Here is a 144,179-nt window from a genome sequence, read left to right as displayed (position 1 = left end):
ACAAAACTTATTCATATTGAGAATAATCCACATTCAGTTGTATCTCTGTATCAAAATGCCTTTTAACTGCTGTTGAATGCTTTGATATGTCAGATACATTTAGATCTGGCTCACTAAATATCCTCTAATGAACATTAAGACTGAAAGAAAATAGAAGTGTAGAAGTATATGGGAGAAAGTGAGAGAGACTTCAGCAGAATGTAAACAGAGCTTTAAGAGAGCCCATCGACCTGATCTCGGTCATACCAACACATCAGTAAATCTATGAAGCCTATATAAACATGCCTTATTGTCTGCTGTGATTCAACACTACTGTTTCATAAATGAAGCTGTAAAAGGAAAGCCGATGTCAGAATGTGTTTTAAAGCATAGACTCTTGTGTGCTGTCTCTGTCATATTTGGTCTCACCAAGAAAATTCTGGATGTTAGCATAAAGAACACGCTTCTGTCATTGCCTATGACCATATCAACGGAGAAAGCTAAACAAACATTTACATTCTCTAATGCAGCAGAGAAAAATAAATGCAAAGTATAAATGTACAAAAGCAACTTACCATATAAGTTATTAACATTAAAGAGGGATGAGAAAATGCTTCCAATATTCTTGGTCATAGAAATCAAAGGTCATGCATTCCATCAAACTCTATATTTTGCAGCATATTAATCTGTCACGTAGTAATATGCCTAATACTAAAATTAAATTATATCATGATTTTTAGGACATTTTTGCACTTAATATTGAATATAAATCTGAGCCCTGAAGCAAAACCAGTTCAGAACCACTGCTCTAATGGACATTCGAGTTCATGTTAAAGGAATATTCAGGGGTCAGTACAAGTTAAGTTCAATCAACAGCATTTGTGGCATAATTTTGATTACCAAAAAAAAAAAAATGTTGTCTTGCCCCTCCTTTTCTTTAAAAAGCAGAAATCGAGGTGACAGTGAGGAACTTTCAATGGAAGTTAATGTGGCCAGTTTTTGAACGTTAAAACACGTACTTTTTCAAAAGTATAACCACAAGACATAAACAATATGCGTGTAAACATGATTTTAGTGTGATAAAATCACTTACTAACCTTTTCCGTGTAAAGCCAATTTTACAACTTTGTTGCCATGACAATGCAATGTCAACAAACCCAAAAACCCTAAATTGACAGTAAAAAATGACAGGTGAAATAACTTTAGAGCTAAAATAATACATGAGTTTTAAATGAATTAATGTAAGTGCTTTAAAAAAATTTATAAGCTTAACATTTCTGCCTTTAAACCCTCTGTGATACGTCTCTTGCTCTCTTTGTGAAGGAGGAAGAGGGAGCCGGATAAACAATCCATGTGAGTCTTTATTTCAAGGCACTTTTCAGTGTCACACAAAACAGGGTTTGTTTTTCAGCAACCAATGCACACACACAAACTCGGCTGTGTGAATTTCTGTCTCCCCTCCAGCAGTCTGGATTGCCCTTTTTTCCCTCTCCAGCTCTCACTGCAACACAAAACAGCTGTTAGAGATAATTTCCCACAGGTGTCAATCCTTACTGTGTAAATCTGATGTGGTCCACATCTATCCGTTCGTTTCACCTCATAATCGATTTGGGGAGCAATACAAGGACTTAATCTCCCGGTGTAAATTACTGTAGTCGAGTACCCCATTATACAGTCGGCTTTGATGTTCTTGATCCTGGAGCAAATTCTCCTGTGTTAATTGCCCCAGTGCGTGGAGTTTTGCTCTCAGGTCAAGAACGTATTGAATTTCGTTTTTGCTGTTTGAAGGTCCCTCCTCCCAATTTTCCTGTAGGATGTCGAGCACGCTGCGTACCATACAATAATTCAAATGGGGAGAACCCCGTGGAGGCTTGTGGGACCTGCAAATAATAGGGGCTCGAGCCACTTGTCCTAATTTCGAGCATCCTCGTGCACGAACTTATGAATCATATTCTTTAGGGTCTGATTAAATAGATTCGGACAAGCGTTTACCACCCCCAAACAGACGGGTTGGTCGAACGATTTAATCCCCAATAATTCGTACAGTTCTTGTAGTGTACGTGGCATAAACGTAGTGCCCTGATCAGTGAGGATTTCTTTCGGAACCCCCACTCGGGAGATAATTCTGAAAAGTGCCTCCGCAACACTTCACGATGAAATGTTGAGCAGAGGCACTGCTTCCGGATATCACGTTGCATAGTCCACCAGAACCAACACAAAGCGATGCCCTTGTGCCATCCGCTCTAATGGAATGATGAGGTCCATACCAATTCTTTCAAAGGGGACCTCGATCAACAGAAGGGGGTGCAATAGCACTCTTGGGTTGGCTAGTGGATTCACCAGCTGACATTTACAGCATGCTGCACACCATCTGCGAACATACCCACAAATGATGCCCGGCCAATAGAAACAGGCCATTAGGTTCAGTGTTTTTTACTGCCTTAAGTGACCTGCCATCAGATTATAATGAGCCGTCTGAAATAACATTTCCAGACTGCTCCGTGGTATTAACAATTGAGTTGTATCCTCCTTTGTCTGAGTGTCCTGTGTCACTTGATACAACCGATCCTTGATAATTGAAAAGTACGGATATGCAAGTGCAATGTCTGGCTGGAGGCGTTGACCTTCAATCACTTTCACTTGGTCAAAGGCGTGCCTAAGGGTCTCTTCTCATGTCTGCTACAGAGGGAAATCCCCTGCAGGGAATCCTCTAAGGGCTGGGGAAGCCGAGACTTCCCCATTCCTTACGTCCTCCTGATGTGGAGCTGATGTAAATGGCCCTGGTACTGCCTCCTCAGCCAGCGAATCACACACCACACATATGATACACTTTGTTGCAGGACCCATCCACACATATTCCCCTTAATAAAGTAGTAAATGCCGGCCAATTCGTTCCCAAGATTAGTTTATGGGAGAGGTGGGGACTAACCGCAGCCTCAACAGTATGCTTTTGTCCCCAAAATTGAATAATGACTGTCACGAAAGGGTAATTTTGAATATCCCATGCACACACCTTACCTTCACCTGCCGGCCTGTGTCCAAAGCCTTGGATTGAACCAAGCTTTGGTGAATGGAGGTTTGATTACAATCTGAATCCACCAAGGCTTGGTATGTACCGCCCTTAATACTCACAGGTATCCGGTATGCTCCTGCTCAATCGGGGGCGGCCTGTGGTGCGTCAGGGATCCGGACCAATGTCTCCACCCCCATTGCGGAGCATCGGTCCTGGAAGTGCCCATGTTCCCCGCAGCTCCGGCAGACCAGTCCAGACTTCATGCCCACACCCGCGGCAGCGGATTCACCAGCTTGTGGGGGAGAGCGGAGAGGGTTATGCAAACTGGCAAGATGAACGGTCCACGGGACTGGGGAACCGGTTTTGGGGACACGATTCCCCGTTTCCAGGGAACCGGAACAAGATGGGTGGAAGGAGAGGGGGAGGGATCTTCAGCCAGTAGCCACCTTTGGCAAGTGTCACGGAGCTGTCGAGCGAATGCGAACGGGTGGCCGAGCTTGCCGAGCGTCAGTGAATGGAACTGTTGCGCTTGGCTTCGGCCTACCCGTTGCAGGTTGGCTTTCTTCAGATCTTCGTACACCAGGAGGTTGGACGCAGGTAGTTGTTGGGCCACAAGTTGGGCTTCCCCGGACAACAGTGGCCACCCACTGAGTGCTGGGCCAGTTCAATGCTCCTGCCGTCTGCTCAAAGAGCTCAAGGAATGTCTCTGGGTCATCTTGAGGTCCTATCTTCATCAGCGTGATGTGCGGTACGGCCGTAGGTGGGTCCAGAGTCGAGGCTGAAGACCCCTCCTGGCGTACCAAGCTCAGTTGAGCCTGGAAGAGCACCTGGTACTGCTGCTCCTGTTCCATACGCAGCTGAACAGAGACTGATTTTGGGCTTGGTGGATGCTGGCGAGGGTCTTGAATATTTCTGCCAGCGGCGAGGACTCCATGATGGCATTTTCTTCCTCCTAATCCTGGGTTTCGGCACCACTGTGATACGTCTCTTGCTGTCTTTGTGACGGAGGTAGTGGGAGCCAAATAAACAATCCACGTGAGTCTTTATTTCAAGCACTTTTCAGTGTCACACAAAACAGAGTTTGCTTTTCAGCAACTAGTGCACACACATACAAACTCAGCTGCGTACTTCTCTCTCTCCCTCTCCTCCGGTGGTCTGGATTGCCCTTTTACCCCTCTCCAGTTCTCACTGCAACACAAAACATCTGTTAGCGATAATTTCCCACAGGTGCCAATCCTTACCGCTCTTCCTCTCCCGGCCTCGCTCTCCACAGACGACGCTCGGCACGCCCATATCACCACACCCTCCAAAATTGGCCCCAAAATTGGTTTTGTTTTGTCACTGATCACAACAGAAAGCAAGCCATGGAGACATAAAGAGTGAAAATTAAAAAGAAACTTAAAAAACAGACAGAAACAAAAGGGAGAGATACAAAACCACCTCAGTATAAAAAGAATAGAGAAAGAGATAGACAGTGTGGATGTGTGTGTGTGTGTTGTATTTAATTTTAGGAACAGGAATATATCATTCAGAAGACCCTCTGAAAAAGAAAATCTAACAACCCTGAGAAAGATCCGCATGAGACCTAAGAAAGAATTAGAAAAGGAGCTCTACAGATTTCTTTTATTAACATTGAATACTTTAAGGAATGTTCTGGGTTCAATACAAGTTAAGCTCAGTCAACAGCATTTGTGGCTTAATGTTGGTTACCACAAATATTAATTTCGACTCGTTCCTCCTTTTCTTTAAAATAAATAAATAAATAAAGGTTTCAGTGAGGCACTTAGAATGGAAGTGAATGGGGGCCAATCTGTAAACATTAAAATACTCACTATTTCAAAAGTATATCCACAAGACATAAAGGATATGCATGTAAACATGTTTTTCTGTGTAAAGTTATAGCCAATTTTACAACTTCGTTGCAATGATGTGTAATGTCAACAAACCCTAAAACCCTAAAATGACTGTAAAAATAACAATTTAAACCATTTTAAACAACCCAAATAATACACAAATTTTAACTAAAGAGTTATTATGTGCTTTTATAAAACTTTAAGCTTCACATTTCTGTTTATACCCTCCAAAAATTGGCCACATTCAATTCTATTGTAAGTGCCTCACTGTATCCTCGATTTTTGCTTTTTTAAATTTTTTTTTTTTTTTTTTAAAGAAAATGAGGATCGATTCGAAATTAATTTTTGGGGTAATCAACATTAGGCCACAAATGCTGTTGATTGAGCTTAACATGTATTAAACCCGGAACATTCCTTTAAGCAAGAACCAATGAATCGGTTGTTTCTTTTAAATGTTGCAACACCGGTTTTCCTGAAATCTCTGTTGGTTTGAAACACAAGTTAAGATATTGGGGTGTTTCACTAATTAAGCTATAAAGTGCAGTGTTCAACAAATGTGGAACTGTTCAAAAATCCTACCGTCTAGACCCTATTGAAATGAGGGCATACCTTAGTCTTCTGTTGTTCTTAAATTAAGCTAGTTATAAATACAACAGACTAACATTAATCCAAACCATAACCTTGCCACTAAAAGAAAACATTTTGCATTATTATAATGTACAAAATCTGTAATTTATGAATAGTTTTTCTAAATGAATATGTCCCCAAAGTGTGGTTTTATCAACAAATTTGTAACCAAAGTATACACTTTGTCTGCTAGCTGCCTTGAAATGACACACAGGTCACATAAACTACAACACATAGAGACTGTATCACCTAGATATCGCATAGAGACTGTGTCTGTTCCCTGAACTACCAAACACAAAATCCTCACTAAATAATTTAGAAAAAATTTGATTAAGATCAAACTTGAATTTTTTAAAAAAAAAAATTTAAGATAAACATCATATGAAAGTAGGGCTACTAAACATTAGATCTCTTTCAACTAAAGCACTAATTGTGAATTAAATTATTACAGATCATAGTTTGGATGTGCTCTGTTTGACTGAAACCTGGCTTAAACCGGATGAATATAAACATTTAAATGAGTCCACTCCCCCAGGTTATTGTTATAAACATGAGGCTCATCTGAAGGGTCGAGGAGGAGGTGTTGCTACAATTTACAGTGAAGTTTTTGGTGTTACTCAGAGGACAGGATATAAATTTAAGTCTTTTGAACTAATAATGGTTAATGTGACACCGTCAGATATAGATATAAATAAAAAAACTCTGTCGTCTTTTACCCTTGCTACAGTATATAGATCACCCGGGCCTTATTCTGATTTCCTTGGTGAATTTGCTAATTTTTTATCAGATCTTGTAGTCACTGTAGATAGAGCTTTAATTGTTGGTGACTTCAACATTCACATAGATAATGAAAATGACACATTGGGATTAGCATTTATCGATATTCTCAACTCTCTTGGAGTCAGACAAAATATAACAGGACCAACTCATCGCCATAATCATACGCTAGATTTAATTCTGTCATATGGAATTGATGTTGATAATATAGAAATTCTGCCGCAGAGCGATGACATCTTGGATCATCACCTCGTCTCTTGTATGCTGCGATCAGCTAATGTCACTCAATCTACACCACGCTATCGTTCAGGTAGAACTATTCTTTCGACCACTAAAGATAGCTTCACTAATAATCTTCCAGATCTAACTCATACACTCCGTAAACCCCAAAGCCTAGAAGAACTTGATGAAATAACAGAAAATATAAATACAGTCATCTCTAGCACTCTTGATAGTGTCACCTCCTTCGATTAAAGAAAATTAAAGAAAAAAGCCCTGCACCATGGAACAATGATCACACTCATGCTCTCAAGAGAGCAGCTTGGAAAATGGAGCGCAAGTGGAAGAATACAAAATTAGAGGCATTTCACGGTGCATGGAAGGATAGTGTCTGTAGCTACAGACAGGCACTAAAAGCTGCCAGGTCTGCATATTTGAGCAAACTCATAGAAAATAACCACAACAATCCTAGGTGTTTATTCAGTACTGTGGCTAAATTGGTTAGGAATAAAGCCTCAACAGCACCAGATATTCCGTCACAGCAGAAGAGTAATGACTTCATGAATTTCTTTACTGATAAAATTGAAATAATCAGAAATAAAATTGGAATTATGCAATCATCTGTCACAGTACCTCAGAAAACAGTGTCTCATAATTTTCCTCACATGCAACTTCAATCCTTCACTGTTATAGGTCATGAAGAGCTAACAAATCTTATCGAAACATCAAAAGCCACATGTTTGTTAGATCCAATACCAACCAAGCTCTTAAAAGAAGTATTCCCAGTAATCTCAGAACCTCTTCTTAATATTATTAACTCCTCGCTATCCTTAGGACATGTCCCAAGAAACTTTAAAATGGCAGTTATCAAACCGCTTATTAAGAGGCCACAACTTGATCCTGGAGAACTGGCTAATTATAGACCCATTTCAAATCTCACGTTTATGTTGAAAATACTAGAAAAGGTAGTATCCTCCCAAATGTGTTCATTTCTACAGAGAAATAGTATATATGAACAATTTTAGTCAGGATTTAGGCCTCATCACAGTACAGAGACTGCACTTATCAGAGTTACAAATGACTTGCTTTTATCATCTGATCGCGGCTGCATTTCACTTCTGGTACTTTTAGATCTTAGTGCTGCATTCGACACGATAGATCACAACATTCTCTTGAATAGGCTGGAGAATTATGTTGGCATTTGTGGAGTTGCATTAGCATGGTTTAGGTCCTATTTAGCAGACTGCTACCACTTTGTCTGTGTAAATGAGGAATTGTCAAACCAAACAAAAGTAAAGTATGGAGTGCCACAGGGATCAGTTTTAGGGCCTCTGCTTTTCTCCTAGTATATGCTTCCCCTGGGAGATATTATCAGGAATCGTGGAATAAGTTTCCACTGTTATGCCAACGATAATCAACTTTATATTTATTCAAAACCTGATGAGATTTCACAATTCTCCAAATTAGCAGAGTGTATCAATGAAATAAAAGATTGGATGGCCAGAAATTTCCTTCTACTCAATTCCGACAAAACAGAGGTATTAATTATTGGACCAAAAACCTCTAAAAATAAGCCGCTAAAATATAATTTGACTCTCGATGGATGTACTGTTACATCATCTTCCACAGCGAAGAACTTAGGTGTTATATTTGATACCAATCTGTCCTTTGAAAAGCAAATTACCAATGTTTGTAGAACAGCATTCTTCCACCTGAGAAATATTGCTAAATTACGACACATGCTCTCTGTTGCTGATGCCAAAAAACTAATTAATGCGTTCATGACCTCAAGATTAGATTATTGTAATGCATTACTGGGAGGATGTTCAGCAAGATCAATAAATAAACTTCAATTGGTTCAAAATGCAGCAGCCAGAGTGCTGACAAGAACCAAGAAATATGATCATATTAGCCCCATTTTATCATCGTTGCATTGGCTATCTGTTAAATTTCATATTCATTTTAAAATTCTGTTAACTACGTACAAAGCCTTGAATGGTCTAGCTCCACAGTACTTAAGTGACCTTCTACCACGCTATATTCCATCACGTTCATTACGATCACAAAATTCTGGCCTGTTAATAGTTCCTAAAATATCAAAATCCACAAAAGGAGGTAGATCCTTTTCATATTTGGCTCCTAAACTATGGAATAGTCTCCCTAACGCTGTTCAAGATGCAGACACACTCACTCAGTTTAAGTCTAGACTAAAGACTCATCTATTTAGCCAGGCATACACCTAATTTATCCTTCAACTCACAATTAGGCTGCTTTAGTTAGGTCTGCCGGAACCAGAAACAGTGATCATGATCTTTAACTCTGCAATAAATTGAATGGCATCTATGCTAATTTTATTTTTTGTTTCCCTGTCTCAACCTCGGGACTCCTATCCTGAGGTCACCAGAACCGGCCAGATCCAGCTCCGTTCCTGCTTGGTGTTGAACTCCACTGCTACGTGTCGATGATGACTAATAGCAGCCGGTGCCAGCCAAACATCACTTCAGTCTATTACGATGGACTTCAGAGGATGAACTGATGCCAACTCCAACCATAAGACATGGGATACTTCAAATGCCTTAGCCTGAACCTTGGACTTAGGACAGACCTCACCGAAATTACCAGCCAGGTTGAACTGCGATGCACCTAAATGATCTACATCACCTCGGTCTAATGATGGACTACACTCTTGAAATGGAATACATAGACTATCAATTAATTGCCAACAAAACCCTTCATCAGCCAACTAACAAGGACAATTGCATCTGTGTGAACTTCTGCAGTTAATCCAGGATGGACATTAGTCATTAATCTTACAGTTCATACAAAATCTTTGTTTTAAACACTGACCCTTAACACTTACTTAGTTTAATAATTTTAAACCATGACTTGCACTATACATAAGTAATATTGGCATTATATTCATGATGTTAGCCAGAGGGGAACTGGCCCCCACAGTGAGTCTGGTTTCTCCCAAGGTTATTTTTCTCCATTAACCAACATCTTATGGAGTTTTGTGTTCCTTGCCACAGTCGCCTTCGACTTGCTCACTGGGGTTATAAATACAATTATTATTTAATTACTTATTTTAAACAATTCACAATTGTATTTTATCAAACTACACAATGATGACTCTAAGACATTATAGATATTACAGTTTTATCTTCTGTTAATGCCTGATCTTCTGTAAAGCTGCTTTGAAACAATGTGTGTTGTGAAAGGCACTATACAAATAAAAATGACTTGACACTGGTGTCCAAAAGTTTGGAATAATGTACAGATTTTACTCTTATGGAAAGAAATTGGTACTTTTATTCACCAAAGTGGCATTCAGCTGATCACAATGTATAGTCAGGACATTAATAATGTGAAAAATTACTATTACAATTTGGAAAAAGTGTTCAGAACATCTTAAACTACTTCAAAGACTTCTCATCAACAAATCCTCCACGTGCAGCAATGACAGCTTTGCAGATCCTTGGCATTCTAGCTGTCAGTTTGTCCAGATACTCAGGTGACATTTCACCCCACACTTCCTGTAGCACTTGCCATAGATGTGGCTGTCTTGTCGGGCACTTCTCACGCACCTTACAGTTTAGCTGATCCCACAAAAACTCAATAGGGTTAAGATCCATAACACTCTTTTCCATTCATCTATTGTCCAATGTCTGTGTTTCTTTGCCCTTACCTTTTCTTTTTGTTTTTCTGTTTCAAAAGTGGCTTTTTCTTTGCAATTCTTCCCATAAGGCCTGCACCCCTGAGTCTTCTCTTTACTGTTGTACATGAAACTGGTGTTGAGTGGGTAGAATTCAATGAAGCTGTCAGCTGAGCACATGTGAGGCATCAATTTCTCAAACTAGAGACTCTGATGTACTTATCCTCTTGTTTAGTTGTACATCTGGCCTTCCACATTTCTTTCTGTCCTTGTTAGAGCCAGTTGTCCTTTGTCTTTGAAGACTGTAGTGCACACCTTTGTATGAAATCTTCATTTCAAGCATTGTATAGCCTTCATTCCTCAAAGCAATGATTGACTGACGAGTTTCTAGAGAAAGCTGTTTCTTTTTTTGTTGTTGCCATTTTTAACCTAATATCGACCTTAAGACATGCCAGTCTATTGCATACTGTGGAAACTCAAAAACAAAGACAATGTTAAGCTTCATTTAATGAACCAAATATCTTTCAACTGTGTTTGACATAATGGCAAGTGATTTTCTAGTACCAAATTAGCAATTTAGCATGATTACTAAAGGATAAGGTGTTGGAGTGATGGCTGCTGGAAATGGGGCCTGTCTAGATTTGATCAAAAATGACTTTTTTCAAATAGTGATGGTGCTGTTTTTTACATCAGTAATGTCCTGACTATACTTTGTGATCAGCTGAATGCCACTTTGGTGAATTAAAGTACCAATTTCCTTCTGAAACAGCTAAATCTGTACTTTATTCCAAACTTTTGGCTGCCAGTGTATATTTCTTGTTCTGTTTTTCTTAGGTTAAAAAAGTGTGATATTGCTTGTTGAGCATTGTCTGTTTGTTTCTTTGTTTTTTCACTTAATACAAATTTGAAACATAAAAGATACGCTTTTGATGCTTTTTCTGTTTTAAGCTTGTCAGTATAAATCTCCATCCACTGACCTTGTATGGAAAAGTGTAGGTCAGAAATTCTGTCTGACATCATCTTTTGTGTTTCACAGAAAAAAGAAAATAATAAATTGGAGCGACATGAGGGTGCGGAAATGATGACAAAATTGGGTGAACGTTTCCTTTAAGAAACCCTACATGAACTCAAAGAGAGGATATACAGTACTTCAGCTTTTCGCGACAGTCAAGGTTAAAGGTGAACTCTGCATTGTGTTTATTTCCTCTTTCATGTAGAATCATTATGGCCAGCTGCTATTATTGTCATCATCCTTATTACATTCTGTCTCTCTAAGGAACTATATCTCTTATCTTCACACTTGGACTGTAATGAGAGTAATAACAGTAAAAGTGACCCAACTTGAACTGCTGATCTAGTTATGTGCCTCTGAGGCTGGCTCACTGTAATTATACAGCATTTGAAACAGAGTGTTTTAACTAATTTAATGAAAGCCAGACTGAATGTGAGTCGGATCATATCAACATTCCTTTCCCAACTCATGAACTCCTTTTCTCTCCTCTCTCTCTCACACTCTCTTTCTGTCCCTCTTTTGTTGCATTTAAAAAACATGTACAACTTGCCCTGAATTGACATTTATGACCTTTTGGTTAAAATTTACCTTCATGAAATGATTGACCCTTACCTGAATGCTAATGGGGTTTTATTTTGTTCACTTGTTTATGGCATTGCTGCCATGCAACAGCATTTGAAAATTATCTAAGGTCCGTTTTTTATTTAATGTTTATTTACATTTTTCAGTATTGTTAATCAGGTGTAAATTATTATCCAGAGGTCTGGACTGTTACCAAAACAGAGTGTAGATGGCGCTGTCACGTGGTACATGTTCCTTTTTGTCAGCACTGGAAAGGATGGGCCAATCACAGTCATTTATTAATGGATGAGGATTTTATAAATACTTTTATAGATACTGCTGAGGCGGATTTACATTCACAGGTATTAATCCTTGCAATTATCAATTTTTATAAAAAAACAATTATAAACGACATTAATTCATGCCCAGGGGCACTCAGGGGTCTTAATTTGGCCGTCATTGAGTCTGTCCTGTGTACATATATAACTGTCTGGTTTGGTTCAGCCACCAACTAAAACTAAAATGGACAGTCAGGACTGTTGGGAGGATTATTGGTGCCCCCTGCCCACCCTCCAATACCTGTAAGTTTCCAGAGTGAGGAAGCGTGTAGGATCACTTTGGACCTCACACACCCTGCCCACTCACTTTTTGAACTGTTGCCCTCTGGCCGGCACTACAGAGCACTCAGCGCCAGGACAACCAGGCATAAGAACAGTTTTTACTCTCAGGCCATTTACAACATGAACAGTTAAACTGCCTTCAGGATTCCCATAGTAAAATAATGTATAAATATGTCATGTACATATGTAAATTCACTCATATTTAATTCAGTAACTGTACATACCCCTACCTTGCACATATATTACCACTTGCACATTTACATATGTCATTCTATGTTACATGTCCTATTTTTTTATTTTAATTTTGTATGTCTGTTTATACTCTTACCTTGTTTTATATTCTGTGTCTCACTGTAATGTTCTGTGTGCACTTGCTTGTTTCTCCTATCACTAAAAAAAAAATCCTTGTGTACGTGATCACACTTGACAATAAAGCTCATTCTGATTCTGATTCTTGTCGTTGATTATAAATCATATTATTTCCATTTCTTGTTGTGTGATGTCTCTTGTGTTTGCAGGAGATCTTGTGCATAAGGAGCTTCCTGTAGTGAGAATGTGGACAGTAATCGTGGGCAGAGCTGTAAGTAGACTGAGTGTGGAGACAAAAGACATCAGGACGGTTTGCCCTTGACATGCAGGCAGCAGCACGGTGAGTATTTATCTGACTGCCAATAAACACAGATTCCTGGACTCAGCTGTGACTTCAGGGAACAAATTTTACAACTTAGTAGGAGGATGGAGTCTAAACTTATTGGTTCCAGTAAGCCAATTGCTTTGAGCAACAGCACTTATGCCTCATGATGCCAGTACTGGGACAGACCGCTGTTGATGTATGATACGCTTAAACATAGAGACAACCTGATACTTGAACTAAAGCTTTGTTCAGACAGGCAGTAAAAATCAGATTTATTTTGCCATGTCCGACTGAAATCTTTGCATTTTTTTTTTTAGTAGTCTGAAAGGCAAATAAAACACAAGAAACATTTTTTTTACAAACTCAGTCCAAAATACACCCATGTGTGGTGAGAATTCTGACTAAAATATTATTTGTTTTGGAAAGTGTCTCAGTCTAATCAGATTTCAAGTAGTTATTTTTATATGTGGCACGCAACGTGTATAAAACATAGTACAAAGTGTGCTATGTTTATGGAAATGTGTCCAAAAACACAAGGAGGGTAAGCCACAAACATTCATTGCCAAAGAAGCTGGCTGTTCACAGAGTGCTGTATCCAAGCATGTTAACAGAAAAAGATGCACAACCAACCGAGAGAACCGCAGCCTTTTGAGGATTGTCAAGCAAAATCAATTCAAGAATTTGGGTGAACTTCACAAGGAATGGACTGAGGCTGGGGTCAAGGCATCAAGAGCCATCACACACAGACGTGTCAAGGAATTTGGCTACAGTTGTCGTATTCTTCTTGTTAAGCCGCTCCTGAACCACAGACAACGTCAGAGGCGTCTTACCTGGGCTAAGGAGAAGAAGAACTGGACTGTTGCCCAGTGGTCCAAAGTCCTCTTATCAGATGAGAGCAAGTTTTGTATTTCATTTGGAAACCAAGGTCCTAGAGTCTGGAGGAAGGGTGGAGAAGCTCATAGCCCAAGTTGCTTGAAGTCCAGTGTTAAGTTTCCACAGTCTGTGATGATTTGGGGTGCAATGTCATCTACTGGTGTTGGTCCATTGTGTTTTTTGAAAACCAAAGTCACTGCACCCGTTTACCAAGAAATTTTGGAGCACTTCATGCTTCCTTCTGCTGACCAGCTTTTTAAAGATGCTGATTTCATTTTCCAGCAGGATTTGGCACCTGCCCACACTGCCAAAAGCACCAAAAGTTGGTTAAATGACCATGGTGTTGGTGTGCTTGACTGGCCAGCAAACTCACCAGACCTGAACCCCATAGAGAATCTGTGGGGTATTGTCAAGAGGAAAATGAGAAACAAGAGACCAAAAAATGCAGATGAGCTGAAGGCCACTGTCAAAGAAACCTGGGCTTCCATACCACCTCAGCAGTGCCACAAACTGATCACCTCCATGCCACGCCGAATTGAGGCAGTAATTAAAGCAAAAGGAGCCCCTACCAAGTATTGGGTACATATACAGTAAATGAACATACTTTCCAGAAGGCCAACAATTCACTAAAAATGTTTTTTTTATTGGTCTTATGATGTATTCTAATTTTTTGAGATAGTGAATTGGTGGGTTTTTGTTAAATGTGAGCCGAAATCATCACAATTAAAAGAACCAAAGACTTAAACTACTTCAGTCTGTGTGCATTGAATTTATTTAATACACGAGTTTCACAATTTGAGTTGAATTACTGAAATAAATGAACTTTTCCACGACATTCTAATTTATTGAGATGCACCTGTATGTGCAATGTGAAAATGTCTTGATGTGCATTACAGTGCCAGACTGAATAAGGACTCCATCCCATCTTTTAACTTATATCAGGATGAATGTTGTGTCGTGCTGAGTGAACGGCTGTGAAACAATCATTTGATTGTTGACTGTTATCTCTCATTTCTCTTTCTCATTTCCTGCTGTGAAGAGGGCTGTATATGTCGGTCATTTTTAGATGTCAGTGTCCTGCTGCAAATCACTCTGGCCGTATTCTGTGAACTGTGCTGACCATATGTTTGATTGTTAGAGAACCATGTAACAAGCTTCTCACCTTCTCATTGCTCTGATGGAGGAATAACAAGAGTAAAGGGACAATTACTGTGTCCTCAATATTAACACCAAAAGTTACACAATACACTGTATGCATGTCCTCATTTCCAACTGTTATAATCTTTTAACTATGTCAGATCCACATTCACTATCAGTGAATTTGGCTGTGTTATTTGCATTAGTTTGTTTCTAATCAGTACAGTAGGTTTTCGAGATAACATGAAATCAGAATTGACCCAAATTACTTAAAACATGTTCCTGGTCTTATTGTGCATGATCCATCAGTACACAATATTCCATAGGAAAAATATTTCATCGAAAAGTCTTGTTCTGCCTCTGAAATGATTTTCTTTTTGTCTGACATCACAAGGCCATGCAGGATATTGGGTAATGTTAACCAATTTCCAAATAGCTATTTTGTCATTTTTTAAGGCTGCCTTAAACCATGCCAGTAGTGAACACAGTGATTTAATGCCAGTTAACATCAATGTTATAAAGGTAAATGTAAAAAAAAAAGTTAATGAGTGTTAATTTTAGGAAATGTTGATATACTATCTAGGGTGAACTTGGCCTTCACCCTCCATGTCCCCATCAAAAAGCCTCTTCAAAAGTGTGTGCCAGCCCTGTTTCAGGAGGGGAGTAGTCCTCATGAAAATTACGAGACTGTGGTGACTTTTTTTGCAAAATGACATTACATGGTTCATTGCACATATCGCAGCAGTTCTGAGGTGAATTGTCCACTGTTTAGCGTTAAAAGTTAGTTAAACGAGTAACACTTTACAATAAGGTTCCATTTGTTTACATTAGTGTGAAATGAACTAACAATGTACAGTACTTTTACGGCATTTATTAATCTTAAAGTTAATAAAAAACATACTAATACATTTTTTAAATGAAAATTTTATTAGTTAACATTAGTTAATGCACTACGAATGCACTCATTTACTCACCCTAATGATATCCCAGGTGTGTATGACTTTCTTTCTTCACCAGAACACATTTGTAAGAAAATTAGAAAAATATTTTAGCTGGGTGAACTATCCCTTTAACTAACATTAAAGCTACACTATGTAAGATTTTTTTGTCAGAAATGAACAAAATGTAATTAATAAGCAAGTACACCAACAACCTGTCTTCCAAAGCATGTTTTTGCCTTACCCCGATTCAATATGGTAACTATTAAAACGATTTATATTTTAAAGCTGTTGGAACTGATTGTTGGAAATTGCATACTTCCTTCATTTGTCCGTGCGTGTTTACGTCATGATCTGTAAATAAAGGAAAGAAGGTCCGGAGCTACTGCAGCACGTGTATATGTGCGGTGAGAGGTGTGGTAGTAGTTTGAAGCTGAAAGCTTGTAGCCACAACACATAAGCAGCATTAACCAAGGATCATTCAAAAATGCAACCCTGTGGAGAATCACCTATTATCAGAATAAAGAAACCTTGAACCAAGAAGAGTCTGCAAGCAAAAAGGGAAACCGACAGAGCCCGTAATAAAACATGAGACAACATCAGATTGGCTTTTCAGAGGTGGCGACAACTGAAAGGATTTAAAACCTACCCAGAGATGGAGTTTTTCTTGCTCAACAGGTAAGAGATTTTATTGGACCAATAGGTAGCCAGGTAGCTCTCTAAGCACGGTAGTTCGATAGTGTTAGCCACTCTAATGGGGCATTTATTATGGATTGTGGTATTGCAGTGCTTTCAGTTTCATTTTCAAGGAAGGAAGGAAATAAAATAACTATGTTGGTTAAAAATTCCAATATATAAACCAGTTACTACCTTGGTCTATTTGCCTGCTAGAAATAGTTACCACCGTTTGACTTTATTGAGGGGTGGGGGCGAGTTTTGATGTTGTTAGTGACATTCGCTCTAATAAGTTGATCACCTGTAACCATGGTTACACCGGTACTCCTCAAGCCATCAGATTAATCTGTGCAGAAGTGCAGAGCCGAAGCCCAACTCACGTGATTACCAAAACAATGTTCCTCCGCAAGTAATTTGCAGTTTTATGCTTCAACCACTAAAGGGCTAAAGGGCCAAAGGTTACATAGTGTAGCTTTAACTAAGATAAATAGATGCTGTAAAAAATATATTGTTAATTGGTTGTTCATGATAGCTAATGCATTAACTAATGTTAACGAATGGAACCTTATTATAAATGGATACCATTAAATGTTCTCCCAAATAGATGAGATTTTTAAGGTTAAATCAACAAAACTTACCTCCCTACCCTAAACCTTAAACCTAACCGACAGTGTCACAAAAAGTGAATGTGAGATGAAAAATGCAATACTGAAGCAACCATGTCATTCTGTGGTACTTCTCGGACACTTTCGGCTCATGTGTCAACTCGTGTGCTCTTCAGGACTTATACCCTGATCCTTCGCACTGCAAGTGTAACGGGAGCAAGCTGGTACGTGACAGTTGTGCAGTATGTGTAAACCTCACTCCCCTGGCCTCAAGAGGCGTACTAGCGAATGACGGTAGAGGCTGTAGCCTTTAGCCTCCTTGTTAGCGCGCCCGTCTCCTATGCCTGCTGATGCCGGTTCGAATCCCGCTCGGAGCCGGTCGTGCAGGACCGGGTTACACAAGTGCAGCACTCTATCATTTGAGCTACTATGTAACTTGATCACTGTGAAAGAAATTATAATAGTTAGGCATATTAGAACATTATTATTTATGTATAACATACTGTAAGCTAGAAATTGCAATATGAGAGCAGTCCTATGAGTTGAAATGGATGACCAGTCTGTTTTTCAGGCAGAAGACAATATCTCCTTGTTCATATTGCTAAGGGTCCGATCGTGTGACAACTTGTTTGCTGAAAGATATACAATACATCCCTAACAAACATTTGCTGAGTTCATATCCCATTAGAAATCTGCGGAGGTCAAATCACATATAACTTTTTAACAACCTATACAAGCCTGCCATGTATGTGTGTTCGGGAGAAGCCACAGGAGCTCCTCCCCCTGGCCGGGTGGTACGAATAAAGTGCAGAGGAAAAGACTGCACTGTGTCCGGTAATGTGTTTGGAACACTCTCACTCATGTGAATTCCAGGTGGAGAATTTCCATGGCATCACTCTCAAATAAGCTTGCAAATGTAGTTGGTTATGTAATGGAAATTTTTCAACATATCGCCATACTGTTCAAGTCATGCGCTGTAGTATAGCATTGTGTAAGGAATAAAGGTAATAGGTTTATGCCCTGCCGTTTTTAGGGATGTGATTCTTCCAGATTAATCCGGAATTCCGTTTTTCCAACCTAAAATGTAAAAAACAAAAAAACAAAAAAAATGTACAAAATATATAAATAAATAAATAAAAATATGAGGGAGGGGGTGCTAATTGTTCATCTGGGGTTAATATCATTTCGACAGTATCCTTCCCGGTGCTCTATATGCATATTTAACCCAAACAAGTGTATTCTCCCTTTGGAAAAACTTCACTCACTCAAACTTTACTGCTGCTTCTGCATCACGCACACTTGTTGAGAACGCGCGAAACAGAGGCTCCTGATTTTCGCCGTTAGGACTTCATTCAAATAAGACAGGTTTATTTTAATTCATCAAGAGAAATAAAATAGTTTGATATAAAATGGCTTTTAACCGTTACCACTGTTGCTGACAGATTAAAAATCGTGATTGTTAAGATGCAATTCCGGGGCCTGGGTAGCTCAGCAATTATTGACGCTGACTACCACCCCTGGAGTCACGAGTTTGAATCCAGGGCGTGCTGAGTGACTCCAGTCAGGTCTCCTAAGCAACCAAATTGGCCCGGTTGATAGGGAGGGTAGAGTCACATGGGGTAACCTCCTTGTGGTCGCGATTAGGGGTTCTCGCTTTCGATGGTGCATGTGGTAAGTTGTGCGTGGATCGCGGAGAGTAGCATGAGCCTCCCGTGCTGTGAGTCTCCGCGGGTGTCATGCACAGCGAGCCACGTGATAAGATGCACGGATTGACTGTCTCAGAAATGGAGGCAACTGAGACTTGTCCTCTGCCACCCGGCTCGAGGTGAGTAACCACGCCACCACGAGGACCTACTAAGTAGTGGGAATTGGGCATTCCAAATTGGGAGAAAAGGGGATAAAAAAAATAAAAAATAGAGATGCAATTCCAGCCTTAGTGTAGTGATATTCGCAGTGAAATCCTGGCATTTATCTTCAATTATAAAAGTACTCATTGCCAGTATTTCAAACCATTTGTATGTATAATCATTGACCCCTACAGATAGAGTCCAGACATTAGAAAATATTTGGTCTTGACGAGTTTTTTCCCATTTAGATCGGGAAATGAACTTGGGTTATGGATGTAATAAAACTGTCTCTGTAAAGACTGTTCATTTAAATGCATAATCCAGAAATAATACTAGCCACACAATGAAGAGGGATCGGCACTCCTAAGAACATTTAATATTACATTTTATTCATTGTAATTTTCACATTAATTTTCCTGTTTTTCTGTGCTTAGCCAATCACGTGCCTGTGTTTTACTTGTGATCTGTGTAAACAAAATTGTTGTTGAGGTACCTCTAGTGTTTATTTCACCTGCTGCGAAATATAAAATGAGCAACATAAAAACCAGTCTGCAAAAATATAGGTGTATTAACTTGATTCTTCCTCGTCCACTGCAAACTCGCATTCTGAAATGAAATATCCAATTTTATTGATCCAAAGAATTCCCGCCCTACAGTTATATATATCCTACTACATTCAGAAATATGTCACATTCCGGAAGTAAAATGGGTTGCTATGCCGTTTCATGTTGACTTAAAATTGGTCAGGTTCACTTAATGAAAAGGCCATTACTGTAATCCTGTCCTCTAAGTGAATTCTGGCAGAGCAACAGAGGCCACTAATGGAGTAAGAAAATCTATGTCTGTGAAGTTATCATTCCTTCTCTGACCCTGTCATGGTTGCTCAGGGAAACTTCTCCACTTTCAAATTCAGAGGCTATAGACTTATTGACTGGACATTTTTTGTGACATTCAAACAGATTCTAATTAGGAAAACATTTTGATAAGTTGCTATACAGTATATGGGCATCACAGAAAAAGAGAGAGGGATGGAGAGAGAGATAAGGTCAATGACTAATTAACAGTCTCAACCGATGCAGAGACGTGTGTGAGCAAAATTGAAATGGTCTTTGAGAGATTAAGGTAAGGTGTTTCAGTGAATACAGGTGTGTGTATATGACTGTGTAAATAAATGAGTGTGTATGACTGCGATCACAGCATGTACAGTATCTGTCTCTGGAGGTAGTGTGAGGTCACGACCCCTGCTGTGTTCTGTGTCAGTGACATTTACAATGAAACTTGAATTATTAAACATCTGAGAATATATTGATCACTTCAAGGCTGTGCTGTCAAGCCTAATCCACAAATGTTGTCTTTATGCAAAATAACATTAACATTTTCCCCTTTTGATTTTGGGGTGAAATATATCCAGAATATGTTTGTGTGTGTGTGTGTGTGTGTGTGTGTGTGTGTGTGTGTGTGTGAGGTTTACCCTACTAACATGCTGAGATACTACTTACTGTACATAACCATATCAGTGCACACACACATACACACTTATTCACCTGTCAACAGAAGGGTATTTTAGGGTAGATTCTGAATGTGGCCATGACACCCTGTAGTTTGGTAATTTACCTGGACAGTTAAAAACAGTAATTAGCCCGGTGACTCCTGTTTTACCCCTGTTGAGCCAAACTGTGGATTATGCAACACCTAACTCTAAAACTGCACTGTGCCCTCCTCTGACCAGTCTTCTGTCAGAGTTCTTAATATTAGTAGGTCGTCTTGTTCCCTTCTCCTCAGACCATAATATAAATAAATATTAAAAATTTTGACTTACAAAACATTGGTTACCCGTTAATTCCATATCAATTAGAAAATACTTCTTATGAAATTCTTAATCGTATAGCTCCCCTTAGTACCTGACAGATCTTATTACCTTATTTCTGCACATGTTTGTTAAAGGGATAGTACACCAAAAACTGAAAATACTGTCATCATTTACTCACCCTCATGTCATAATTTTCTCACCATCATGTGTTCCAAATCCATATGACTTTTTTTTTTTTTTTTTTCCATGTAACGCAAAAGGGAATGTTAGTAAGAATGTTTTATCCTCAGTCACCCTCCACTTTCATTGTATGGAAAAAAAGATGCAATGAAAGCATGTCATTACTGAGAGTAACATACAGACTAACTTCTTTTGTGTTCCACAGAAGAAAAGAAGTTGTGCGGATTTGGAACATGAGAGTGAGTACTGTAAATGATGAATTAATTTTCAATTTTGGGTGAACTATCCCTTTAAACATAGGGGCCCTTTATATTGAATGTGTTTTTTGCATCTACCCACCTGTTTTTCAAATATTTTCAGATGTAAACAGGTGCAAGTCAGACAGACGTCTTTGACAGAGTTTTTTGACACTGTGTTAGCTAATAAAGAACTTCAACTACTAAAAACAATTCTTGAGCACAAGAATGTGTTTGGCCTGAATGGCCCCTTAGGAGTTTTTCCTTTACACTGCCGCATTTGGCTTACTCACTGTTTTTTTTAATTTTTTTTTAATAAAGGCATTTTGTGTAAAGCTGCTATGGAACAATATTTTTTTTTGGTAAAAAGTGCTATACAAATAAACTGAAATGCATTGCACTGTTCTGAGACCAGTTTCAGATTAACATTTATATATTCTATCAAACTGTTTAAAATAAGAAAGAGGAACTGCAGTAAATAATTTAATTTGGGGATACAATTCATAACACTGACCTTCCCAGCCATAGACAAATAGTGAAACCCACCTATCAACATCACACAAGAACTTTTTCATTAATGGATCAAAATTAGCTCTAACTAAATCTCTCAAATTTGCTGGAAATAAAATGCCTAAATACCTAATGCCAATGCTTGGGCCATTGAAAGGCACCAAGTTGGAAAGCTGTGGTAAGGCAATATGCTGTCAGAGCAAGAGCTTCCGATTTAGACCAATTCACCCTGTATCCTGACAATTTGGAGAATTAATTAATAATTCTATGGAGGCTAGGCACAGATCTTTGATCGGGACCGGGCGGATGTAGGCATGGGCAGGGGTGGGCTGAGCCCACCCAAATGTGAGTCTTGCTCACCCAATCAAACATTTTGGAAACATGGTTTTAAATAATAAAAATAATAAAATATTTTTCCAACTTATGCACTGGTTAAAAGCAATATGGGGGTGGACTGTTTGTTGCAAACATTAAGGGTGGGCTGTAGACTGCCCAACCAGTCACAAAACAGCACAGGAAATGTGTAGTGTTTTTCTATTTTGAAGTTACTGCATTTTCACACAATGGTTACTCTGAAGTTCAGCAAACGATACAATCGGTGAACGATCTGTCACCGGACAGGTCATAAGAGACCTGTTTCATTCATAACTTCTATTTTGCGTTTTGCCTTTGTGGGGCAGGATCATTGCTTATTACATTTCTGTCAAACTGAAAGAATCGTCATCATTTAATATTATATAATTACTTCTTTAAGCAGTTCTAATCTGTGTCAAATGTTAGGTTCTTAATCTTGACCTCTCCATTTAATATAGGCTATTTCCTTTCACTCCATCCTTATTTTCCTCCTTGATATTATTTCTCTCCACTCTATCCTTGCACAATTTGTCTTTGTACAAATTAAGCCATTAACTTAGGCAGCAAGTAAACTGCCTTAAATTCCATCAGCGATTGAAGTTTATAAAAAATTAAAGGACAAGAATGAGCTGACAGCAATGTTTATTTATTTATTATTATTTTCAAAATTTAAAAATTATTCTCTAAATCTAACTAGCTGGTTAGTGGAAAGGCTATTAATGAAAGTCTTTGTGATGCTTGAATTTTGTTATGTGTTTTTTAAGCACGATGCCCTTGCAAATCAGTGGCTTATTGCAATAATAACAAGTATTACTAAGTATTAAGAATTTTAAAGCATAAAGCCTATTGTTTTCTGCATGGCGTAGTTGGTGTGCACTCTTGCACATTGGAAATCCCCAGCGCAAACTGGGCACGTCTGTGCCGTTGCGCATGCGCGGGGAGCTCCCAGTGTCCACCTACTGTCGCTTTGAGCTCGGAGCGCGCGGGTGGCACCCAGAAGCTCCCGGGCAGCCAGCGCACGACGTTATCATGAGCCTCCCGGTTCCACCGGCAGAGACTCCACACGCAGAGAGTGCCCACCTGACGAGAGCAGCGCGACATCCACAGCCGCACGATGCATGGGGGAAAGAGAGGGCTGGTGGCACCCCAAAACACTTTTCTGGAGAATATCGTGAGACGCTCGAGTGGTGAGAAAGGCGCTTAGGGTTTCTAAAGTATTAATGTGTATATTACAGGGCTCACGTTACTGTGCTTTTACATAAGTAGCTACTGTAAAACAAATGAGCAGTAGTCTATGTAATTAATTTGTACTACTGCCTTCAATTACACAGTTATTTTTGTTGTAATTATGTGCATTAGCACACATGTACTGTAGCTGCCTAATATGTTTAACATGGACACTAATGGAAAGTGTAATGCATTTAAAACTCAGTTATTGCTTTCCTTTTCATTTATATATATAAAATATATATATTTTATTTTTTTGTCATTTATTGCCTTTAAGAAAAAGATACATCGTTTGTTCCATATTAGTTCATTAGTAAGTTATCGGGGTGCTTTTGAGACAGATTAATGCCCTCCTTAATGATTGAGTTAAAAGGGGGGAAAATATATTCATTCAAGTTAGTATATTACGTTCTCTACATTTGGGAAAACGCACAGTCTTCAAAGCAGATGCACTGTATGAACTAATAAATCAAAATATTAAATTCTCATTGCTCTGCAGAATTGAGATGTCTGCCAATTTTTTCCTTTTTTTTTTTTTTTTTTTTTTTTCTGGATCACGCGATTTTACGTTCGATTTGACCTCACTGATAAAATGAAAAGTTAATTTGAAAATAATGAGAACAATAATAATAATAATAATTTTAAATGGAAAATAAAACGGTAAGGATCAGCTTTGTTAAATGTATTGCATTTAAATGGTACTCTATTTAGTACTTTATTAACTTTTATTATTTTAACTAAGGTAACATTCGGTCAGTTCATTAAAAAACAAAATTTCTCGCAACATCTCAGCATCACCTATACTGCCGTCAAGTCGATCTGATTGGTTGGAGAGAAATGTCAAATTTCAATTTCATTTATCACAGCTAGAGGGCGCAGCCTTTCTGGTTTCTTGTCATAGTATGTGTTTGGGTCGAGTTGGATGTATACTGCATCAATAACAACCTTTATCTGTGGATTACAGTAGGCCTATTTAAGACATAAAAACCAATGTGAATCTTACTAATAAGAGGATCTTTAAAAAACTGCTGTGCATTTTAAAAATCTAATTTAAAGCAAGAAAAGCATTTCTTGTAGTTTTTGAAAGTTTTGAAAATGAAGAATTCACCAGAGTTCTAAATGGATCAATGAGATACACAGTGAAACAAAAACTGGGGCTGAATTAGTCATTTTGTGTGTCCGATCACAGCCTTGACTCATGCTGTCTCTATCATTCTTTATTATCTTCTCTGAACTTTCAGAGACAAGTTTCCTGCTGGGGAACGCTCAGATTGTGGACTGGCCTGTAGTTTACAGTAATGACGGCTTCTGCAAGCTGTCTGGATACCACAGAGCAGAGGTTATGCAGAAAAGCAGCACATGCAGGTGAGAGTATGCATACACACATGACATTATGCATCTCACTATTTAAGATGTTACACAGTTCATGCTGTTTTAAAGATCTCTGGTCTTGCAGTACCATAGATGTAACAAATCTTATCTTGAAATCTTCAGTACTGTGACATCACGGAATAATCATGCATGAACTTAAGTGAAAATTTGGGGGGTTAAATGCAGTACAATTTTATTTATTATTATTATTTACTATTAGTTAGCCCATAAAAATATTTAATAAAAGTGTCTTATGGGCCAGGCCATGATATGGTTTTATAATTGGCATACTGCAAAAAAAAAAAAAAAAAAAAAACTAATTTCAATAAGTGCCTTCATAAAGTGCTGAGCCACAGATATAATGTCTCCAGGTCTTGGAGATTCCATACAACACTTAAGAACATCTGTTCTTGCTATACTCACACAACGCTGAATTTTAAATGTCAATAAGTCAGAGCGTGTGGTTTTTGTCATTATTAATAAGCTATTATTGGTGACTGTAGCACAAACAGTCAGGCTTGGATGCCTTAATTGGCTTTACTTTCCTATAAAATCCAACAAGGTGCATTTGAATTTCAGAAAATCTCTGTAATCTTTTAATCTTTGTTTTAAAGTATGACAAGTCACCTCTGTTGGCAGGCAGAATGTGAAAATCTTACTTGAATACTAAACTTTTGAGCATTTTTACTTGCTCATTTGAGTTCAGGGAGTGATTATTACTTTTAAAACATGCACAAATCGAATCCCTTCTTAAACTGTGAATGTTTTGAAAATAAAAGATTAATGCCTGTCTAAAAAATCTCTCTAGTTTTATGTATGGGGAACTGACAGAAATGAAGACCATAGAAAAGGTGAGACAGGCCTTTGACAACTATGAGTCAAACTGCTTTGAAGTGCTGCTGTACAGAAAGAACAGTAAGTGAGACTTGAAACACACACACACACACACACACACACACACACACACACACACACACACACACACACACAGATTTGTACATATCCATACTTAATCATACTTATTACATACTGGTAATCTAAGAATGTCTAGTAGAGTTATTCTAAGCAAAACAGCAACTAGTAGAATAGCCTTACTTTACACACATTACAGAGAACACAATAGTTGAACAACTCCCTAACCATTAATATATATGATCTAGTTTTCATTGTCATCCAATCAAACCACATACTTCAAAGACCACACATATCTATATCTCTTTTATTTTAAACAGCCCACAGGCTGACTAGGAATTAAACAGACAAAAGTTTGATCCAACAGTGTCTGCACAAATCATGTGTGCTGATGCTGACCGTGACCTTTGACATTTGCAGGAACTCCGGTGTGGTTCTATATGCAGATCGCACCAATCCGAAATGAAAATGACAAAGTAGTTCTGTTCCTGTGTACATTTAAGGACATTACCATCTTTAAACAGCCTATTGAAGACGAAAGCACCAGGGGTGAGTTGAACACTCACAGCTGTCCACTTGTATTGTCAGAAGTCGAAATAGATTCTTTCCTGAAAGTCACAGTTGACAGATAAACACTTAATCAAATGTGCATATGTCATATAAATGCATATTTGTGTATGATTAACAACCATTGCCAGGTTTTCCTCTGGCACTCAGATGCAAGTGTAATGTTCAAGCATGTGTGGTGTGCATGTGTTCTTTGTTTATATTTGCAGGTGGAGCTTCTTGAGCAGTAAAATGTTATATAGCCTCATCTGATAGGAGAAAGTATTTTTAACATTGAAAAGTTGTCGGTAGCACTTTATTTTACAGTACTGTTCTACATTTACGTACTATATAATTACATCAACTACAGTACTAGGTACTAACCCTAAACCTAACACCAACCCTAACCGTAACCCATATTAAGTACATGTAGTTACCTAATATTACTTAGTACTTTCTTGGGTAAGTACACTGTAAATTGACTGAAAGCACACGTACTGAAAAATAAAGTGCAACCAAGATATCTTTAATGATCCTAAAAATAGGCTTCATTCCTTATGAAATATATATGCATTTTCATGTGCGAAATGAATGCTACTAACAGGAATAACAGAAATGGTGAGAAAGAGCTGATCTGAAACAGCTTGGGAGCATTTCAGTTGTTATATTTCATTGCAATGTTTTTATGGCACTGTGACAGCAAGCATTTGTTCCACTTCTACTCAACATGAAACACTTTGCTGAGTCAGATCTGAGTCACTGAGAAATTATACATTGGCCCCAAAAAGTCTTTGGACTCTTGGGACCTTATTTTAAGACTGCTAATGCAAAGCAGGGCGCTATGCCATAAGTCATACACACAAAGTCAGTGGGCATGGCCATGAAGTTTCAGTATTTTCGTGCAAACATGCGGCAAGTCCTTCTCCGGTTATTGCACCATCTGCATGCTATTTTGTAGTTCATTCCCTGTCAAGCACCAGCAATACATATAAACAAAGACAGCACATTCATATGAAGTTAGTATTGTAAATGGACTGTATGCAATGAATTAGAAGAATAGAAATATTCTTACATTCTTTTGTGCATTAACTGCGTCCTTGTTGAATGTCAGGTATATTTTTATGACAGGGACATGCTCCTTTTATACGCATGGAAAATGTGGTTCTCGTCAGGATTTGGATTTACACTTCGTTAGTATTATTATTATTAATACTATTGACACACAAATCATGGCTAGTATTAACAGTGATTGTATCGGAATGCACTTCACTTCTACCGGCAGATTTTGAAAAATTTAATTCATTTAATGAAACCAAAAAAATTATACCAAAAATATTTCTAATTTCAAATTACACTTACAACTAAATGAAAAACAAATCAAAACATTTTACTCTCTCCAACTTCTTCCACCAGCCCCTTTTGCAGTGACTTAAAAATCACTACGACAACAGGTGGATTTGTTTTTTTTAAATATAAACATAATAATAATAATAATAATAATAATAATAATTAATTGAAAAATAAACCATGACCTATAGATAGTATAACACAAATCTCATAAAATTTTGTTTCATAAAACAGCTACATCAGTGACTCTCAGGGACATAATTTGATGTTCCACTAGATTTTCAGAGTTTGGACATTAACTTTATTACCACCTGCTGATGAAATCTCCAAATTGCAAATGTAGGAACTGAATTTAGACTTCTCGATGAAAACAGACGTGGTTCTGAAATGTCTTAGTACAATGATCTATTTCTCAGGAAAATAGCAAATTGTTAGCGCAAACACTCCCGCCCATGTCCACTTGCTCTGGCACGAAAAAATTAGCTTAGAATAAGCGCTCTCATGAAAATTAAATAAGACGTCGCTCATGGTTGTTGCGTGTAGCACTGCACTTTACGCCCTCACAAAAATAGAGCCCTTAAACTAATTGAATGCCACTTCATTTGATAGAAAATATTGAAACAATATTTTATTTATATATTGTGTAAATTGTATTTCTGTCTCTTGTAGGTTGGACCAAATTTGCACGTTTGACTCGAGCTTTGACCAACAGCAAAAGCACCATTCAGCAGCTTACGCCCGTTAGCAGAACCGACATCACCTCGCACAAACACTCCAGACTTGCAGAGGTGAGAACACACACACTCGCAGCATTTGCTTACATCCTTCACTGCACAGTACAAGGTTATACAAAACGTAATCTCACAGAGGACAAACTTGTAATAGAATCACACAAACACACACTCAAACACAAAGGACAGCGCTGAAATAAAATGTCACACTCATCTGTCGGACAGAAGAAGTCTACTGTGAGCTTCTTTCAGGCTATGCTGCCAAAAGCTGCTATTAATTATTAACTCTAGGAGGGGCGTGTGTGTGCGTGTGTGTGTGCGTGTGCATGCGTGAGTCCCAAATCCCTTGTTCATTTTTCTCTTATCTGTCGTTTATTCCTCTATCATTGTAGTGTGCTGGTGTTAAAAGGGAGGTGGAAAGTGTGTATGTGTCTGTGTATGTGGGACAAGAGGAACTTGTGTCTGAATCTGCAGCTCTCTAATGAGTTTTTGATGTGAGAACATTCAAGGGTAGGATTTTCCTGAGAGGCTTGCTGCTTTTATCATGGTTTAATGTCTTTGATCAGTGCTGTAAGTGTTGTAAAATGCATGCAAGGCAATAGTGTAATGATATTCCTCGCTCTATTCACAAAGGAATGGAACAGAATGCAGTGGTCTTGATGTGTTTTTACAAGCTGAATTGATTTCAAATGTACTCAGAGACAGCGAAAAAAACAGATGTGTACTGTTTGAACGGCCCCTAATGTATTGATTCTCGTGCACAACCTACAAAAAAATTGCATGCTGAGTGTCATGACTATGATGCGAAATGTCAGTTACACAGAAAAGCCTAAAACCTAAACTTACCTGAAACTTTATCACTATTCTTTTGCTGCCTTGCAAGCGCTGATATTTCCTTAAAGGGTTAATTCATCCAAAAATGGAAATTCTCTCATCATTTACTCACCCTCATATCATCTAAGATGTATATGACTTTCTTTCTTCTGCAGAACACAAACGAAGATTTTCAGAAGTATATCTCAGTTCTGTAGGTCCATATAATGCAAGTGAATGGTGGCCAGACCGTTGAAGCTCCAAAAAGTAGATAAAGACAGCATTAAAGTAATCTATAAGACTCCATAAGACCACCAAATGTTTTTCACTTGCGTTGTAAGGACCTACAGAGCTGAGATATTCTTCTAAAAATCTTAATTTGTGTTCTACAGATGAAAGAAAGTCATACACATCTGGGATAACATGAGGGTGAGTAAATTATCATGAGAATTGTTTGGGTGAACCATCCCTTTAAGGAAATGCGTAGTTGATAGTAAAATTGCTCTAAAGTCTCTTCTCTACCTCTTATAATCTCTCACTCATCATCTCTTTCTACTTTTTCACTTTCATTCTTAAGTACTTCATCCTCACTAGCAGAGACAATCCAGCTAAATCTCAGAGTAAACGTTGTGTGCAAACATGCATGGCGTAAAACCCAAAATTATATTGTCCAGAGGAGAGAGGAAATTAGCCAGAGCAAGAATTAATATTTAAAACAAACACACTTTCCTGAGGGCCCTCCATATTTCATTTCCATTTCACCATCCTTGTCTCTCAATATAGAGTGTGGTCCAACAGTCTGAGATCATATCGAAATTCTTCTTTTTTTTTTCTTTTTTATTTAAACTTTGAAATCTCAGTTTTAGAATTAAAAATAAATAAATAAAAGTTATGATGTATAATACATGTAGGATTCTGCACTATTTCTAGGTTATTAACTTATGTAATTTTTTTTAGTTTTGTGACTGTCTACTTCTGTTGTACACAGTATCGCACATATTTCACTCTCTTTATCTCTCTGTCTGATTCGTCTCTCAGGTGCTTCAGCTCGGCTCTGATATACTTCCTCAGTATAAGCAGGAAGCCCCAAAGACACCCCCTCACATCATCTTACACTATTGCACCTTTAAGACCACTTGGGATTGGGTAATCCTCATTCTGACCTTCTACACGGCCATCATGGTTCCTTACAACGTCTCCTTTAAGACCAAGCAGAATAATGTCACCTGGCTAGTTCTGGACAGCGTGGTGGATGTCATCTTCCTGGTGGACATCGTCCTCAACTTCCACACCACTTTTGTTGGTCCGGGAGGGGAGGTGATCTCTGACCCCAAGCTGATCAGAATGAACTACCTGAAGACCTGGTTCATTATAGACCTGCTGTCCTGTCTGCCCTATGACATCATCAATGCTTTTGAAAATGTGGATGAGGTGAGAGACCATTAGAAAGACATAGAGTTAAAGAACACAGAGGAGCTGTAACACCATGTCCTAACCATGCACTATGCAACAAAACTAATTTAAATCATTTGAAGTGCTGTTGTACAGAAAGAACAGTTAGTGAGACTTGAAACCTATAGATCATAGATCAAAAGGTTTTGTTAGATCATGAAAAACAAATTCAGTCATACATAAGTGTGGCCAAACTTTTGACTGGTAGTGTATCTTATGTTTAAGCTAAGTGGAGCAAAATTTGGACCAGTGAGATTTCGCCGTGGCCAGGGATACCCAGCGTAACATGACTGTAATAGAAACCATGTGACAGACAAAATGTCCTGTCTCTTGTCGCTTGTTGTGTTTGCAGCTGATTAGGACAGAAACTCCAGACTAATGAAGAAGATGTTGCTTTTTTTGCTTGCCGCTTTATTTGTTGCACCTGGTAAGGACACGGTGTAAAGGAAATAATTAAAGAATATTTGTGGCCCCAATGCAATTACAAATGACAACAAAGGTGGAAATACCACAAAATTTATGTTAATTGCTTTTGTTGCTTTTTGGTTTTAGTAATAAAAAGCTTGGTCCTGTTCTAAATGACTCCATTTATAGTGATACTCGATTCAAATTGTCCCCTACTAGGCTTAATGAGTTTCTAGAAAATGTACCTTTGGTCACTAAAGTGTGAAATTTAGTTGCCTGATAAATGGGCTGCATGTTTTTTTTCTTTTCTTCAAAAAACTAAATGGCAATAAGCATTACTAGTTTAAACAGTTCTCCACCAAATAAAATTTCATATTCTGAATATAGTTTAATGTTAGTCACTTTAATGTTAAGAGAGGCTGTAGTTGGCTCTTTCATATAAAGCTGCTCAGGTAAAAAAAAAAAACTTGAAGGATTGAACAATTCTGCCCTTTTTAGGTGTGTCAGTGTTTCTCACAGGTAATCTTCTGAGCATAATGCATTAAGTTCTTGTTCAGATGTTCATTTAAACATTTGAAGAGCTTGAAAGCTTTTGGAAAAATGACTGCTAGCATTTCTGAACCAGCAGCAGAAATAAACCACTTTTTTAATAAAAGGAAGTTTCAACCATCCAGACTTTAGACTATCAGTCAAAACCTGGTATAGTTTGCTGCCTATTCTGGCCAAGAACTGTCCACTTAGTCAGGAATGTGGACAGAAAGTGGATGACATGTCAACCACTGGTTTTTACATGCCATTTAGGGGTGGGTTTATCTGAAATAATTGATTCAACACAATTGACTGGTGTGTTAAATAACTAAATCAAACTAGTGCACAGCAGGCTACCAAAAAAGTTACCCATTGTTTAAAAAAATTAGTCCCATTCGAATAGTGCTATAAACACTGATTCAGTATGAAAGGTAGTATGTGCTTTTACAAGTCCACAATCTACTGCATAAATGATGTAAGTTTAATGTACAGGTTTTACCTCAGAGCGCTGCGCACTGTACCAGAAATCCCCTGAGAAAGCTTTTATGTGATAATGTAAGAGGGATCCCAGATGCCTTAGCATAGACCTTGTATTCTGCTGTCCCAGAGTAGGTGCATTGAGGAGCCCTTCCAGCTGTTCTCCTGCCTCATGTAAGGGCTTGATTCAGCATGACCTCTCATTACTACAGTAGAAGCAGAAGAGAGAGCTTAGCAGGGGAGAGCAACCCTCCTTTGCTCTGACAGGGTACAGCAGTAGCATTATATTAAACACTCCTGACAACACAATAAGAACATGCTGTATTAGAGCTGGAGAAGAAATGTGAGCCAAGCACACACTTTAATATCCTACACTTTTACAGCATTTTATTTTTCACCCTCAAAATCTTGTTTACACCAGGTATTAAGATGTGTTTTGGCCAATCCCGTCACAAGTGGACAGGTGAGACACATCCCTGTTTACTCCTGGTCATAATATGTGTCTCTTTTGACTACTTGCTCTCTTTTGACTTCATGATCTGATTTCGTGGAAAGGGTCTCTGATTTCACGATGACATATAATATAAACATTTAATCTAAGAACAAACATGTATCATTTACAAGTCAATTTGTCATTTGCATGACATTTAGAGCAGAATGTTATTTTAGTGGAATACCTGCATTATCTGAGATTCAGGTTTGTGTCCTTCTCATCTGTTTCCCTGCATGTTGACACACTGAAGAAGTTTCATGAAGTCTTGTGCATAGATGTGCTTAGAGTTTAAAACTCTTGTTTTAACACAGTGGTTTGGTCTTGAATCGTGAGCTGAGAAGGTGGTGCTTTGCTGCTGTTCAAACGCATTGGAAGAGATGTGGTCACATGCGTTTTCGAGTACCTCTGAATGTGTTTGAAGTTGACAAATCTCAAAATGTTTAGAGCTTGTCTTTAGCATCATCTTGTTTCAAAGGGATTGCCCAAATAGACATTTGCCGATATTCATTAATAAGGTATACCGTGATAATTAACATGCACAATATTGCTATCGTGAGCACTTAAAAATACAGTGAAAATTTCTAGATAACCTATTAACCAAATTGTTTAGATTTTTCTGAATGCACTGTAGCATTTTCATCAATAAATCAACATTCCCAACACTCTAATAGGAAGACATACCAAATTACTAGGAAACTCTAAAGTTCATGTTTCTTTAATTAAACTTTTCCCTCAGAATGTTACCATTGTTGTTACTTGTTCATTTGCAGTTAAAATAAACCGTAATAAATTAGATAAATTCAAAATAGAAGCATTGGACTCCACCACGCCACCATGTCTCTTTGATTCTTATATGGTATGATCTTAGCAGTTACTTTCTTTGTGATCTTTTCATTTTAAAAGTACAAAGAAAGTAACTAAATCTTGTAATTATAACATCAATAAAGTTTATTCATGTTTCATCCTGTTTTGTAATTTAATATAATACTGTAATAAAACCGTATACCGTGATAAAGGCTTCAGCAATTATCCTGATATGAAAATTTGATACTGTCACATCCCTGTGCCCAAAACGCATCTTAATATCCGGTGTAAACGGGGCAAAAGTCCAACTGGTCAAGCTTGAGTTAGAATTTAGGGTAAAACTAATTTCCACCATCACGCTGAGCCTAAGATTTAAAGCTGAATTGTGTCATTTCTGCACCACTAGTGTCACTAAACAGTGTTGCAAAAACAATGAATGTATTTCTGTTTTTAAATAGGTTTCTCGGACACAGTCAGATAGTCCCACCCCAAACTCATGCAATTGGTTTAGCCAATGTTACTATGTTGCTCAAACAAAGAGAGCAATGTTTTGAAATTCAGTTTACAGCCTGCTGTCTGTAGGTGGTATTAGTGCAATGTTAATTGTGTCAGGCAAATAGCAAGTGCAATCTAGAATAAGCCTTATTTATATAGAAAATGAAGCGTGTTTGCACAGAAAAGAATGACAATGACTTAATTTAAATATTCACACCGCAGTGCTATTTCAGTGCATTTAGGGTCTGGTTAAACTGGATTGGTTTGCGGGTCCTTATTGAAAAAGACAGGTTTTTCTGTTAATATGCTACACACAAAAGTGTCACAATTTGTTAATGAATTTTCCACTTGGTATTTTTTATGTTGTAAATACCAACAATTGTGTCACTAAATATCAACAATTAAGCATTAGTACACTAATATGATATAAACATTTAGTCACAGCTGCATGGCCTATGTTGGCTGCTTTTTGTCTGATTTCAGAATTAAGTTCTGTATTTGAACTAAATGCAGTATTGCGTGATATCTCCGACAAATACCTCCAACAAAATACACACAATCTGCAGTTCATTCAATGGACCGTAAAGTTTAGTTGCAAAATTCACTAATTTAATTTTCTTCTGGATTTCTTACTACATGAAAGAGAATTTTAAAGCCTTTGCTGTAAACATTATGTAATCTTCCGTTTTTATCCTCATAAAGTTCCTCTGCATCTAGGCAGGCCAGCAAGATCAGAGAAATAAACCTGAAAAACATCCATGACTTCATGCTTCAGTATGTCTGTCTATATTCATATAGGCATATTCATGCAAATTTGTGTAAATATGTCAACCCATTTTATGTCAAAGTAGACAAAGACTTACAGTATATTTGTACAAATACATATGCAGTTGCACAGAACAATACATGTATACATAAAAGAAACAAATGACACACATGAAATGCTGTGTTCTTGTCGTTGTTCTACATTTGTTTGGTTAGTGTCACTTTGCTGCTCATATGTTCAGCATTAATTTGTGTAAATCGTTGGTAAAATGATTCTTACGTAAATTTTCCCTTTTGGTTCAATTGGACACTTTACGTAAGAATGCATTTACACAGGACTGGCCCAGACTCAGTTACCGCAGAGATTTTAGATTGAATTAAAAGAATTGAACAAAATACAAACAAGCAAAAAAAAAAAAAAAAGTGCAATAAACAATAGGTACATTCCGGCACACTAAAGCACAACATTGTGAGTTTAGTGCCATCCACGTTTGGGTAGATCATTTACAATCACTTTTTGTGCAAAAAACCTGTGGATCTGTGGTTTCAAAACTGACACGCTTGTTGTTCTTTGTGGCAAAGTCACCAGTGTCATGTATTTAAGACATTTAATTAATAGTAACTTAAATATGTTTAATAATGGCCGTAAACTAAAAACAGAAAAGATCAACTGCCATTAAAAATCACTTTTATCCTACAATTCAAATTTTTCAGTCCTCCTGAGGTACTTACCTGAAGATCAACAAATTCACCTTTGACTGAAATTTTGTGCTCGTCACATTTAGTACGAGTAGTTTTTTCTTTTTTGCTGCCATTGACACGCAAGTGCCAGCTTTACAAGTCACATACAGACATTGCACAAAAATTATTTTACAGACCCAGTTGTAAATTTTCCATAATGGTCTATTTTTATCGGTCATAATAGTTTACATTTCCCTGATACACAGTACAGTATATTTGATGTTGTCTCGATAAAGTCAAAATTTTCAGTTAAAAAATGACAAAGTATGGCAAGCATGAGTCTGATGAAACAGGTGTAATAATTTGCAGAGTTGGGAATGTACTTTTAAAAGTGTACTTACGTTATTGATTTTTCTTGGTGCAGTGCAATCTGTTGATCTTTTTCGTGCGCGCACACATACAGTGCACACGCACAGAGCAAGGGCAGGCGAGAGAGAGAGAGTGTAAAAACGTACTTTGAAAGAGTGCGTGCTCTGCTGCTCCCAGCCAGAATAATCACATAAGCACTGGCATATCCACGGGTGGGTCTGGGTGGGCCGGTGCCACCCATTGGCATTCAGGCTCTCCCAATCTTTGTCTTATGCCCTTTTTCTTCCAACAGCCAAAAGCTTGCTGGCCTCAAACCACGAACCGCTAACGTCAGAGGCTGTTGGCCTGGATAATGTCAGCATCAAAATTTTCAAACAGCAGCAGCACAAAAAAAAAAAACAAAAAAAAAAACTAGATCGCTCTTATTATATCAAAGCTATTTACACCTGATGGCGATCAGACGCGCATTCAATTGACAGGCATCCCATATCTTGCAGCGGCTCCAACCACTTTATTTTCCCCGTCTAATAAAATATTTGTAACAACTGTCATAAATGTGAATTGATTGCTAGGAATTGTATTAATTAGGATATACTGGAGGTATTAAATAACTTCTAACCTGTTCATTAAAACCAGATCGAGTTGACATTAGATGCTGAATTAAATAATTTTGGATGTTAAAATGCTCTCAAAATTCTTAAAACTCTAAACTCCATCCACATTATTTTAAAAATAATTTAATGTTAATTACAAATATCATATGTATGAATTGATTAGTCATTTTATATGTTATAACTTCTATTCGTTGCATCAAAAGCAGTTCGTGATGGTATAAATAAGATACTCTGAAATAAATAATTTTGGATTATAAAATATTCTCTCAAAACTCCTAAAACTTTAAACTCCATCCACTTTAAGATAAAATAATATTACAAATATCATATGTATGAACTGATTATTTTATTCGTTATAACTTATGAATGTTAACCTTACTGTAGTCACCATTCACTTTGATTGTATGGAAAAAGCTGCTATGGTGAGACAGAATTAGCTTGAACAACTTGAGCAAAAAAAAAAAAAAAAAATATATATATATATATATATATATATATATATATATATATATATACAGGTGCATCTCAATAAATTAGAATATCGTGGAAAAGTTCATTTATTTCAGTAATTCAACTCAAATTGTGAAACTCGTGTATTAAATAAATTCAATGCACACAGACTGAAGTATTTTAAGTCTTTGGTTCTTTTAATTGTGATGATTTTGGCTCACATTTAACAAAAACCCACCAATTCACTATCTCAAAAAAATAGAATACATCATAAGACCAATAAAAAAAAACATTTTTAGTGAATTGTTGGCCTTCTGGAAAGTATGTTCATTTACTGTATATGTACTCAATACTTGGTAGGGGCTCCTTTTGCTTTAATTACTGCCTCAATTCGGCGTGGCATGGAGGTGATCAGTTTGTGGCACTGCTAAGGTGGTATGGAAGCCCAGGTTTCTTTGACAGTGGCCTTCAGCTCATCCGCATTTTTTGGTCTCTTGTTTCTCATTTTCCTCTTGACAATACCCCATAGATTCTCTATGGGGTTCAGGTCTGGTGAGTTTACTGGCCAGTCAAGCACACCAACACCATGGTCATTTAACCAACTTTTGGTGCTTTTGGCAGTGTGGGCAGGTGCCAAATCCTGCTGGAAAATGAAATCAGCATCTTTAAAAAGCTGGTCAGCAGAAGGAAGCATGAAATGCTCCAAAATTTCTTGGTAAACGGGTGCAGTGACTTTGGTTTTCAAAAAACACAATGGACCAACACCAGCAGATGACATTGCACACCAAATCATCACAGACTGTGGAAACTTAACAATGGACTTCAAGCAACTTGGGCTATGAGCTTCTCCACCCTTCCTCCAGACTCTAGGACCTTGGTTTCCAAATGAAATACAAAACTTGCTCTCATCTGAAGAGAGGACTTTGGACCACTGAGCAACAGTCCAGTTCTTTTCCTTAGCCCAGGTAAGATGCCTCTGACGTTGTCTGTGGTTCAGAAGTGGCTTAACAAGAATTCCAAATTCCTTGACACGTCTGTGTGTGGTGGCTCTTGATGCCTTGACCCCAGCCTCAGTCCATTCCTTGAGAAGTTCACCCAAATTCTTGAATCGATTTTGCTTGACAATCCTCATAAGGCTGCGGTTCTCTCGGTTGTTGTGCATCTTTTTCTTCCACACCTTTTCCTTCCACTCAACATTCTGTTAACATGCTTGGATACAGCACTCTGTGAACAGCCAGCTTCTTTGGCAATGAATGTTTGTGGCTTACCCTCCTTGTGAAGGGTGTCAATGATTGTCTTCTGGACAACTGTCAGATCAGCAGTCTTCCCCATGATTGTGTAGCCTAGTGAACCAAACTGAGAGACCATTTTGAAGGCTCAGGAAACCTTTGCAGGTGTTTTGAGTTGATTAGCTGATTGGCATGTCACCATATTCTAATTTTTTGAGATAGTGAATTGGTGGGTTTTTGTTAAATGTGAGCCAAAATCATCACAATTAAAAGAACCAAAGACTTAAACTACTTCAGTCTGTGTGCACTGAATTTATTTAATACACGAGTTTTACAATTTGAGTTGAATTACTGAAATAAATGAACTTTTCCACAACATTCTAATTTATTGAGATGCACCTGTATATATATATATATATATATATATATATATATACATACACACACACACACACACACACACACACACACATTTACATTTACATTTATTTAGCGACTTACAAAAGAGAATCATCTTAAGGAGACAGTGGTATGAAAAGTGTCATACTACAAAGTTTCACTAGCATCAGAATAGTATTCAAAACAGGTTAAAGTGCAACAAGAATTAAAAAAAAAAAAAAATTTTTTTTTTTTATTAATGACTGGTTAAGTGCTCATGGAAAAGATGTGTTTTTTTGTCATTTTTTGAAGACAGAGAGTGAGTCAGCTTCACAGATGGAGTTGGGAAGGTCATTCCACCATCGTGGTATGATGAAGCTGAAAGTCCGGGAAAGTGTTTTGGTGCCTCTTTGTGTTGGTACAACAAGGCGACGTTCCTTAGCCAACCGCAGGCTTCTAGTGGGCGCATAGCTCTGCATAAATGATTTTAGGTATGCTGGAGCAGACCCAGACTGTTCTGTATGCCAGCATCAGAGCCTTGAATTTGATACGTGCATCAACTGGCAGACAGTGGAGAGAGACAAGGAGTGGTGTATCATGTGCTCTCTTTGGTTCATTAAAGACCAGACGTGCTGCTGCATTCTGGATCATTTGCAGGGGTCTAATTGCACATGAAGGGAGGCCTGCAATGAGAGCGTTACAGTAGTCCAGTCTAGTTATGACAAGTGACTGGATAAGCAGTTGTGTAGCATGTTCAGAGAGGAGCCTGATATCAGCCAATTAATCCAAGTTGTACCATTTTTGTCAGATATAATTGGTGATTTGAAATATGTAATTTTAGCCAACAGTTTTGGAAATTTCTGTGGTTAGGAGCTGTATTTGCATGCTTATTACCTAGAAAGAAATGGAAGCATTAGTGGTAGTTCTGTCAGGAAGACTCTTAGCACTATGCCTTTCATTCAATTCATGTATCTCTTCCAGTCATAATTAAGCCTCTGCCAACATTTAACAATGACAAACCATGGTTTACAGCGGAACTCAGGCAGCTTTGTCAGGCCAAAAAGGATGCTTACAGAGTTGGGGATAAAGTCTTGTACAATCAGGCCAGGAACACACTGAATAAGGGAATCAGAGTGGCTAAATGAAGATACTCTGAGAAGCTGAAAAACAAGTTTCAGCTAATGACCCTACATCAGTGTGGAGTGGCATGAAACAACTTATGAATTACAGGACTCCTACCCCCAACCCTGTAGGGAACCAACAACTGGCTGACGACCTTAATGTGTTCTACTGCAGATTTGAAAGGCCCAATCTCACACCCCACCCCCACTCTGACCTTCACTTCACACAAACACCAATACCTCCTGCAACCTCCCTCCTCCCCCCTCCTGCTACTCAACCTGCACTTAAGATCTGTGAAGATAATGTGAGCTGCGTCTTTCGAAAACAAAGGATAAGGAAAGCACAGGGCCCAGATGGCGTTTCACCTGCATGTCTTAGATCCTGTGCTAACCAGCTGGTCCCCATCTTCACACAGATCTTCAATAGATCACTGGAGCAGTGTGAAGTCCCATGCTGCTTCAAACGTTCCACTATCATCCCCAGCCCAAAGAAACCAAAAATCACAAGACTTAATGACTACAGACCTGTCGCCCTGAAGTCTGTGGTCATGAAGTCATTTGAGAGACTGGTGTTGGCCCACCTGAAGGACATCACTGGACCCTTTCTAGATCCTCTTCAATTTTCTTATCGAGCAAACAGGTCTGTGGATGATGCAGTCAACATGGGATTGCATCTTATCCTGCAACATCTGGACAGACCAGGGACATATGCAAGGATGCTTTTTGTGGACTTCAGTTTGGCTTTGAACACCATCATCCCAGCTATTCTCCGGACTAAATTACACCAACTCTCTGTTCTCACGTCTATCTGTCAGTGGATTACCAGCTTTCTGACAGACAGGCAGCAGCTTGTGAGACAGGGGAAATTCACTTCCAGCACCTGTACAATCAGCACTGGTGCCCCCCAGCGATGTGTGCTCTCCCCACTACTCTTCTCCCTCTACACCAACGACTGCATCGCCAAGAACCCCTCTGTCAAGCTCTGAAGTTTGCAGACAACACCACTGTCATTGGCCTCATTCGAGATGATGATGAGTCTGCATACAGAAGGGAGGTTAAACAGCTGGCTGTCTGGTGCAGTCAAAACAACCTGGAGCTGAACACGCTCAAAACAGTGGAGATGATAGTGGACTTTAGGAGGAACACCCCAACACTAACCCCCCTCACCATTCTAAACAGCACAGTGGCAGCAGTGGAGTCATTCATGTTCCTGGGCACTACCATCTGACAGTACCTGAAGTGGGAGACCCACATTGACTCCATTGTGGAAAAAGGCCCAGCAGAGGTTGTACTTCCTTTGCCAGTTGAGGAAGTTCAACCTGCCACAGGCGCTGCTGATACAGTTCTACTCAGCGGTCATTGAGTCTGTCCGCTGCACTTCAATAACTGTCTGGTTTGGTTCAGCTACGAAATCAGACATCAGAAGACTACAAATGACAGTTCGGACTGTTGAGAGGATTATTGGTTGCCCCCTGCCCCTGCCTTCAAGAACTATACACTTCCAGAGTGAGGAAAAAGGCTGGAAAAATCACTCTGGACCCCACTCACCCTGCCCACTACCTTTTTGAACTGTTGCCTTCTGGCCGACGCTTCAGAGCTCTGAGCACCAGAACCGTCAGGCACAGGAACAGTTTTTTCCCCCAGGCTATCCATCTCATGAACAGTTAAAACTGCCCCTTTGAGCAATAATTAATGTGCAATACACAGCTTAGTTTTTTTTTTTATTATCCAACACATCCTACATATCCTATTCTGCCATTACATTCCCTTGCACTGTACATAACGATTTGTATTTAGATTTGCACTACATATGTATATGTGTGTATGTATGTATATATGTATGTATATGTATGTATATATATTCATATATGTGTATGTATGTGTGTATGTATGTGTGTGTATGTGTATGTAAATGTATGTATGTGTGTATATATATATATATATATATATATATATATGTGTATGTGTATATGTATGTGTATATATATGTATATATATATATATATATGTGTGTGTGTATGTATGTATATATTTATTTATATATATATATATATATATATATATATATATATATATATTGTCTATTGTGTATTCTATATATACTTTTTTCTTTTCAATATTTATCTATTTTTTATTCAATTTTAATTCTTTTTTAAAAATCTTGTTGCTGTTTTTGTATTGTTGTGTACTGGAAGCTCCTGTCACCAAGACAAATTCCTTGTTTGTGTAAGCATACTTGGCAATAAAGCTCATTCTGATTCTGATAAGCTCTGCAGCTGTTGTTCATTGCTCATTACGAAGCTGTTTGTTTTCTCCCCCCTCCACCCGTCGTTCGCCACCAGTTTAGGTCCCGTCCTGTTGTAGGGGTAAATTCCTTTCCCCTGCCGTCATCCTCTTCTGGCAGGATCTGACAGTTTTAGAGAGAAAAAACTGTGAACATTTTGGAAAAATATGTTCTCTCCTCCAAAGTGATTCTTATGTCCAACCGTTTTCACACCTCTCTTGTCATCTGGGTTTGGCTCACCTGCTCCAAATATTATACAAACTATTTGCAGAATTTTAATATTATTATTAATAATTTATTAAATTAATAATTTAATAATATTATTATTGTGATGACTGTAAAAATGAGTTCAGTGAACTAAAAATGTTTAATATCACTCATTGCTTTATAAAGAGAATAGAATGCGCAGTGCAAATAACATTGCTGTGTGCCAAACAGTTTAACTCTGTGGCAGTGCTCCGTTTTAATGGTTTGTGATTATGACAATGGATTTTTTTTTTTAACCAGACAGATTGAGTGTCAAATTGATTTTCCCTCTATGTGCTGCATGTCGGCATGGAGATAGTTGTTTAATAGCAAATCTGTGTATGTAGCAACATCAGCAGATTATCTGATGCATACTATGTCTTGGTGGGAAAATGTGAACAGGATAAAGCAGGGAGTTTTAAACTTTGTGATGCCAAGAACCCCCAATATGATGATACCCTTGCAAAGGACCTCCTTTATAAAATAAAAGGCAACTTACAGTATATAGTATATCAAGTTTAATGACTCATTTTGTGAGACAAAAAAATTATATTTATCCAAAAAAAGTTTATTTGTCATTGTGTTAAATTAAATTAAATTACAAAAAAATGGATAGAAAAAAATATGCTGTTAAAATAAAATACATTTGTTATTAAATAATTACTTTATATGAAGTTTACAGCATATTTTTAACCCAATATTAGAGCAATGTTAAATATAATTCGGATATAAACTTTTTCAGTTCAAATTTCAATGTATCTATATTTATCCAATTTATTGTCTTTCTCTTTCTTTACTTTGCTTATTTCAAGGGCATCAGCAGCTTTAAAAAAAGAAGAAAAAAAAAAAGGTTTTTATATGTCATGTACCAAAGCCAAAATAATATATATATATATATATATATATATATATATATATATATATATATATATATATATATATATATATATATATATTCCCCTAAATATTATATTATTATTTTTTATTTTGGAATTGGTACTATGGCATTTAAAAACACTTTATTTTTTTAACTGAACAAGCTGCTGATGCCTTGGAAATAAGCAAAATAAGGAAAGAAAAAAACAATAAAGTGGATGAATGTATATAAATTGGAATTTGAATTGATAATGTTTTATTCAACTGTTGTATTTAACATTGATCTAATATTGGGTTGAAAATAATATGCTGTTAATTTCATACAACGTCAATATTTTCAAAATAATATTTTATATTAACAGCATATTTGTTCGACACAATTTTTGAGCAATGTTATAAATGTATAATTCAGAATAGACATTATAACATTTTGAATTCAAATTCAAATATACCTGTATGACGCTTCACCATAAATATGGCTCCAAATCAACTTTAAATTGTATAGTGCAATGGCATAATTAACTAACTAACATAATAAATAAATTGGCTGATTTATTTTTAGAAATTGTAACTGTCTTTCTCTTTCTTTATTTTGCTTATTTCCAGGGCATCAGCAGCTTGTTCAGTTCTCTGAAGGTAGTTCGACTGCTACGATTGGGTCGTGTTGCACGTAAACTGGACCACTATCTAGAGTACGGTGCAGCTGTGCTCGTATTATTGGTCTGTGTGTTTGGACTCGTGGCCCACTGGCTTGCTTGTATATGGTACAGCATTGGTGATTATGAGGTCATCGACGAACAAACCAATACTATCAAGACCGACAGCTGGCTCTACCAGTTAGCCACCAGCATCGGATCCCCTTACCGGTACAATGCCAGTGGGACTGGCCAATGGGAGGGCGGGCCTGGAAAAGACTCTCTGTACATAACGTCACTGTATTTCACCATGACGAGCTTGACCACCATTGGCTTTGGAAACATTGCACCAACTACAGATGGAGAGAAGATCTTCTCTGTGGCCATGATGATGGTTGGATGTGAGTGTTTATACAAATGACTTGATTCTCCTGTTGATTTTTTTTTTCACTTAACGGGATAGATCACCCAATATTGAAAATGTTGTCAGCATTTACTTACCCTCATATAGTTCCAAACCTGTGTGGCTATCTTCCATGGAACACGAAAGGAGATGTTAGGAAGTATGTTAGTCTCAGTCACCATTAATTTTCATTGCATCTTTTTTTCCCTGCAATAAAAGTGAAATGAGTGTGTATATTGCCTAACATCTCCTTTTATGTTCCACAGAAGAAAATAAGTCATGCGTGTTTGGAACTACATGAAGTTAAGTAAATGATAACATTTTCAATATTGGGTGAACTATCCCTTTAAGAAAAAAATTCTTATTTGCAATGATGGCCTGAAAAGACAATATTGTTGTCTTGAAGTGGCGAAGGGTAACAAGCTTAAACCAGCTTAATATGTTTTTTTTTTTTTCTGGTTTTGTTTAAGCTTGTTTAAGTTGGTTTAAGATGGTCTCCCAGCCTGGGTAAGCTGGTCTTTAGCTGGTCTAGCTCAGAGGTTGTTTCCAAACTGGGTGCTGCTACTACTGGTTAGGGGTGCCACGAAATCTCTGCTCAGTTTAATATTTTAAAAGCCACTGATGTTAAAAAACCGGCAGTACCGAGTACTGACTGAATTCGGTACCCGTGCGGATGTTTAAAGAGTTAGTTCACCCAAAAATGAGAATTCTCTCATCATTTACTCACTCTCATGCCATCCCAGATGTGTAGGACTTTCTTTCTTCTGCAGAACACAAATGAAGATTTTTAGAAGAATATCTCAGCTCTGGAGGTACATACAATGCAAGTGAATGGTGACCAAAACTTTGAAGTTCCAAAAAGCAGATCAGGTTAGCATAAACATAATCCATCAAACTCCAGTGGTCAAATCAATATCTTCTGAAGTGATCCAGTTGGTTTAGGGTGAGAACAGACCAAAATATAACTCCTTTTTCACTGTACATCTGGACAGCAGTCTCCTTGGTGATCATAATTTCAATTTCGATTACACTTCCTATAGCGCCATCTAGCGCTCTGTGCATGTGTCAGGTACTAGAAAGAGTTGTCGAGCTTGAAATCAGGATTATGCCTAGAGAATGCAGTGGCAAGATGTGCAGAGAAAAAGGAGTTACATTTTAGTCTGCTTCAGAAGACATTGATTAAACCACTGGATTACTTTAATGTTGCCTTTATCTACTTGAAGCTTCAAAGTACTGGCCACCATTCACTTGCATCTCTTGGTCAAAATGCCACTCTTGACATGATATTAATGTAAATACAACCATTAATGTATTACGTGATGCAGACAGGAAAAAAATCTTATATCTCTAAATTTTTAGATCTGTGCAATGTGTAAATGCAGCCTAAAGGCCTATTTATATTTCTGCGTTGAACCTACGCCATAGCCTGATGTGCACCTCTTCAAAAATTTAACTGCCACAACAGTTGTGATTGGTCCACTTTGTAACCAAAGACCGTCCCCCAGGACGATAACAAGGATATCTAAGTTAGCATCGCATTCTTTCCAAGATTATTTTAAGATCTATTCATCATATCACATTGTACAGTATTTGGACTCTGTGCTGTTAAAGCAATTGTCTTAATCGGGAGCATCTGCTGGTTTTATGTTCTGTTTGTGTTTCATGAAGTTACAAGTGAAACGGGACAAAATATATCTGTTTAAAGCTTATAAACTCTAAAAACTGTAATTTACTTGATATTAATTTAAAATGTGAACTTTCCGATATGCATGATGTTTTGACCATATGTTTGACATATGGTGTACAGTTAATAATCATATTTCATAAGTTATGGAAATGGAACATTTCTAATTTATCAGCAAATTAAAAAGCACCTGGTAAGAGTTCATTATATTGCCTATATGAATGGTGAAGTCTTTAAAATGACACCTATTTAGTGTTGGTTAGGTGAGTAGTTATTCATTTAATTTGATGATTTCTTTTTAACATCAAAAGTATGCCAAAATATTTATTTATTATTATTTAAGCGACTCATGAGCAAGCATTCAGTATTTTCCTCACGTTAGGCTAAGCCTTAACCACCGTAGCTACGTATAGCCTATGCCGTAGGTTTGACGCAGAAGCCTCAAGCCATTGGTTTGACATAGAAGCAATCACCCTTAATAGACCTACTGCTGTCTTTATAATAAGCATATTGTTAATATTAATCATACAATAATATTGACAATAATAAGAGAAAAGAACTCTGACCGTCCTTTTGCTGGATAACTCTAGTACCTTTAAGCCCAATACATTTAAATGACTGAATGCTTTTCAGTCAAACTCAACTATATCGAATCTGTTTGAATGTATATATAATATAGGCTATATATAGACTCCCCTTGGTAGAAGGGCTCTCCCCAGGTGTCCCACGCTACTGACAGCGTGCTTCCTGTGGCATCACAGGGTAAGGTAAACACACTGGAACCAATGCAAAAATGTCTGATTAGAGATACTGGAACTCTGTGAAACAACATGCCGACCTTTTAAAAATTTTTTGGGAACCACTGATCTAACTGGTCAGCCAGCTACTCACCCAGCCTGACCAGCTGAAAAGTGCTCACAAAATCCTCTAAAACCAGCCAACAGATCAGCCAGACAAGACTGGGAGACAAAGCAATGTTTTTTCAGAAGGGTCTGTTGTTTCACTTGTTTTACTCTTTTATTCCTCTGGGGTTTTTTTTATTTTATTTTATTTCTTTTATTTTTTTTTTACCTCTATTCTTATATTTTTCTTGCTTCTTTGCACTTGTTCTGTATATTCTTCTCTTTATTTCTCTCATCTGTCTGAATAACTCCAGACTAATGTCCTCCAGACAGCAGTGCTTTGCTTCTAATGCATTTCAGAAATAACTGTGAGACGCAAATAGAGAGAGATGGGTAGAGAGGGGGACATATACTGTAACTAGCGAGTGAAAGCAGTAGAGCGAGAGAGATGGCCAGCCATTGTTAATGTCCTTCTCAAGAACTCCAAATAAATGTGTATGTCCAGCAAGAGGTCACTATACAGACAAAACAGAGATGAGGTTGTGTTATCATTACCAGCATATCTGTGTCTGTGTGCCATTGTTGTTTATTAAAGCTGCATAAAGTTGATTCTGAACACTGAATCACACGCAGTCCCATACACACACACATATTATTGGATGTCATTGCCAGTTTGATGATGACTGCAGAAAGATGATCAGCTGCAGCTTATAAATCTTTTTTTCCCTGCCATTTGAGTAATGAGTCTGATTTAGGAATATGGCAGACTGACCCACCTCCCAGTTCTGTTCCACTCTGCACATTCATTTCATTTGACTTTTGGGGACAATCTCTTTAGATCTCTGAGTCATAAGGCGTTCTCTTGCTCCTGACCCAGACTAGGGATTCTCTGACCTGTAATAATATTACAGATGTGGAGGAGTAGGTGCTTATTGCACGATTGGATCATTGTGGACAATTAGAGAATTCTTAAGCCAGAATGGGGTTCTGATGGGTACTGATTTATGAAATGTGGAACTCTACAATTGAACAATGTTGCACAATATTATTTGTGGAGTTTTTTTTAAGAGAGATGTTTGTTTGCATTTTCTACTGTTCATGGGCATACATACATCCAGAGGTGTGTTGTAGTCGATCACACTTACTGCATTTTAAAGAAACGACTCGGGTGCCTAGATTGCAATGGTAGGGTAATACTGTACAGTCCTAGTAAAGTATACCAGATCGAGGAAGTCCTCCACAACCTAGCGCTCAGAACCGACCCACAAGATAGGAATTTGCATTGTGGAAATTGCTTTTACCACTAATTGTCTGGGAACATTTTGCGCCCTTACATTATTAGCAGAATTCCGTTTGTGAATTGGGCACTAAAACAACATAGATAAATGGCGCTATTAGTGGGCACACTTCATTCTTAGTGAATTCCCCCTTTGGCTTTTACATGCCACTGTTTAAAGTGGAGAGTTGATCACACATGCCCAATTACAGCAGTATACAAATAATGGATAATAATTGTAGTTGTATCTCTGTATTAGCTGGTCTGAAAATTCTTTGATGAGGCTCGTACACAGTGTCCCATTCTCTCTCTTTTTCTGTGTCTGTAATTATCTGAACGCATCATTCCTTATCCTATGATCCTTCAGTCAAGATCTTTTCTCTTTTGTTTCCATTTTTCCAAACCTCCTTGCTTACTCTGTCTGTAGTCCTGGCTTACCCCCGGCTCTCTCTCTGGCTGTCTGTTTCTGTATTAATGAGGTCCTTTAAGGCCTCATTATGTGCGGTAGTTTATACATGCTCCCCTGAGAATGTCCTTCACTGAAACTCTTTCTCTCCTGCACCAACGTGCTGTTTGAGCCACAACTTTCTCCATTTCTGCCTTCATGTTCTACATACTGTATACAAATACATTTTTAAAATGTAAAATTGTAATAGATAATATTGGTTAATGCACTGTTAACTAACTAACATTAACTAAGATTAATGAATGCAGTTAAATATATATTGTTTGTTCATTATACCTAATGCATATATCAATTGTTAACGAATGGAACCTTATTGTAAAGTGTTACTCTTATTCCAAACATTGCCAATGACTCGATAAATTAGATGAGAAAGCAGATGGCAGATTTCCAAAACAGAATGAGAAACTAAGATCATTACACCCCCATCGTACTATCACTCACTATTTTTCATCCTTCTGACTGACTCTATTTTCCCCTTTTCTCTCAATCTTTCTCTCTTTTCCTCTTCATACTCTTTCTCTTTGCCTTCTTTCTCTGATTAGAATAATTTTTCTTACTGTACAAATTCTCTGTTATTTATCTGGATTTTCATAATCCATTTTTATCTAAAATTTTCCCAGCCTCTTTGCTTTCTTCTCTGTTCCCGCTTACCTCTTATTTTTTGTGAGTGGAAGTATTTAGAAAGCTATTTCAGGGAAGGTTGCCATAGAGACGAGGAGCGGAGATACCGTGGTTGCATATGAGAAAGGCAATAAACATGGCAGCAGAAGTTTACATTGCACATGTACTCAGATCATACACACAAAGATATGTCCACCTGAGGTCTATGACATTTACAGATGACCACTGTCATAACTATTCTGTACATAGCCAAGACCTGGCACTGGTATTATTCCAGATTACAACTAATTTTGCATCAGCATCTGGTTAGTTACCCAACCTGTTGTTTTCCGAAGTATATTTCTTGCAATTTTGTGAGAAGAGACAACCCACCGTAAAGATGAGTATTGATGTGGAGGACTCCGTGGACTCAAAATTAAATAAATAGTCATAAATATTTAAATGTGCCAATTGAGTTTGTAATATTCTGTGAAAGCACATCAGTTATTGTTTTTACTTGTACTAGTACTGCACTTACATCATTTTGTAATAATTATGAGTCTTCTATTATTATTTGGTTTGAAAATGCATGATTCATTCATTTGTTGTAATTTGGAAACTATTATTTAATTCACCTATTATTTTCAAAAATCGACATTTGGAAATACTGTTTTTTTTTTTTTTAATTTTTAAATTTAGTTTTACTTTTGTGAAAGTGTATATTATGTAGCATTTAAAAGAATAATTATTGTGTATTACAGTTATTACAAAATATATTTTAGTATTTATTTATTTACTGATTGTTTGACGTGAACCACATTGTCTTATATTGTTTCAGCTTGATCTTATTTCAAATCTGTTTGAAATTGTCTCTATTTTTGTGTGTCCTGCAGCTCTCCTTTATGCCACCATCTTCGGTAACGTGACAACCATTTTCCAGCAGATGTATGCAAACACCAACCGTTACCACGAAATGCTGAATAACGTACGAGATTTCCTCAAGCTCTACCAGGTGCCCAAAGGGCTCAGCGAGAGAGTGATGGACTACATTGTCTCCACCTGGTCCATGTCTAAAGGCATTGACACAGAGAAGGTGCGATGGAGAGTTTGCATGAGTTTGCATAGACAGGGTAAAAAAGGAAAAAGCCTTTAGTCTATAATTATTTCAAAGCACAAAAGGTTCATAATACCTGTCAGTTTGAGTAATGCAATATGAAATTTTGTGGAGTTTTGATATTAACGTAAAAGTGAAACACAGTTTGCAACCCATTTTTTCATTACCTGATGCGTTTTCAAGTTAAACAGGATATTCAACAAGAACAATTTGTGGGGTGGGACTTGATTTTATCTGTCTGGAATTGATTGGACTGTGTAAAATTCAGAATGTCAGATTTCTTTTGTGACTCAAGTCATACACATTTATCACACAATAAAACCAGGAACTTGCATTAAGAATGTAAACAGATTTCATGTTGACTTTAGAAGTGGATAATATTACATTTGTAACTCACTCAGCTTGTTCACTTGGCATAGGTGCTCTCCATCTGTCCTAAGGACATGCGGGCAGATATCTGTGTGCACCTGAACAGAAAAGTGTTCAACGAGCATCCTGCGTTTCGACTGGCTAGTGACGGATGTCTGCGCTCATTGGCCGTGGAGTTCCAGACGATACACTCTGCCCCTGGTGACCTCATCTTCCATGCAGGAGAGAGTGTGGACCTGCTGTGCTTCGTGGTGTCGGGGTCACTGGAGGTCATACAGGATGAAGAGGTCATCGCTATACTAGGTGAGTTTGAATCAAGGAGGTCTATAATATCTGGAGAGACATTCATCTCAATGGCAGTTGCTCGGCTGGCATATGCCACCACGGGATCTGTTTTCTGCCATCTTTATCTCATCGGCATTCAGTTCTGGGCCGATTCTGGGTTCCTTAAATTTCATGTGACTAATCACTCTGGAGCCTCAGAAAAATCACGTTCTGACAACGCTGTTTGGCTGATGGCACCAAAAGAATGCATATATTCTCAAGCCCTTCACTAGCGACTATCTTGCCAGCATGACCTGTGACATCAAAGGCAGCAGACAGGGAAAAATGGTCCATTTCACGCTTTTAAGAGCCTTCCAAAAAATCTGGTAATGTTAAAACATTGACTACAATGAAATATTTACGATTTATACTGTATGTTGCTTGCAAAAATTTTATTTAGTCAAAATACACTGTTACATTTGAATGGACCTCAATGTAGAAACAGAAACCCTAACCCCTTGCTTTGAAAACAGGAACAAATAATTTGACCCAAAAGTAGAGGTGCTTGGTACTGTGGTCTGAATGGACTAAGGATTTTAACAGCACATTAATGTTCTAGGCTTTTAGCCATCCATTAATGTTTCTTCAAATCAACATCTATTCTGAACTGCTGTCAGAGTTTAAATGCTAGGTTGGAAATGTATTTTGTAGCCATAGTGATGAAAAGACATATATAAAAAAAAAAGCCAAAACAGAATAACAGAACAAAATAAGCTTCTCTGAGAGGAAGTTCCAGCCTTTTGCTGCAAATTTGGTTTGTTGTCTTTATGTCATTAATTTGATTTTGACTGGATTTCCAGCTTTCAGCCATTCCATCCAGTCAATCAATCAATCAATCAATCAATCAATCAATCAACTGCTTCACTGAAATCACTTTAGTTTATCACCCTCACATGAGTTGTCATAGTGACTGAACCATACAGCGGCATTAATCATTAATTTCTAATGGCTGCAAGTTGTCTCTCCTCCAGCTCGGCAGGAGACCTGGGCCCACTTTGTCCCTCTGTGCACATGAGGGATGTGGGTGTCTGGGCAAACGGAGATGGGCTCCTGGGGAGCTGAGTTAGCGAGGTGTAGAGCTGCGCAGCTCTGCAGGAGACCAGTGAACAGAAATTAAGTAATTAGTCACATCCATTCCTATGGCTTACATTTAGCCGAATGGTTTTCGCTATCCCGTTTTTTTTTTTTTTTGTCTCCAGCACTCTTGCTATTCTTAGGGGCTGATGTAAACTGTAGCGTACAGTTCATTACATTGTTCAAGAGCTCAATCAGCCCTGCTGAAAAAAATAAATAAACTTAACCCATTCTTTGCTGGTTTTAAAATGCCTTTAAAATCAGGAAACTGACCAGCCTGACTGGAAGACCTGGTATAACCAGCAAACCATATTAGGCTGGTTTAAACTGTTGTTTAATTTTTTTTGTTTGTTTGTTTTAAGCACAGAAAAGTGACTTTTATCTAAAAACTATTATTTTTTAAATATTATATTTTATTTTATTTTCATGATGGCTGCTTTTTGCATTCACATTTGGTTTTGGTTTTACCACTGAATTTTTGACCATCTAGTTTTTTTTTTAATTATTAGTATTACAAGGCTTATTCAGATAAGAGTCTGGCTTTTAAAACCACAACCTCTCCATCTTCTACACACACACATACACACACACACACACACACACACACACACACACGTTGATATTTGTGGTTTACGAGGACTCTCCATAGACATAATGATTTTATACTGTACAAACTATATATTCTATCCCTTAACCCTAACCCTCACAGAAAACTTTCTGCATTTTTACATTTTCCAAAAAACATTATTTAGTATGTTTTTAAGCCTTTTGGTTTGTGAGGACACTTGAGATGTCCTCATAAACCTTGTTTATAGCATAATTACATGTGTATAATCTAGAATAGTGCTAGTGAATAGTCCTCGTAAATCATATATACCTGAACACACACACACACACACACACACTTACAACATTATAAAATATTACAATATGTATCCTAAAGTTATGGGTTCAACTGCTCCCACTGTAACAGAGTGCCATGTTAACGCATGACTCCTTTGAGACTGTGTATGGTGGCTTTGCTCATCTCTCTGAGATAAGTTGTAAATCCCCACAGTTTCTTCGGGGTACTACAATAATCTTCAAACTCTCAGCAGAGCTCTTGACAAAGTCTCTACAGACTAATCTGTGGCACACTGTACTGTACATGTGAATCAAAATAAACACCCTGACAATTTGAAACACACCTTACATTTTAACACAATATTATGTACACTACTTGAACCAATTTTGAAAAGGTATCAATGTGCAAGGTTTTTTTTATTTTTATTTTATTTATTTTTTTTTTTATTTTGCACCAAATGTGATTTTACAGCTCTTTTGTGTGCAGTCTACAACCTGTTATAGTTTACACAACAACAGTGTAAACTTGATTACACTGGTATTATGAAGATGACACTGGGATTGGGATTTTCAGAAAAATAGGATTTTTCAGTTTTGCTTTGAAAGGTTAATTAGACAGCATGTGTGAATGCGCTCCCACCAGATGCTAATTTCAGTTTAATTGGTCTAGCATGTGCAGCCAATTAAAGATGTTTTGCTACTAGAAATAAGTCTTTAATTGGCAGGACACACCTGAGACAGGAGATCTGTGGTAAGATTATGCCAGCTCAGCATCAAAAACTTTTTCTTTTAAAGGACAAGTTCACCTAAAAAACATTTTCTCACACTCATGTCTTTAGAAACCCACACGACTTTCTTTTGTTCTAAGCAATTGTTTATAGACCATTTCAGGGACGTAAACAATAACAAAGAAATTGGAACATCACTGCGTATGTCTTGCCCTGAAGTATTTCCGGTAGCGTCATTTTTATAACCCAGAACTGTCAAAATAAAATGACTAGCAAACACTTTTAGAGACTAGCTAAAACAGAACAAACAAGATATATGCAAAAACTGAAAATAAACAATGAAGTGTCATTACTGGATCCTTAAATAAGACTCTGAGTCAATACATTTCCTCAAAGAACATCAAACGTTTACCTGAAGTGACTTATCCAGACATGTTGTTGATGAGCACGTGTGTCTAGGCGAGAGAAGCGATTAAATTCTATCATAGTTTCGATTTTTACAATTATTCCTCAGCAGCAAGTTCGGGAGTATTGGATCGCTCCTATTATCAATTAAGCTGTTAACGCTGTAAGCGTGTGACTTGCGGACAAGGTAAGGTTTTTGTTTATTATATAAAAAAACATTCCTTGTGTCTCTTTCTTCTGTGGTAGCTTTTGTGCTACTCCAGCTAATCTGAGAACTTGGCAGTGCAATATTGTAGATATAGTTGACTTTTGTCTGACAAATTGCTTATGTTCCTCATTTGTAAGTCGCTTTGGAAAAAAAAGTGTCTGCTAAATGACTACATGTAAATGTAAATTACTTGCGCAGCTTCATTCATTATAATTGGAGTGGTTTTTAGGCACTTTTAGAGCCTGTATTTCTTTTAGAGAAATACTCTGACTTAACTAGCCACCTAAACTCTGCCTATCAAACTTACTTTTAGTTGGAAAAAATTTTGTTCACCCACTGGATATTAGATGTGTACTACAGTTGTTAGTACGGCACGTATCCAGCCGTCTCAGGGCGTGAGCGAAGCATGAGTGGCGCGTTTTCATTTCGGCGCCCATATTAACAGATGACACCGTTTACACTGCAGGAGTGGGTCATGCTGGACTCAGCGGCTCTGGGTGTAGAAAATCAAAAATAAGCAGGAGATTATAGAAAATAACCAAAAGCAAATTAAAAGTATTTAAGACGAACCTACAATACACTGCAATCTGCATACAAACAAACACAAATTAACTAAAAAGAATGAATAAATAAACCGTATTGCTTTTGCCTGTTTATGTATAGGGATGTATGGGCTTTACTACATTAACCGATCACGACCAAGTTCGTTGATAAACATAAACAAATGCACATGACATGACTGCCGTTTTCGTTGAAGCAACAATTTACCTCATTTGGATTTGCATGGCCACAACAATTGACGAGACCCGACTGACTGTGGAGGTTGAGAATTAAAGTGCTGTACAACTCTCAGCATTTATTATAGAAAGATTTATAAGCAAAGGAAAAGGTGTGGCATATAGTAGCTTCAGCAGATTTGTGCAGATGGTAAGTTAATGTTTTAATCAGTAGCAATTTTAACCACCACGCAGTTGCGTGGGGCCCCTGGCGTTGGGGGGTCCCCCGCCAAGGTAGGAAAGCTCCGCAAAAAATGCTTGAGGGGTGACATGTTGTTCTGGGTACACGCGCAAATACGCTGTTGTCAGCGCTCTTGGAGCGGTTCAAGTTAGAAGCCGCTGGGGTCGGGATAGTTGAGTTTTTTTTAAGTAGGGTTCGGGTTTGTAATTTATTAAAAAATATATAGGCCGTCCGAAATTGTTTCGCGCACGCGCTCTCACTCACAGATACGCGCAAACGGATGAGTTAGGGGCTGTTCACACCGAACAGGTTTTTGCCTGCGTCTGCTCTGTTTTGCCATTGTTTTCCTGTGTAAACGCACGCTGGATGAACATCCATTCATGCTGCACCGCGTCTCTCTGTTTCTTCAGTGTCTCACGGAGGACTGGCACATTTTTAGACACTGTGTCAAGTTAATAAGAGCTTCAGGTTTCAAAAATGCTTCCCGAGACAACTGCGTTCTGTATCAGTCGTTGAACTGTGTCTAGATTGTTTTTTTTTTTGGCACAGGTGTCACAAAGATTTAACATTCTGAACAAGTTCAGGTTGCAAAGAGGGGACTGTTGCAATTATTCCATTCCAATTATTTATTGTTCTGCAACAAGCAAATTTCATCGCTTGATAAACGGCAATGTTTTTTCCCCTTCTGCTCCAGTGTGCTGAGGGGACGCCGTGCTTTGTATGTTTATTGTTAGTTACGAATGTTGCCTACAATGCTTACATAAAATACAGCCTCAGCGTCAGAATATAAGCTCCAGGTGAATGTAAAGTAAATAAGACAGGAATATATTATTATTGTATACAACAAATCCTCAAAGTAATAAAAATACTGTATCATATTATAATGGCAAACTGGACAACAATAAATAATTGTTGGGTTATAAAATTAATAAATAACAACTGAATTCCAAAATGTTACTGGGTGAAATATAAGGTTTTGCACACCCTGTTCAAAAAAATATTTTGTATAAATTAATGTACACTATATTGCCAAAAGTATTCGCTCATCTGCCTTTAGACGCATATGAACTTAAGTGACATCCCATTCTTAATCCATAGGGTTTAATATGACGTCGGCCCACCCTTTGCAGCTATAACAGCTTCAACTCTTCTGGGAAGGCTTTCCACAAGGTTTAGGAGTGTGTTTATGGGAATTTTTGACCATTCTTCCAGAAGCGCATTTGTGAGGTCAGACACTGATGTTGGACGAGAAGGCCTGGCTCGCAGTCTTCGCTCTAATTCATCCCAAAGGTGCACTATCGGGTTGAGGTCAGGACTTTGTGCAGGCTAGTCAAGTTCTTCCACACCAAACTCGCTCATCCATGTCTTTATGGACCTTGCTTTGTGCACTGGTGCGCAGTCATGTTGGAACAGGAAGGGGCCATCCCCAAACTGTTCCCACAAAGTTGGGAGCATGGAATTGTCCAAAATCTCTTGGTATGCTGAAGCATTCAGAGTTCCTTTCACTGGAACTAAGGGGCCAAGCCCAGCTCCTGAAAACAACCCCACACCATAATCCCCCCTCCACCAAACTTCACAGTTGGCACAATGCAGTCAGACAAATACCGTTCTCCTGGCAACCGCCAAACCCAGACTCGTCCATCAGATTGCCAGATGGAGAAGCGTGATCAGTCACTCCAGAGAACGCGTCTCCACTGCTCTAGAGTCCAGTGGCGGCGTGCTTTACACCACTGCATCCGACGCTTTGCATTGCACTTGGTGATGTATGACTTGGATGCAGCTGCTCGGCCATGGAAACCCATTCCATGAAGCTCTCTACGCACTGTTCTTGAGCTAATCTGAACTTTGGAGGTCTGTAGTGATTGACTCTGAAGAAAGTTGGCGACCTCTGCGCACTATGCGCCCTAGCATCCGCTGACCCCGCTCTGTCATTTTACGTGGCCTACCACTTCGTGGCTGAGTTGCTGTCATTCCCAATCGTTTCCACTTTGTTATAATACCACTGACAGTTGACTGTGGAATATTTAGTAGCGAGGAAATTTCATGACTGGACTTGTTGCTCAGGTGGCATCCTATCACAGTACCACGCTGGAATTCACTGAGCTCCTGAGAGCGGCCCATTCTTTCACAAATGTTTGCAGAAGCAGTCTGCATGCCTAGGTGCTTCATTTTATACACCTGTGGCCATGGAAGTGACTGGAACACCTGAATTCAATTATTTGGATGGGTGAGCGAATACTTTTGGCAATATAGTGTAGGTAAATATTGCTTTTTTTATTACTGTATTGTGGAAAAACTGGAAAACATGCATTAATTATCTTTAACTAGATTTTTATTTCATTAAACATTTTTGAATGTACTTGGCTACAATGGTTGATAGGATGAATTTAAAATTATGTAATTTTTTAAGCATTTTCAAAATGGAGCCCCAGCTTGGTCGGTTGCTTGGGGCCTCAGAAATTGTAAACCCGCCCCTGGTTTTAATTCACAGTATGCCTTCATGTCGTACAATATAGTCTACATAACACTTTTTTTTTCAGGTGTTTTAAAAAAAACAAACAAACAAAAAAAAAATGCCGTTATTTGAATGTTATTACTTATTGAATAATTTATGGGCAGTCGGGCTGGATGCAAACTCTCAACGCAGGACCACTGTTTTTTCTCTCTGACTAAATGCAGATGATAAGGACCCAATACTGTGTGGGCTGGGGTCTATCTGTAAATTATTTATCATTGTGGTGTGAATGTCCTCCTACTCATGTACAAACGATTTAATGTAGACCAAATTTGTTATAGTAATCAATTATCCCCTCTCAGAAAATTACGTTATGGCCTTATTAAAGAAAATGTTTGGTGTAGGAACCCAGATATAACTTTATTTTCTCACAGAAGAGACGCAGCCAATGTGAAAGCCCATCCTGACCGCGCTGCTCACGCCCCGCTCGCGGAGGATTTTTGCACCCGGCACTGCAGCGGTTCATGCGTCCATTTGTGATTGCTCTTTCGGAGATCTAAACACTTTAATTTCCATTAGTTCCAGGCATCCAGGGAGCACCCAGCCACCGAGCAACATAGTCCAAATTTTAATAATGACATTCTATTACAATCGTATTAATGTTAGAAGCATTAATTGTGTTAAAATCACAATGAATGAAGCACCTCCTGCTGTTGTTTTGAACGAGTTTGATAACTTGCCGGAAATGTTCAAGGGACAAAGACGTCACTTACTTAAACTGAAGAATAGTCCTTGAAATGGTCTATAACTGAATAATTTTCTGTGAATAACAGTTGTATGTCTTCAGAAGACTTATAACATTACTACTTATTTGATGCTTTTGTGGTGCTTTTTTGTCCTTCAAGCTTGCCCCTCGTCTCCATCCACATTGATTGAATGGAAGACAGCAGCTTGACATTTTGCTAATCTTTTCCTCAATGTTCCACGTGAGAAAGAAAGTCATACAGGTTTGGATTAACATGAGGATGAGTACATGACAGTAGTTTCATTTTTGTGTAAACTATCTCTTTAAACCAGCCAGAAGAATTTTAACGAGGACTCTTGATTTGCACAGACACATGTTCAGCAGTGGGTGATCTTATGGAATCAGTGCAGGAATGGCACTTGAAGGTTGAAGGTCTATTTTATGTCTCTGGCGCCAGGCTTCTGTGGAATGTAATGGGAGAGATAAGTGTATCATTGATCTTTGGCATCTCAAATGAGCAGAGACAACTGAACTTCTCTTTGATAAAGGACACATTTATCTAATTCTATTCAATTGCAGTTTTCTTGTCCTCTATCACTCAGTCTCTCTGTCAATTCAGAAAATGAGAGACAATTAAAGAATGAGTTCTCTAAAGTTTATTTTAGATTGTTCTTTACAATGTTGCATTCACTGTGTTTGTGAACACTTTTGTTTTTTGTTTTTGTTTTTGTTTTGAGTTTAAGGACAGAGATTATGGTCTTTTATAGTGGTGGGGATTTAATTGTTCCCAGTGAGTCAAGTCGTTTGAATCCTTTCACTAAAAAGATTAAGTCAGTCACTATGCTGCAGCCTGCAGATTACATGTTTATGCTAGTACAGTAGGTGGAAACAAATGAGTGTCTTACAGTGCATCCGGAAAGTATTCACAGCGCTTCACTTTTTCCACATTTTGTTATGTTACAGCCTTATTCCAAAATGGATTAAATTCATTATTTTCCTCAAAATTCTACAAACAGTACCCCATAATGACATCGTGAAAGAAGTTTGTTTGAAATCTTTACAAATTTATTAAAAATAAAAAATGAAATAAAATAACATGTACATAAGTATTCACAGCCTTTGCCATGACACTCAAAATTGAGCTCAGGGGCATCCTGTTTCCACTGATCATCCTTGAGATGTTTCTACAACTTGATTGGAGTCCACCTGTGGTAAATTCAGTTGACTGGACATGATTTGGAAAGGCACACACCTGTCTATATAAGATCCCACAGTTAACCGTGCATGTTAGAGCACAAACCAAGCTATGGAGTCCAAGGAATTGTCTGTAGGCTTCACAGACAGGATTGTATCGAGGCACAGATCTGGGGAAGGGTACAGAAAAATTTCTGCAGCATTGAAGGTCCCAATGAGCACAGTGGCCTCCATCCGTAAATGGAAGAAGTTTGGAACCACCAGGACTCTTCCTAGAGCTGGCCGTCTGGCCAAACTGAGTGATCGGGGTAGAAGGGCCTTAGTCAGGGAGGTGACCAAGAACCCGATGGTCACTCTGACAGAGCTTCTCTCAGGAGAGAGGAGAACCTTCCAGAAGAACAACCATCTCTGCAGCACTCCACCAATCAGGCCTGTATGGTAGAGTGGCCAGACGGAAGCCACTCCTCAGTAAAAGGCACATGACAGCCCGCCTGGAGTTTGCCAAAAGGCACCTGAAGGACTCTCAGACCATGAGAAACAAAGATTGAACTCTTTGGCCTGAATGGCAAGTGTCATGTCTGGAGGAAACCAGGCACCGCTCATCACCTGGCCAATACCATCCCTACAGTGAAGCATGGTGGTGGCAGCATCATGCTGTGGGGATGTTTTTCAGCGGCAGGAACTGGGAGACTAGTCAGGATCGAGGGAAAGATGAATGCAGCAATGTACAGAGACATCCTTGATGAAAACCTGCTCCAGAGCACTCTGGACCTCAGACTGGGGCGACGGTTCATCTTCCAACAGGACAACGACCCTAAGCACACAGCCAAGATAACAAAGGAGTGGCTACGGGACAACTCTGTGAATGTCCTTGAGTGGCCCAGCCAGAGCCCAGACTTGAACCCGATTGAACATCTCTGGAGAGATCTGAAAATGACTGTGCACTGATGCTCCCCATCCAACCTGATGGAGCTTGAGAGGTCCTGCAAAGAAGAATGGGAGAAACTGCCCAAAAATAGGTGTGCCAAGCTTGTAGCATCATACTCAAAAAGACTTGAGGCTGTAATTGGTGCCAAAGGTGCTTCAACAAAGTATTGAGCAAAGGCTGTGAATACTTATGTACATGTGATTTTTTTCATTTTTTATTTTTAATAAATTTGCAAAGATTTCAAACAAACTTCTTTCACGTTGTCATTATGGGGTATTGTTTGTAGAATTTTGAGGAAAAGAATGAATTTAATCCATTTTGGAATAAGGCTGTAACATAACAAAATTTGGAAAAAGTTAAGCGCTGTGGATACTTTCCGGATGCACTGTATATGTTATATGAGTCATTGAATCATTTATTCAACTGATTCATTAAAAAATAAGAGAACGATTTGTTCATTCAAAAACACAGATTTATTTGCAAACAAACCTCTACTTGTAGTGAGTAGAAAACGATTAGCCAAAATACAAATTCACATACATCATCTTAATAATGAATGACATCCACAGTGTTCTGAGTCACATCACACGGTCTGAGTTTCTTGCAAATGAAAACGTTTTAAACCTGTGAAATAATAAGACAAAGTGCCCGCTGAAAGATTAGTTCAAAGATCAAAAATTCCTTCATGTTGTTCCAAACCCATATGATTTCCTTCCATGGAACATAAAAGGTGATGTTTGGCAGAATGTCCAAGCTGCTCTTTTCCATTCAACAAAGTGGATGGTGATTGTTACTGTCAAGCTCCAAAAAGAGCAATTTGCTGACAAATTTGTTCATCATATGTTCGTCATTCTGTCTTTGTGTTAGGAACAGACCAAAATGTAAGTGTTGATTCACTGAATATCTTCTTTCTGCTGCACCTTTGAATCTCCTTCGCTCTTGTGCGTGTTCAAACATGCCACCTCAAGGCGAGTGAGAATGAGATTTTAAGAGCGACAGTTGTGGAATTAACCTTTTAAAAAGGGTGCAACAATACATGTCCGATACAGTATTGGAATTCTACTGCTCAAGTCAGTGCCCTTCTCCAGCAATGATAACATGATGACCATTTTTCAAAAGATTTTCAATTTCAGACATTCAAACTATAAACTTGATATAGAAGAGTGCCCGCCTCTTGTTCTATAAAGAGATTATAAATTAAAATGGCAGTTTTGATCATTCTTCTGCTTCACCCTGCTGTGAGATGATACATTTGATTGACACTAATTAAAAGCACTCTGATCTCATGCTGACTCTCTGCTCTGTGAAATATCTTTCTAATATTCCCATTACCTTTTCTCTGATGTTTCTGTCTTCTGTTTTTCTGTCTCAGGTAAAGGGGACGTGTTTGGTGATGTGTTTTGGAAGGAGACGACTCTGGCCCACTCTTGTGCGAATGTTCGGGCGTTAACATACTGTGATCTTCACATCATAAAGAGGGAAGCCCTGTTGAAGGTGCTGGACTTCTACACTGCATTTGCCAACTCCTTCTCCCGAAACCTTATTCTCACCTGCAACCTACGCAAAAGGGTGAGAAACATAAGCACACATTATACACACTCTCTCATTTGGTCTCGTTCACTATTAATTGCATACAAAGTTTCATTCTTATCTGCACAAGAACTCAAAGTTTTCAAAAATGTGCAAAATGACTCTTGCTTTACACTGAAATCTTCTGTATGTTCCTTTGTTTGTTCTATACATTTTCAGAGTTTAAAGTGGTGTATTTTGATTATTTCAAAGAGAATCCCCATGTGAAGTAGAGCAGACCTGTTTTCAGAGCTACAGATCTCCAGCTTCAGTCATGCAGTCTCCTTTGTGTGGCAATAACCCTCTAAGTGCATCTTAAACTCTAAACTCAGCCTCCTGTTACCTGCACAGTTATAGAATTTAACACGGGAGTACAATACCGAACTGATGCAGACTGATAGAAGAGGAGAGCCCATCGTGCGCCCAATGGTGCGAGGAACCAGACGGCAGGGGAAAAAATTATGTTCAGTGAAAAGTCAAAAGAAGATCGCAATGTATCAAATTGTAACTATAACAGATATTATTAAGAAAACATGGGAACTCGTTGCGTGGGCATTTTTTGCCCCCATATTTTGAATTTCGGGGTTATTTTTGTCGATTTCGGTGGCATTTTTGCTCCGAGTATCCATAAATTTCCCACACTATTGGCATTGTATCTTTCTAAGGTATTTAGAAAGTTTGTTTTTTACATAGAGTAGCAAGTAAACAAGATATCCCCACATATATATAAAACTACATTGTGTTCATGTTTGACACATTTAAAACATTACTTACCTTAAAAACAAGTGAAGTTTGATCAGTGGTTAAACATGTTCAGATGGTTCCCTCATACCTGAATGAACGGCTCCTTTCCAGAATAAAATGAAATATGCAGAAAATCACCATATTACAGTTCTTGCGTATAGTGACAGGGTAGAAAGTCTTGAAGAAGCTAGAGAAGAGAGGACATCGGAGGCAGTTTATGAGTGCTGCTGTGCCCTGCAGGCTGCCTATCATGCATGCACAATACGTTTTAGTTTATAAACAGATTTAGCACTTATAACTTTCTTCTTCCCAAAAATTCAGAAATATAATGTTTTTTTTTTTTTGTACTTTGTAATTGTGGTGAAAAATAATTGTAGCAAAGTTGAATACTTCATTTTTAATCAACTCAAGTAAAAGTAAAAGTACTATTATTTATTTATACTTAAAAAAGTTGAAAAATATGAAAAATGTACTCAAGTACTGTAACGAGAGAAGTTGTAATTCGTTACTTTCCACCTCTGACTGCCACACGCCTGGTGTGTGTGTGTGTGTGTGTGCATGTGTGCGCATGCGTGTGTGTATGCATTTATGCATTTGTGTGTGTCCAAGTGTTCGCTCCTGTGGGGAAAGCCACAATGCTCCGTATTGTTGTTGCTGTAATGATTCATGAAGCGTTCCATTCACCTTGGAGAGTCAGAATTTCCACCTTTCAACTGGGGAAAGTGCAACGGAATGACACTTTATGTCGGTCATGTAACTTGAAAACTCATACGGAAATCCACAATTTCGTCAAGATGCAGGTGTGTGTTACATCGTGCAAACATTTCGGCATTGGCGGAAGTGGGCCAGGTGTCTAAGTTTAAAAGCATAGTAGTAAAAAAGATTTTTGGGGAGGCCTAAACCTCCTTTGTCAATTGGTTTTTGTAACTTACTGAAATGCAACCGAGGTCATTTATCATTTCAAATAAAAGACTTAGATATTCTATCAAATTGTTTCAAATAAGAAAGAGGAACTTCTAGAGGGAGAAACTTCAGCAGATAATTGAATATGGGGATACAATTCATTTTTAGGACATTGACCTTCCCAGCCATAGACAAATGTAGTGAAGACTACCTATCAACATCACACGAGAACCTTTTCATTAATGGGTCAAAATGAACTAAATCTCTCAAAATTGCTGGAAATAAAATGCCTAAATACCTAATGCCTTGTTTGGGCCATTGAAAGGAGCCAGGTTGGAAAGCTATGATAGGGCAATATGCTGTCAGAGCAAGAGCTTCCGATTTAGACCAGTTTTCCCTGTATCCTGAAGATTTTGAGAAATAATTAATAATTCAATGGAGGGTAGGCATAGATCTTCTAGGGCTGGAGACAAATAATAATATATCATCTGCATAGAGTAGAAGTTTATGCACCACACAGAAGCGGTTTTAGCTTGCATGGCACCTCGTGCAACCCTCCTGCAAGATGCTGTCCCGGGCAGCTGCCCATGTCACAGATAATGAATCTCTCCATAAACACGTCATAGCAGGAAAATGTAACTTATTCTGATTATTGTGATGCGTCACACCCAAAAGTGCTTAGTAGCTGCTCTATGTGCTTTGGAGTGACACTGAATGGACGTCAAAAAATAAAAACACAAAATCAAGGGCACAGAAAGTAACAAGCTCTTAACCAGTATAATATTTTGTATAAAAATGTTATATTACTGCATTTCAGAAATTACCTTTTACATAAAGGGGTCAGTTATTGCCCACTCGATTTAATTTTCAGGTGCATTTTTTATGTTTATGAGGACATATTTTCTAAACATAAAAATCTATTGTATCATTATTTTATTCAAACGATATTTTATGTTGTAATGTGTAATGCTACTCTTAAAGAAGAATTTTAAGAACTATATCAGATGGTATAAATAAAAATAGGGCATTTTTTTATTTTTATTTTTTTGTCACTTTTGGGGATATTTTGTCCCCAAGACCCCCTTCATTTCTGACCCTGCATCAATGTTCTATTGCAAGCATTCTTGGTGAGAGAAATACCCTTTATTGCATAATATTAAGCATACAATATAAGGATGATGCAATAGTGGCAATCGAGTTGAATCTAGCCCTTTTTTCTTAGTTATTACAACGATGCAGCCTTCGACAACTTATTTCTTTTTGCATCTGGCCCCCAGTAGAAAAGGTTTGTACACCCCGATCAAGACTAAAATCAGTACTGTCTTAAACATTTGGACTAATATCAGCAATGTTTTAAACATCAAGATTAAATTGCCAACATTTTAAACATAAAGACTAAAATCGGCAATATTTAAAAAATCAAGATTAAAATATGCAACGTTTTAAACATCAGGAATAAAATCATTATTGTTTCATCAGAACTAAAATTGGCAATGTTTTAACCACCATAACTAAAATCAACAATATTTTAAACATCAAGATTAAAATCGGCAATGTTTTAAACATCAGGACTAAAATCATTATTGTTTTAAACATCAGAACTAAAATCAACAATGTTTTAAACATCAGGACTAAAATCAACAATGTTTTAAACATCAGGACTAAAATTGCCAATATTTTAAACATCAAGACTAAAATCATTATTGTTTTAACCATCATAACTAAACTCTGCAATGTTTTAAACATCAGAACTAAAATCGACAATGTTGTAAACATCAAAACTAACATCGGCAATTGTTTTAAATATCAAGACTAAAATCAGTACTGTTTTAAACATCAGGACTAAATTCAGCAACAATTTTAACATCAGCACTAAAATCTGCAGCGTTTTAAACATCAAGAATAAAATTGGCAATGTTTTAACCTTCAGGACTAATATCAGAAGTGGTTTAAACATCAAGACTAAAATCAGCCATGTTTTAATCATCAGGACTAAAATTGGCTATGTTTTAAACATCAAGATTAAAATCAGAAATGTTTTAATCATCAGGACTAAATTTGTCTATGTTTTAAACATCAAGACTAAAATCAGAAATGTTTTAAACATCAAGACTAAAATTGGCAATGTTTTAAACTTCAGGACTAACATCAGTACTGTTTAAACATCAAAACAAACATCAGCACTGTTTTAAACATCAGGACCGTTTTTTCATGGCAGTACTTGGCAGTACAGTATTGACAGTAAAGGGAGAACAGGTAGTAGATAGAAGAGGGTTGAATGGATTTAGGAAATGACATGAGCCAGACTTGAACTTGCATCACCTTGATGAGCACCAACACTAAGACTCGGTTTACACCTTGTATTAAGATGCATCTCGGGTGATCCAATCACATGTGGTCAGGTGAGACACATCGCTGTTTACACCTGGTTGCTTAAATTCATCTCCTGTGACCACTTGTGTTCGGATTACAGGGGGAGGGTCTCTGTTTCATGATGACATACATCAATCACTATGTCAGTGTGTTACTGCATAACATTGAAGCGCAACAAAGTCAGAAAAGACAAAGAAAACGAAGCACGCTGTTTCTTCCAGATGCATCTGAAATTTTATCTAAGCACAAACGCAAAATTTTGAGCAGAACTATCCATTATTTTAGTGGATTACCTGTGTTAAAGGAGCTTCAGATTAGGGCTGTCAAATTAAAATTTATATTCATCAAATGTAAGAAAAATGCACACTTTCGAATGCTAAAACTGCGCATTCGAATTTTGGATGTGTGCCAAGCACTGGCGATGACTTGAGACCGATTGCATTCTTGTGCTAAAATGGCTAGATGAAGCGCAACAAAATATAGTTTAACAGAAACCAGGTGTCTCGAGATGTGTTTTAAAGTTCTTTTTAACTTGACAAGGCATCTAAAAAACAGTGCTCCTGCACAAGATGCTGAATAAACAAAAACAAAGCAAAACAAAGATGTTCATATAGCACATTTACAAAGGGTAAACTGGATGGTTGCAAAAGCGTTCAGTGTGAACAGCCCCTTACAGTAGGTGGAGGTCTTTGGCCGTTGCGTCTTGCTCTCTTATCAGCATTTCTCAGATTAAGCAATGGGTTTGTCTGTAAAGGAGTTCAAGTTGGAAATGTGTGTCTCTCGAGATCCTCGTGTTCTGTTCCTTTCTGTTGTGTTCCATCTGTTTGAACTGCCCCTGACCAGATATCATTAGCTGCTTTACCACTGAGTTCAGCTGAATACCACTGCTATCTGGGAATAATTCTACCCTACATACAGCTGTAATTAATGAAAAACTCTGTGGTATATCTCTGTTATTATGAAGTTTTAGTCTGTGGTAGTATATACTGTGGCACCAGGGCAAGTGTAACACCATGTTAACACAGAACTGCCTATTGAAGCGTTTCCCCCCTCGTTTTACTTTTGACTTAAAATTTGAGAATATGAACCGACTAAAACTTTTTTTATTTTTTATTTTATGCACTAGTTTATTTTAAAATGGAATGTTTTTTAACAGCCAGGAATGTTCTTTGCAACAATATAACACGGTGCTGTATGGTTATATGCATTCAATGTGCCTCTTGTGGACTAAGGAAATAACATAAATTTTAAAAAATCTGAATTTAATTCGAATTTAGAAATATTTCTCTGCCTAATTGACAGCCCTACTTCAGATGTTTGTGCTTCTCATTTGTGTTGATATCAAACACACTAAAAAAGATCTGTGAAGTTCTTGTGCTTGTGTGTGTATCTGCTTTTTTTAAATTTTCCGATCAGATGATTATTTCCATTTTAAGCCCCTTGTAACCGGCAAAGATCCAATCACAAAACATTTTAGACCCTGTTTAGAGCTGTATTTAGCACTGACCTAATGTGACTGGATCACTAAAAATGCATATTAAGACCAGGTGTAAACGGGGTGTAAATGTGTCAGAGCCACTCAGTCAATCTGTCATGTACACTAACCACAAGACCAAGGCTCCTAACACTTTTTGATTGTTGATGATAAATTAATGCTTCCAAACATGAAAAAACAGATTTTTCTCATGTATCTATGTAGAAATAATAATAATAATTCATAGTGAATTCATCTCTCTTCTGTGTCAAAAGAAAGTACACCCTTGTTTCCCACGTTGGAGTTTTACTCTGTTGGTGGAGTCTGTGGCTTTCAGCTAAATTAAAGATTTAGATTTCAAGCATGTATATGCCCTCTAATGGAAGACAGAATGTAAGAGGTAAGGATGACATCACTCTGAAAAAGAGAAGAGAGATAGAGGTACAGAGAGATCGTCTTGTTGGTATATGTTCGATCATAATGTAAAAGCCTGTATGGGTATGTGTGAGAGGTTCAGGTTTATTTTACGGTGTTTTCATTTGCTTGGCTCCAGAGCGACTAATAAATTAAGAACACACAACAAAGGTGCATCATCCTAGGTACACAATAACATGGGAAATGATGCAATGCAAAGCTCCAGTTGTTCAGAAAACTACCAAAGTAGAGGTAGTACAGAGATGTAGCTGAGGTGAGATATGTTTTTAGAAAGTTTGTGGAATATTCTTACAGTTAATAAAGATTTGTGTGTTGTGTTGTTAAAGGGATAACCAGAGTTGTGTGTATGTGTGTGTGTGTGTGTGTGTGTGTGTGTGTGTGTGTGTGTGTGTGTGTGTGTGTGTGTGTGTGTGTATTTTCTGGTTAATTGGTCAAAATCTGTCAGACAGCTTGTGGGCCTTGAGGCAAACTTACTCTAGGGTGATTTAGACACACGTGCTTCTACCAGAAGGCTTTTGCATAAATGATGTGACCCTGAATGAGACTGTGTCTGGCAGCAGCCAATGCCTAAATTACAAACTTCTTTCAACTGAGATTACATTTTTGTATGTGTGTGTACACTAAACTACTAATATAACACCACATTAAAGGAACAGTTTATATAAAAATGAAAATTTTATCATCATTTACTCACCCTCATTTCGTTTCGACCCTGTAGCTTTTTCCATACAACGACAGTGGGTGATGATTTATACTGCCAAGTTCCATAAATGCACCATAAAAAGTGACAGTCTTCCCCTCTGCCAGACCTCTCAATTCTCACTGGTGCTCAATAATGGCATTTGGCAATGGTTAAATTTTTTTGCAAAATGATCATACGAAAAACCTATGTGATGTTCGGAATGTGCTTATTCACTATAATATATTATATATATATATATATATATATATATATATATATATATATATATATATATATATATTTTTTTTTTTTTTTACTTTTGATGGCTAGGTTTAGGGTTTGGGTTAGTTAATAAAATATGCATTTCTATTAACTGCATTAAATAATTTAAAACCAAAATGACAACTTGCTTTTGGCACCACTCACCTGGAAACTGGAGCTCACATGTGTATGAACATAACCACCATATTTGTCTGCTGTTAGACATACTGTAGCCTCAAAGAATATATCAGCATATATTAAACAAAATTAATTATGAGGAATATGAAGTGAGGTATGAGGTCCTTTATTGTAGAAATTACTGTCGTAACTGTAGCATCTTGGCAGAAACTGTCGTCACCGTGCAGAAACAACAGCAAATTTCGTAAGTGGCGAGTTATTTCCACAAGGAATCTGATGTCTTCTCAGGCAGAGAGATTCTGATATTTTTACAATTATTTTGCTAAAGCAAACAATTGAACAGAAGATTGAATCTCAAATCTCATCACCATGTGTGACTGTATGTGACTGAATTAGTACTCTGTCTGGGGGTGTTCAGTGCATGACTGCGTCAGATGCAAGTGTGTGTGTGACTGCAGGTGACAGGCTGGATTACCTAAACAGCCCTAATGTGTCACCTAATCACCCACTGAGAATGACACACTCTCCCTAAGGGTGTATATGTTAGGGGAGCAAGCTTTGGTTACATTACAGTGGGGGCAACGGCAGGGTTTGTCTGAAAGAGAAGAGAAGAGAAGAGAAGAGTGAAACAGCAAAACCAAGAAACATATCAGAGCAGTCTAACTCTGAGGTGACACACACTGACCTTGACATGCACTCTCTGTTTATTTATATATATTTCAAAGTACTTGCTAAATCATCAATACAGAAGTCATCAATACAAATCATCAATACAATCAGTATTTCCAAAGCATCAATACTACACATAGAAACCATGACAGAAAATAAAATGAAATAAAAAATATGGTGCCAATAATGTTAGTCAAACAATAAAAGTATTTTTATATATTTAAATGTATAAAATAAAATAAAAATAAACATGAATGAATAATGACTATGATCTCTTTCTATTTATTTCTATTTCAAAGTGCTTTATTGGTAGGAATGTTTTGCATACAATATTGCCAAAGTATCAATACACAAAGAAACTGACACTGTGACAGAAAATTAACAAAATAAAAATACAGTGCCAGTAATAATAATAAAAACAATCAAATCAATTCATAAAATACAATTAAGCTATAAATATAACATGAAGCATTCAGCAAGATATGAATGGATATTGAGACCCTAATCTCTCTTTCTCTATTTTTTTCCATTTCAGTTCTATAGTAGTACGATTGTTTTGCAGACAATATTGCCAAAGCATTAATTCACAAAGAAGCTGTGACATAAAATTTACTAACATAAAAATACGGTGACAGTAATGTTAATAAAAACAGTATTAACAATGTAAAATAAAATACAATAAAATCTAAGAAAAGGAACGTTCAAGAATATATTAATAGACATTAAAAAGTCTCTCTCTCTTTTGTTTGTTTTCCCTCTCATCCCTTTCTTCATCTCCATTTGATCTGTTTAGTGGTCTAATTAAAGATGTTTTTAAGTTTATTCTCTGTAGTGCAGATACTCTGTAGAGTACAGAGATACTGTACACACAAATAAGTTCATGCACTGTATATGGTAAATGTTAGAAAGAAGTTTAAAAAAATGAATCTAACAGATAAAGATGAAATGCTTACATCGGCTCTCCTCAGATAGGTGCTCCCCAAGAGCCAAAGAAAATTAGTCTTATCTAATCATGAACACAGGACTGCGGGCTGAAGGTGAGGCTCCCTTGCCAATTTCCTCTTTAGAGTAATGGCTTTTCTCTTGGGTGCTTCCAGAAGATTCTAGAAGAGGCCCTGCTTTTATTGCTTGCTGGCAATAATGTGAGAGAGGGACTTTGAAAATGTGTCCGCTGTACATTTGAATGTGTGTGTGTGATATTTCTGCTGCAGTAATGTCAGGTACTGCAGCAATTTTTCCATCTGTGTGAAGATTCTTGCATTAAGATGGTGTAGACTGTCTATTAGAGTATAATGAGGAGGAGGTGTGTGTATGTGTGTGCGTGAGCACACCTGTTCTCCTAACTGTAATGTGACAGTATGATGGTGCGCAGCATTTGTCAGTTTTGTTTTCAGCAGTAAATATTCTGGACACATTTGTGCCAATTACCTCTTGTCTGAGAGAAGACACTTTCCACTGTGGGATGGCACTGTGTGTGTGTGTGTGTGTGTGTGTGTGTGTGTGTGTGTGTGTGTGTTACCAAGATATGTTATGTAATTGTGTTGCTAACAGGTTTCTGTGTCATTTTAAGTAACTCAAGCTTTAATGCCACACACACACATACATTCATACACTCTCTCACATACACACAAAACATTCAGACATGGTCACCACAGACAGATGGGTTTAGGACTACCAACATAGTCTCATGACAGCTCATGACAAAACCATAACAAATCATAGAGTTATCACTTTGGTATCGGTTGGTCTCTATGGTACAGCTATTCCCATAGAGACCAACCGATCAACAAACAGAATTTTAAATCGATACAATGCAGCCATTAAAATGTAGCTAGTGTCCTATTCAACACTTTATTTTAAGAAAAGAATTTGTTGAGAAACAAATTTGGTTACTCATTCCATATTTATTTATGCATTGCTGATTTATGTAAATAACCTGTAATGCCCTTCCCTTTTCTCGTTCCAAACCCTGAAGTTTTCTTTCTTCCATGGTACACAAAAGTTATTTCCCTATATCGTGGCTTAGGGTTTGGTAATGGGTTACATTTAATGGTCAGATTTAGGTTTGGGTTAAAGGTTAAACTTTAGCGAAATCATAATAACTTATTTGTTGGTTTGTTTATTTTTCTCTATGGGTGTAAAAGTAATTTTTATACCAACTTGTACGATTTCTTACAATTTTGCCATTTTGTGCTAATTATTACAACTTTGAGAACAACACTCTTTGGGGAACGATGACATGAATCATTTAAAGGGCCATTAGTCTTTTGCAACTTGCACGTGATATCTCAACTGATGCTGTCGGTGTTACGTCCAGGGACGTATTTATTTTTATTGTTGTTATTGTGTATAGTTGTCACAGTCACTAGTTGTGGATATTGTCTAAGAATTGTGATTTGAGTTACTGTGGTGTGTATTTTCCCTGTGTTATCTCCCTCTTTTTCCTCTTTTGCTCCTCCCACACTCTCTCTGGCAGGTAGCTGATTGCTCTCAGCTGAGCCTGCTCAATAATCAGGAGGGAGGCAGCTTAAAAGCAGAGGGGAATCTCATAGAGTGAGAACCTTTCCTTCAGAGAGTTCTCCAGAGCAGTGTTCTTTGTCCTGTCCCAGTTTAGTGTGTTGTGCTGTACTGCTTAGTACTCTGTTGATTGAGTAGCTGGAAAGCTTAGTTGAAGATTTCACAGTTATTATTACTTTAACTGCTGTTGATGGTGACTCCAACTTTTAAGCTTGTTGTAGTCTAAACATGGTTTATTTATTGTTTCCTTTATTTTCTATTGCTAGTGATTTCCCAATGTTTAAACCTGTTGCACAGCTTAAACACTGTTCAGTTGTTCATGTTTAACATTTCTATGGAAGCTGTAGGGAGGTGGGAGCCATTTCTGTTTGTATTACACTGTTTTCTCATGTTTTTGGCCAGTCAGAGTTAGTGTACCTTTCTGTTGTTAAGGTTTTACTCACGCTAGGCAGACCTCTCTTATGTTTGTTGTTTTGGCTTTTCCCCCTCCTGAAGTTGCTTCCTATTTAAGTCGTTATTTAATACTTCTGTTTTCTGAGCCAAACAAATGTTTATAAATAACTTTGTTGTCTGTGGTGTTGGGGCAGGGTACTGATCATCGCTCTTAAAACCACAATCCTGCTACTCCTCTAAAACCCCTAGATATAGCGTGCTGAGGACGTAACATCTGTCTTTTGGTTGCTATGGCGAGTATTTTGATTGCTCCACTGAACAAATTTTTTTTTTTAGCTCACATATGTATCATGACGGCTGTTTTGTCTTAGCAACCACAACATTCTCTCATTCTCTGGGCAGTTTTATGAAGTGTGGGCGATCACACATCAGTGTGCAAAGCCCGCACTCTGATATCAGAAGCGAAAGCTTAAAATAGCCTTTACAGTATGGAGAGGACATCTGTCGCATGCTTTAATACTCCAAGATAAAGAAAGAAACTGATGCATATCGCTGTGATGTGTATTGAGTGTGGTATTCCTTCAGGGAAGGACATTCTTGTTAAGAGATGCTATAGGCCTTTATAGTAAATAGTCGGTCCCATGGAACATTCCAAACTGTATCATTGCTTCAGATCCATAAAGAATATTAAAGCCTAATTGGTTGGACGACCCAGACTGAGGCTGGAGTTTATGGTGGTTTGTTCACTGTTTTCTTTCTTCTGGTACAAAAAGTCTACGCTGCAAAAATAAATAAATTTTTAATCAGTATTTTCTCTTCGTTTCCAGTAAAAAATATCTAGAAATCCACAAAACAAGATAAATTGACTTGAAGCAATTGTTTTGTAAGATATAATATATTAGTTCTGTGCAAAAGTGCAAAAGCACATATGATGTTTCACAAAAACATTTGTCTTAAGATGGTTCTTCAGCTTTAGTGTGTCAATAGGAAATATACATTTTAGAATCTCAAACATTCCATTTGCAAATAGAATAGAATAGAATAGAAGAACAGGGAGCCCTGCAACAGATGGCATGGCCCCCACAGAGCTCCCCACTGAACATTGAGTCAGTCTGAAATTACATGTAGAGACAAAAGCAATTGAAACTACCTAAATAGATAGAAGAACTGTGGTGAATTCTCCAAGAAGCTTGGAACATCCTATCTCAGCAAAAAAAGACATCCCCTTACTTTCAACTGCTTTTATTTTCAGCAGTCTTAACATGTGTAAATATTTGTATGAACATAAAAAGAGTCAACAACTAAGACATAAACTGAACAAGTTTCACAGTCATGTGACTAACAGAAATAGAATAATGTGTCCCTGAACAAAGGGGGAGTCAAAATTAAAAGTAACAGTCAGTATCTGGTGTGGCCACCAGCTGCATTAAGTACTGCAGTGCATCTCCTACTCATAGACTGCACCAGATTTGCCAGTTCTTGCTGTGAGATGTTACCCCACTCTTCCACCAAGGCACTTGAGGACTCAAGATGGCGCAGAGTATGGCGGCTGCGTTTCGAGCTCCGAAACAACATTGCAGTTTTTTGTTTGTTTTGTTTTTATAATTCTTATGTTTTTTGTCTTGGAGGTTGTCTGCCTTATTGTCTACGACAGACAAACACTTTTGGACATTGGTTCTGCAATTACACACCGTAAACCGGACTTCAAATTCCTTAATGCCGACCCGCTGTTTACAAACACGCCAGCGGAGCCCTTTGTCTGGGCTACCCGGCCGCGAAAGTGCAGAAGGAAAAGGGGAAACAGAGCCGGCGTTCTCATCAGAGTAAGACGTCGCGCAAATCGAGCCCCACTACCCAGTATTCTACTGGCAAATGTTCAGTCTCTGGACAACAAGCTCTGCGAGCTGAGAGCGCGGATCTCTTTCCAATGAGAGACGAGGGACTGCTGCATTATCTGCCTTACAGAAACTTGGATGTCTGCAGAGATTCCAGACTCAGCCATTGAACCTGCGGGGTTCTCCGTACACCGAGCGGCAGAGCGAAAGACCTCTCAGGTAAAAGCAGAGGTGGTGGTGTATGTTTTATGATCAACAAATCCTGGTGTGATCAGAGGAACATACATTCCATCAAGTCTTTCTGTTCTCCTGATCTGGAATTTCTCATGCTTCTGTGTCGACCATTCTGGCTACCGAGGGAATTCACAGTGGTCATTATCACTGCTGTGTACATCCCCCCACAAGCCGACACAGACCGGGCACTCAAGGAACTGTACGGAATTATAAGCAAGCAGGGAACCACGCACCCTGAGGCTGCGTTCATTGTGACCAGGTTTTGGACCATTGCTACTCTCCCTTCCAGGATGGCTACAAATCCCTCCCCCGCCCACCATTCAGCAAATTGGACCACTCTTCCATTCTGCTTCTGCCCGCTTACAGGCAGAAACTGAAACAGGAAGCACCCACCCTTAGAACGATACAGTGTTGGTCGGACCAATCAGACTCTATGCTACAAGACTGTTTTGATCACGCGGACTGGGAGATGTTCCGGTCTGCCTCTGAAGACGACATCGAGGTTTATGCTGATAGTGTAACATGTTTCATCAGAAAGTGTGTAGATGATGTTGTTCCATCCAAAACATTACGGATCTACCCAAACCAGAAACCTTGGATTGATAGCGATGTTCGCACGGCACTTAATGCGCGGACCTCCGCTTTTAAGAGCAGCAAAACACCAGTACAGGAACAAGATTGAAGGACAGTTTAACACCACCAACTCTAGAAGCATGTGGCTGGGAATTAATATCATCACGGACTTTAAAGGGAATAAAAACTCCGCCGTGAACACCGCTGCCTCTCTCCCGGATGAGCTAAATACTTTTATGCTCATTTTGAGGGAAATAACACCGCCCTCGCAGAGAGCGCTCTCGCGGCCGAACCTATAGAGGTTAGTTCACTCTCTGTCTCTGTAGTGGATGTAGCCCGATCCTTCCGACGGGTGAATATCCATAAAGCCGTGGGTCCAGACGGCATTCTGGGCCGCGTCATCAGAGCGTGCGTGAACCAACTGGCTGGTGTTTTTATGGACATTTTCAACCTTTCCCTCTCTTTGTCTGTAGTCCCCACATGCTTTAAAACGTCCACCATTGTGCCTGTACCAAAGCAATCCAAAATCACTTGCTTAAATGACTGGCATCCTGTTGCTCTGACCCCCATCATCAGCAAATGCTTTGAGAGACTAATCAGAGATTACATCTTCTCTGTGCTGCCTCCATCACTGGACCCATTGCAGTTTGCTTACCGCAACAACCGCTCCACTGATGATGCCATTGCATCTACAATCACACTGCTCTCTCCCACCTGGAAAAAAGGAACACTTATGTGAGAATGCTGTTTGTAGACTACAGTTCAGCATTCAACACCATAGTGCCCTCCAAGCTTGATGAGAAACTCTGGGCTCTGGGCTTAAACAGCTCACTGTGCAGCTGGATCCTGGACTTCCTGTCAAGCAGACGCCAGGTGGTTAGAATGGGCAGTAACATCTCCTCATCACTGACCCTCAACACTGGAGCCCCACAGGGCTGTGTTCTTAGCCCACTCCTGTATTCCCTGTACACATATGACTGTGTGGCAACACATAGCTCCAATGCAATCATTAAGTTTGCTGATGATATGACAGTGGTAGGTCTGTTCACTGACAATGATGAAACAACCTACAGAGAGGAGGTGCACACTCTGACACGCTGGGGTCAGGAGCACAACCTCTCCCACAATGTCAGTAAGACAAAGGAGCTTGTGGTGGACTTCAGGAGAAGAGAAAGAGAACACAGCCCCATCACCATCAATGGAGCACCAGTGGAGAGAGTCAGCAGCTTCAAGTTCCTGGGTGTCCACATCACTGAGAACTCACATGGTGAGGAAGTTTGGAATGAACCACCACATCCTCACACGGTTCTACACCTGCACTGTAGAGAACATCCTGACTGGCTGCATCTCCGCCTGGTATGGCAATAGCACCGCCCACAACCGCAAAGCCCTGCAAAGGGTGGTGCGAACTGCCAGACACATCATCGGAGGTGAGCTTCCCTCCCTCCAGGACATATACACCAGGCGGTGTGTGAAAAAAGCTCGGAGGATCATCAGAAACTCCAGCCACCCGAGCCATGGGCTGCTCTCACTGTTACCATCAGGCAGGTGGTATCGCAGCATCAGGACCCGCACCAGCCGACTTCATGACAGCTTCTTCCCTCAGGTAATCAGACTTTTGAACTCTTGATCTGTCACGATCAATATTCATCTGCACTGCACTTTATTAATCTTATCTCACACTGGACTGTCATAAATTATATTCTCTTAACCACACACTGGCAAATGACTATCAAGCGACAACCTGAATGTAAATACAGTACAATACAACCTACTGTACATTTTATATATACTATATATACTATTGTTTTTATTGTATAATGTGTATTCTATATTGTGTGTATTGTATAATGTACATTGTATGTTATTATTTGTATATTGGGTTGTGTAATTATGTGTATATTAGATTTTAAATTGTGTTGTGTACATTTTATGTTTATTGTAGACTGGTATATGTCTCATCACTGTCACAACTGCTATGTTGCTCTGAACTGCACCAAAGAATTTCACACACTATTGCACTTGCATATATGGTTGTGTGACAATAAAAGTGATTTGATTTGATTTGACTTGCAAGTTCCCAGACATGCTCAATGGGATTGAGATCCGGGCTCTTCGCTGGCCATGGCAGAACACTGACATTACTGTCTTGCAGGAAATCATGCACAGAACGAGCAGTATGGCTGGTGGCATTGTCATGCTGGAGGGTCATGTCAGGATGAGCCTGCAGGAAGGGAACCACATGAGGGAGGAGGATGTCTTCCCTGTAACGCAGTGTTGAGATTGCCTGCAATGACAAGAAGTTCAGTCCAATGATGCTGTGACACACCGCCCCAGACCTCCAACTCCAAATTGATCCCACTCCAGCGTGCAGGCCTCGGTGTAACGTTCATTCCTTCAACAAAAAATGCGAATCTGACCATCACCCCTGGTGAGACAAAACCGCAACTCGTCAGTGAAGAGCACTTTTTGCCAGTCCTGTCTGGTCCAGCGAAGTTGGGTTTGTGCCCATAGGCGATGTTGTTGCCGGTGATGTCTGGTAAGGACCTGCCTTACAGCAGGCCTACAAGCCCTCAGTCCAGCCTCTCTCAGCCTATTACGAACAGTCTGAACACTGATGGAGGGACTGTGCATTCTTGGTGTAACTCGGGCAGTTGTCATTACCATCCTGTACCTGTCCCGCAGGTGTGATATTCGGATGTACCGATCCTGTGCAGGTGTTGTTATATGTGGTCTGCCACTGCGAGGACGATCAGCTGTCCTTCCTGTCTCCCTTTAGCGCTGTCTTAGGCATCTCACAGTACGAACATTGCAATTTATTGCCCTGGCCACATCTGCAGTCCTCATGCCTCCATGCAGCATGCCTAAGGCACATTCATGCAGATGAGCAGGGACCATGGGTATCTTTCTTTTAGTGTTTTTCAGAGTCAGTAGAAAGGTGTATATATATATATATATATATATATATATATATATGTGGTAATCGACAGCATGCCACACAAGATGCTGTTCATACATCTCAACTTTGAACACTGAACCTGAAACATTCCTTTCAGTGTTCAGACTTTTGTCTGTATGTCCAAATGAATCTATATGTACTGGTTTTCATGTATTTTTCAGCCTGGTACTGTTTCATATGGTGAATGTTTATACAATATGCCTTCTGGCAATGCTAATTTCCCTGCTATTATTACCATATGCATCCCACACATCTGAATATGCATATTAAAAATTAGCATAGTGTTCTCTCCGCAAGAGGGTTCGCGATTAGCGTCATAATACACTTTATCTCATCTCTTGAGGAAGATAACTTTGTAATCTCACTGGCAGGTACCCTTTTTTGTAGCACATAATGTTATTTTTGTATTGTTAACAGAATGTGCAGTTAATCTTTTCCGCATTGGTTGCATTTTGTTTTGGGTCACAGTGTTGACTGAGTTCATGTTTTTTCACGTTTCATGTTTGTGTGTGTAGTGCCTCTCTCCCCTAATCACTCACATGCTCTTGATTCTTTAATTGCTCGGTTTATATCCACTTACAACATCATGAAAGAGATTCTGACTTAATTTTAACCTTTCTCTAAATACCCTTGTTACAGTAAAGGGAGTGATAGAGTATGGTGGAAAATAAGAGAGAGAGGAAGAAAGAGAAAACACGGAGGGAGGGGAGTAGACAGTTTGACATCATGTCTGTAAAGCTGTATCTGAAATGCGCTTTTGTCTCTTAAGCCTAATTTGTACAATTGAAAAAGGCTAACTTTTTTCTCCTAAACAAACTGAAACCCTAGGAGAACTAAGCATATATTTATACTATGCACTGTGACGTTTTAAATTTAGTTAGTTGAGAAAAGTAAAAAAGAATGTGATGTCCGAGTCATGTGACGCTATGCGAGTGGAAGCACTTTGCTACAGTTATCTTTTCAATCAATATTACTCTGTGAGATCTGATTTAGTTTTGATTGTTAAACTGCGTTGAGAGTGTAGGATGCCAAAGAATTCGAAATCGTCGGCCTGTGGGGACATTAAAATGCATTTATGGTCGCACGCGCCTGACGCCTCTCAAGAGCAAGATGGTGGGGGTCCAGTTAGGAATGACAGCGCACCTCAGGATGTAGGACAGGATATTGCTAACATTTATGCAGCGCTAACGAAAATCTCGACCGACATGGAGGGCCTTGCAGAAATATGTCCAGCAATCACATCTATGGAGGCGAAACTTTCCACCCTGATCACAAGAGTGGACACGGCTGAAAAGCAAATCAAGTCTCTGGAAGCAGACGGAAAAGAGCTGCAGACTAACCCGCCGGCCACCAAAACTGATATGGATCAGGTGTGGGATAAATTAGAGGATATGGAAAATCTAAGCAGATGTTATAATGTTCATTTCGTTGGAATTCCAGAGGGAAAGGAAGGTCAAAATATGGTCAAGCTCCTGGACGGGCTTATTCGAATTTGTTCGACACAGCGGGCCGTCATCTGGAAATAGAGTGTGCGCACAGAGCTCTCGTTGTCTTCCCAGAGCTGGTGACAGACCCTGATCCATACTGGCAAGATTCCTGCGGTCGGCAGACAGAGACTTTGTTTTACATGCAGCGAGGAATAAAGGCAAGTTTTGCTGGGATGATTACAACATTATGGTTTTTCCAGACTTTGCTAGTGCTACACAAGGGAAACAGGAGAGAGTCAAAGAGTTTAAGAAGTTACTTCATGCACAGGATGTGAGCTTCGCATAGCTTTTCCTGGCTAAGCTGAGAATTGATGCCAAGGATGGTCGTAAGACATTCACATGCCCACGAGAAGCTATGGCCTTCATTAAATCAATGTAGTGAGTTGGTGGCTTTGCCCGCACTGGATCAGCGTTATGGACTACACTTCCTGCATATTGCTGATGTGGTCTGAGAGGGTTTGTTGTTCAGTTGATTGTCCACTGTCTCTCTACTCATTTTATTTTTTTTATTTTACTTTATTCACTTATTGTTGAGTTTATTTGTTTATTTTGTGGGTTCGATGTTGTTAGTTATTGGGGCCTATTTCATTGAAAACTCTTAGGTGCAGTTCAGTTGTACAGTTTATGCTACCTTGTAGCAATGGTGTTGCGGAAAATCCCTTGTGCGTGCATGGACTGTTGGATTTCCGGGGGATGGATACCTTTTTTCTGTTCTGTGGGTTCTTATGGATTTTATGGTTACATCAATGTTGAATTGTGGTCTATATAATTTAGCCTTGGGTAAACAATTTTTCTTTGCATGTCAATATGTCACACTTTAATATAGGTTAAATGTTTCTCTCCACATGGAATGTTAATGGGCTTGGGCTCCCTATAAAAAGAAGGAAGGTTGTATCTTAAGCATAACATTTTTTATATAGTTTTCCTTCAAGAAACACTTCTTCACAGGAAGCTGAAAAACTTGGTAGAGCATGGGGTGGGTATGTGTTTTGCAGTGCTGGTTCGAGTAAGAGCAGGGGAGTCATCACATTGAAAAGTAAGCATTTACCATTTAAATGTCTCAAACAGATCAAAGATAATTTAGGAAGAGTCATTATTGTTTTGGCTGATATACATGGGCAAAATCTTATTTTGGCTAATATTTATGTGCTCAACGCTGATGATCAGAACTTTTTTATAGATCTCGAAGGGATGAAACAAGCAGCTGGGATCCTCCATGATATGGTTTTGGTTGGAGACTTCAGTCTTTTAATGGATCCGGTCCTTGATCATAGTGATGCAAAAGTGTGTAGACCCTTTAGAGCAACATTGACACTACAGAGGATGTGTAAAAATCTTTTACATTTGGAAACTTCTGAATCCATCTGGGAGGGACTAGGCTACACCTTTTTTCATCAGTTCATAAGATTTACTCTATACTAGATTTTTTAAAATATCTAAGTCACTTATTCCATTTACCACTGATTGTTCAATTGAGAACATTTTAGTTTCAGATCATGCTTTGGTGTGTTAAGAGATGTTCATATAGAGAAAAGAAAATCATATTGATGGCACTTTGATACATCCCACTTACAGAACCCAGCATTTCAACAAATGTTAAAGACAGAAATTAATATTTATGCAGAAACCAATTGGTCCTCAGTGTCCTCTGTGGGCGAGGCATGGGAGGCACCTAAGGCAGTTTTTGGGGGCGGATCATACAATATGCCTCATTCATAAAAAAGATCAAAGCACAGGAATTCCTGGAATTGGAAAAGAGTATTAAAAGTGCTGAAACAGAGCTGAAACACTGAATGTCATCCAGTTGTCTTAGAGAGCTGACTCAGCTAAAATATAGGTACAATACTATTTTGTCACAGAAGGTAGAGTTTTGGTTATTCAGGGCAAGACAGACATACTTTGAGTTGGGAGACAAGGCAGAGAAACTTCCTGCCAGATACATAAAACAAAGAGAGTTTTTTTTTCCACCATTCCTTCAGTGAAGTCTTCTGTAGGCGCAAAATATTTGCCTCTGCCACAAAGATTAATAAGGCCTTTAAAGAATTCTGTTTCGATCTTTATAATTCCACGTCTTTGTCTACTGATAAGGATATTAACAACTTCGTAGAGCCATTAGAACTTCCTAAATTGACGATTGATCAAATGGACTTTCTTGACTCAGATATTACTTTGGAGGAGCTTGTTGAGGTAATTAAAGCCTTGCCAACAGGTAAAGCACCGGGGCCAGGTGGTTTTGCCACAGAATTTTTTTGATCTTATGTCACAGAACTGGCTCCACTTATGTTAGAAGTTTACACAGAGTCATTAAAGAAAGGTGAACTACCACCAACCATGACGCAAGCCCTGATCAGTCTCATTCTTAAAAAACATAAAGACCCAAATTAATTTAAAAGTTATCATCCAATTTCGCTGATCCAGTTAGATGTAAAAAATATTGTCTAAAATTATGGCTAATCAATTAAGCAGAGTAATTACATCTCTTATACATATAGATCAAGTGATGTTTATACATGGTCGTAGTTCCTCTGATAATATTAGACGTTTTATAAATATTATGTAGTCAGTGGTGAATGACAGACCCTGATTGATGCTGAGAAGGCATTTAATGGGGTGAATGGGACTATAGTTTTAAGATTTTGGAAATTTACGGGTTTGGGAACACTTAATGGGTGGATTAAGTTAGTCTATAAACATCTGTCAGCTGCAGTGCAAACTAATGGATTAATTTCAGATTACTTTTGTCTTGGTTGGGGAATCTGGCAAGGCAGTCCTCTCTCCCCTTTGCTGTTCTGTCTTGCCCTGGTACCATTAGCAGCCGCAATAAGAAAACAGGATTATTTCCCTGGTATTGTAGCACGAGGTGTGGTGCATAAACTTTATGCAAATTATATATTATTATTTGTCTCCGATCCTATAAGATCTATGCCTAGCCTCCATAGAATTATTCATTCTTTCTCCAAATTTTCATGATACATGGTTAATTGGTAAATCAATTAAAACTGTAAATCGGAAGCTCTTGCTCTGACAGCATATTGCCCTACCACAGCTTTCCAACTTTGTGTCTTTTAATGGCCCAAGCAAGGCGTTAGGTATTTAGGCATTTTATTTCCTGAAAATTTGAGAAATTTATTTAGAGCCAATTTTGACCCATTAATGAAAATGTAGTGTGTGATGTTGATAGGTGGGCTTCACTACATTTGTCTATGGCTAGGAAGGTGAATGTTATAAAAATGAATTGTATCCCCAAATTCAGTTATTTACTGCAGTCTCTCTTATTTCCTCTTTTTTATTTTAAACAATTTGATAGAATATCTACGTTTTTTATTTGGAATGGTAAACGACCTCGGTTACATTTCAGGAGGTTATATAGGCCAGTTGACATAGGAGGTTTAGGCCTCCCCAAAATTAGACATTTGTCCCATTGGTCTCTTCACCTGAGAGAGCCCCTCCCTGGTACAACATTGAACAAGTGGTCCTTGCACCAATTTCACCATTGCAAAGTCTTTCTATTAAATTGCCTAGAGAAGCAAAAATGCATCCCATTATTTCACACTTACATTCAGTATGGGCAAAGGTTTCCTGTATGTTCAGTTTTGATACTTACCTAAATGTTTCCTCAAGTATATGGCTTAACCCCAAATTATGTATTAACAAGTCCCTCTTTTGCTGGAAAGAATGGTTGGAGAGGGGTGTTGCTACACTTGGTGACCTTTATGAAGATGGAGCAGATACTCTTTGTATGGTGCTCACAGCCTTTGGAAAGGGGCATGAAGCATCAGTGTATTATTCCTCGTTGATTCAGAGTCTTGGCGATGTGGCCTTAACAGCTCTTAATAGGTTATGGGAAAGAGATTTGAACTTGGTATTGGAGGATGGGGAGTGGGAAAGTATTTTAAAAAATGTTAAAACTGTGTCTAGGGATATGCCTTATTCAGTTTAAGATTTTGTATAGTTTATACTGGACTCCCTCTAGATTGTTTAGGCTTGATTTAAAAGACACCTACCTGCTGACGATGTCAGTTAGAGACATAGCCCATGCTCTGTGGTTCTGCGCTAAGATTCAATAATTATGGTTAAGAGTCCAGAACTGTATCTGTGAGGTTTTAGATACTCAAATTTTATTCTGCCCCAGACTATGTGTATTGGGTGATGTGGCGGTTATTAAAGTAGGTGACAGATATACAAAAAGCTGGGTCCAAACTATAATGCCTAATGATTGGCAGACAAATAATTCTTAGAGGATGGAAGTCAATTGGCGCTCCTTCATTTCAATAATGGATCACCGAATTGGGCAGGGTGGCAGCATTCAAAAGGATGTCATATAAACAGCTTGGCAGATTAGATGCATATGGTAAGAAATGGGACAAATACATTACCTTTCTGGAAGGCTCTCGGTGAGGACCATGTGGTCTCTTCGTGTTTAAATGTGTATACTCAGGCTTGGACCACGGGAATGTTTGTTGGGGGTTGGGGACTTGGAGGGTGATAGGGAACTAATGGGGATTAAAGGGTATAATGGTTGACTCTGTGCATGTGTGTGTTTTGCTTTGTTATGTATTGTGTTTAAGAAAAAACAAAATACAGCACAATTGAACATCACATTCTCTGAGAAAAAAAGACTGTGATGTTCAAACAGTTAGTTTTAACTTGGGCTGTCGATTTAACGTGTTAATTCAGTGCGATTAATTTGAACAAATCATCAACGGTGTTCGAGCTGAGCTCTCATATGCCAAGAATTTCATGAATTAAATAAAGCCAAACAAACACCTTCATCAGTGCATTTAATCCTAATTTATTAGGATTATACGTACAGTATAAATTAGCCTTTAGACGGAACTCATTTTAGACAGAACATGCAAGCCTAGGCTTTAATGAAATTCACATTTAATCTGTTCCTCGTGGCATTTTATTTGCAAAGGGGTACAGGCAATAACTGGCTTGAAGGGGGTCAGAAGGAACAGGTTCTAATGAGCTTTTATCAGCCGATGTTATTAGAAAACAACTCAAATGCCGGCAGGTTCCCTCCCTGATTGGAACTCATTAAATAATTTCAGTTTGTTTTGTGTGAATAACTCTACATATAAAAAGCTGTAGCAAGAAGGTAACTGTGTGTGTTTGTGCATGATTTCGACCAAAGCCTCACTGGGATAGAAAATATCGTAATAAAAGTCTTTCTCTCATCCTAGTTTAAGGGAATATTCTGTGATCAATACAAGTTAAGATCATTCAACAGCATTTGTGTCCTATTGTTCCGTTACCAGAAAAAAATTATTTCGACTTGCCTTCCTTTTCTTTAAAAAAGCAAAAATTGGGGCCTGGGTAGCTCAGCAAGTAAAGACACTGACTACCACACCTGGAGTCGCAATCAGGCTTCCTAAGCAACCAATTGGCCCGGCTGCTAGAGTAGGTAGAGTCACGTTAGGTTAACCTCCTCATGGTAGCAATAATGTGGTTCTTGCTCTCGGTGGTGTGCGTGGTGAGTTGTGCGTGGATGCCGTAGAGAATAGCGTGAGCCTCCACACGTGCTGGGTCCCCGTGGTAACGCGCTCAACAAGCCACGTGATAAGATGCGCAGATTGATGGTCTCAGACACAGAGACAACTGAGATTTGTCCTCCGCCATCCAGATTGAGGCGAGTCACTACGCCACCACGAGGACCTAGAGCGAATTGGGCATGCCAAATTGGGGAGAAAAGGGGAGAAAATAAAAATAAAAAAAATCATTAAAAAAGCAAAAATCGAGGTTTCAGTGAGGCACTTCCAATGGAAGTAAATGGAGCCAATTTCTGAAGGGTTTAAAGGCAAAAATGTGAAGCTTTTAATTATATAAAGCACTTACATTAATTCTTCTATTAAAATGTATGTATTATTTCAGCTGTGAAGTTATTTATTTTGTCATTTTTGGTGGTTTAGAGTTTACGGCATTGGGTCGTCATGGCAACGAAGTTGTAAAATTGGTTAACTTTATACAGAACAGGTTAGGAAGTGAATTTGCCACTCTAAAATCATGTTAACATGCATACTGTTTACGTCTTTTGGCTATGCTTTTGAAACAGTGAGTATTTTAGGGACTTCTGTTCTAGATGAAGATCTGGTTATGCATTAGCGACATAACTCCTGTGGATATATGTAAACAGTACCTTTTATGTTTTTAAGCAGGTTGATATTCCTGATGATTAATTATTGGGTCTGTGGTCCTATCAAAGCATTGCTGTTTGAGCATCCCGATCAGCCTGTCATAGCACTATTTGCTCAACCAATGGTTGAGTTTGGGGACGGGACTATCTGTTTGTCCAACCATTTGAAGTAGGGCGGTAGTGTTCCCGAAACCTGTCTGAAAACTGAAAATAGTTTATAAATGTAAAAATGTTAAAGTCTGTTTACTCAGTTTCCTTTGAACAATATACAGAACAGAAACCAGTTTGTAAATTTATTGGAAGCTTTTGTTTTGACCTGTTTTTATCTCTAGTCTTATTTTTTCTTATCTATTGCAGTATCTTCGGTGTAAGACACGTAAGTAGATGAATGTAATCAGCTTGACTAAACATATCAAGTACCACAATTTAGTTTCAATATTGAAATTACATAAATCAGTGATGATTTTTGAGGTGTAGGAAAAGAGATAAGATGGGGTCTAAGAGAGACAGAAAAAAAGACAAGAAGTGGGGGAAGAAGAGAACAACCTATGTATAATTTAAGATCATAACTTCTAATGCAGGCATTCTGTGAGCAGTCCGTGGCAAAACACAAAGTGGAAGCTTTAGTGTGACTGCAGTAGTGGAAGATGAAACGTATATTTTAAATCTTATTTTTCTATCCACACAGCACATATTATTGATAATTGTCTTTTGCTTAAATTCCTATTATTAAATGTTAAATGTCAAGTCATTTTTATTAGTATAGCGCTTTTCACAGCACACATCTTTTCAAAGCAGCTTTTTTTTAGTCTTAGAACCATCATTGTGTTGTTTGATTAAATATGATTGTAATTTGTTAATAAAAATAAATAATTTAATAATAATTGTATTGAGTAACCCAGTGAGCAAGCTGAAGGCGACTGTGGCAAGGAACACAAAACTCCATAAGTTGTTGGTTGCTGGAGAAACATAACCTTGGGAGAAACCAGGCTCACTGTGGGGGCCAGTTCCCCTCTGGCTAACATCATGAATATAATGCAAAAATTAGTTATTTATGTGCAGTGCAATTCATGGTTTAAAATTAGTAACCAAGGATGGGTTTAGGGCAGGTGTTTAAACAAAGATTTTGTATGAACTGTAAGATTAATGACTAATGTCTCTGAAGTTCATCCTGGATTACCTGCATAAATTCACATATATGCATTGTCCTTTTTTAATGTTGCATTTGTATAGTGGAGGAGTTCTTCTTTCTTTTTTTGTTTTTGTTTTGATAGATTTTACTATTTGATGTTGAATACTCAAACTCTACATTTTAACTGTGTAAAAATATTTGGTTTATTACCACTTGTAATTAATTCACTTGGAACTTTTGTTCCTGAAGCTCAGTTGGTAAAGCATGGTGCCAAAAAACTTTGATTGATTAAAATTCCCTGAGAACACACATACTGATGAACTATACCTTGAATGCACTGTAATTGTCTGCCAAATGCATAAATGTAATATAAAATAAATTCCTAAGGGTTTGAGGTGGGAGAGAGAACAATATACCATGAAATCTTTGGCAAGAATGGCAACAGCACTGTTAATAACTCTGTGCATAAAAATAATAAATTTTGAAAGAAAGAAATATGACAGACATTTGATTTGCAAAGACTCTTCTAATTCTTATATACATGAAATTGGGGTCAGAGTACAGCAATATATTATGTACTGTCAAGTTAATATTTTGTTTTGATGATTCCAAAATTCATTCCTAGTCATGTAGATGCCACTTTCCATCTAATTCATTCTATTGCCTGTCTCCATATCCAGTTTATATTCCGTAAAATCAGTGATGTGAAGAAGGAGGAGGAAGAGAGGCAGCGCTCCAAGAACGAGGTTCCCCTCACCATTCCTGTGGACCACCCTGTCCGAAAACTTTTCCAGAAGTTTAAACAACAGAAAGAGCTCCGTAACCAGGGGGCTTCAGCCCAGCTCGACCTGGAGAACAATCAGCAGCATTTGCATACTCAGTCGCATGTACATGGCGGTCAGAAGTCCATATGTTCAACGCTGCAGAAACCTCACGGTTCCCTCATGCAGAACTCTCCGCATGCTGTTCAGAACGGGTCCACCAGCAGTGTGGTCACCATCTCCCAGATCACACCCATCCAGAACTGTCTGGCTTACCCTAAACCGGGTGACCCCATCAAGCAGAACAATCGTGACATCATGGAACTCAAACCTGCTTGTGGTGATCAAGCTGCAAATCAGTTTAAAGTCAATAACACAATGAGGACCAAACCGGCAGGAACCACTTGTCGTTGGATGAGACTAAAAAACAACATGGGTGCCCTGAGTTCTCCTCCAGAGGAGGAGAGGAAGGAGGGATTAAACAACGCTGCCAAAGCCGTGTCTGTGGAGCGTCTTTCTCCACACATCAAAGTCCATATAGAAAGTGTTGAGGAGGTTGAGGGATCCCGAAAGAATTCTCTTCGCAAAACAGACTCTTGGGATAGTGGCTTGACTTATAGCGACCAGAGACTAGATCGGGTTTCGGAACCACAGAGCCCCGTACCTGGAAGTGGTGGAGGAGAAGGGCCAGCCTGTGATTTCTTCCCCAGTAGCGACATCTCATTCCAGGCCTCACTGCAGGAGGCAAGGCTGGATCTACGGGCAGAGATCCAGGCTCTAAACGGGAGGATGGCAACTTTAGAAGAACGGGTTGGAGAGATCCTCAGGCTGCTGGTAGAGAGATCAAAGGCCCCATCTAGCCAAGACCCCACCCCAAAAAAACACAGATCCAAACTCAAAGCACAGGACAGCCTCCCAGGGTCAACACTCAGTACACCGGTCTCTGAAAAGGATGAGGGTTCACCATAGGAGAGAGAAAGACTGAATTGTAAGCACTCAGGATGAAGCATTTGTAGCATCACTGGGTTGTTTTTGGAGTGTCCAAATTTGGAGCATCCATTGAGCGCCTAAACCCACAGTTGAAGCTTATAGTGGAACCTCAACATGGGAGCTTGTATTGGTTTCTGGGGCTAAATAGCTCCAGGTTTGGAGGCTAAAGCTTACAACTGAACATCTCTAACTGGAATTGGTTTCTGGGGCTAAATAGGTGCCAAGAACTTTGAAGCTCTCAGAGTACAGTGGCATCTGCTGCTACATACAAATTATGAGCAGTTTTTAGTTTTAGTGCTACCGTGTCGAAATCGGCACATTTCAACCTTTTGCACACATACAGGAACTATGGACATTTTCAAAAAATTATATGTTTCCTTTTTCAATGTTCTGCATGTCCAGCTGGGTTCTGGCTTGCCAAAAAATGTGAAATCCAGATGATGTCTGTAATATTGACTTGATATTTAAATGCTTGTATATTATGCAGTTCACTGCATGCAGATCTATTTATTCTCACAGAATGTTTTTTATTGTTAATGTGTAAATGAAAGAGATTGTTGATTGTCTTGATAATGGAAATTTTCACATTAATTTACATTCAGGTTTTTGACCAAATGTAGCATGACAAATCACTGAGAAAGAATGTGTTGTGATAATTACGTATGCATGATTGACATCACAATACTCAAGAACTTGCCTTAATGGACCTAAACTTTGCTCTTAATATAAAACCAAAAGAGAGAAAACAGAAAACACCAGCACTGATCAGCAGTGTGATATTATTTAAAGATAAAAGACAGGGATTTATTTAATTATTCTTTTAGCCAGTCCTGCAAACAGCATTTTACAGAGGTAACACCACAAATCTTTTTTAGTTTTTAATAGTTTCTTACATATTGTATAGAAGATTTATAGACTAACAGACAGAAACCAACCAATGGAAATTTTATAAGAAAATCATAAAATATTGTCTCTGTTCATTATTAATTTTAACTTGATTTACCACTGTACTTATGGACTCCACACACATCAGACCATAAAGACCATAGCATGTCCTTAATCTTGATGTACATTTACATGTACATCACAGAACAAACTACAAAGTCATAAAGCAAACTGAAATTAGCGAATATAAGTTTTTTTTAAGCTTTTATAATTGGTATTAATTTCCTCTTCTTAATTTTAATATAATTCACATTGACATCAAATACCTTTATTTCCACATACATAGTGTTTACTACTGTAATTTTGTAATTTTTGAGTAAAGGAATATAGATAACCTCATTCTGTTTGTTTGTGTCTGTCGGTCTGTTTTTATGTCAGTCTGACTGAGAGCAGTTTGCATTTTTTGCTTTCTGTGTTAATTTTAGAAGTTTCCATTTGTTAGATTTTGGAGGACAAAATCATAATTTAATTTCCCACATTTCTCTTCCACTTATTACTGTATTTTGGGGTTTATTTTACTTTATTATGTGACCAGTAGCAGATTTTGGGCCTAAAATGCAGCTTCACCACTGTATATCTCTCTCTGTGGTTTTGAATGACTGTATTAAATGCTAAATTAATGAATAATGGTAAATCAATCAGTCAATAAATTTTTTTGCACAAGAATTAACCACTTTTCTTCAACATTATGCAACAATTGTGTAGACAAACTGAGATTTTGTAGCTTTTGTTTGTCTCTAAAAACAAAGATCTGAGGACTAGAATGCTTTCAGATGTCCTCACAAATCAAAAAACACCTGGCCCACCCCACTTTATGTCTCTTCAGCAGAACCAGCCCACTCTCATGATCAGGGCCTGATCAGATTGACCTACATGGCAGTGAAAGTGGAACCAAATTTGAATTTGATCTGCACATAAGGTCTGTATCATTAAAAGCTGTTTTTTATTATTTAATTTAATGGACTTTTTTGCTATTGTGCCTTGAGGACTGATCTGTAAAAACCCTCTTCACTCTGTGCTGATCTGACAGACAGGCTTCATTAACAGCCTTATTGCAAAGCCGGAATTACATTATGACAGATTCACGAAGCAAACTGTGCTAAATGTGCTACTCAGACTGTCAGGTCTGACTTTACTCTTATTATTAGTTATTCTGATATTTCAGAATAATTTGTATCCTACTTCCTCCATATTTCCTCACTGTGGCTTGGCAGGCCAAGATTCTGACCTCAACCACTTTAACAAGATATTAAATTCCTTCTTGCACAAAAATGTCACTGACTAAAAATTTACAGAAACAAATGACTGAAAAATGTGTCTAAAATCCTTAAAATAATTAGCAATTTACAAATCCCTATACTGTATGTCCACATGCTCTAACATACAGTACATGTAGGCTGCTTACTCTTTTAATCAGTCCTGTTGCTACTGAGAAACTGTTTTTTTTTTTTTTTTTTTTTTTTTTTTATTAATTAAAAATTATGTCAGCCATGCAGAAGTCACTTTAAAAATGCTCAAATATACACTCTTCTTTCTCTGACCATTTCCAGGAAGCAGAGAGTTAAAGCTACCTGCACATGTTAAGAGTGCAGCTTTCTGTACTGTGGTCCTGCTGGTTTGATCTTCAATAGAAAGATAGATGAAGCTCTTGGCTGAAGTCAGTTTTCAGGTGGCTGTGCTGCACTTTGGCATCAAGCCCTTTTGATTTTGTTATTACAATCCATTCATCTCTCTCTCTCTCTCTCTCTCTCTCTCTGTCTCACTTTTTGCTGAGTTGGCTAAAGATCTACAGTTTTTTTGCTGTCACACTTTTTGTCATTTTATGTTCTCTTAACTCTAACACGCACACACACAAAATTGTTTCAAAGTTACAAACCCTCCTCATCAGTGTTGTATGAGTTCACTGATAATTTTATAAATATATACTGTGTGTGTGTGTGTGTGTGTATATATATATATATATATATATATATATATATATATATATATATATATATATATATATATATATACAGTATATTCCATTATCAGTGAACTATATATACTGTATATACACAATATGTACTGTATATATACACCGATCAGCCACAACATTAAAATCACCTGCCTAATATTGTGTAGGTCCCCCTCGTGCCACCAAAACAGTGCCAACCCGCATCTCAGAATAGCATTCTGAGATGATATTATTCTCACCACAATTGTACAGAATGGTTATCTAAGTTACCATAGACTTTGTCAGTTCGAACCAGTCTGGCCATTCTCCGTTGACCTCTCTCATCAACAAGGCATTTCCATCCACAGAACTGCTGCTCATTGGATGTTTATTTGTTTTTGGCAGTAAATTCTAGAGACTGTGTTATGTGAAAATTCCAGGAGATCAGCAGTTACAGAAATACTCAAACCAGCCCGTCTGGCACCAACAATCATCCATGTGATTATCTAATCAGCCAATTGTGTGGTTGGCTGATTAGATAAGTCATGCAGATATGGGTCAGGAGCTTCAGTTAATGTTCACATCAACCATCAGAATTGGGAAAAAAATGTGATCTCAGTGATTTGGACCGTGGCCATAGTATAGTATACTCACAAATTATAGTCAGGACATTACTGATGTAAAAAACAGCACCATCATTATTTGAAAAAAGTCATTTTTATCAAACCTAGACAGGCCCCATTTCATCACTCCAACACCTTATCCTTGAGTAATCATACTAAATTGCTTATTTGGTACTAGAAAATCACTTGCCATTATATCAAACACAGCTGAAAGCTATTTGGTTCGTAAATGAAGCTTAACATTGTCTTTGTGTGGGGGCCTGGGTAGTTCAGTGGTAAAAGACACTGGCTACCACCCCTGGAGTTCACTAGTTCGAATCCTAGGGCGTGCTGAGTGACTCCAGCCAGGTCTTCTAAGCAACCAAATTGGCCTGGTTGCTTGGGAGGGTAGAGTCACATGGGGTAACCTCCTCGTGGTTGCTATAATGTGGATCGTTCTCAGTGGGGCGTGTGGTGAGTTGAGCGTGGTTGCCGCGGTGGATGGTGTGAAGCCTCCACATGCGCTATGTCTCTGTGGCAATGCGCTCAACAAGCCACGTGATAAGATGCATGGGGTGGCGGTCTCAGACACGGAGGCAGCTGGGATTCGTCCTCCGCCACCCGGACTGAGGCAAATCACTGCATGACCACGAGGACTTAAAAGTGCATAGGGAATTGGGCATTCCAAAAAAAAAAAAAAACATTGTCTTTGTGTTTGTTTTTGAGTTGCCACAGTGTGCAATAGACTTGCATGTCTTAAGGTAAATATTAGGTCAAAATATTGAAGAAACTCATCAGTCAATCATTGTTTTGAGGAATGAAGGCTATACAATGCTTGAAATTGCCAAAAGACTGAAGATTTCATACAATGGGGTACACTACAGTCTTCAAAGACAAAGGACAACTGGCTCTAACAAGGACAGAAAGAGATGTGGAAGGTCCAGATACAACTAAACAAGAGGATAAGTACATCAGAGCCTCTAGTTTGAGAAATAGACACCTCACATGTCCTCAGCTGACAGCTTCATTGAATTCTACCCACTCAACACCAGTTTCATGTACAACAGTAAAGACTCGTTGTAAAGAAATGTTGACGAAATCAACATTTAACTCGCACTACCACCCCTCCCCCTCCTCATCACCAACCCCACCCCGACCCTCAACAAACACCCCTGTGGTCACACATGAGCACATACAAAAGAAAGAAAAAACTAACAAAAACAAATAAAAAGAATATAAAAATCACACACATCAACAACTACCCCTCTCTCTCCAATTTTCCACCCAAAGAACCCTCCAAAAACACAAGTATCTGCCTCATTTCCCAACAAACAAATCCAAATTCCCCATTCTTCTATATGACCCTTCTTCGAGAGCCGCCACCCTCCCCATCTCCAAGCACAACTCCTGAAATGGGGGCACTCCAGTCGACTTCCAACCCCTCAAAACTGGCGATCATAACACTGGTTAGGACCCAATCCTCCACATGTTTATTCCCCACATTGATGACCGCCCCATCTCCCAAAATACAGAGTCTGGGGCAAAACAAAACTCGAGTGCCCAAGACATCACATACAATACTCTGAACCCTCAACTAAATTTCTGAGACCGAATACATAATAATAAAATAAAATCTTGGGTAGGCCTAGCCCACCTTTGTCAGTCGCCCTATGTAATTTATTAAAATGTAATCTAGGATGCTTACCATTCCAAATGAAGGTCGTTGCTATGCTAACAAATTGGGGACATCTACAGGGAGAGATTGTAGCATATAGTTAAATTTTGGAATACAATTCATTTTAATAACATTAACCTTCCCAATCATAGATACATGTAATGAAGCTCACCTGCCCACATCACTCAAAAACCTTTTTATTAAGGGATCAAAATTAACTTGAACTAAATCAGACACATTTTCTGGGAATAAAATGTCCAAATACTCGGAGACGAATAATAAAATATCATCTGCGTAAAGCAAAAGCTTATGCACCACACCTCCTGCCACCACCCCTGGAAAATCCTCTTCCCTTCTTATTGCAGCTGCTAATGGTTCCAGGGCAAGACAGAACAATAATGGGGAAAGAGGGCAACCCTGCTGGGTGCCCCTATACAGAGTAAAACAATTTGAACTTAATTCATTTGTTGGTACCGCCGCTACCGGTTGTCTATAAAGTAACTTAATTCATCCAATAAAAGTATTCCCGAACCCGTATATTTCCAAAATCTTAAAAAGATAATCCCATTCTACCATCAGCGTCCAGTGAGATGGCCGCGACTGGAGTCTGTTCATTCGCCACTGACCAAATAATATTGATGAGACGCCTAATGTTATCAGAAGAGCTGCGGCCCCGAATAAACCCCACCTGATCTATATGTATAAGAGATTTCATAACTTAATCAGTTAGCCAAATTGTTTTACAATATTTTAACATATAGCTGGATCAGGGAAATTGGACGATAACTCCTACACTCGCTTGGATCTTTGTCTTTTTTAAGAATCAGACTGATCCGGCCTTGCGTCATGGTTGGCAGAAGCTTTCCATTCTTTAATGATTCTGTATAAACGTCTGACAAAAGTGGAGCCAGTTCTGTAGCATAAGATCTAAAAAAATCAGCAGCAAAGCCATCTGGCCCCGGAGCCTTGCCTGTAGGCAAGGCCTTAATTACCTCGCCAAGCTCCTCCAAGTTTATCTCAGAATCAAGATAATTTTTTTGCTTAATCGACAGTTAAGGGAGTTCTAATGGTTCCACAAAATTCCTAATATTGTAATAATAATATCCGTAGACGAAGACGTGGAGCTATAGAGATCAAGATAGAATTCTTTAAAAACATTAATATCATCAATGGCCGAGGTAAAAATTTCACCACTAGCAGATTTCACTGAGGGAATGGTAGAAAAAGACTCTCTCTGCTTTATATATCTAGCCAATAGCTTCCCTGCTCTGTCCCCTGACTCAAAGTATGACTGTCTTGCCCTAAATAACCAAACCTCCACCTTCCATAACAAAATAGTACTGTATCTGTATTTCAATCAGGTCAGTTCTCTGAGGCCATCCTTGGTACTTTTAATATTCCCTTCCAACTCCACAAGATCTCGTGCTTTGGATTTTTTGATGAATGAGGCATTCTGTATGATCCGACCCCTAAGAACTGCCTTTAGTGCCTCCCAAGCCACGCCCACAGAGGGTACTGAGGACCAGTTGGTCTCCATATAAACATTGATTTCAGCCTTTAACATTTGTTGGAAATCAGGATTTTGCAAAAGGGATACATTAAAGTGCCAACTATATGATTTCTTTTTCTCTGTATGTGGCAACACCTCTAAACTCACCAGGGTGTGACCAGAGACTAAGATGTTTCCAATTGAGCAATCAACAACAGATGAAATGAGGGACTTAAAAAAAACTATTCTAGAATAAATCTTATGGACTGATGAAAAAAATGTATAGTCCCTACAGATGGGTTTAAAAGTCTCCAAATATCTGTTAGACCAAGATTTTTACACATCCTGTGAAGCATCTATGTTGCTCTAGGGGGCTTACACACTTTTGCTTCACTATGATCAAGGACTGAATCCATCAATAGATTAAAGTCTCCTCCAGTATTATATCATGAGAGGTGCCAGCAGCTTGCAATATCCCTTCAAGATCTATAAAAATAGCCCTGATCATCAGCGTTAGGTGCGTAAATATTAGCCAAAATCAACCTTTGCCCCTGAATTTCTGCGAAAACAATAATGACTCTTCCTAATTTATCTTTTCTCTGTTTGAGACATTTGAATTGTAGATGTTTACTTATTAATGTAATGACTCTTCTGCTCTTACTTGAGCCAGCACTAAAGAAGGCATGTCCACCTCATATCTTCCCAAATTTTTCAGCTTCCTGCAAGGAAAGATGCATTTCTTGAAGAAACATAATATCATATTTCCTTCGTTTAAGAAAAGAAATAACCTTTCTTTTTATGGGGTGCCCCAACCCATACACATTCCACATGGAGAGAGATAATCCACTCATATTAACAATTGACATTTTGACATATGAGAAAAAATAGATTGTATGTCAAAAATAAAATTGTAAAGACCACATTCCAACATTACAGCAATAGCCAAACACCGAACTTCCCCCCAAACAAACAGAAAAATGAAAAATGTGCGCATTAACCCCACGCATGACAGCGCCAACTGGCGTCCATCCCTCTAAACTCGAACAGTCCATGTATGCCTACGAGTGTCCCCGTGACAACTTTGCCATCGGATTGCTCAAGTCTGGTGCTTCTGTAAAAATTTTGTGAGACAGAATTACATAACAGAAGAAAATCTATAATACAAACTCCAGCCAATAGGCAGAATAAACACAAAGAACGTGTAGATTCCTTCGCATAACTGTCCCGAAGGTGTGATCCTTCACAAAACAAACTGCAGCCTGTAGCGGAACCATCACAAAAAAAAATAAAAAAATTAAAAAAAAAATTAAAAGGGCCGTTCAGTTTCCTCGGACAGTCAAACGAATGTTCAGTGAGCCGGCTGTTCATGAGTGCATTAGATGACCTGATCCTTCCAATGTCCTGCAAAGAATACTCCACAAAACACACTCCAGCCAATAGGAGGCATAAACACAAAGAACGTGCAGATTCACACTATCCCGAAGGAGTGCCACCTCACAAAACAAACTCAAGCCGCCAGGTGGAACCAGCACAAAAAGAAACAAAACAGGCGCCCAGTTTCCTCGGATGGTCAAGTGAATGTTCAGTGATTCAGGTCCACTAGACTGCAAAGTGAGCGCCACACAATTACTTACTCATTCCATAGGCTTTATTAAGGATATCACATGTTGTGGACAAGTAAATACTTTGCGGCCATCCTTAGCTTCAATTCTCAACCTGGCCGGTAACTTCAGTGCAAAGTGACCCTCCGTCGATGCAAACGTTTCTTGAAGGATTGTTATTCCACAAAAAAAACTCCAGCCGCTATGCGGAACCAACATAAAAAGAAACAAAAAAGCGCCCAGCTTCCTCAGACAGTCAAGTGAACATTCAGTGAGTCAGGCCCACTAGGCAACAGCATGAAAATCACCAAATGGCTTACTCACCCCATTGTCTCTATGAAGGACAATGCTTGCTGTGGGCATGTAAATACTTTGCGGCCATCCTTAGTATCCATTCTCAATTTGGCCAGAAACATCAGTGCAAAAGCGACCTTTTGTTGATATAAGAGTTTCTTGCATTCCTTGAATTGATCACATTTCTCTCTTGATGAATCCGCAAAGTCTGGGAACAAGTAAATGTTGTGGTTCTTCCATGAAAACCTTCCTTTACTCCTCGCCTCGTGTAACACGAGATCTTTATTGGATGATCTCAGAAATTTGGCGAGAATTGATCGGGGCCTGTCTCCTTCCACGGATCTCCGAGCCGGAACTCTGTGAGCTTGCTTGATTTCCAGATTATGGCCTATTATGATGAGCAGACTCTGAAAGAGCTCGTCTAGGAATTTTACCATATCTCGGCCTTCCTAATGCTCAGGAATTCCAACAATTCAGACATTGTTCCACCAGTTACGATTCTCAAGCTAATTCCCCCTCTGATGACTCCAGATAATCGATCCTTTTCTCGACTTCCTCGATTCTTGTAACCAACTTAGAGAATTTCGTCTCCATCGCAGTGATCGATCGACATAATACAGCAAGATCCTCCAAGTCCGCCACGACCTTCGTCAGCATTACAGACATGCTCGCCAGTTGCCACTGAATCTCTCCCACCGCACTGTCCAAACTGAGTCCCTGGTCTGTGGCCCTGTCTGGGGTATCACCTTGAGCACATAAGTGTCTTTTAATAACTATATACTATATAGGATTTTGAATTCTTTGACATGTTGACTTCATAAAACAGTTATGTTGCAGGATGTCTGGCTTTTGACATCAACACTAAAAAACATAGTACATTTTTCTCATCCCTTTTAAAAGTCGATAAGCCAATTTATTTTGCCATCCTAACTATGCACAATTACAGAATATAGTAAGATACATTTTATGATTTGCATTTAGCATTGTATCTTATCTGCTGTCTGTGACCCAATCAGAACAGACCCACCAGCTGAGAATCACTGCTTTAGAATAGCAGGGTGTTATGGTAAAAAAATAAAATAAAACTATATACTCAGTGCTGGTCCTGGATTCTGATTGGTAAATATAGAGTCCAGTCAAGCTAAAATACAATATAGTAACAGTTATGATGCACAACACTTGTCAGGTATAAGCCAGGTATTCCTGTAGTACTAGTCAGGAACTATATCATCTAGTGGAAGAATGGCAAACCCTATTGTTTCCTGCCTCCTCTGAACTGTCATATCCAATAAAAAGGCAAAGCCAGAATATATATTGTAGGCTATATATACACTAATGAGCCAAAATATTATGACCACTCTCCAGAGCCTGAGGATTTTGAATTCTTTGACAAGTTGACTTCATAAAACAGTTATGTAGCAGGGTGTATTGAATTAAAAACTAGCAAAGTGCGCAGAGTTCGCCGTTCACACGTCCGACTCCCGCATGATACCACGTGACTCTCAGAAAAAGCCACTTTTGAAACAGAAAAACTAAAAGAAAAGGTTAGAGTGGGCAAAGAAACACAGACATTGGACAACAGATCATTTGAAAAGAGAGTTATGGATCTTAACCCCACTGAGCATTTGTGGGATCAGCTAGACTCTAAGGTGCATGAGAAATGCCCGACAAGACAGCCACATCTATGGCAAGTGCTACAGGAAATGTGGGGTGAAATGTCACCTGAGTATCTGGACAATCTGACAGCTAGAATGCCAAGGATCTGCAAAGCTGTCATTGCTGCACGTGGAGGATTTTTTTGATGAGAACTCTTTGAAGTAGTTTAAATTTTTCAAATTGTAATAGTAATTTTTCACGTTATTAATGTCCTGACTATACATTGTGATCAGTTGAATGCCACTTTGGTGAATAAAAGTACCAATTTCTTTCCATAAGAGCAAAATCTGTATATTATTCCAATCTTTTGGCAACCAGTGTGTGTATATATATATATATAGTTGTGCTCAAAAGTATGTATACCCTGGCAGAAATTGTGAAATGTTGGCATTGATTTTGAAAATATGACTGATCATGCGATTAAAACTGTCTTTTATTTAATGAAAGTGATCATATGAAGACATTTATTATCACATAGTTGTTTGAAATCATAATGATAACAGAAATCACCCAAATGGCCCTGATCAAAAGTTTACATACCCTTGAATGTTTGGCCTTGTTACAGACACACAAGGTGACACACACAGGTTTAAATGGCAATTAAATGTTAATTTCCCACACCTGTGGCTTTTTAAATTGCAATTAGTGTCTGTTTATAAATAGTCAGTGAGTTTGTTAGCTCTCACGTGGATGCACTGAGCAGGCTAGATACTGAGCCATGGGGAGCAGAAAAGAACTGTCAAAAGACCTGCGTAACAAGGTAATGGAACTTTATAAAGATGGAAAAGGATATAAAAAGATCTCCAAACCCTTGAAAATACCAGTCAGTACTGTTCAATCAGTTATTAAGAAGTGGAAAATTCGAGGATCTCTTGATACCAAGCCACAGTCAGGAAGCCCAAGAAAGATTTCAGCAACAACTGCCAGAAGAATTGTTTGGGATACAAAAAAAACCCCACAGGTAACCTCAGGAGAAATACAGGCTGCTCTGGAAAAAGACGGTGTGTTTGTTTCAAGGAGCACAATACGACAATACTTTAACAAAAATGAGCTACATGTTCGAGTTGCCAGAAAGAAGCCTTTACTGCACCAATGCCACAAAAAAGCCCAGTTACAATATGCCCAACAACACCTTGACACATCTCACAGCTTCTGGCACACTGTAATTTGGAGTGACGAGACCAAAATAGAGCTTTATGGTCACAACCATAAGCGCTATGTTTGGAGAGGGGTCAACAAGGCCTATAGTGAAAAGAATACCATCCCCACTGTGAAGCATGGTGGTGGCTCACTGATGTTTTGGGGGGGTGAGCTCTAAAGGTACGGGGAATCTTGTGAAAATTGATGGCAAGTTGAATGCAGCATGTTATCAGAAAATACTGGCAGACAATTTGCATTCTTCTGCACGAAAGCTGCGCATGGGACGCTCTTGGACTTTCCAGCATGACAATGACCCTAAGCACAAGGCCAAGTTGACCCTCCAGTGGTTACAGCAGAAAAAGGTGAAGGTTCTGGAGTGGCCATCACAGTCTCCTGACCTTAATATCATTGAGCCACTCTGGGTAGATCTCAAACGTGCAGTTCATGCAAGATGACCAAAGACTTTGCATGACCTGGAGGCATTTTGCCAAGACGAATGGGCAGCTATACCACCTGCAAGAATTTGAGGCCTCATAGACAGCTATTACAAAAGAATGTACGCTGTCATTGATGCTAAAGGGGGCAATACACAGTATTAAGAACTAAGGGTATGCAGACTTTTGAACAGGGGTAATTTCATTTTTTTCTTTGTTGCCATGTTTTGTTTTATGATTGTGCCATTCTGTTATAACCTACAGCTGAATATGAATCCCATAAGAAATAAAAGAAATGTGTTTGCCTGCTCACTCATGTTTTCTTTAAAAATGGTACATATATGACCAATTCTCCAATGGTATGCAAACTTTTGAGCACACTGTATATATATATATATATATATATATATATATATATATATATATATATATATATATATTGTATACACACTGATGAGCCAAAATATTATGACCACCTGCCTAATATGCAGTTGGTCCTCCGCGTGCTGGCAAAACAGCACTGACCCACCGAGGCATGGACTCTACAAGACCCCTGATGGTGTCCTGTGGTATCTGGCACCAAGACATTAGCAACAGATCCTTAAAGTCCTGTAAGTTCCAAGGTGGAGCCGCTGTGGATCGGACTTGTTGGTCCAGCACATCCCACAGATACTCAATCAGATTGGGATCTGGGGAAATTTGAGGCCAGGACAACACCTGGAACTCTTCATCATGTTCCTCAAACCATTCCCGAACAATGTGTGCATTGTGGCAGGGCGCATTATCCTGCTGAAAGAGGCCACTGCCATCAGGGAATACCATTGCCATGAAGGGATTTACCTGGTCTGCAATGATGTTTAGGTAGGTGGCACATGTCAAATTAACATCCACATGAATGGCCGGACCCAGGGTTTCTCAGCAGAACATTGTCCAGAGCATCACACTCCCTCCACCGGCTTTTCGTCTTTCCACAGTGCATCCTGGTGCCATCACTTCCCCAGGTAAACGGCGCACACGCACACGGCTGTCCACGGGATGTTAGAGAAAATGGGACTCATCAGACCAGGCAACCTTCTTCCAATGCTCCAAGGTCCAGTTCCGACGCTCACGTGCCCATTATAGGCACTTTCGAAGGTGGACAGGGGTCATCATGGGCACTCTGACTGGTCTGTGGCTACGCAGCCCCAAACGCAGCAGGGTGCGATGCACTGTCTGTTGTGACACATTCCTCCCGTAACCGTCATTACAATTTTCAGTGACTTGTCTCCCACAATAAACCTTCTGTCGGTTTGGACCAGACGGGATAGCCTTTGTTGCACTTGCGCATTGATGAGCCTTGGGCACCCAACACCCTGTCGCCGGTTTGTGGTTTGTCCCTCCTCAGACCACTGTTGGTAGGTAATCACCACTGCTGACCGAGAGAACCCCACAAGCCTTGCCGTTTCAGAGGTGCTCTGACTCAGTCAACTGGCCCTTGTCAAAGTCACTCAATTCTTTACTCCTGATTGTTCACTTACCATCTAATCTACCAAGACCTTGACATGGCCCTTGTTAGGAGATGATCAACGTTATTCACTTCACCTGTGAGTGGTCATAATGTTTTGGCTCATCAGTGTATATATAGCCTACAATATATATTCTTGCTTTGCCTTTTTATTGGATATGACAGTTCAGAGGAGGCAGGAAACAATAGGGTTTGCCATTCTTCCACTAGATGATATAGTTCCTGATTAGTAAAAGCAGTGATTCTCAGTTGGTGGGTCTGTTCTGATTGGATCACAGACAGCAGATAAGATACAATGCTTAATGCAATTCATAGAATGTATCTTACTATATTCTGTAATCGTGCATGGTTAGGATTGCAAAATAAATTGGCTTATCGACTTTTAAAAGGGATGAGAAAAAACTTACTATGTTTTTTAGTGTTGATGTCAAAAACCAGATGTCCATTTTGGCCCAAACTCATGAAGGACATTTTTGTCTACTTTTGTTAGATGGACAGTTTTGTTACTGTGTTGGATCACCATTTGATATCCAATATAAAATCTGGGTCATGAATGAAAACCAGCTGAGAGCCACTGTTGTAGAAGTTGCCCCATTTCATCCCCTTTCTCTTGAAAAAAACAAATTTATATCAGCACAAACAATTCTCCTCATATGTGTGAAGTAATGATAACATATACAGCAGTTGGCCCTAAATAAATTCTATTTCTGGTGCGAAAGTTGCTGAATATGACCTCCAATGTGTTACGTAACACCATGCTGAGGGTGATAATGGGAAAGGTAATAATCATGTGCATCTGCTGCTCATTATGATACCAGAGAAGCAAAAGAGAATGTTTTCTCATCATTTTCACATTAGCAAGATTTTAAATAATTCATCATGCAAGGACTGCTGCTGGCACATGTGATCTCACAGTAAAGCAGCATTGGAAGATTTAGCCTTCAGTGCTGTAAGACTCTGATGATGAGAAAATTACATATTCCCCTGCGCTCATAGGTTTTCATAATATGGGTTTCTACTGTTTGTGTGTGATCAGGGGTTAAATTGGGCCAGTACGGTTTGGAACGGCGTTCCGGCACCATTGATTCCAAAAAGAAAAAAAATACTTGTTTGTCAAACCATCCCATTTATTGTATTCTCCGATGCAGTTTTTGTTTGATGCCCTTGACACATTCCATCTCTATTTAGCAAGTGTACTTGTTCAAAAATAATTCAAGCTCATTTTGCTTCACTCTAGTCTGTTGCAGACACTGGTAGAGGCAGCATATACGAGAGCGGCACCAGACCACGCCCCCGCATAGACACGAGTTCCGCTTCTTGAACCCGATTTTAGAGTTCCCCCACCTCTGAAATCCCAATTTAACCTCTGTGTGTGATCAGCAAATGAAAGAGAGAGAATGGGCTGGTAGGGTTGTGGGCTTGCTGTTGAAACCAAATGTTAATAAATATACAAATACTTTAAATGAAGAAAATGTTCATCATCAGCCCAGCCCTTTTAAGCAATATTGGGTGTTATCTGATTACAAAGTAATTAGGTACTGTAATCTAATTACTTTAAATCCAAAAGTAGTGTAATACATTACATTTTAAAGTTGTGTAAGTAGATTAAAGTAATATGATCACTTTTCCATTAACTAATGAGTAGTGTAATTTAATTACAATTTTAGAGGAGAAATTAGCCATTTGTAGTGGATTTCTTTTTTGAGTAACTTACCCAACACTGCATTTAAGTCACAGTGACAAATTCTGATGTAAGCAACATAGACAGAACTCTCTATGGTGGCACGATTTTCATATTGCACAACATATTTTTTTGAAACCACCTATCATATATAGATATTGTTGTTTTTTTGTTTGTTTTTTTAATGTAGAGGTGCTGCCTAAGTGAAATAAAAATAAAAAATGGCTATTTCGGTCAAATCAAAATACAGATATAATCAAAATATATGAACTTGGTAATACAGCAGGCAATTTTTTTGTATAAGGCCAGCATAAGTCTGTGACTGTTTTTTATTTATTTTTTATTTTTTTTCTCAGGCCTTCACTGGACAGAAGGGGTGTGAAGAGAAACTCAGAGGAGGAGAGAAAGAGAGAGAAAGTCAGAGCAAGTGGTAAATATATGACCATGAATTACATTAAAAGATAAGTCAGGAGAGCATTTGCACCCTGAGCAGGTGGTTGGGCATCCCACTGATACGCCCATGAGATCTGGAAGAGTTTTTCTCTCACACACTGTATCTAACACACACACAAACTCACACGCACACGTAACAGTCACAAGGTAGACCATTGCCTATGTAATCTTCTCACAGGTCTGAAACACAGCTTATTTTACATGAAAACTTACATTAAACATGGACTTACAGTATATGTAATTTTATAGCTATTGTCCCTACGGCTCCAAAATTCCTTGTTCTGTTTTTTGTTTTAAAAGAGCACAGTTGAAGTTTGCAGTTTTATTACATTTTGCTCTATTTATTTATTTTATTTTATTTTTGGAAAAAGGAGGAAAATAACAACAGTATGAGAAAAAAAATGTGCCGTACATGGACCATTTAAAAGCGAAGTTGAACTCTTTAACGTGTACATACTGTAAACATTATCTGATCAACTTTATTTAATTCTGCACACACAATGATTGGTATACACTTTTCAACCATTTAAATGTTTCAAAAGAATAAAAGCGGAGGTTGGTTTCTCCTGGATATCAGATGGAGGTGATGCATTCAGTGGTACTGGTGAGACAAACCCCACAGTCACACCGAAGAGCCAATGGATAGGTGAAATACGGGTCCACATGCGCTGAGCAGTTTGGCAGCTTCAGCGTCACTAATCATGTTTCGTTGTAGGTGCACACTCGCTGGTATGACTCGATGAAGGGCGGGTCCAGAACAGGCTTCTGATTGACAGCTGAGGAGAAGGTGATGTCATAATAAGGACTTTTCAACTGTGCACTAATTTAGATAGACTAATGTATACTCTTAAAAGCATCTTTAAAGTTTAATATTTATTAACATTGTATCTTAAAAACACATCAGAAGTCTAATAATCTCCCAAATGTCTATTCCAAAGCCAAACACGCTGTATTGAAAGTTCATTGAAATTGAAAAATACTCAACTGTCCCAGAAGGAAAATTTGTCTTAGACACTATGATGCTGTACACGTACACAAAATGTCACTCTGATTTAGTCCAGGCCTGATATAGCAAATATGTGGACAATTTTCTTCTATTTGCTGATTCATTCACTCACTCACTCTCTCTCTCTCTCTCTCTCTCTCTCTCTCTCTCTCTCTCTCTCTCTCTCTCTCTCTCTCTCTCAGTAGTAAAAGTCATACTTCCCAGGTCTCACAACGCCCCCAGCAGGCATCAGTGGTGATGTGCAGCCTACAGGTAAACAGTTGTTAAAAAAAAAAAAACAACAACAAAAACAAAAGCACTAGTAATGTCTTAACGCTGTGCTCCAGATCTCAGATGAGCCATTACTGTTACCAGTGATATTGCATCTCAGTTGGGGTTCTACAGAAGCATACACTATTGTTTAAAAACTTTGTAGCTCATGGTAGGGCTCTCTTGAAAGCTTTATGTTATTACTTAAAATCAATTTAACTATGAAGATTTTAAATTCCAATTTGTACTTAACCCTACCGTTGAGCTCTGTTCCAGTCCTCTATTGTAGTCCTCAAACAAACCTGATTGTATTTCACATCTCATTTACAGTTATGAATTAATTTAGACCATCAGGTATTTTGTGAAATTATATGTGAACACACCATAGTCTGATTGCACCCATAGATTGCAAGATTAGTGTTTAAAGCACAAAAACATTTTTTTATTATTTATTTATTTATTTATTTATTTTTTGCAAATAAATAATATAAAATAATAATAATTTTAAAATAAATAAATAAACCTCACTTGACTTACTCTAGGTGTGTGAATTGGTATTTTGTCAGATCAGGTCCACAAAGGTCAAAGATAGCTGGATGGCAGCTGCAGTACTGGCTGAACTCTTGAGAACCAGAGAGTGAGAAATCACACTTGGAGCCCTGATATCACATCTTTAAATACCTCTGACACTGAACTTGCACACATTTGCAATTTATGAACAGCCCTGCCAACCCCACCTTAAACACACTGGGGGCTGCCTCTTTAGCTAACCGCATCCAGCAATTATAACGAGATGCAACATTGACTAAAGACAAACAGGGAAGGAGCCGATGTGTCCGTGTGTGTGTTCAGCGTAAAGATTAATCCAACCCCTCATGCTCTGGAATCTGAACGTCTTACCTGCTGCTCAGGTACATCAGTCATACTGCCATTAACTTAATGAGGAGAAAAGAACCTCTTTTTGTTCGGAGTTATCCACCCGGATAAGAGCAGTAGGACACCTTCATCCTCTAATCCGTGCAATCATTTATTCATCCATTCATGGATCCATCCATCCATCTCTGCACCTTGCAGGCAGCATGTAGTCCTAGATAGATGTCAGGACAGGTTAAATGAGGCTTCAGGTTCCAAACAGTCAGAGTTTAGGTAGATACTTACCATGGCAACAATGTGTCAAAATCAGGAAATGAGTGTGTGAAAAGACCTTAGAAAAACTTTTTTTTTTTTTTTTAATTTATTTTTTATTTTTTTATTTTGGGGTTTTCACAATTCAACAATGCCTAAGAGTCCAGGATGACATTTTTGCTTGCTAAATTTCTGAAATGAAGGTTCTGGTCCGATGGAGTTTTCTTACACTTCTAAAGATAAGTTAATTAAGGCAGCGTTCAAATAAAAGTTAAAATGTGTGGATTTCATGAGCGACAAACGTACATTAAACACATAACCATTTCCTGCCAGGTCACACAGAAACTTAAATAATATTTAGACAGATCTGGGACCAATAAATAATACAAAATATTAATGTTTGATTAAAATTTCCAAACACGGTCATCACTATCTTTACTATGGAATGAAATATGTGCCATTGGGACTTGAACTTGAATTTGAGAAATTTAATTTGAACATGTTTACTTGAACTTGAATTTGCAGTTTTGAACTTGAATTACAAAAAATTACATACATTTTTTTAATACACTTATTCAGGTTTTATATTCAGATTCGTGTAAATTTGATGAAGACATCCAGGGTACTCAGAAAGAGCAGTTGAGCCTGTATGTAATCAAACTCCTTGACCAATCACAAGGTAGCTCACAGTTCACATTTGGAAGAGGAATGGTCCGCTGTGAAATAGTGCCAATGTGAGATCATGGCTGAACAAGAGCCACCACCTGTATTTAGTGTAATTTACTTGTTCTGCCCTGATGCAAACTCCAGATGGGCTGTTAGATGCATTCAATAAATGTTTATCAGTCATCTGATATCTGACATGTTTACTTTTTGTTATCAGATCAACTTTGCCACAAGTGTTGTAACTACAAGGCAGTTAGTTTATCTTTGCTGCTGTTTTTTTATTTGTATTTATTTTTTATTACATTTTTTATTAATGCTCTACAAAACACCCAGGGGATACATTAATCTTTGCTGGCCGACCTTCCAATACAGACCTGACTTATGTTAACGTTAGCTTCGCAGTTGCTACGATTTGGACACCTGCACTTGAGGCACTTCCAGCTTACCATCTAAACTCAAAAAATGAAATAAAAGTAGAGTAGACTATCTAGCAAACATTACACAGAAGGTGGTTGGCTCGCAAAACACAGCAAACATTAGCTAACTGCCTTTTCAAACCTGTGGCAAACACTGATCTGATAAACATTAATCTGATGCATCTAACAGCCTATTTACCAATCACACTAATTACATCTGATTTACAGCAGAGAACTAACTTGATTTGATAATCCTCAAATAGTCACATACAGGTGAATAGCAGTCATTTTAAAAGTGTGTGTGTTGGGGGGGGGGGGGGGGGGTGGGAGACACACACCTGTCAGTAGGTGGCTTGCACAGACCCAGCACTTACAGTGCAGTATTAATATATGACAGTATATATTAATATATACAGTAAGTATGAGAAGTATTATATTAATATATACATATTATTTACTTTTAATATTTGTAGTATTTTTAAGATTCAAGTATGGCAAAATAATTGCAAAATTTTGCAAAATTAGCTGCAAAAATAGAGCATCTTGTGGAGCACTTGCTTCTGTTTCACACATGACAATGAAAGACTGAGCACAAGCTGGTCCTTGAATAAATTATTTATTCAATTACAATAATGACAATTGTGCATGTGCACAATTTTATTTTTTACACTGTGCTTGTGCATTGTGGGATTTAAATGTAGTGGCTGGAGTGTTTTTACTACATTCACCACAATTCATTCAGATCCATTTCTGGTGATGCCAGAAAGTGGTGACAAACGATGTCTTGTGTGAAATTAGTTAGTCACTGAATCAACGTTCAAAATCTCCTTTTTAAAGAGTGTGGGGGATGCGTTCCCCATGTCCCCCGCTGCTGCTACGCCCACATAGTGATCATGCACTCCATTGCATTTCATCACCATATTCAAGTTAACACCTGAATGTACATGAATGAACATTTTCACCGTTACTGCAATTGATGGGACAATATATATATATATATATATATATATATATATATATATATATATATATTTTAATAGATTAGACAAGCTCAATTGACTCATTTCAGTTGCCCTGCTCAAGTCCTGCAGGTCTGCCCGCTATTCTGAGTGGTCGTTATAATTAGAGACCCCCGCTGCCGCGTCGAGTTACACTCACATACACTCTCCACCGCGGGGGCGCTTCTCCCGGTGAGCTCAGCTGGGGACAGGATACGCGCTTCACACATTGTTACACGCAGTGATATGAACTCTAGAGACCGATTTATATATGTTGTTGTTCTTACTGACGACGGAAAACATTCAACACTGAATGTGAAACGGGAAATTCGGAGAGAGTTTCATAGAGTACTTTCCCAAAAGTGAGTAGAACTTGAAGCGTTCAGCTGAACAAACTGTACCCAACTTGACAGCTCTAAGGCCACTGAATAACGCATAACACACAACGAATCGTAATTACATTTTCTTAAATGTATTGCTTCCTACACGGATTATATTCTGGACTATGTACGGATCATTTGTGCTGCCTTTGCATATGCAACTCTTATAAAGATTAATTTAATTTAACAGGAACTTAGTTAATAGTTTGAATGATGAGGGCCTGTGTGGACTAGATAAATTAGAACATAATAGCCTATTACTATAACAGTTAAAAGCTTAATTTAAAGAGCATGGTTCATATAGACTATATAGTAGATCAAAGTGCATTATAATTTGGATATTAAATAAAACATGTGATAATTGCTGTCTCAACACCAGGCGTCTGCAATTTTGTAATGCATGTCCTCATTGGTTGATTTAAGGTGTTTTGGTTTAGTGGATGCAGATGAACCTGTTCGGCTTAGAGGAAAAGATAAAAGGAGACATACAGTATGTTCTACAGATTTTAAATATGCCAATCTGTGTGGATTCCAAATGGAGGCGTACAGGATTACTCATACTCACTGTGGGGGAGCCCCAGGTGTTGGGGGGCCCCACGGGTGGGGGGTCTAACCTTTTGACTGTTAGATGCAAATCTAAAGGCCACCTAACCTTGGATGCAAATAAATAGGCCAAAGCTTATTTGCTAATATTAAACAATGACGTGAAACAATGGGTCTTTGGTACTAATTATCAAGGGGCGCCTCCTCTCTTGCGGGTGGGCCACCGCCATTTGCACTAAGCTACTGATTCCATACTGATTTTGTAGACTTAGAAGTATGCAGGTTCCAAAGGTGGAAATATTTCTGAAAGTGTGCAAAGGGATTGGGTGCTCTTTTAAACGTTGATTTGGCACTGATTACTGTTACGAATATTTTAAAAGATTAGAGATGTTTTAAAATGCCGTATAGAGCTTGGGAAACTACGCCCCTATGCATTGCATTCTGGGTAGTTGCCGCCATGTTTTAGGACACGCTCATCAGTTATCAGCAGTCTTGCCAATTTAGTGACTTTGTCGCTAGATTTAGCGACTTTTCAGACCTCTTTAGCGACTTTTATTAAAAAAAAAAAGCACCTAGCGACAAATCTAGCGACATTTTGGACAAACTTTAGCTACCTTCCGTAAAAGAAAGTCGCCAGTACTGCCCCACGAACGCGTGGTTTTGCTTTCCTGCCCGGACTCGGAGGCACACCTCTCTCTACGTCTACTCTGTTCAGTGAGACTGACAGAGAGAGAGGTGAGCAGGCGAGAAGACGGAGCAGCACAATCAGTTGACCGCACGGCAGCTGACATTGCCGTGAATGAGCTGTGCATGTGCAAACAGCGTTGTCAAGGACCAATCACAAATCTGTACTGTTTTTTGTAAACATGCACATAGTTTTTTTTTTTAAAATATGCACATAGTGGTTTGTTATGGCTGAGCGCTGTGTGAGAGAAAAGATAAGTTTCTGTCACTTCTAACTTTCTCTCTGAGTGATTGATAGATATAGGGAATTAATAGGGTATTACAGTATGTACGGTAAGCACAGAGAAGCAAACACATGTAAAGGGTGGACACTATGCAAAATTGAAATGAGACGTGATGACGTCACAAATATGCTAATTAGTGTATGACGTCATCTAGCGACATTTAGCGACTTTTCGAGCAGGCTTTAGATACTTTCCATTGAAACTAGTTGGCAACACTGGTTACCAGATATTAGTACACAGCGATAATAAACAGAAAAAAAACAATAATGGACCGAACAAAGACCAGTCACACTCCATTTGAAATACGGTTTCCACGCCGGTCGTGAGTGCGATTATGGCAGTTAATTACACAACAAGCATTCACCACTGTTACGTATTTTTATCTGTATAATACAAACTATACCATCTATTTCAAATACAACATAGTATCCACCACAGCTTCCGTGTCCTAAAATCCCAACATGCATTGCGTTGCTGACGTCACGTTCCCAGAAGCTATTGGTGATGCCATTCTCTTACACAAGATGCCTACTGAAATAAAAGGTGAAGTGTGTAATTTGTGTGATTCAAAGTGAAGAATTGCCTGTTCAACCTAAGGGTTGAGCCATTGTCGTTTTGTCCGGCCCATTTGGCCTGCTCAAACAAACAGATTGCAATTCCGTTCTTTGACGCAGAAATTGTGCACTTCACCTTTAATTAAAGACAATCTTTCCATTATAATCAGTGTCTCAAAGCTGAAACATACTCTTCTCTTTTTTGTATGTGTTTTTGTAGACAAGTTTCCATGCAAGATTTGATTCCTGTCTGCATACGTGATTATCCTGAGTGACTGATGTGTTCTGTATGTGTGAAATCCTTCAGATGCTGTAGTGGTCAGTCCACTGGATGAAGTTACCATGTAACTCTGTCAGTCAGATTTGACTGTGATCCCAACACACTGGTTCAGAGGGAATGCACAGATGTGTTTGACCTCCTGGGAATGTGTGTGGTCTGTGTTAATAGGATAGTTCACCCAAAAATGAAAATTCTCTCATCATTTACTTACCCTCATGCCATCCAAGATATGTATGAATTTCTTTCTTCTGCTGAACACAAACAAAGATTTTTAGAAGAATATTTCTGCTCTGTAGGTCCATACAATGCAAGTGGATAGTGATTAGCACTTTAAAGCTCCAAAAAGCACAGAATGATCCATACGACATTTTGGGTGAGAAACAGATCAATATTTAAGTCTTTTTCTCTATAATTGCTTACTTCCGGTCGCTCTCCGATGCCTCTCTACAACAGGACTCGGATCCCTCTGCCTCTCGCATGACGTAAGCATGTCAGCATGTTCACGCGAGAACTGGCGTGATACAACTGGAAGTGCAGCTCGATTTGTTTACAAGAGAACGCTGATCACAAACTTAATTTATTTTGCTTTCATTTGAACATGCCAGCACGCTTGCATCATGCGAGGTGGAGGAAACCGAGTCCTTTTGTGAACAGGCAATTATACAGTGAAAAGGACTTCAATATTGATCTGTCTCTTACCAATAGTGATTGTTTCACTTTAGAAGAGTTTAATTTAACAACTGGAGTCGTATGGATTGCTTTTTCTATGATTGTCTGTGCTTTTAGGAGCTTTTAGGAGCTTTAAAGTGCTAAACACCATTCTCTTGCATTGTATTAGGGGTGTGCAGCAAAAACCTGGACAGGTGTGACTTTATATTTTCCCTCCACAGATGCTGTAATGCCTCTGGTTGTTCTCAGCTGACCTGTCTTTGTGGGAACCATGACATCTGAGAGGACATCTGGAGACGTACCCGTTGAACGCGGTTCACTTCCACTGGACATAAATGATGTCCACATATTACTGCAAGGTCAGAATGAAGCTCTGATTGAACATAGAAAAATAAAAATGGTGCTGTGAATTCATTCATGCATTCAACAAAATTTAATCTACATTACATTTGTTCTTTCAAGAGCAGATAAAAGTAATTTAGGAGTGATATCAAACAGTAAAGCTTACGCACATGTAAACAAACACACACCCAGACACATTTGGTATGTTAAAAAACAAATACTTTCTTGAACAGTCATGAACACAGTATGGTCACATGTATTGTTGATTGTTTAGTAACAGGCAGGTGTTGTAAATTAGAGTTGTGTGTCATTTGCGCAGAGATGTAAAGAAGGATTGTTTTTCTCTGGTTTGCAGGGTGTGGATAATTAGCTTGTTTCCTACAGGTATTTTCTCTCTCTGTTTCAATGTCTTTTATGTTGATTTGAGAGCAGCGGTGATTTCTCCTCAAGGGAGGCAATGTCTCCTCAAAAATTCAGGCGAGCAAAATAAACAACTGTACATAAATAAAACAAATAAAATATTACGAAATGTGAACTCCAACAATGTGTTTAGCAGTCATTCTGTCAAACAGCGACACCTAGTGGATAACGTTTCAGTGGGAGGCAGCGTCTCTCAATCCTCCCTTTAGCTCACTGCGATATCATTCAGCACCTATAGTGTGGTGTGATTGTAAGGGGGGGTAACTGCTGAATACATCAAAAATTGTCATGTGAGAATTGTCCGCGCAATGATCCAAAAACGCTTTAAATTACAGTACAGCCCATTGAAGCGGCTGTAAGTCTACCCCTCACAGCCTCGTTGTCATTCCCATTAAAAATCAAGGATGGCGCTAGCATGAATAAGGTCTATGAATGGGACGAACTGATGGAAGTGCAGAAACTATTTGCACAAAAAAACAACTAACTGACACAGGCAACCGCATTTTTGGTCACATCCAAATCAGAATGAACTTAAAATGACTTGAAATCTGAAACTGTATGTGAGTGACATGCTTTTTAGTGAGCAATTGCTCTTAAAGGTACAGATCCTTGCCCTCACGAACCCTGTATTGTTTACCAAGGAGTAGATGATGGGTGATCCAAAAATTAGATGACTCTAAAAATAATAGGCGAACAGATGAAATATACATGAAATATGCTTGTTGCTGTACTCTTGTAGATATTGTTTTTGAGGCAATGAAAAATTAATAGTTATAAAAAAAATGCATACACTTGATGAGTCTTTGATTTGATTTGATTTTTTGTTATTAACATTTTTATTGATTCATAAATTAACACACAAAAAAACAACAAGACCATATGTGTATATATATATATATATATATATATATATATATATATATATATATATATATATATATATATATATATATATATAATGAATCAATCACTTTAAACATTAAACACCCACCATATCCCCTCCCCCTACCAAACTCCCACCCTGACCCCCCTCCCCCCACAAACACCCCTGTGGTCAATAGAATACACACACACACACACACACACACACAAAACTAAAAAAACTAAAACAACAACAAAAAATACAATAATCAAGTATAATAAAAAAAACAAAAAAACAACTACAACTCCCTCCACTGCCCTTCCTCGAGATTCCCCCAAAAATGCTAGGTAATTGCCCTATTAGTTATTATAAAAATCCCTAACTCCCATCCTTCTGCTCGACCCCTCCTCGAAGGCAGCCACCCTCCCCATCTCCGCGCACCACTCCGGGAACGAGGGTGCTCCATCCAACTTCCAACTGCTCAAAATAACCTGCCTAACTATCATCACACTGGTCAAAACCCAGTCCTTCATGTACTTATCCTCCAAATCCATGACCTTCCCAACTCCCAAAATACAGAGTCTGGGGCAGAACAAGAGCTGAGTGCCCAACACATCACACACAAAACTTTGCACCTTCAGCCAAAATTCTTGAATCTTACGACCCCCAAAAAACATGGGTTGTGTCTCCATCTACTTATTGACATCGCCAGCAGGTGGGTGTGTCTTTAATACCAAGCCTGTACAATCTAGAGGGGGTCCAATAGACTCTATGTAAAATCTTGAATTGCATAAGGTGAACCCTTGCATCTCTAGATGCAGATTTGACATTTTTTAGAATCCTAGCCCACACTCCCTCCTCCAATACCAAGACAAGATCCTTCTCCCGCAATCTCTTAAGAGAAGATGAAGCTCCGTCCCCCAGACTCTGAATTAACGTGGAGTAATACACCGATGCCTCATGACCTTTTCTGAAAGCAGTAATCACCACTCCCAGAGTATCTGCTGCTTTAGGGGGGTGTAAACCACTCCCAAAAACAGTACAAATCAGGTGGTGCAACTGTAAATACTTATAGAACTGAGATCTGGGAATCCCAAAAAGTTGAACCAAATTTTGAAAGGATCTCAGCACTCCACTCTCATATAGGTCACTGAGTGTAGTAACCCCCCCTCCCAATCCATTCTGACCAGCAAAAAGGGGACTTGATGCATAATTTGGGGTTCAGCCATATGCTCGAGGCAACATTTAAATAAATATCTGAATTAAACACTCCGGACACCTTTGTCCATACCGAGTTCAAATGTGAGAAAACGGGATGTAACTTAACTTCTCCGATTAATTTGATAGGCTCTGTAATGGTGAAATAGGAGCAAAAACTTCCTGTTCTATACAGAACCAGGGAGGGGCTCTCTCAGGTGGAAGCGACCAATGAGCTAAATGTCTGAGACCAAATGCATAATAATAAAATAAAATCTTGGGGAGGCCTAGCCCACCTTTGTCAATCGGCCTATGTAACTTATTGAAATGTAATTTGGGACGCTTACCATTCCAAATGAAGGACTTCGCTATGTTGTCAAATTGCTTGAAATAAGAGAGGGGGACATCTATAGGGAGAGACTGTAGCAGGTAGTTGAATTTGGGAATACAATTCATTTTAATAACATTAACCTTCCCAATCATAGATAAATGCAATGAAGCCCACCTGCCCACATCGCTCGAAATCCGTTTTATTAAGGGGTCAAAATTAACTCTAACTAAATCACACAATTTTGCTGGGAATAAAATGCCCAAATACTTAATGCCCTGTTTGGGCCACTGGAAAGCACCCGGCTGGAAAGCCATCGCTGGGCTGGGTATGCTGTCAAAACCAAAGCTTTGGATTTAGACCAACTGACTTTGTATCCTGAAAACTTAGAAAAGGAATTAATAATTCTGTGGAGGCAAGACATAGATCTAGTAGGGTCAGAGACGAATAATAAAATGTCATCTGCGTAAAGCAAAAGCTTATGCGCCACACCTCCCGCCACCACTCCTGGAAAGTCCTCCTCCTTTCTTAGGAGGAGTTTCATTAAAACGCCAACTATATGATTTCTTTTTCTCTGTATGTGGCAACATCTCTAAACTCACCAGGGCATGATCTGAGACTAAGATGTTTCCAATTGAGCAGTCAACAACAGATGAAATGAGGGATTTAGATATAAAAAAATCTATTCTAGAATAAATCTTATGAACTGATGAAAAAATTTATAATCCCTGCCAGATGGGTTCAAAAGTCGCCAGATATCTGCAAGACCAAGATTTTTACACATCCTGTGAAGCGTCAGTGTTGCTCTTGGGGGCTTACACGCTTTTGCGTCACTATGATCAAGGACTGAGTCCATCAATAAATTAAAGTCTCCTCCCAATATTATATCATGAGTGGTGCTAGTGGTTTGCAACATCCCTTCAAGATCTATAAAAAAGCCCTGATCATCAGCGTTAGGTGCGTAAATATTAGCCAAAATCAACCTTTGCCCCTGAATGTCTGCTAAAACAATAATAACTCTTCCTATTTTATCTTAAATCTGTTTGAGAAATTTGAATTGTAAATGTTTATTTATCAATATAATGACCCCCCTGCTCTTACTTGAGCCAGCACTAAAGAAAACATGTCCAACCCATATCTTCCCAATTTTTTCAGCTTCCTGTGGGGAAAGATGCTTTTCTTGAAAAAACACTATATCATATTCCTTACGCTTAAGAAAATAAATAACCTTCTTTATTTTTATGGGGTGCCCCAATCCATTGACATTCCATGTGGAGAGAGACAATCCACTCATATTAACAATTGACATATTGATATAATAATTTAAAAAAAATTGTGTGTCAAAGCAAGATTATACAGACCACATTTCCCATTAATGCAACAATCAAACCCCGAACTTTCCCCCGAACAAAACAAACAGAAAAAAGAAATACGTGCACATTAACCCCACGCACGACAGCGCCAACCGGTGTCAATCCCTCTAAACTCAGAAGGTTCATGTTCGCATGCGAGAACCCCTGCGACAACTTTGCCATCAGATTGCTCAAGTCCGGTGCTTCTGCACAGGTTTTTTGAGGCAAAATTACATAACAGAAAATACGTTGTAAAACAAACTCCAGCCAATAGGCAGAATAAACACAATGAACGTGTAGATTCATTCACAAAACTGTCTTGAAGGTGTGTTCCTTCACAAAACAAACTCCAGCTGATATAAAGCCGTTAAGTTTCCTCGGACAGACAGACAAGTGTTCAGTGAGCCGGCTGTTATGAGTGCAGCAGATGATGTAATCATTCCAATGTCCCTTAAAAATACTCCACAAAACAAACTCCTACCAACAGGAGGCGCAAGCACAAAGAACGATCAGATTCATCCACAGCTGACCCAAAGGAGTATTATTCAACAGAACAAACTCCAGCCACTAGGCGGAGCCAGCACATAAAGAAACAAAATAGGCATCCTGGTTCCTCAGATGACTCAAGAGTCAAATTCACTCGGAGGCCGCATAAAAAAAATACATCATGACTTACTCAGTCCGTCAACTTTATAAAAGATGTCCTTTATGTGAGCATGTAGATATTTTGCGGTCATCCATAATGTCCATTCTCAATCTGGCCGGGAACTTCAGTGTAATAGCGTTCTTCCTCAATGCAAAAGTTTCTTGGAGTGTCATGCCACAAAACAAACTACAGCCGCTAAGCGGAGCTAACGCAAAAAGAAACAAAAATGGCGCCCAGATTCCTCGGAGAGTCAAGACACTGAACAGCGAGTCAGTCCACTCACATAAGAAGCATCCAATGGTTTACTCACCCATAGTTTGTATGATGGCCAGTGCCTTTTTGGGGCATAAAAATACTTTGCTGCCGTCCTTGGTGTCTATTCTCAGTTTGGCTAGAAACATCAGTGCAAAAACGATCTTCCATTGATGCAAGAGTTTCTTACATTTCTTGAACTGATCGCGTTTCTCTCTTGTCGAATTTGCAAAGTCCGGGAACAAGAAAATATTGTGGTTCTTCCAAGAAAGCTTTCCTTTACTCCTCGCCTGGCGCAACACGAGATCTTTATCGGATGATCTCAGAAATTTGGCCAGGATTGAAGATGTTGCATAGTGAGGATGTCTTCAAAAATAATGCCATAAATAGTTTTCATTTATCAATTAATGTCATACAAAGTCCAGTAAATATGAAAAAAAAGCTAAATCAATATTTGATGTGACCACCTTTGCCTTCAAAACAGCACCGATTCTCCTAGGTACACCTGGATACAGTTTTTTTTGGTTGTTGGCAGATAGGATGTTCCAAGCTTCTTGGAGAATTTGCCACAGTTCTTCTATCTATTCTCAATTGTTTCTGTCTCTTCTTGTAATCCCAGACTGTGGGGGGCTCTGTGGGGACCATGCCATCTGTTGCAGGGCTCTCTGTTATTCTATTCTATTCTGTTTGCAAAAGAAATGTTTGGGAGTCTAAAATGTATATTTCCTATTGACGCACTAAAGCTGAAAATATAAATAACCATCTTAAGGCAAATGTTTTTGTGAAGCATCTTATGTGCCTAAGACTTTTGCACAGTACTGTATGTATAATATACAAAAATTTCGGGCATATATGTACATGTCTTATACAAATTTGATGATAATAAACTGATTAAAGGAAAATACTGTATATGTTACATAAAGAACAGCCATTTTTTATTATTTTTAGTATTCAAAATATGTGACATTATATATTTATATTCAGGCCTACTTTTTTATATCATATGTTGTAATAAATCAGATTTCAGATTTGTATGGGTTTAACCTGAAAGCTATTTAAATATCAACTGAAACGGAAATAGGAATTTATATTGGACTTGTAAAAAAAAAAAAAAAAAAAACTTATTTCAAAAGTCCACCACACATCGATGTTCGAGAGTGATTTGAAGAGGCTTCCTGGATCTGTAGAAGACTTCTTATTGTACAACAATATCAATTTTTTTGAAAATGCAAGATCAATTCTCAACAATACAATAATCACTCACTGCTCATTTGCACACCCTCAAAATTTGTTCAATACACTATTTTTTTGTATTTGTAGGCCCTATTCCCTTTTTAATGTCTTATGTTGTAGCTGACTGATATGTTAACAACATTCTGGTGGTCATCTTTAATTTCTTTCAAAGTTGAAATGTTGCTATTTTCAAAACTAATAGCAGGTCAAATTATAGGACATGCTTTATCCCATGTCTCAAGAATTAGTGATTAATTAATGCCGTAACATGTTCATCACTGTCAAGTTGAGCTGGATTGGGAGAAACTTTAATCAGCACCTGTGCAGACATGCTTTGTTTTGTGTGTATCTTTTGGCATAGGTAAAAGGTGGAGCTTTTCTGAAACCTGCAGTACTGGCACTTGATCCTGAATCACTTAGCTAAAAGTTACCGGGCAAGTTGTGCTGTGTGTTTATAGTAGTTTTGAATTCTACAACCAACACTGTATGAGTTTTACATGCAGATGTATTAGCACTGAATTGCTTGGCTTGACTGCAACATGAGGCTGGATGATAAAATATTTCACCTGATACACTTTTCCAAAATGCAAATACTGATGCTGATACAGGGTATTCTGGGATAGTAAATCGAATAACAGCAACATGGGTAAGTTTATAGTAGCTTTGAAATCTCTCTGTTCAAAATGTGATGTTTTACAACAGAGATTAGTTTTAAAACATGATATTTATTTTACTTGATTACACTTAATGTCTCCTTAAAGACACCAAAAAGAAGTTGCCTCATTATGTTGGGGTTGAACACCCTTCTGAAGGGTCTCGAAGGAATGCACACAGATCAAAAGGTGAGGTGTACATCATTTGAATCCAAAAGTATTGCACATCCTGCTGTGCAAACTTGCAGAATTAAAGTTCTCATTTAAATGTATGATCTTTCTGGAGTGTTATAGTGTGCTTGGTTGTAGTGTCTTCATTATTTTTTATTTGTTTTTGTAATTAACATTTTTTATTGATTCCACAAAACATATATACAAGAGCAAAAAACAAACAAATAACAAACACACACACACACACACACACACACACACACACACACACACACACACACATATATATATATATATATATATATATATATATATATATATGGAATCATTCAATCATTTAAACCCCACAACCACCCCTCCCAATCCCCAACCCGACCTCCAACAAACATCACCGTGGTCACATAAAAGTATATACATATGATTATAGACACAAATAAAAATAAAAAGATAAAAAATCAAATAAAAAATATAATAATAATATTTACACGTCCAGTAATGTCAGGTATCTGCCCCATTTCTCTATAAACATATTCGATTTTCCTAGCCTTATAAATGACCCTTCTTCAAAGGCCGCCACCCTCCCCATCTCTGAGCACCACTCATGAAATGAGGGCACTCCAGCCGACCTCCAACCCCTCAAAAAACCTGTCTGGCGGTCATGACGCTAGTTAGGACCCAACTCTTTATGTGCCTATTCTCAACGTTGATGACCACCCCATCGCCCAAAATACAGAGTCGGGGGCAAAATGAAAGCAGAGTGCCCAATACATTACATACAAGACTCTGAACTTTCAACCAAAACTCTTGGATCTTAACACACCCCAAAAAGACATGGGTTATGTCTCCATCCTCTGATTGGCATCGCCAGCAGGTGGGTGTGTCTTTAAGACCAAGTCTATACAATCTAGGGGGGGTCTAATAAAATCGATGTAAAATCTTGAATTGCATAAGGCGCACCCTTGCATCTCTAGATACAGACTTGATGTTTTTTAGAATCCTAGCCCACTCTCCCTCCTCCAATACCAAGTTTAAATCTTTCTCCCATAATCTCTTGAGAGACTCTGAATTAGCAGGGAGTAATACACTGATGCCTCATGACCTTTTTCAAAAGCAGTAATCGCCACTCCTAGTGAACCTCCCGCTTCAGGGGGGTGTATGCTATTCCCAAAAATAGTACAGAGCAGGTGTCGCAGCTGTAAATATCTAAAGATCTATGTTTGTTCAAGATGGTGCCGAGTATGGCTGCTGCGCTGCGAGCTCCGTCCCAATATTGCAGTTTTTTGTTAGTTTTGTCAACAGTTCTTATGGTTTTTGTCTTTGATGTTGTCTGCCTTATTGTCTACAATAGACAAACACTTTTGGACATTGGTTCTGCAATAGCACACCGAAAACCGGACTTTAAATACCTCAGTGCCAACCCGCTGTTTTCAAACACGACAGCGGAGCCCTTTGTCTGGGCAGTCCAGCTGTGGAAATGCAGCCAGAAAAGGGGAAGGAGAGCCAGCGTTCTCATCAGACTTAGATGTTGTGCAAATCGACCCCCGCTACCCAGAATTCTACTGGCAAATGTTCAGTCTCTGGACAACAAGCTCTGCGAGCTGAGAGCGTGGATCTCTTTCCAACGAGAGACGAGGGACTGCTGCAGTATCTGCCTTACAGATATTTGGATGTCCGCAAAGATTCCAGACTCAGCTATCTAACCCATGGGGTTCTCAGTGCACCGAGCAGACAGAGAGAAAGACCTCTCAGGCAAAAGCAGAGGTGGTGGTGTATGTTTTATGATCAACAAATCCTGGTGTGATCAGCGGAACGTACATTCTATCAAGTCTTTCTGCTCTCCTGATCTGGAACTTCTGATGCTTCTGTGTTGACCATTCTGGCTACCGAGGGAATTCACAGTGGTCATTATCACAGCTGTGTACATCCCTCCCACAAGCCGACACAGACCAGGCACTCAAGGAACTTTATGAGAGTATAAGCAAGCAGGAAACCGCGCACCCTGAGGCTGCGTTCATTGTGACCGGGGACTTTAACAAAGCCAACTTCAAGTCAGTCGCACCGAAATACTTTCAACACATCAGTTGCAACACATGAGGGGACCGGGTTTTGGACCATTGCTACTCTCCCTTCCGGGATGGCTACAAATCCCTCCCCCACCCACTATTTGGCAAATCGGACTACTCTTCCATTCTGCTTCTGCCCGCTTACAGGCAGAAACTGAAACAGGAAGCACCCGCCCTTAAAGCGATCCAGTCCTGGTCGGACCAATCAGATTCTATGCTACAGGACTGTTTTTATCATGTGGACTGGGAGATGTTCTGGTCCGCCTCTGATGACATTGAGGTCTACGCTGATACTGTAATGTGTTTCATCAGGAAGTGCATAGATGATGTAGTGCTGATCAAGAAAATACGGAGCTTCCCTAACCAGAAACCATGGATTAATAGCGATGTTCGAACTTAATGTGCGGACCTCCACTTTTAATTCCGGGAAAGCAGAGGAGCATAAACAAGCCAGTTATGCACTTCGCAAAACTATCAGAGCAGCCAAACGCCAGTACAGGGACAAGATTGAAGGACAGTTCAACACCACCGACTCGAAGCATGTGGCAGGGAGTTAATATCATCACTTCAAAGGGATTAAAAACTCTGCCTTGAACACCGCTGCCTCTCTCCCGGATGAGCTCAATACTTTTTATGCTCGTTTGAGGGAAATAACACCACCCTCACGGAGAGAGCTCCCGTGGCCGAAGCTACAGAGGTTAGTTCACTCTCCGTCTCTGTAGCAGATGTAACCCGATCTTTCCGACGGTTGAATATCCATAAAGCCGCGGGTCCAGATGGTATTCTGGGCCACGTCATCAGAATGTGCACAAACCAACTCACTGGTGTTTTCACTGACATTTTCAACCTTTCCCTCTCCTTGTCTGTGGTTCCCACATGCTTTAAAACATCCACCATTGTGCCTGTACAAAACCAATCCAAAATCACTTGCTTAAATGACTGGCTTCCTGTTGCTCTGACCCCCATCATCAGCAAATGCTTTGAGAGACTAATCAGAGATTACATCTGCTCTGTGCTGCCTGCCTCACTGGACCCACTGCAGTTTGCTTACCACAACAACCGCTCCGCTGATGATGCCATTGCATCTGCACTACACACTGCTCTCTCCCACATGGAAAAAAGGACTACATATGTGAGAGTGCTGTTTGTAGAATACAGCTCAGCATTCAACACCATAGTGCACTCCAAGCTTGATGTGAAACTCTGGGCTCTGGGCTTAAACAGCTCGCTGTGCAGCTTGATCCTGGACTTCCTGTCAAGCAGAAGCCAGGTGGTTAGAATGGGCAGCAACATCTCCTCATCACTGACCCTCAACACTGGAGCCCCTCAGGGCTGTGTTCTCAGCCCACTCCTGTATTCCCTGTACACACATGACTGTGTGGCAACACACAGCTCCAATGCCATCATTAAGTTTGCTGATGATACAACAGTGGTAGGTCTGATCACTGACAATGATGAAACAGCCTACAGAAAGGAGGTGCACACTCTGACATGCTGATGTCAGGATCACAACCTCTCCCTCAACGTCAGTAAGACCAAGGAGCTTGTGGTGGACTTCAGGAGAAAAGACAGAGAACACAGCCCCATCACCATCAATGGAGCACTGGTGGAGAGAGTCAGCAGCTTCAAGTTCCTCATCACTGAGGAACTCACATGGTCTGTCCACACTTAGGCCATTGTGAATTACCTCTTCTTCCTGAGACGGCTGAGGAAGTTTGGAATGAACCACCACATCCTCACACAGTTCTACACCAGCACTGTAGAGAGAATCCTGACTGGCTGCATCACCACCTGGTAAGGCAACAGCACTGCCCTCAATCGCAAAGCCCTGCAAAGGGTGGTGCGAACTGCCAGACACATCATCGGAGGTGAGCTTCCCTCCTTCCAGGACATCTATACCAGGCGGTGTGTGAAAAAAGCTTGGAGGATCATCAGAGACTCCAGCCATCCGAGCCATGGGCTGCTCTCACTGCTACCATCAGGCAGGCAGTATTGCAGCATGTGGACCCGCACCAGCCAACTTCATGACAGCTTATTCCTCCAAGCAATCAGACTTCTGAACTCTTGATTGCTCACAATACATATATCAGCACCGCACTTTATTAGCCTCAGACTGGACATTTTATACTTCTCTTAATAACAAACTGGCAACTGACTATTAACCGACAGCTGAATGTCAGCATTACACTTTTTTTATTATTATTTATTTCAACTGATTACATGGGAGGGTACAGTGTATTTTTATTGTATACAGCCTTCTTATTTTGTGTATACTGTATATTATATATTATTAGGTGTATATTGTGTTGTGTAACAAGATGTGTAAACTGTGTTAAGTGTAAATCAGATGTTTATTGTAATTGTCATAATGCTATGTTGCTTGGAACCGCACCAAAGACTTTCACCCACTGTTGCACTTGTGTGTATGGTTGAGTGACAATAAAGGGATTTGATTTGATTTGAAGAACTGAGATCTAGGAATCCCAAAATGTTGAACCAGATTTTCAGAGGATCTCAACACTCCACTCTCATATAGGTCACCGAGTGTAGTAACCCCCCTCACAATCCACTCTGACCAGCAAAAAGGGGACTTATTAATACATAATTAGGGGTTAAGCCATAAGCTCGAGGCAACATTTAAATAAATGTCAGAATTAAACACTCTGGACCCTGATGGCACAATGAGCCAGATGTCTGAGACCGAATGCATAATAATAAAATAAAATCTTGGGTAGACCTAGCCCACCTTTGTCAATCGACCTATGCAGCTTACTGAAATGTAATCTGGGACGTTTCACATTCCAAATGAAGGACTTCACTATGCTATCAAATTGCTTGAAATAAGAGAAGGGGACATCTATAGGGAGTGACTATTGCAGGTAGTTGAATTTTGGAATACAATTAATTTTAATAACATTAACCTTCCCAATCATCGACAAATGTAATGAAGCCCACCTGTCCACATCGCTCGAAAACCTTTTTATTAAGGGGTCAAAATTAACTAACTAAATCACACAGATTTGCTGGAAATAAAAAATACTTAATGCCCTGTTTGGGCCCCTAGAAGGCGCTCGGCTGAAAAGCCGTTATCGGACAGTACGCTGTCAGAGACAAAGTTTAGGATTCAGACCAATTAACTCTGTATCCCGAAAACTTAGAAATGGAATTAATAATTCAATGGAGGCAAGGCATAGATCTAGTAGTGTCAGAGACGAATAATAAAATATAATCTGCATAAAGCAGAAGCTTATGCGCCATACCTCCCACCATCACCCCTGGAAAATCCTCCTCCTTTCTTATCTTGCTAATGGTTCCAGGGCCAGACAGAACAATAATGGGGAAAGAAGGCAACCCTGCCGGTTGCACATATCCAGAGTAAAATAATCTGAAAGTAATCCATTTGTTTGTACCGCCACTACCGGGTGTCTATAAAGTAACTTATTCCATCCAATAAACGAACTCCCAAACCTGTACATTTCCAAAATCTTAAAAAGATAATCCCATTCTACCATATCAAACACCTTTTCGGCATCAAGTGAGATGGCCGCGACCGGAGTCTGATCATTCGCCACTGACCACATGATATTGATGAAACACCTAATGTTATCAGAAGAGCTGCGGCCCTGAATAAACCCCACCTGATCTATATGTATAAGAGATGTCATAACTTAATCAGTTAGCCATAATTTTTTACAATATTTTAACATCCAGCTGGATCAGGGAAATTGGACGGTAACTCTTACACTTGCTTGGATCTTTGTCTTTTTTAAGAATCAGACTAATCCGGGCTTGTGTCATGGTTGGCGGAAGCTTTCCATTCTTTAATGATTCCGTATAAACTTCTAACAAAAGTGGGGCCAGTTCTGTAGCATAAGATCTAAAAAATTCAGCAGCAAAGCCATTTGGCCCTGGAGTCTTGCCTGTAGGCAAAGCCTTAATTACCTCGTCAAGCTCCTCCAAGGTTATCTCAGAATCAAGATAATTTTTTTGCTCAGTCGTCAATTTAGGGAGTTCTAATGGTTCCACAAAGTTTCTAATATCTTCATTGGTAGATGAAGATCGTGGAACTATAGAGATAAAGATAGAATTCTTTAAAAGCATTATTAATATCAATGGCTGAGGTAAATATTTCACCACCAGCAGATTTCACTGAGGGAATGGTAGAAAAAGACTCTCTCTGCTTTATATATCTAGCCAAAAGCTTCCTGCTTTTTCCCTGACTCAAAGTATGACTGTCTTGCCCTGAATAGCCAAAACTCCACCTTCCGTGACAAAATAGTATTATATCTGTATTTCAGTCGGGTCAATTCTCTGAGGCCATCAGATGACATTCGGCGCTTCAGCTCTGCTTCTACACTTTTAATATTCCCTTCCAACTCCACGAGTTCTCGTGCTTTGGACTTTATGATGAATGAGGCATACTGTATGATCCGACCCCAAAGAACCGCCTTAAGTGCCTCCCAAGCCACGCCCACAGAGGATACTGAGGACCAGTTGGTCTCCATATAAACATTGATTTCAGCCTTTAACATTTGTTGGAAATCAGGATTTTGCAAAAGGGATACATTAAAGCTGCAACTATATGATTCTCTGTATGTGGCAACACCTCTAAACTCACCAGGGTGTGATCAGAGACTAAGATGTTTCCAATTGAGCAATCAACAACAGATGAAATGAGGGACTTAGGTATATATATAAAAAAATCTATTGTAGAATAAATCTTATGGACTGATGAAAAAAATGTATAGTCCCTTCCAGATCTGTAAGACTAAGATTTATACACATCCTGTGAAACGTCAATGTTGCTCTAGGAGGCTTACACATTTTTGCTTCACTATGATCAAGGATTGAATCCATCAATAGATGAGGGGTAATCATGAGGGGTGCCAACGGCTTGCAGCATCCCTTCAAGATCTATAAAAAAAAAGCCCTGATCATCAGTGTTAGGTGCATAAATATTAGCCAAAATCAACCTTTGCCCCTGAATTTCTGCTAAACAATAATGACTCTTCCTAATTTATCTTTAATCTGTTTGAGACATTTGAATTGTAGATGTTTACTTATCAATGTAATGACTCCCCTGCTCTTACTTGAGCCAGCACTAAAGAAAGGATGTCCACCCCATATCTTCCCAAATTTTTCAGCTTCCTGCGGGGAAAGATGCGTTTCTTGAAGAAATATATCATATTTCTTACGTTTAAGAAAATAAATAACCTTCCTTCTTTTTATGGGGTGCCCCAACCCATTCACATTCCACGTGGTGAGAGATAATCCACTCATATTAACATTTTACATTTTGACATGTTAGAAAAAATAGATTGACTGACAAATTTTGTGAGACAGATTACATAACAGAATAATAAATAAATAATATATAAACAAACTCCAGCCAATAGGCACAAGAAAATGCTGTGGTTTTTCCAAGAATTCTTTCCTTTGCTCCTTGCCTCGCACAACACGAGATCTTTATCAGATGATCTCAGAAATTTGCCCACAATTGATCGGGGCCTATCTTCCTCAGTGGATCTGCGAGCCGGAACTCTGTGAGCTCGCTCGATTTCCAGTTTATGGCCTGTTATGTTGAGCAGACTCAGGAAGAGCTCATCTAGGAATTTTACCATATCTCGGCCTTCTTCATGCTCAGGAATTCCAACAATTCTGACGTTGTTTCGCCGATTACGATTCTCAAGGTCTTCCAGTTTTTCCCAAATGCGTTCCAAATCTGCTTTGGTTGCTAGCGGATTAGCAGCTAATCCCCTCTCTGATGACTCCAGATAATCACTCCATTTCTCAACGCCCCCGATTCTTGTAACCAATCATAATCGAGTTGTTATAGCAGTGTGTTTTAATGATCTCATGTGGATTCCAATCATATAATGAGGCAGAAACCAGATTATTGGCAGGTGAAGATGATAACACATGTGCAGCTCTTCTACATTTACAGCTACAGAACTGTCTATAATCATATACAAATACCAGAGACTGCATGGAAATAATAAACAAACCATATATTTTTGTACTCTTCTACTTATTTACAATAAGTCTCAGCAGTCAACTGATTTGTTTTATGCTTGATACCTAATTTATCCCACTGTGGTTTGGGATGGTGAAGTCCCTGTCATTTGGGCACTGAGGTATGCATGATGTCACAACTTCCTCTTTATCCTGAACATATTTGGACAGAGAAATGAACTTGTGTGCCTTCTAGCTTCTTGGAGGTTTGGAAATCAACTTATGAAAGAATAATAGCATGTCAGCGGATCATATCGCATAATTTAGTGGAAAATTGACATAAATAATAATTCTTTATGAAGTAAATATGAGAATATATAAAACTTTCTGTAAATGTGCACACTGTTGGACTAAATGTTCAATTGGATGTCGTTCACTGAAGCCTGGGACAACTCGTATGGAGATTACATCATTGAATAGGTACGTGCGTCTTTATAATGGTTTCATTATCATAACTCTCGCTTTTATATTTTGTTATGTTGACATAAATGTAGAAATTACTCGGGCAGTAATATTTCTATTGTGAAACATTGCCTAATATCAAAGCTGAAGTATTAGACCTTTCTTATGATGTATAGTTTGTCACGATTAAATAAGAATTGAAAGTTAATAACATACAGTTAATGCAAACAGTACCAATCGGCAGCGATACCTGCCAGTGAAGGAGTTAACCCTTTAATGCATACCTCGGGTCTTTGGTGACCCTGGACCTCATTCCACCCCCTGTTTCTCATCCATTTTTTGGATGTATTCCTCAAATTTTCTCTTCAGAATAGTGTAACAAAAAAGGCAAAATTACAAAAAATATATGTTTTATAACAGCATAAATACCTAAATTGTATAGGGTTATTAAAGACCTGAGATACGTAATAGTGTTGCTTTATTTGGCGCCTCCATAAATCATATTTTTATAATTATTTCATATCTATATACTGTAAGTTTACTACCACATGATATATATTTTGATGTTCATTAAAAGACAAATGAGTACTATATTCATACAAATGCCTATATCACCTTGATTTTCTCTGTAACGATGAATTATCAGTATGTGTATATACAGGTATTATACATGTTATTTGTTAGTCAAGGTGACACTGCTGTTTCAGTAACTGACTTGATTTACATTTGACATAGCTATTTGACGAAGAAGCAATGTGGAAGTAAACAATAACAAGTACAACACATGAACAGTATGATTTGGCTATTTTCATTTGGCTGTGCTACTGAAATTATGCAAGTTGTGAGTCTGTTTAGACTCAAAAAGTGCCAGAGAAAATACTTGTGTAGCTTTTGTGTAGCTCAATATGTGTTTGACAGCATCTCATTCAGTCTCAATATGCAGTACTGTATGAAAAACAAAATATCGATATATTCTATTCTATTATTTTCAAATTGTCTTGAAAATTATTTGAAAATTTGACACTATCTGGGCATTTTGTAGATCAGTTGTGATAGATATACATGCTGGGTCAATAAAGACCTGAGATACAGTATTTAATAATGTTTGCTGAAACACCAATGAAAGGGTTAAAGTGGATATATATATATATATATATATATATATATATATATATATATATATATATATATTTGTTTTGTTTTTGTTTTGTTTTTTTGCAGTTCTAACCCTGCTCTGGAGCAGGGCTTTATAACTCAGTGTTAGAAGTGGTCCTAATCCCCTTTAAAGTTGGTGTGAAGAGTTGCATGACCCAGGGTTCACAGTGTCCTTTATCCAGGCTTAAAAAACATGTTAATCCAGGGTAAAACGTTGTGTGAAAAGCTGGTGCAAAATATATATCACTTTATTAGCTTTCATTGTCCTGTAGTTTAACTAGTAAAAATGGTGCTAGCAAAGTCAAGGTCATGGGTTCGACACCTAGGGAATTCATGAATTGATCAAATCAATGGCATTTATTAACACTATCCACCTGTAGTCAGTAAGAATAAGATCGCATGTTACTGGCGTTGCTAAGCACAAATACACAGACAGAGATCAGGTTTGGTTCTGGGGACTTCTGAGGTCACCTACCAGAAGCCGCGTCCAAAAGAATGACTCATAACTAGAAGCAGAAGACGAGGGTTAAAAAAAAATACAAATTGGAATGTGGACTAACCACATATTAATATAACTATAATATTTTTTATTTTACATAGCAAACTGTGGAATTTTAACCATTAAAGAGATAGTTAACCCAAAAATGAAAATTCTGTCATCATTTACTCACCTTCATGTTGTTCCAAACCAGTATGACTTCTGTGGAACAAAAAAGATGTTAAGCAGTACAGTATGTTAGCCTCAGTCACCATTCACTTTTATTGCATTTTTTTGACATACATTACAAGTGAATGAAGCTAACTTTCTGCCTAATACTGCATCTCCTTTTGTGTTCCAAGTCATACGGGTTAGGAACAACAAAAGGGTGAGTAAATTATGACAGAATTTTCATTTTGGATGAACTATCCCTTTAAATTGAACCTTTTTCAAAATCATAATTCTTTATTATTATATTTTTTGGTCTGTCATCCATACAGAGGCACTAAACTTGAGCTGAAAATACCAGTTTCCCTTAAAACACACAAAACAAACTCTTAAAACAATGTGAGGCATGTGCAGAGAAGAATAAATATGTGTCAGACAGACAAACATGTAAATCATTAGCCATAATTTTGAAGTGCCTTACAAAGAAAGAAAACAACAAAAGCCTGTTGCAAAACCCTCCCCTTTACTAATGACCTAATTTGAATGAAACACAATGACAGAACAGGCTGGAATGTTTCCATTGAACAAAAAGCCGCCAGTCTCGTATGATCTAATGTCATTTGGGAGGTGCAGTTCTTAAATTGTTAGAGACAACACCTCCATTTGAGTGAACAACAGAGGGAGGGGAAACAAAGACAAAATGATGGATCAGAAAAAGGGAACGCCTCAGAGCATGGATCACAGCTTTTGACTGACTCGGCATTCAGCAGAGACAGACACAGTGAAGAAATGACTGACTGTTTAAAAACAATAAAGATAAACCCATTAACTGGAGTGAAGAAGAGACATATCCACAAATGGACAAGCATCAAATAGGTTGCATACTCGCCATGTGCTGTACTTGTCCAATTATTAATTCTGCTTGTGTTTAATGAATGAGGCCCAATGTTATTAACCTTCAAAATATGCAAATAAAAACAATAAAAACCCATAAATAAAATATGGAAAAATATGGAAACCTGACTAAGAAAATTAATAACTTGGGATATTAACAGTCAGTATGAAACAAGATAACCCAGGATTATTTTAACCCAGAGTTAAAAATGACTCTGGGTTAACTATTTCAAGTGAAAAAAATCCCATATTTGACTATCCCACTATTTGACTGCAGAATTCTAAATAAATCCGCAGAAAACTGTGTCAGCTGATTCTTTCAATCTCTGGCATCGATACAGAAGTGTGAACAATGACTGTCAAAGCCTGTCAGTCCCTGTCAAAGACAGTTCTGTTAAACCATTCAAAGACACTCGCTTTCTTTTTTTTCTATTTGTGGGTCAGTCGGTCAAAAGCAACACCTCTGAGACATTATCCTGTTAACTGACCAGAGAGTCTTATTCATAGTGAGTGTGGCCATGTTTAGCAGCTAACGAGGGAGAGTCCTTTTAGATTCACTGTGAGCTGGCAGAGAGAGTCAGGTTGGAGATCAGGTTCATCATAAGGGATTTGCAGCAATACTTGATAGGAGTCAGAGACTTTGTATGTTGGTTCGAAAAGAGAGTTGTCAACTTTAGCAAAACAGGATTGAAGGAAAGATTCAGATACTCTGGAATAAAACTTGGTCAAATTTGAGCTAAGTAGACTTGGATGTGTTTTGAGAGGCTTTACAAGAGGTCGTGGAAGAAAAGGATTGTGAGATGATGGAGGATAAAGACCTTCACACAGCTGATGACCTTAATGACTTTGTGGAACTTTATAAAGGTAAATGTAAATGGCGCTCTGTTTGTTACAACTACTTTTAGGTCTGTATTACGTCTTGTGCACCGCATGCACATTATTATTAGGATAAATGTTTGAATGGATGAATGAATTTAACTACATCCAATGAAAAGCCAACTGTTTTTTCGGGATGTTCATCATTTTTTAATTCCTTAACATTGATTAAAATAATAATTGTTATTCTGTGTCTTTCAAAGTTCACTTTATTTGGGGTGGTAGTTTGTCAGATAAATTAACATTAGGTAATGCAAACTAAAATTGAACAATCATTTTAAGCATTTTTTTAATCTTGGTTATAGTTAGTTTATAAATATACTATTGTTTATTTTAGATAATGTTAGTTAATAATGCTAATGTTAACAATAACATATACAACTTTATACATTAAAAAATGCATTAGTAAATGTGCAAATTAACATTAACTAAGATTAATTTAATGTTTTGAATGTATTGTTAGTTCATGTGAAGGATTATTATGTTTACCAATGTTAAGGGTCATATCCTTACTTAACAGTTATTTCAACTCCTTACTGTACTGTATGTATTGACAAACCTAAACCAGTGTCACAATACCCTCCAAAATCTCATACTTGAACATGGATGCATCTGTTTCCTATCCATTCATTTATAAAATCTAATCTTAGACATGCTTCGAATTGAAAACAACCCATAGAGATTTAAGGCTGCCAATCGCACCCTTGCATGTATTTGTGTCAGGCATGTTCACGCGATATTTTTGTGCATGGTTATCAATGTTGTTGATTTTCATGATGTTCTCCTACCCATTTTACCCTCAGTGGAGCAGGAGCAAATTCAGAAGAGAACGTTCACCAACTGGATTAATGCCCAGCTGTCCAAGGTGAGGTTTAAGGGTCAATGGTCAAGAGCTCATGAACTCAAACCTGAGTATACTGTATCAGTGATAGCTTGTATTTTGCTTTTTTCTGAAAGATCGTAAGCTTGTGCATCACTTTTATTGACTTGTATTGATTGAATGGCAAGTATTGAGTCTTTGTCATAAGAAAGAGTGCCTAAATGACATTAAATAATGGACACAGAAAAGGTTTGTTGTGTAGAGGTCATTCCTGCAGGTTCTCCAATAGCAGAGAGGGAATGAGGGGTGGGCAGGAGGTAAATATAATCCTTAAAACATGGGACAGAAAGACAGACAGCAACAGGAGTTAACACACAGAGTCAAACACACACACACACACACAGGAACACGCATATTCTCATACATCCACAGATACTTATAAAGTGAGCAGATGACAATTAATTCATCATAGCTTGATGTTTTCCAGGGGATGTGTGTGTGTGTGTGTGTGTGTGTGTGGTAACATAAAACACATATTTTTATCAAGGTGTTAGTAAACACTAAACCGTCTAATTAACAACTCACTCTTTTAGAGATAAAATAATATTTCCATTTCAGTGTTAATGCATGGAGCTTTCAGTTTTATGTAAATACTTTTAGACAAATGAGTCCACGCAAGTTTGTCTGATTCATCCTCCAGATATGTCTAAATCTCTGCTGTGAATATTACCTGGCAAAAACTGATACAAAAATGAACTAAAAAGCCCAGGTGTGTCTTGAAATATATGTGATGGTGGTGGTGTTGTTTTTTTCATCAAATGTGACCATATTCTGATTGAGAAATGTGTTAAGAAAGTGCAGCAAATTATTCTGAAATATTTCAAAGGAGACATATGGAAGTGTTTGTAAGAAAAATATTTATGACCATTAAGATTTATTTGCATTGTAAAATTATTCATTGACACATTTTCTGATTATTATTTTTTATTTTTTATATCTCATTCTTCATACTGTCATTTGTTCTTTGTTGTATCATTTGTTGTACTGGCCTTGATATATGCTGATTTGAATACAAAAGCATTGTATTACAGTATTTTTTTACTTTAATACAATAGAAAATGTACTTTATTACAGTTATTATAATCTAATGAGAATCACCATTGAGAAAAATGGGAATTACCAAATATGTTTCAACAATGCAGTTTCATATTGTGTGCTTCTTGTGCTCATCTTGTGTTTAATATGGGATATTTAATCCTGCTCTCCCAGAGGAGCCCTCCAGTTGCAGTGTTGGACCTTTTCAGTGATCTCAAAGATGGTAGCAGATTATTGGACCTGCTGGAGGTGATGAGTGGTCAGAGAATGGTGAGTCATTAGTGGTCAACTGTTATGGGGTTTTCAATAATTAATGCTGATATCTAGATAGCAAGGTGCCCGTTGACCTATACAAACACATAAACATACACACACACACACACACACACTCACACACACACAATATATAATACAATTTAATTTTAGCAAAACAGATTTATAAGACATGATTAACATTATTTTACACAATTGTTCCAATTTCACTCAAACATATTTGAAATGTGTATTTGTGCATTGACAAGGCTGTTGGTAGATGTTGGAACTGACATGAGGGAGAGCTAATGCTTTTGTTTATCAGACAAGTTGGCATGGCTGATAATCTCAAAATGGAAAATCGACCAATTAATAGCCAATACAAGCCTATATATTGGCCTATTACTATAACCATGACCATTTACTGAGAGATAACCACAACCAACCTTTGTTTCAGAGCCGGGAGAAAGGAAGAGGGAAGTTTCAGCACAGAACGAACATTGAAAAAGCGCTTGCATTTCTTAAGAAGAAATCGGTAAGACGCACCTGCAGTGGCTAAATTTTTTCTGTCCAATGTAAGATGATTTTGCTGAGTCTGTGACACTGTTGTGTGGAGTGGAAGTGGAAATATTAAAGCAGATGTATGAGAAAATTATTTCTCGTATCCCAGCTTAATAAGTAGTGTCAACTATAAGTACTGTAAGCCATTTATTGGTTGATTGCACCTAAAAGTGTAACTCTGTGGCGCTATGAAAAATGACCTCTGTTTGTTTGAGTGGCCAATCCAGCCTGATACAGCAACTTTGGCTCGACCATTAGTGTGAGTTTGGGGTGGGGATTTCTGTTTGTACAATCAATGGATGACGGAGGGTTTTCTGGAATCTGTTTGAAAACATTTCACACTTCAGCATTACTCTCAGTGGTTTTACTGTGGTTCTCCTTTGTTCTGCAGATCAAACTGGTCAATATCAATGTCTCAGACATCATGGATGGAAAGCCTTCCATCATTCTGGGTCTTGTCTGGACCATCATCATGCACTTCCATGTAAGTCTGCTGTCTCGGTTCAGTGTTACCAGAAAAACAAGGCTATTACATCATTAAACCAGCACTAATCAGCGAATTCATGCTGGTCTGCGCTGGTCTTTGTAGCAGGGTATCCTGATGGCTCTTCTACTTTGTTTAGATTGAAGAGTTGGCAAGCACCTTATCCTTTAGTTCTCGTCAGTCATCTTTGGAGTCGCTGGCGAGTTTGGACACTTGCTCAACCAGCAGTAGTGCCTGCAGCAGTCCAGTGCCACCCCGAGGTTCACCCTTGCATGCACGTTTCCGTGTATCTGCCAAGAAAGCCCTGCTGCTGTGGGTCAGGGAGCAGTGCCACAGGTGAGGAACAGAAATCACCCTCCGGGAGGGATTCTTGGGAACTGTGATATTCTGTATTTCAAAACCATCTCTTTCTCTCTCAGGTCTGGTTGTACTCTTAATGTAAAGGATTTTAAGTGGAGCTGGAGGAGTGGGGTGGTGTTTTTGGCGATACTTTATGCTCTAAGGCCGAATGTAGTGGACATGACTAGAGCCCGAACCAGAAGCAACAGACAGAATCTGGAGGAGGCCTTCCACATCGCTGAAAGAGAACTTCACATACCAAGACTACTAGATCCAGCAGGTGAGTGTGTGTAGTGTGCAAATGGTGGTGTTAGAGTTTTTTTTTTTTTTTTTTTTCATATGGCACATAATCATAGAATAATTGTTTTTGTATTTCAGATGTTGATGTTAGGGACCCTGACGAGAAGTCTATTATGACTTATGTTGCTCAGTTCCTCCAGTACTCAAAAGACACTCCTGTTTCTGATGAAGAAATGCAGGTGAGCCACACACATGCACGCAAACATGTACACTTTTCCTTGTAAGGATTCTTTTATACTTTTATTTGCTCTTAAATGAAGCGGATTATAATTTCTACTCCCTAACCCTTATCTTTACAGATGCCTTTTGACAGTTTTATATGTTAATAACATTATTTTGCCTATTTATGAATCATTTCTAAGCACCGTCCCCATAAGTCAGATTAAAGAAATAGTTCACACAAAAATGAAAGATCTGCCCTCATTTACTCACCCATATGTCGTTCTAGACCTTTATGACTCATACAAAAGGTGAAGTTTTGAAGAATATCCTAGCTACTTTTTTCCATATAATAAAAATTATTGGGGACTGGTGCACTCAAGATCCAAAATGAGAAAAAGCATCATAAAAATAGTCCGTCCAGTGCATATTGACAAGTCAGGTTTGATGTCAACTGGTTTTCATGTATTTCGTGACCAAACATCACTGACATCATACTTGAAGCTGAAGGAGGGCAAGATCTTCAGTAAAAAAACAACTTAAATTTAATTTGGACAACTTTAATTTTTGTGTCATTTATGAGCTGGACAGCACCTGTCCATTTTGAACAACCAGGATATTCTTCAAAATTTAACCTTTTGATTTTCACAGGAAAAATAGAGTCAGTTGGGTTTGGAATGACATGAGGATGAGGAAATTATTACAGAATTTTCATTTTTGGGTGGACATTTTCATAAGGACATTTTCAGACATTTGGTCTTAAAAATATAGCAAAACAAGTACACACTTTTTAGTGGACACTTCAAATACAGCACTTTTACAATTGTATCCTTTTCTTAACATTTCAAAATTTCACACTTGTAATCTTAATGCATATGTGACTCCTTTATGCTCTCACATCTTTTCTCTCCAATTCTTCTGTTGTGTATTTTTCAATGTCTGTTTTTCCTCTCTGTGGTGCTTTAGTATCTTACTCCTCCTCAGCGTCTCTCTCCTGTCAATCTGCCATCTGACTTCACCCCGTCAATAGCTGCATCACGTCTAAGACAGGTACTCCTCTCCCTCTCTCTCTGTTTCTTTGTCTCTCTGCTTTTTAGATTCACAAAAACCAAGCTCTGTACTTAGCTTTTCTCTTTTTGAAAAATTATTTTTGTCTGTAAATTAATCTCTCTCAATGCCAGGATAAGACACAAATGTCAATGAACACGTTTTGTTTTGGTCCACCCTTTGTTTAGCCCTAAAGCTATGTACAGTATGTGTTTGTAACTGTGTGGGTTTGTGAGTGCGTACATGCAAAGCAGAAACTGATAACTTCTACAAAGCACCCATAATTTCTCAGATTTATCAAGGTTAATGTATGTTAGGGAAGTCAACTTAATCATTGGCTTCAATTTTACTTGATTTGTTCCCTTGTCAGGCCCACCTGCTAATGCCCTGTCCAATCAAATCATCCCCTACTCAGTCACCTGAGCCAACCAGAGCAGCTGCCCCTGGGGTAAAATATCAACCCCCTTCCCCTTTAAAATACTCCCTCTATTCAATAACTGCCCATTTTTTTGCACGTGTAAACTTCCTGATGGCTTTAAACGCATCTTCAAATTATGAAGATAATACCAGAAATTACAGAGATAATCCATTAAAACCAGCTGTTATGGAGATAATCCCTGAAATGAAAGAGATACTCCATTTAAAGCAGCTTTTGTGTTGAAAGACTTTAATACATGTAACATGATGTCTCATGGATGTGGCAGGAGCAGATTAATTATAGACATGCTGTGAAATTAGGCTTTGAAAGAACTTGGTTCCTCTAGAACATTGCAGTACTGAACTCTGGTTGTTTTACTGTTAATAATGTAAATGGAATTTAACTTCTGCACAGATTTAATGCAAATTAATCCACATTAATCAAATAACTCAGTCCTTAATTGGAAAAAATATGTGCTTGTTTTGTATTCTCTTTCTATAATAATATACTGAACTACCAAATGAATTCCGAAATCAAATCATTCTTGACTTGTTGATTTTTTTTCTTTTTCTCCCTGTCTGTCAAGACCTCAGCCAATCAGAAGGCTCAGGAAGTCACATGCTGGTTGATTCAGGCCTATCAGGAGCTGATCGAGGGATGGGACTCCACTGAGGGAGAGAGCTATGCTGAAAGATACCACGTAAAACCTAAATAAAAATCAATGTCTTACTCTACCTATAGCAACTCCCTGTATGAAACATGGTGCATTTAAATCATTCTGCTACAGACACCTGTAGTTAAACATCTTTTAAATATATCTTAAATGCCTTTGTAAGGTATTAAAGACTGATTATTATTCATTAGTGAATGAATATATATCAGATATTTTGCAAGCTGCAGCAGTATACGCTATTCTATTGCAAAAAATGCTTTTTTAGAATTTGTGTAAAAACAGCCATTATTTTGCCATGATTATTTAAATTATGCAGCATGGTTACATTATTTGCAGTGTGGTGTTGCATTTGTTTGCGTTAATGTTTATTTACTCTCTTTTTCAGGTCTTCCATACCTTCATTGTTTCCTTTAATGAGCAGCGGCGGCCTATGATGCCGTTACTAACGGCGATGAAGAGGACACTTCAGCTCAGTGCAGAGCAGAAAGCTCTCAAACGAGCCTGGGACAGTCTTGCTGAGAAGGTCAGAGGTTCTTTAGACTTAATACTTCGAAATAATAGAAATAAAGCTAGAAATAATACTTTTCAGGTATGTTTGAGAAATATTACAAATGTCTGAATGCATACATTACAGCACTGTATATAAATGGATGTTTGTGTGTGGTAGCTACGGGAGTACAAAACAGAGTTGGACCTGAGTCTACCAGCTCCTATGGACACTGTGGGTGGCTGGTTGTTGCGTATTGAAGAGGTTTTATCTGCTGAAGAGTGTGATACATTGGATCATGCTCGAGCTGCGGAAGAAGCCCGTGAGAAACTCGAACTACTGAAGGTCTGAGATTATATTACTTGCATTAACTTCGTTAACTGTATTGATTATATATAATATGGGGTAGGCAGTGGAGATGTTTGGTCTGCCATGGATTAGCATATTTCAAATGCACATTTTATTTGAGGAACAAGAACAAGCTGTGTCAAGAAAGCAACATGCAGTCGAAGTGATTTTGTCTGGTTATTTCTGCTGGTGTGTATATCTGCAGGTGTGTTTGGAGGAGATGCCACACCATCTCAAGAGGTTTAGCATGTTTCAGAACATGAATGAGTTTGGAGAGACTCTTGTCCCGACAGACAAGATGGAAGAGATGAAGAGAAGGTGAGTTGTTTGTTTGACAAGTCGATTGGTCCTTTGGGATTGAAACAAAACCTCTTCTCAGTGAGGATACCATTTCTGTTTGTCTGTTTATTGTGCACTTTTCCAGGTTCACCAGTGTCCGTGTAACAGCAAAATATCATGGCATTAAGCTGGAGTATCATGAGAGCAGACACAAAGTGTTAGATCTGCTGAATCAACTCAACATTAAATTGCGTTTGTGGAAAAGAGCCTACATTTCCCAGGAGGCCATTCGTGCACTGATGCAGGACTGGAATGTGAGTGAGAATTTCAAATAATCTAAAAAAAAGTGACGAGACTCCAAAGTACACTGCAAATAATATATCTATATATATATATATATATATATATATATATATATATATTTTTTATTTTTTTTTTTTTTTTTTTTTTCATCAGTATCTTTGTCTTGTTTTCCAGTAAAATATCCTTAAAACAAGATACATTTACTTGAGGTGCAAACTTGTAAAAAATATATATTTATATATTAAGACAAATAGTTTTTTCTTGTTTTAACCCTTAGAATGTGTTCCGGTCATTTGACCAATTTTTTTTTTTTTTTTTTACTTATATCTGTATCTGGAAACACAAAAAACTGGACCGTTTTCTCTACATTTTATAGGTTTCATTTAACTTTGTTACACCTGTTGTGTTCCTGGTAAAAAATGAATGGGCGGGGCTACTCCCCAAAAAAAAGTGTGTTCAGGAGCCTGTCCAACCATCTGATGAACACATACAGTATGTGCATGTGCACTTGCATACATAAAGTCCTAGGACAGGAGTCGACAACCTATGGCACGCGTGCCAGCATTGGCATGCAGAGGGGTGCACGCCAGCAATGGCGAGAGAGGAATAGACTATTTTATTTAAATAAATTCTGAACCTGCATTCCAATCTACATCTTGATGTAATCCTTCCTCATGATCACGCAGCGTGTTTTTATGAGCTGAATGGGAGGCTAAACAAAAAGTTAAAATGTGACGAGACTGCAGTATACTGACTGTTGGCACAGTCATTGACCAGGAAAATAAAAAATGGCACTCCATGTCAAAAATGTTGCCGACCCCTGTCCTAGGACATGTGTACACATTCATACACACACCCATACACACCCACACTCACACACACACACATACACTCTTTGGTTTACTAAGCAACCTCTGAAATTCTGTATGATTTTTACCAATGCAGCAAAGGTTCAGAGGTTGCCTGGGAACTCCTAAGGGGTTGTGGGGGTGTGTGGGGGTGTGTGGGTGAGTGTGTGTGTGTGCTCGGACATGTGCACACACACACACACACTTGTGGTGTTCCTGATCAGAAATGGCCGGCTATTAGGAATGAATCAATGAGGTTAGATAAGAAAAAAAAATTGTGTTCAGGAGTCTGTCCAACCTTTAAATGAGCACATATGTGTATGTGGTTGTATGTATGTTGCATGTATGTTCAGTATTTGAACATAAACACACACACACACACACACACACACACACACACACACACCCTTTGATTCTTTGACATCCCAGGCAACTTCTGAACCTTTCATAAATTTATAGGAACAATAGAACATTGGAATAATTATTATGACAATGTGTTTCGGGAACTTTCACATACACACACACATACACCATTTGATATCCTAGGCAACCTCTGAACTATTCTTGACCCCACAGGAGAAAGAAAAACTATAGTAACAATGTGTTTTGGGAACTTTCACATTCTCATAAAGAGTTAGAACAATGTTTACTAATGTACAGAGGCATTCCCTTGCATAAATGCAGGTCAATAAAGCCTACTATCAATAAGTTTCAGAAAGAAGTACAAACCCTGTTCTGATTACTAGAAACCAAGTTAACAAAAAGATCTAATGCAATATTTAGTGAAAATATTATTCCTAATGAGAGATTTATATACATTTTAATGGGCCAGTCATTTTTGACCAGGAACACCACAATGTGACATTCTGCCATTTTTTTTTTTTTTTTTTTTTTTTACAAATTAAAAGAGTATAAAAAAATAAAAATAATTACTGGTTAAACATTAAAACAAAGTAGTGTGATAAACCCATAGAAAACACTTTTTAATGCAAAGCTTGAGCTGCATTAGCTCTGGTAATTTAGGACTATTGTCAATAAATTCCAAAATGAGGTACAAAACCTGTTCTAGTTACTAGTTGAAAGTAACTAGAACAGTTGAAAAAAAGATCTAATATAGTATTTAGTGTTAATATATGGATTATGTGCGATTCATAAACCATTTAAATGGGTCGGTGATTTTGACCCAGGAACACAAGGAGTGCTAGCCAATGAGGAACACAGCACAAGAGTTAGGCATACATTACACTTAACAAAATGTAGGCAGGTTTATGCTTAAAAAAAACTGTTTGCCAATGGTGTCAAAAATAAAAAAACGTATTTCCAAATATTTTCTCTAAAATCAAGTCTTACCCAATTTTGCTTCTTAAATAAATGTGTCTTTTCAGAATCAGCTTTATTGCCAAGTATGCTTACATATACAAGGAATTTGTCTTGGTGACAGGAGCTTCCAGTGTACAACAATACAAAAACAAAACAAAAACAGCAGCAAGACATAGATAATAATAAGAAAAAATAATAATAATTATACACATACATACAGACGCACACATACATACATACACAAATACACATGGGTAGTGCAATTCTAATACAATCTGTTATGTACAGTGGAAATACAAATCTGTTATGTACAGTGCAAATGTTTTTTGTTTTGTTTTTTCCAGAGGAATGAAATGGCAGAAGAGGTTGGATGTGTTGGATAAATATAAAAAAGACTAAACTGTGTATTGCACAAAGTTATTGCTCAATGGGGCAGTTTAACTGTTCATGAGATGGATAGCCTGAGGGAAAAAACTGTCCCTGTGCCTGACGGTTCTGGTGCTCAAAGCTCTGAAGTGTCAGCCAGAAGGCAACAGTTCAAAAAGGTAGTGGGCAGGGTGAGTGGGGTCCAGAGTGATTTTTCCAGCCTTTTTCCTCACTCTGGAAGTGTATAGTTCTTGAAGGGAGGGGCAGGGGGCAACCAATAATACTCTCAGCAGTCCGAACTGTCCTTTGTAGTCTTCTGATTTCGTAGCTGAACCAAACCAGACAGTTATTGAAGTGCAGAGGACAGACTTAATGACTGCTGAGTAAAACTGTATCAGGAGCGCCTGTGGCAGGTTGAATTTCCTCAGCTGGAGAAGGAAGTACAACCTCTGCTGGGCCTTTTTCACAATGGAGTCAATGTAAGTCTCCCACTTCAGGTCCTGTGAGATGGTAGTGTCCAGGAACCTGAATGACTCCACTGCTGCCACAGTGCTGTTTAGAATGGTGAGGGGGGTCAGTGTTGGGGTGTTCCTCCTAAAGTTCACAATGATCTCCACCGTTTTGAGCGTGTTCAGCTCAAGGTTGTTTTGACTGCACCAGACAGCCAGCTGTTCAACCTCCCTTCTGTATGCTGACTCATCGTCATCTCGGATGAGGCCGATGACAGTAGTGTTATCTGCAAACTTCAGGAGCTTGACAGAGGGGTCCTTGGCGATGCAGTCATTGGTATAGAGGGAGAAGAGTAGTGGGAAGAGCACACATCCCTGGGGGGCACCAGTGCTGATTGTACAGGTGCTAGAAATGAGTTTCCCCTGTCTCACAAGCTGCTGCATGTCCATCAGAAAGCTGGTAATCCACTGACAGATAGACATGGGAACAGAGAGTTGGTGTAATTTATTCTGGAGTATAGCTGGGATGATGGTGTTGAAAGCCGAACTGAAGTCCACAAAAAGGATCCTTGCATATGTCCATGGTTTGTCCAGATGTTGCAGGATATGATGCAATCCTATGTTGACTGCATCATCCACAGACTTTTTTGTTCGATAAGCAAATTGAAAGGGGTCTAGAAAGGGTCCAGTGATGTTCTTCAGGTGGGCCAACACCAGTCTCTCAAATGATTTCATGAACACATACGTCAGGGCGACAGGTCTGTAGTCATTAAGTCCTGTGATTTTTGGTTTCTTTGGGACAGGAATAATGATTGAGCGTTTGAAGCAGCATGGGACTTCACACTGCTCCAGTGATCTATTGAAGATCTGTGTGAAGATGGGGGCCAGCTGGTTACCACAGGATCGAAGACACACTGGTGAGATGCCATCTGGGCCTGAAGCTTTCCGCGTCTTTTGTTTCCGAAAGACACGGCTCACATCATCTTCACAGATCTTAAGTGCAGGTTGAGTAACAGGAGGGGGGAGGAGGGGGGTTGCAGGAGGTGTTGGTGTTTGTGTGAAGTGAAGGCCAGAGTGGGTGTGGGGTGTGAGATTGGGCCTTTCAAATCTGCAGTAGAACACATTCAGGTCGTCAGCCAGTTGTTGGTTCCCTACAGGGTTGGGGGTAGGAGTCCTGTAATTTGTGAGTTGTTTCATGCCACTCCACACTGATGCTGGGTTGTTGTTTTTCAGCTTCTCAGAGTATCTTCTTTTACCCACTCTGATGTCCTTGATCAGTGTGTTCCTGACCTGATTGTACAAGACTTTATCCCCACCACTGTAAGCATCCTCTTTGGTCTGACGAAGCTGCCTGAGCTCTGCTCTAAACCATGGTTTGTCATTGTTGAACTTTAAATAAGTCCTAGTAGGAATACACATATCCTCACAGAAACTGACATATGATGTAACAGTATCTGTGAGCTCATCCAGGTATGTGGCTGCAGCCTCAAAAACACTCCAATCCATGCAGTCGAAGCAGGCTTGTAGTTCCCGCTCTGCTTCATTGGTCCATCTATTTACAGTCCTTACTACTGGCTTGGTTGATTTTAATTTCTGCCTGTAGGTTGGAAGAAGATGAACCAGACAGTGATCAGAGAGTCCCAAAGCTGCTCTAGGGACAGAGCGATATGCATCCTTTATTGTTGTGTAACAATGATCCAGTATGTTCCTGTCTCTGGTGATGTGCTGTTTGTATTTGGGCAGTTCACGTGTGAGATTTGCTTTGTTAAAATCCCCAAGAATAATAATAGCTGAGTCCGAGTATTGTTGTTCCATGTCTGTGATTTGATCAGCCAGCTGTTGTAGCACTGTGTTCAAACACGCGTTTGGCGCGATATAAACACTCACCAGAATAAACGAGGAAAACTCCCGTGGCGAGTAGAAAGGCTTACAGTTAATAAAGAGCTCTTCCAAATTAGGACAGCACATCCTCTTTAATGTTGTTACATCTGTACACCAACATTCATTGATATAAAAGCATATTCCACCGTCTCTCATTTTCCCCGTCAACTCCGCGATGTGATCCGCTCTTAACAGCTGAAAGCCTGGCAGACGTAACGCGCTGTCCAGAATGGCTTCACTCAGCCAGGTTTCTGTGAAGCACAAGGCAGCAGAGGTTGAAAAGTCCTTGTTTGTGCGGGTGAGGAGATGTAGTTCATCCGTTTTGTTAGGAAGAGAGCGGAGATTCACTAAGTGAATACTCGGCAGCGCAGTTCGAAATCCGTGCCAACTGAGTTTGACCAGCGCACCGGCTCATCTTCCTCGCCTGCGTCTCTTGAACAGCAGAGCTGCGCCTCCAACTGCAATGTCTAGCAAAACGTCTGAATATTCGAAAACCGGTATATGCTGTCGAATGTTCAGCAGTTCGTCTCTGTTAAAACTGACTGGAAAAAGATTACTAAACACAGGACAAACAAACAAAAACAACAAAAGAACTGAGGAGCTCCACACCGAGGCAGCCATCCGCGGCACCATCATGATGAACATTTTTAGGACATTTTAGATATTTTTCATGGAAAACAGCAAAAATACTATTTAGAAAAAATATTTTTGCCCGTTTATGATTGCTGTTGGGAATAACAAAGC

The 144,179-nt window shown here is 38.7% G+C and overlaps 2 protein-coding genes across 2 annotated transcripts in view; both read left to right on the top strand.

Moving 5' to 3' along the window:
* The first annotated feature begins 23,083 nt into the window (after nucleotides 1–23,083).
* On the top strand, nucleotides 23,084–89,841 carry LOC127414284 (potassium voltage-gated channel subfamily H member 5-like). Its single transcript, XM_051652208.1, has 11 exons — nucleotides 23,084–23,299; nucleotides 24,581–24,704; nucleotides 25,519–25,625; nucleotides 26,043–26,171; nucleotides 28,185–28,303; nucleotides 30,098–30,490; nucleotides 43,333–43,762; nucleotides 49,526–49,725; nucleotides 50,166–50,418; nucleotides 61,349–61,545; nucleotides 87,171–89,841. The coding sequence occupies exons 1-11, from the start codon at nucleotides 23,227–23,229 to the stop codon at nucleotides 88,218–88,220; spliced, it is 3,075 nt and encodes a 1,024-aa protein (XP_051508168.1). The 5' UTR covers nucleotides 23,084–23,226; the 3' UTR covers nucleotides 88,221–89,841.
* A 41,089-nt stretch (nucleotides 89,842–130,930) lies between these two features.
* The window catches only part of LOC127413803 (nesprin-2-like), a 152,352-nt gene continuing 139,103 nt past the window's right edge, over nucleotides 130,931–144,179 (top strand). Inside the window, 14 exon segments of the mRNA XM_051651217.1 lie at nucleotides 130,931–130,994; nucleotides 131,810–131,871; nucleotides 133,096–133,191; nucleotides 133,631–133,708; nucleotides 134,126–134,218; nucleotides 134,358–134,554; nucleotides 134,638–134,837; nucleotides 134,936–135,036; nucleotides 135,983–136,066; nucleotides 137,068–137,181; nucleotides 137,540–137,677; nucleotides 137,822–137,986; nucleotides 138,195–138,307; nucleotides 138,414–138,582. Of these exon segments, the coding sequence (XP_051507177.1) occupies nucleotides 130,931–130,994; nucleotides 131,810–131,871; nucleotides 133,096–133,191; nucleotides 133,631–133,708; nucleotides 134,126–134,218; nucleotides 134,358–134,554; nucleotides 134,638–134,837; nucleotides 134,936–135,036; nucleotides 135,983–136,066; nucleotides 137,068–137,181; nucleotides 137,540–137,677; nucleotides 137,822–137,986; nucleotides 138,195–138,307; nucleotides 138,414–138,582 (1,674 nt within the window).

The sequence above is a fragment of the Myxocyprinus asiaticus genome, chromosome 23, assembly GCF_019703515.2.
Source record: "Myxocyprinus asiaticus isolate MX2 ecotype Aquarium Trade chromosome 23, UBuf_Myxa_2, whole genome shotgun sequence".
NCBI classification, from domain to species: Eukaryota; Metazoa; Chordata; class Actinopteri; order Cypriniformes; family Catostomidae; genus Myxocyprinus; species Myxocyprinus asiaticus.
The sequence above is the reverse complement of the archived record's forward strand: the minus strand, read 5'-3'. Positions and strand labels throughout refer to the sequence as shown.

Excerpts from the sequence above, each read along its gene's own strand:
- LOC127414284 (XM_051652208.1), top strand. The coding sequence starts at position 23,227 with ATGCATGGGGGAAAGAGAGGGCTGGTGGCACCCCAAAACACTTTTCTG. Across the intron at positions 23,300-24,580 it reads TATCGTGAGACGCTCGAGTG|AGACAAGTTTCCTGCTGGGG; the intron begins GTGAGAAAGGCG and ends CTGAACTTTCAG. Across the intron at positions 24,705-25,518 it reads CAGAAAAGCAGCACATGCAG|TTTTATGTATGGGGAACTGA; the intron begins GTGAGAGTATGC and ends AAATCTCTCTAG.